Source organism: Dermacentor andersoni, chromosome 3, assembly GCF_023375885.2.
Source record: "Dermacentor andersoni chromosome 3, qqDerAnde1_hic_scaffold, whole genome shotgun sequence".
Classification (NCBI taxonomy): domain Eukaryota; kingdom Metazoa; phylum Arthropoda; class Arachnida; order Ixodida; family Ixodidae; genus Dermacentor; species Dermacentor andersoni.
In genome coordinates, this window is record NC_092816.1 from 14744267 (window position 1) to 14882094 (window position 137828).

Here is a 137828-nt window from a genome sequence, read left to right on the forward strand (position 1 = left end):
TGGTCCACTAGTGCCATAAGCGGAAAGTGGCTCTTAAAGAAAAGGGTTCCTCATGTTGCTTTTATGCTAGCCTGATGCCACACATGCTGCCTTATATGATCCTAAACTGCTACAAGCACAATATGTATGCTGTTGCTGAGCCAATTGCCAGCTTGTTTTCCAGGCATGAAGAAACAGAATCTCGCTTCCACATACCATGATCTGCGCTTTTAAAGCGAAGCTGTCTAACTCTAGCCCCCATATGCATTCCCCATATGCATTCCCAGCTGGAGTACCCGGGCAGCTTAGGTCCATATCGGGTATACAGCATGTGGACAGGAATGGAGACAGGTCCCTAGGGGAGAGGAGGAAAGAGAGTGACGACAGCGCTGTATCAATGGAGGTGGGTAGAGGGAGAGGGGGAGGAGTGTGATGATGGCGCCTGCACATGTGGCCTGCGCGCTTCTGTGGTTATGATGTCACGTGCATCAGAGGTGCCAGCAAGGCCGCAGCAGCGGTTGTGGTAGGTATGGGAGGTATGGTGACCGCGGCAGCGCTTGTGTCAGCATAGTGTGGTGGCGCTGCTGTAGTACGACGTCATACATGGTATATATAAAACTGGGATGCATGCCTTAGAGCACTGCGAGAAACTGGAGATGGCGACAAGGCGCAGCACATTCACGCCGGAGAAAAAAGCAGAGAGGCATTGACAGCAGAAACGCAAATACAACTAGTGAGAGCAGGACCGTGCAAAAGCAGAGAATGATTTCATAATGTATGTAGCCCATGTACGCAGCCTAACCAGCTTTGCTGGTAATCCGCCCCTATATGAATGTTGCGGCCCCATGAATTTTTTGTTCTGCAAGTTGCCATGTATTTCTGCCACTTTTCTAGAAATACTCCTTCAGTTTTACATTTAAATAAAAAGCTGCTTTCCAAGTCTGATGTCAAATGTTTTATTTCTACAGAAACACTTCTAATTTTTACATTTAAGTTTAACATAAAACATTCCTTTCTAAATAGAAATGCTACCTTGTTTTCTCTGTGGCTAGTTGACACAGGACTTTCAAATGTTAAGCAAGCAGTGATGAAACACTGGAAGTTCCGCGGAGACTTGGTGAGCCTATGTAGCTGTGGGACATTTTGCTGTTCAATTACAGTGCCAAAATGCAGTACATTTAGGTATGCACAAAGCAAACAGAACCACTCAGCTGCCTCAATAATTCTGAATATTAGCTGTTTCTATCCAAGGCATATCAGTTGCACTATTACTACTACAGAAGTAAAAAAATTCTAGCCCTCTGCATAAATGCCGAGACAAGTATGCCTGCCTTCTTCCAAGTCTTACAGCGATGATGTGGCACAACAGTGCATATTCAGTCTCTAAGTCAACAACAGCATGACCAAAATTTCACATATCTTTGGTGCACATCAATTAACAGTATAAATAATGCCACTGAAACAACAACATGATAAGTTTATAACCTGAGGAAAAACGAATGTCACAGCTGTGGACTTTTATGTTGCACACTCTTCATCCAAGAAAGAAAAAATAAAGATACACCACACTCAAGGCAGAGTCTGCAAGAGATCTGCAGTGCAGAAGTATAAGACACGCACGCACACATCAATAATTGTGATCCTTAGGCAGCACATACACAACACTCACACTGGCCGAGGAGAAGGTCCTTGGAGCAGCCTCATGACTAGCAATCACAGACACAGCAACACATGGTGTGATGACTTAATGGCTGGGTGCAGAAGCGCTGACTTGGCGTGGAGTAGTTCACGATGAATGGTAAGCACAGTTTCTCGGTGAAGTGAGGTATGAACGCGCTCAAATCAGCAGATACCGGCATGCAGTGCACTTTGGAAAAACATTCATGATGTCCGATTATCACAACTTGAAAATTAAGTAAAAGGTACTGCATTTCCGGCCACATACTTAAAACAATCACCAGCTAACTGACCAGCGACACAAATTTGTGCAGACGGCACTTGCAGCAACTTGAGTATTTTCTTGGCAGGCACTCCTATTTACGGCCCATGGGTGCTTCTCACACAAACACAAAGTGAATCAACACAATATTTAGCAAAAGCACAAATTCCTAGACGAGAAAACCAAAACTGCACAGTAAGCACAGTAAGCATTCACATTGTAAGTCCGATCAATTAATGTGAGATAACAAGCAAGGTAGCTGGAACTACTGCACATCACAAGACGCGTAATCTCCACATTGCCATGCAATGACCTCAACATGAAAACACCCTATTTTTGTACTTTAGTTTCTACGCTTGTTCCGAAACGTCAGTTCCAGTACAGTAAGCATTCTAAGACAGCCAGGAAATTGTCCACAGAAAACTATTCAATGAAAAGCAAAACAACGAAAATTCAAGTTCACAACGGTCGGACAAAAGACATGACATGCTATCAGTAACAAAGTGCTTACGTTGCTCCAAGTACTGCCTGCACAAACCTCAGGTTTAGTATGAATTATGTAACCTGATATACACACAGGTAGGTCTCACTGGCAAAACAATGATCAGTTTAGGCACAAAAACAGTGAAGAGATGCACTGTTCAAACAGAGGGCACAACAAGCTACAAACCATGTTCCAAAACTAGAGTAGTGCTTTTCCTGCCTCCCCACAAACAGCCAACCGCCTAAGTAATGAGAAGCACAAATAACACAACGATCACTGCCTTTGGGGCATCCATGTGTTAAAAATTCGGCAGAAACTCATAATTTATATGCAATATCTATCATCTGGCCACAAGTTTGAGGCTATGTACAGGCACACACGGGCAATTAACTAAGCACATATCCCTGCAGCCATTTTACAACATTCATTCAGAAACAACTAGGGAACTGTGCAGCTACTACACCTCTTTAGGGAGTTGTTAATTTAGCAAGGCAGTGCACACTCATACCTGCTGCAGAATGTGTAAGTTATACCAGGTGGGGGTAACTCCAGAACATTTCAAATCTCGCCTGGCTCTCGAGCTTATGCATTTCACTCCATGCAGCATGGCCAAGCAGCACTTACTGGCATGTTCAACACTTTGTCACACTACCTCTGCTATGAATGCACTATGATCGTTGATTTGTCACTTCTCATCATGTTTACGCATACAAACAAATCTGCACTGGCCGTTTCTTTTATCAGAGAGGGAGGGAGAAAAAGAACACGCCAAGGCCATTAAATTATGCTGCCCTTCATGCAGATGTTGCAATCACTTTTTGCGATGTGGGCAAAGTGTATTTAGCTGTCCAGCTAAAAAGATATCGGGCAAATTATCTTACAAGCCACATGTGGTAGCGTGGTTTGTAGCTTAAGATGCTTGGCAACTTGAATGCCAGGAAATTTTTTACATCACAATCTCCAGGGAGCCGTATTTCTGTATAGGAAGAAGAGAAAAGGGCTGCGCAAGCATGGCATAAATAGACAACCCAACAACAACAAAAATGCAAGTACTGCTGCTTGTGGGTTGAAGGGATGGGAGCAGAAGGGCTGGCTACTTCATGCACTCCGGCCAGTACTGGATGTAGTAACGTTTTGTGGTGCCTTCAAACAACCTGTCCAGCCAGTTAGGCAGTCCATCAAGCAGGTGCTCCTCAAAAAGAATGCTGCCGTACATGTCTGAGTCGGTTTCTTCAGACCGTGCGAGTAGCCGTCCCGATTCCATGTCGCTCGTTTCGGAGCCGCTGCTCGAGTCTTCCAATCCGACAAAGTCCCCAGCACTCTCTTTCTTCTGTCACATAGAGGAACAGAAATGAGAAAGCAGAATGAGTTTAGGGCTTTCCGTTCATAAACCTGCCACATGCGCTTCTGAGTTAAACTGACTTACACTAAAACCACTGGTTCAGGCAACAGATCAAAAGATATAGCATCAATGCGGCTTCTCAGCTACCCTACAAGAACCTGCACACCTAAGCTCTCTCAGCAGTCAGCACGATCATTTACATAACATGACGTCTAGCAAAGTTCATGTGAGAGTGTTACAATCAGCTTTTATTATTCGACCATGAAAGAACCAATGAAATTGGGTGTTTTATCCAGCAGGTGTAATTACAAGAGGAGGCAGAAAAAAACATTCAAACACACCGCTGCTTTACGCAGCAGTACTTTGCCTGATACTAATCACACCTATCTTTTAGCGAGTTGAAAGCGGAAGACAACGTACATCCTTATCCAACATGTATTCTTGTCTAACAAAAAAAATTCAACATGCCCCTGATCCTGGCAATCCAAAAAGGATTAAACAGAGTTTACCTTGAAAGAACGAAATTTATTCTCACTTAATGTCCGTCATTGTCACTCGGACAACTTCTTTTTGCTACGGGCCACAACATGTCATTCTCCATGAAGTTCACTGTTTAGCTATAGGCATTGTATAAAGGGACATTGCACTAGCGCGTACAGGACACGGACAGGAACATGAAAAAAGACACACTGAATGCTAGTTTTTCAGGTTCCTGTCCGTGTCCTTTTTTACGCGCTAGTGCAATGTCCCCCTATATGAATAACCACCAACTACCCTAGTTTTCTGCCTTAAATAGCTATAGACTACAGAGCCACATAACGTGTTTTCGGCATATTGGGAGTCATTCTCCATGCAATACAATCGCAGCTAAGCAATATGCTTCATCAGATCACCTGCACAACGTCGTGGAGCACATAAAAAAATTCCATTTTCACTCTCAAACGTGATGCTAGACATTAAGAAATGGTGCACTTTACTTTACCACACAACAAACACGAAATGGAATGAATTATTTTTATTAAACTTAAAAAAAAAAACTGTGTAAGAAACTGCGAAGTGAACTCTTCCCTCCACATTCTTCTCCCTCACATTGAAAAGTAAAATTATATTCGCTTGCAAAAAAATGGAATATTAATCAAGGCAGACCATAAATCAAGTCTACCTGAAATTTGCCTCTGTGGCTGTGGAGCATACTGCTGGGTTTAGTATTCAAGCTGCACATTGTTTATTATGCTTAATTTTCAATTTTCGCTCACTCGGGCCTACTCAGAGTCAAAGGATGTGTGCACTAAACAGGTAAAGGGGGTTCCCAGCTCATCTGCAAAAAATGCTTTTAAAAAATAATGAAAATAAAAATAATAATAATAAAAAATGCAATGGTGCAACGCAAACTCTGGATGGTTGGCATTGCGAAGAGGCGAGAGGCCGTCGCAACTAAATAATAAACAAGACATTCTCGTTTGAATTGGGCAGTAAAATGCGCCATATTGCCAGATTTTGCCAGTTATTAATGCTAATAGGTGCTCGTATGGCGCAGGAGGAAAGCAAAAGTGCGATGCCCATCTCTGTGTCGTACACACAGAGATGGGCATAAGCGCATACGTGGTGTTACGATCGGCCAGCGGAGGTAGTGATATTCTAGCCTCTCCTGCGCCCCTCGGAGGGATCACTTCGTGAAGCTAACCATGCGTCCCACAGTCCTGCGGTGCCACCAAGCAGAGACATGTTTGGCAGATTGAGTGTTGTTCGTTGGTTTGCTGTCACTGTCACGGACCAACAGGAGCAAAAGACACCTGGAAAAGGGTGTTCCACGGCATTTCCTCACAGACTCAGGCAACTGCCACGGTAATTTGACAGATGCTATAGCTAACTGCTGTGTCATCCCAGGAATCAAGACACGCCAGCTTGAGTCAAGTGAGCCAGTCCTCATCTACGAAGCTCCCCTCCTTTCTGTGTGTTCAGTGAGCACAGGTGCGGGAGTGATTGTGTGAACCCTCGCTCCCGACGCGGGTCCTTCGACGACCGAAGGTGGGGCGGCAGATTTTCCTGGCCTAGCGATCTAGGGAGGATAGAAGGGGTTTAAGCAAACTTTTTCAGCTCCTCAGTATGTGCTTTAATTCAGTCATGCTAGACTGCTGAGACATAACATTCTCTACTCCTCATGTAGATATTGTAAATAAACCCAGTATTTCTCTTTCTCAATGAGGACACGTTCCTCCCTTCAACAATGTCCTTAGCCTGGATGAGTCGGACGACGGCATGGGCCAGCTACCCCTTTTGACATGCCGAACCCCAACTCTTACAACTGGCTCAAAGCAGTGAGACGGGCTTTGCAATGTGGCGCTGTGTCTGCGGTGAGTGTTTGGTTTTTGCTTTGACTCTCTAAGCTTCATTTTGTGGTTGCTCAGTTTAGAACAGTAGGGAAGCTGCATTGCTGATTGTTAGCTAGGTTGTGTTTACCTAGCTATGTTTAACGAGCAGGACCAAGGCAGCAAGACAGCAATCATGGATTTGAGGATAATGCTGACAGACAAATTGTTGGTTGTTGGTTATGAATGGGGCCTAAAGGTATACAAGGAAATGAGGAGATCAGAAATATCAAAGGTCATTTCCGAACAGGCCAGTGAGGAGGACATTGGAATTGGGTCAGAACTTTTTAGGAAAACAGAGAAACAGGACAGAGAAGAACGGGACAGAGAGAGAAAGAATGAAGAACAGGACAGAGAGGACATGAGAAAGATTGTGAATTAAGAAAAATGTAACTTGACCTTGAAAGTAAACGTTTGGAGTTGTGTCGAGAGAGTGAAGACGCTCTGGAACAATCAAGTGAGGCAGAATCATACCACATGGACAAGCTGTTAAAGCCATTTAAGTTGGGAACGACATAGGTTTGCCCCTAGGAAATTCTGAAAGGACTTGCGAGAAGATGAACTTCGCTCCGACTACATGGCCCCAGCAGTTGCTGTCTCTGTTGCCGTGTGAAGCTGCTGAAGTAATCGCCAGACTCAGTGCACAAGATGCATATGATTCTGCACAGATTATGGCTAGCCTTTTGAAGTACAGCTGAAGCTTTCCAGCAAAGGTTTCAAAGCACAAGCAAGAAGGATAGCGAGGGACATCCGAAGTTTGCATATGGCTTAAAGGCAAACCTATACCCCTGACACACGGGCAAAACTAAAGTCCTTTCCAGTAAACCCCTTTTGCTACTCTGAAGGACCCTTTGAAGAAAGGAGTTGCGCCGATGACACACGGCACCGCACTGAACTTCTTTAGGTAGTTCCTCAGATGAACGCCGCAAGAAAAATAGCGCTGGCTGTTAAAGCCGCAAGAGAGAAAACATTCTTAAAAAGCTGCGTATTTAATTACACTTAGCTACTGTTGAACCTAAAAATATATTTTTTTCATTGTTGATGGCTAATAATGCTTATAGTCATTTATTTTATTCGCGTTTTTGCGTTGTTAGCAGCCATTTAACTTGGTCCAGCAACTATGTGCAGCTGGTGTTTTGCTGTGCGTGCTGTTTATTCTGGTGATGCCCACGTTTCTGTCGTCCTTTTTCACGTATTTGTCGTCCCTTGCTTTGTGCGCGCAGGCGTAACGCGTTTTATTCAATATGTTATTCCAACAACTGTGGTTTCTTCTCGGTATTTCCTGCGGGCGCTGATTGTGCAGTCTCCATCTCGCGACGTGAACACACCACATGCGCTCAGCAAACGACGACGACACTGCCGGAATTCAACATGGCGGCACTAGCGACGTTATGCGAGCGTTTGAGAGTATAGCTAGAGGAAATCTTCACTATTCGACAAATTGTATTACCGCTAACAATTAAAACATTTTCGCAAGGTAAAAAAAATACCTATGGGCACCGTAGTTGTGTGGCAGGTTTCCTTCTATTGACGAGTTGTACACGCTGTGTGCGAGAGTAACTCCTTTTCCGCTCGAAAAGTAGTTGCGTGACCTCCTTTCCCGAAAAAGAACTTTGCCGTAAAGGAGATACTCTTTTGTCGTGTGTCACTGCACTTGAACGCCTTTCCGGTAGATGTCCCCTTACCTAAAGGACTTTAGAGTGCCCGTGTGTGTCAGGGGTATAGTCAAGTGGTTGAAAAGTGCAGAAGCGTACAAGAGCAGAGACATGATTATTGAATGCATGTGTCTAGAGCAGTTTTAAAAAGTATCCCACAATCTGTGAAGTTGTGGGCGCAAGACAGAGGAAACGTAGACACTGTAGAAAGGTCGGCCAAATTAGCTGAAGAGTATGGAATGCCTAGAAAGCTGAGCGCCGAGAACAGAAGTTTGGACGGTTGAAACGAACTGCGAAAACAATTTTCATTCAAAAAAGGATTGCAGACGAAACAACCGGAGCATGTAGACGAGGAGAAAAGGACGTCAAAAAAGAGCGAGGAGAAGTCAAATGGTGAAACCGTCCAAAAAGAGCACAAAAGGGAATTCAAATCTTTTAGACCGATCCGTTGCTATAAGTGCCACAAACTTGGACATATCGCTGTGAACTGCAGGAAGCCTAGCATAGTTTTCTCCTATGTGAATGAAAGAGACGAGAACATGGAACTTTTATGCCCATATCTTCACGACCTGCATGTTAATGGAAAACCATGCCAAGTGCTATGAAACAGTGCCGCCACCATGGACATTGTCCATTCAACTTACTTGACAGTAGATGACTCCACTGGAGAAGTAGCATGGATTAAACAGGTTGCAGAAGAACACAGCATGTGTCTGCCGATGGTGAAAGTTGAAAAATCAGTGGGCCATTAAGGGAGCTCGTGACCGACGCTTTTCCAAATTCTTGTTGCTGCAGTACCCTTACATTTTTTCAAATCGGTCAGATCAGTTACTGCGTGAGAAGGGACTGAAACTTGGAGAGGGCGTAGTACAGGTGTTGACGCGATCCCTAGCTCGTCAAATCGCATTGGTTTCATATGAAAATGCGAAAGCCGCTCCAGCAGAAGTAGCAAAAAGAAGGTAGCCTCGGCAATAGAAACTGAGCTAGGCTCAAGGGATGAAAAAGCGATTGAGAAAATCTAGCCACCTGACCAGCTCAACGAAAACGTATCACAAGGCATGTGTCAAAGTTCACACGTGTAGGGAGAGCCAGCTGATGCTCTTGGAAGCGAGACAGGGTCGTTACCATCACCGACCTCAAAGAACTTTGATCGGCTCTTATGTGTGGGCGGAGAGTCACTGGCAGCCAAACAAAAGAATGACATCAGCCTAGCTAAATTACATGCAACAGCTAAAGAAGGCACTGCTAGGCGCAATGTGACGATGCAAAAGAAAGACGCCTTGTTATATCGGCACTGCAGAGACCGAATGGGCAGAATTCTAGATCAGTTAGTCACACCTACTAAGTACGGGGAGGCCCTTTTGGGTTTCTGTCATGGAAATGGGTGGTCTGGCCACCTAGGCATAAACAAATCGAACGAAAGATTGCTTATGAAATACTACTGGCCTGGCTGTTTTGAAGACGTAGAAAGCTTTATGAGATCATGCGAGACCTGCCAGCGGTTGGGTAAACCAGGAGAAACATGGAAAGCTCCCCTAAAGGTAGTGCACTTAATATCGGAACCTTTCAGATGACTTGTGATAGACATGGTAGGGCCTCTACCAAAGACAAAGTCAGGTTACAGGCACCTGTTTACCATGTTCTGTCCGACTACAAAGTTTCCGGACGCAATCCCTCTGAAAAAACTCAGCTCCATCGAAGTAGTAGACATGCTTTTGACAGTATTCGCCAGAGTCGGGTTTCCAGCCGAAATTCGGGCAGATCAAGTGCCAGTATTCACCAGCTCATTGGCTTCCACATTCTTACAAAAGCGTGGGTTAAAGTTAATACACAGTTCCGTCTGTCACCTTCAGTCAAATAGTGTAGAGAGGTGGCATTCAGTGCTTAAGTGACATTTAGGGGCACTCTATTACAAGCACAAGGAGGACTGGGAGAATTGTCTTCCAGCTACTTTGTTTGCTTTGCAAACGGTTCCTCATGGGCTACAGGGTTCTTGCCAGCAGAACTAGTGCGTGGGAGATCACTCCGTTCCCCACTGAGAATGTTAAGAGAGATGTGGGAGGAAGGGGGAAAGAGTCAAACAGTGGTAGAGTACATGCTAAATCTGCTGGAACGGCTAAGTGCAACACAAGAGCTAGTTGAAAACAACATAGGCATGGCACAAAAGAATGCCAAGCTCTATTAGGACAGGAATGCAAGGCTTCGAACGTTTAACACTGGGGACCAGGTAACGATCCTCAGACCTTCAAGAAAGAACAGGCTTGAAGTTCACTGGGACGAACCCGTTAGACTGTTGCACAAACTTTCGGATACTAACTATGCTCTGAAAATGCCCGGTTGCAGGAAGGAGGTGAGGATATATCACTGCAATTTGATGAAGCCGTATATAGAGCGGAGCGGAGTCGTTAACTATATGATCAAAGAGCAGGATGGCACTAGTACCAAGTTTAAGGAGTATAGGGCGACCTCCAACTCTGAAATCGGCCTAGAAGAAGTAGTAAAACATTCGGTAAGCTCGCACGCTCTAAGACCCGAGCAGCTAGATGAGCTAAAAGGGGTGTTAGGGGAATATCTCGACAGATTCAGCGATCGGCCAGGTAGAACCAAACTAATAACGCATGAAATGGAGCTGACATCAGCCAAACCCGTAAGACAGCCTTACAGGGTGTCTGCAAGACAGAGAGAGATTATGGAGGCAGAGATACAGCGCATGCTAGAGTTGGGAGTTACTGAGCCCACTGAGAGTGACTACACGTCACCGCTAATACTGGTAGAAACCCCTAACAAGGACCGTCGTCCGTGTGTTGACTACAGGAAGTTAAATGCCATCACTAGGGATCAGCTGTACCCAATACCCAACATTGAGGAACGAATTGAAAGAGTTAGCGCTGCTAAATACATTTCAACTATAGATCTCGTGCGGGGGTACTTGCAAGTTCCCCTTTCAGAAAGTGCCAGCCGCTATGCCGCATTCATCTCACCTGTAGGCACTTTTCGCCCTCTCGCACTCAGCTTCGGGCTGAAGAACGCGCCGTTAAGCTTCTCTAAATTAATGGATATTGTCCTAAAAGACTTGCAGGAGTTCGCCTTGCCCTATCTTGATGATGTCGCAATTTTTTCGGACAGCTGGGAACAACACGTATCGCACCTCAAACAGGTGTTCTCACGGTCGATGGAAGCCGGCTTAACGATGAAAGCGGAAAAGTGTAGGTTTGGTTGTTCCCAGGTTACTTATCTGGGCCATGTTGTCGGTCAGGGCATGAGACGGCCGGCCGAGCTGAAAATAGTTACGATTGGAGAATTTTCTCAGCCGCGCATGAAAACATACCTTCGTTCATTTTTGGGACTTGTTGGGTACTATCGATGGTACATTCCAAATTATTCGCAAATAGTAAGTCCTTTAACGGATCCACTCCAAAAGGGAGCCCCAAGTAACGTGCACTGGGATAAGGACAAAGAGAATGCTTTCCAAGGTTTGAAAATGTTATTAGCTTCTTGCCCTGTGCTTCGCGCACCGGACTGTACAAAGGAATTCATAGTTCAACGCGATGCAAGCCACAGGGGAATGGGCATGGTAATCAGTCAGGTTGACAATGATTATGGGGAACATCCTATTCTCTATGCCAGCCGTAAACTAACTGTAAGAGAGGAAGCCTACAGTGCTTCAGGGAAAAAATGTGCCTGTTTGGTTTGAGCAGCCCAGAAGTTGTTGTGTTACTTGTACGGAGTGAGATTCATCTTCGAGATCGACCAGTGCCCTCTGACGCAGCTTAATCAAATGTCACCAAAAATATGGCCGCTTGCTCCGATGGAGCCTCATCCTCCAAAGTACAACTTCTCTATTAGATATAAGAAGGGCAAGTTGCATAGCAATGCGGATGGCTTGAGCAGGCTAATTTGAAACTCGTGCTGCGTTTAGAGATCCCGCCTATTTCCTTTTCTTTCTTCTTCTTTTCTTTTTTTTAAAGCCAAGATGATTCCCTTTCATTTAGCAGGACTCCATCCATGATTGCTAACTTTGTCGGCATAAAATTCCTTCGAAATTTGCATAGCAAAATGCAGTATTTTTTGTTTCTGCACCCATGTTTTCTTTGAAGCCTGGCGGGTCTAAAGCGAGATCAAAGGTACTTCATCTCTGTGCGAAGCGTGTTGTGGGGTTTGCTTTGCTGCTGCCTGTCACTGTGAGATGTTTTGGGGTGTATGTCAGCATTTCGGAGCTGGTTGCAGCAAGCCAAGTCATCCCACTTGCCACCAGGCATTCTCTTCCTGCCCAGCAGTTATCAGCACTGGCCAGTCTTCCGGGCCACGGAGGAGCTGTTACGATCAGCCAGCGGGGGTATTGACCTTCTAGCCTCTTCCTGCACCCCAGCGATGAATCGCTTTATGAAGCTAACAATGTGTACCACTCGGACAGTCCTGCGGCGCCAGCAAGGCAAGACACGTTTGACGGATTGAGTGTTGTTCGTTGGTTCACTGTCGCCATCCCAGATCAATGGGAGCAAAAAACTCCTGGAAAAAGGAGTTCTTCGGCGTTTCCTCACAGACTCCGGTAACTGCCACGGTTGTTTCACAGATGCTGCAGCTAACTGCTGTGTCATCCCAGGAACCAAGACGTGCCAGCTTGAGCCAAGTGTGACAACCCCTGTCTACGAAGCTCCCCTCCTTTCTGTATGTTCAACGAACACAGGTGTGGGAGTGATTGTGTGAACTCTCGCCCCCCCCCCCCCCCCCCCCCCAACGAGAGTCCTTCAACGACTTTGGACACTCCGATTGGATGAAGGTAAAAAAAATAATTAAATTATGGGGTTTTACGTGCCAAAACCACTTTCTGATTATGAGGCACGCCGTAGTGGAGGACTCCGGAAATTTCGACCACCTGGGGTTCTTTAACATGCACCTAAATCTAAGCACACGGGTGTTTTCGCATTTCACCCCCATCGAAATGTGGTCGCCGTGGCCGGGATTCGATCCCGCGACCTCGTGCTCAGCAGCCGAGCACCATAGCCACTGAGCAACCACGGCGGGTTGGATGAAGGTAGGGCGGCAGATTTCCCTGGTCCAGGGATCTAGGGAGAAGAGAGGGGGTTTAAGTGAACCTTTTCAGCTCCTCAGTGTGTGCTTTAATTCAGTCATGGTAGACTGTTGAGACTTAACATTCTCTACTCCTCATGTAGACATTGTAAACAAAACTCAGTACTCCTCGTTCTCGATGAGAACATGTACCTCCCTTCAACAACATCCTTAGTGTGGATGAGTCGGATGATAGCATGGACAAGCTATCCCTTTTGACAGGCCCGATTCCAACTATTACAATGGCCACTGGTGGAGCTGACGTGCCAGAAAATGGTCTATTGGTGTGACTACTGGAGTTAGACGCATGCACTGACCAATCATGTTCTCAAGGAAGAGAGAACATCTGCTAGACAACTGCCACTAAATACGCACAATGCGTGCTTGCTCAACAGTGAGAAAGGGTACATTAAGTAAAGATACATAGGCAATGTGCATATTGTGGAGATGTGTTTGCGCAAGGCTTACCCTAAGAGCAACGGTCAGGAAAGGGCACGACACTCCTCCACTCCACAATGCACAAAGGTGCTACAGCAGGGTTCATCAACTCTCTGACATGTTGCAGAGAAGACTACGGAATCAGATTGCCAGCAAATAAGGGTTTGTTAACCCAAGCTACAACACCGTGTGGCAGTCACAGCGCTTACGAGCAAAGGCTCATTGCAAGACCGATCAAGTATGCGTGTCCACTGCACTAGGGCTAACTGATAGTGGTCCACCAGGCGCGAGAACGAGAAGTCACGGTAGTAAAGGTCCCAAGTAACCAACTCGTTGTGGGCCTGTGAGAATTCTGCCACAGCGATGAAGCACTCAGCGGAAGAGAGCTTAGTTGGAGATGGCATCCGGGTGCTGCCACTCGGGAGGCCAATCAGGGCAAGTCCCGGTGATGTATTCTCGCGCGTCACTGCGGTGACTCGACACCGGGAGGGAGAAGCACAGATTGCACAGGAAATCAGCTCTGGCACATGGCCATGTCTGTCATGTTGCCCCTGGGCGGCATTTCACAGAGATTGAGCTAAGCACCAGCCACACAAGCACGTGCTGGAGGACTAGGTGCCCGCACCTCGATCCCCACAAAATACAGTAGAGCCTCGTTGATGCGATCCTGTTTCGCATGATTTCCTGGCACCAACATTCATAATCGAGAACACACAAAAATTACCCAATATAGTTTAGCTTCTTTTTTACCAGTTAATACATTCCCAGAAAACAGGGTCTTTTGGCACCAACGTTCAGTACATCTCTAAACTGTGATCGTATGCTACATTTTCCGGCCGCTGGATCCCGTGGCAACAAGAAAAGGTATGAGGCATATGCGATCAAGAGCGGTAAGCACGTGCCATGGCAGCTTCCCCACAGTACTTGCCCATCCACATCACGCGAAAATGCTAATACGCACTTTGTTTCCTCTTTCAGTACGAACAAATGTCCTCACGTGTCTTCGCACGTCGCATTCACAGCTATGAGATAAGCATCTTTACTATCTGTTTTGTGACACAGTGCCATTGGAAGCGTACTGCATGCTCTTTAAACAGGTGATAACCCAAACACACTGCCATTCCCTGCAGCAATCAGTGCAAAGTTAGCATCATGTTTCACTCCGGCGGCATAGCATGCCGCAAAGCGTCGCTCACCAGCTCAATTTCGTTTCGGTTTCCCGTCGCCGTCTGAAAACAATATGCAATAGCAAACGACAATGCACATGTCGTGCCGCTGGTGCCTCAACGATTCTCGCTGAGTGGTCACATGAATATTTCCCCGCCAGAATACCCCGCCAGAAGTTGCTGACCCAGGCCGAATTTGAGGAGCGGAAACGTAAGCTCGCTGAAGCCGCAAAAATGACGGCACCACAACGTAATGTGCGACAATTCGCACAACGCTTCGCTTTACCAGCGCCTCCTCTACTTTTTCCAATGCCAGCCAGATGCGGTCGATCTGACTGTTCACCACCCTTTCCTATCGTCCTTTCCTACTCTCCCCCGTTGGCTAGTGTTCGCACCTGCTTTACGGTCGTGGGGAGAGTACCATCTGAATGGCGCCTCACAGCGTAAGTCGGAGGAAGACTGACAGAGGCGTGATAACCAGACAGACGCAGGGATGGAACGTCTACTGCTACTCCAGTCGAACGGCAGTGCCGCGAGCTCAGACGCACCTGTGACACAAGCAGTCGTACCATCTGGGTAGCGTCGCATCGCAGCAACTCACTGAACTAAGGTGCACTAACGGCTCCCATTGGGGAGCGAGCGATTGAGCACTTGAGCGAGCACTTGAGTCGGCCAAATTTTGTAGAGACTTCGGATCGTACGCTTTCCCAGTTAGTACGTTTTTCTTGCATTTTCTCCTGTATGTACGGACAACATTCTATGTATTCTAAACTTTCGAATAACTAGTCAAAAAGTGTCCTATTCTATTAAGTCGTCAATTCAAATATCATTATTTATGACCAAGATTATTTTCTGAACAGTTTATGAATATTTAGAAATGTCAACTGAGCCCAATTAAGCACAAAACTTGAGGAACAGTACGGTAAATTTTGTCTTGTGGGCATAGTATAGAGATAAAACATGAGAACTTATGTAGAGGAGCAGGCTGCATCGCTTAGGGTGCCATACTTTACCAACTGTACAGTGATCATTTGCACTCTTTGAAGAGTTCTGTGCAAGTGAAGAAACTGCTTGCTTGTTCCTAATGCTCCATATGGGATTTTAATAAATAATGTGTCATAATGTGTTATGTAATGACAGAAACTTGCAAACATGAAGAATACGAGGATGCGAACATCGTTCTATATTATTGTGAAAACGGCTAATCATTAGTTTTTGAAAAGTAATCCAAAATATTCCATTTTATTTGGTTCTGGTATTTATTCAATTCATATTTGATTCGGTCTCAACAATCACTATTCGCACAACCCTAAATAGAGATAGTGAGTGCGGATGATACAAAAGTAAAAAAGAAAGAAATAATAAATGTGGGAGGAGGAACATCCTGCATTGTCAACTTGCAAATACTGCATGCAGAGAAAAATGTTATGCAAACAGGGCTAAATGGAGCAAAAAAGAAAAAAAGCTGCGTGGCACTCAATATCTCACTTGCATAAGATACACCAATAGTCAAGGGACTGAAAATGCAGACCTGTTGCAAAGCTTGAGCGAAAACACTGCAGCAGTAAGTGCAAAATTTTGTTAGAAAAAAGAAAAAGAAAAATGCAGGTTAGTGTAGATTGTCTCAATTCCCCATCTACTGTTTGCTGTGCCATTATCGGAAATTCAAAATTCTGTTCCATGAACCAATGCTACAGACCCTTCAAGGGCAGTAAGACAATCATGCTAGACTGGCAGAATATGTTTTTGAGGCTCCCTGATGAAATTTTCGCTCTTAAGAAAGAAAAATTGCAATTGAAGGCAAAATTTCTGGGTTCATAGGGTATCCTCAAGAGTCAAAACTTCTCTTATGTAAAAAAGCTTTATTATTGGCTGGTGTTTGGGTGCCAAATACCCATGAGAGTGATCTGCGGGATAATGAAACAATTGAATATCCGTCCCTGACAGTTTCGGACAGCCCAAGGAGTGCTTTCAGCCAATGAGCGTTGTGTATGCAGCATCTCGGGCAGACCTGAATAGCCAGGGACAACAAATCAAGGAGGCCCAACCACGGCAGTGGTCCAAAATCATTTGTGGCACTTGCATAATAGCTTTTGTGAGCATGACCTGTTTATCAATTTCTCTTGTATGAAAATCATAGCAGCAACAATGCCACTGCTGTGATTAAAAAAATTAAATTATGGGGTTTTATGAGCCAGTACCATGATCTGATTAGGAGGCGCATCGAAGTGGGGGACTCCAGGAATTCAGACCACCTGGGGTATACCTAAATATAAGTACATGGGTATTTTCACATTTCACCCCTGTCAAAATGCGGCCGCCGTGGCAGGGATCTGATACCGCGAGCCATTGCTGTGATGACTAAGATTTCCAAGTCTTTTGCGAATTTGGTTTTGATGTGCAGATAATGCTTACAGAACTTGAGAGCTTATATTTTAGTTTACTTTCAGGCACAATAAAATGTTTCACCTATAATTACCAATTAATTACCTCTGACCATTTTTTGAAATTCCACACCTGTTTTTCCAGCAAAGCTGAAATGTAGTGACTGCTTCGAAGTGTAACACACCTTCTTGATCACTGCTGGCTCTAGGTGCTTGGCGTGGTAGACGCAGAAGTACTTGCGGTGCCCATTGAGGGATAACACAGTACCAATGCAATTCTTTGGGTTGATGTTGAGTGGCCGTCGAACAGCCAGTGTCTGAGCGAGGATCTTGCGATACCACTCCAAATTCTTCTCCAGCAGGAGCATGGCGAACATGAGAGTCTTGTTCCTGGCATGTAACAAAAAACAGCTCAATATTATCGAAGAATGAACACTACAAAAAATGATCAGCACAGTAAGGGATCCCACACTAGACCTGAAAACTAGTTATTAGAACAGGATGAAGAATTCGTTTAGTGAACGATGATGGCACTGGCCCAGAAAGACAGCTGATGCATTTTCTCATTGCAAAGTGAGCGTGACTCTGAAAGTTGAGAATTTGTGACAAAATTCCAGAAACACCTGTCAGTTACTCCAAGCGACCTATGAACAGCTGCTAACAAATATTTGCAGACCAACCATAATAGCCTTGAAATAAGCGAATGTTGTCATGACTTGCACAGTCCGGAATTTGGGGCTTTACAGTGCAAGTTTCACTCATAAGCACAGAATACACACTCAAATCCTGGCTGTGTAGTACTAATTTGTTAGAATAAATGAAGGACCAGGTGCACCGTAACTGTATCACTTCTCAGTGGACAGCTGAACTGTCTCGAGGCCGTGAGAAGCCGAGGCCGTGAGAGCTCAGGAAACGACAAATCACCGATTGTTTGTGGCTCCAATGTTCATAAGTGTTCTGCGAAATCTGTGCCTCTAAGTCTCAGTGCACTTAACTCAAGTACACTGAATTCCTTTAACAAACCACACTAGAGTGTGATTATAACTTTCGCCATGTTCAAGAAGATTCACTGCAGATGTGCAAGTTTTACCATTAAGCTATTATTGTCTGTTATTGTTACTAGATGTATTGGGGAATGTCTGCTATGGTTTGGTGTGCCTCGTGGTAATGGTGACAAGGGTGCAAAAGGGCTGTAGGAAGTTTCACAGAAACTGGAAACACTGCTTTGCCAAGGAAGTGCTCCGGGCCTCTAATAACAAGTGCACTTGGTGTGTACTGCATAGCTGCTACAGAAGTTCCTTTCTGCTTAGGAAGTTGACTTTCCCAGTCAGATTATATACAGTGGAACCCCGGTTACACGTACCCCGATTTTGCGACATTTAAGCTTTTACGATGGATTAGTGCAGTCTCAGCAACCTCCCCATAGAGACAATGCATTGGAAAGCTCAATTATAAGACGCGAGATAACGCACATCCCATCTCACATGACGACAACCAGTGCGAAACTGAGAACCCAACAGTAGACACGAGATAAGCACTGCCAGCTTCCAGCAGCCCCCTCATGGCGCCGTTCCCTCCGTCAGGAAAGGGAGAGGACCCCTTCGCATGCAGAAGGCTCTGACTGGTTTCTGGTCTTGCTCCTAGTCATAGAGCTTCTCACTACCGTAAAACCTCGTTAATTCGGATTTAACAGGATGGAAAAAAATGGTCAAATTCACCGAACGTTGAATTATCGAGGATATCAAGAAAACAATAAACAAATGCTTGCTATGCCAACATGCTTTTATTTACCGAATGAATGGGCCAATCCTCTTTCTATATTGCACAAAAGCAGTGCGGAAGCTGCTATTCTCATCATCTCGTGTCTGATTAGCGCTCGCAGCAGCGAAGGCCTCGCGACTTCATTCACAGTGCAGCCGCGGCACGCGTCTTTATCTGAGACAAGTTTTTTGCTACCGTGGGCACATCCAGATTATTTTTTTGCCAGTGAGCTGGTCACCGTTCATTGCGATGTAGCCGGTGCGCTTCACCCTAGAAAGCTTGTCAAAACAAAATTACTGTTTGGCGCAAACACTGCAGACGAAACCGCGGCCGCTATCAACGCGATCATGGATGGCGACCTTGCAGTTCTGAAGGCATGTGGACAACGCATGCACAGAGTCAAAACGAAACCGCCATTTGCTGCAACTGCAGACGAAACCGCGGCCGCTATCAACAGAATCATGGATGGCGACTACGCAGTTATGAAGGCACGCAGCCGACGCACGTACCGAGTCAAAATGAAAATACTGTTTGCTGCAACCGCCGCAACCGCTGTCGACGCCATCGTGGACGACGACCTTGCGGTTCTGAAGGCGCATGGCCGACGCACGCACTGAGCCAAAATGAAACTACTGTTTGCCGCAAGTGCCGCGGACGAAACCGCGGCCGCTGTTGACACGACCATGTATGGCAACTACGCAGTCATGAAGGCACGTGGCCAACACGGTGCTATGTGCAGTGGTAAATACAAGAATAAGAACATTAGAGGCACAAACAGGCACAATGCGTTCTGGCGCTACTGTCATTCACATACGATATTTCCTAGTGACTACGGCAATGCCAACTCTGCCATTTAATTTTGGTGGATGCTCACGCCATTTTTGCTGTTTCTGTGTCGCACAATTGCGCCTCTCTGGCGCCTGCCGAGCTCCGAGTGTTGTCCGAATTAACCGATTTGCGGCCAAATATGTCCAAATTAACGAGAGTTTCATTGCACTAAATAATGCATACGCCTGCCGAGACCAAAGGACGAGTCCAAATTATCTGATTTTCTGAATTACCGAGGGTCGAATTAATGAGGTTTTACTGTATATTACGTAGAGAAAATCTGGCACTACCATATATGGTAGTCTACTAATGGGCACGTGCTGTCGTGGGAATGATAGCATATGGGTGTGTGAAGCTTCTGTTGGCTGGTGTTGAGTGAGGCTTGACCTAAAATGTGGATATGGCTGCACAGATAATGCATCTGTAAAATAAAATCTTTATGAAAGCTTTTCATTCACCCGTATTGCATCTTTCAATGAAGTTTACTCACATGTAATGTATAATCAATAAAAAAAAAAAAGCAAGAACAGACTGTTACAATGCGAGTGCGAACCTTGTTGCCCGTCCTCCAACTTTAGAGGCCTGCTGATACTTTTTAAGTTTCATATAATTGTATGTCCAAGTACAAGCCCTCATAATTGATTAAAAGAAGCTTTGTGCAACCTTCTCCCAGGGTGTCTACCAAGTTGACATTTCCAAATTCCCAGAGTCTTCCAGGTTTTCCCTGAGTGCCTTTGCAAAATTCCCTGAGCGACACAGAACTTTGTTTTATGTCAAGAGATGGGTTGACACCACGTAGCCCGATAGTGTCATTCTCTAGTAAGCATGTTAAAAAATAGAAAAACTACTTGATCCAGCTTGAATAGCAAGGGGTAGTGTTTATTTTATTCAAAAAGAAAACAGAAGGGAGGAGTTAGTAAAATGCACAGCGAAAAAAAGATATATTGGAAAGAATGCGTAAAACTCATAGTGAGACATTCTCAAATACGAATAAAGACGAGATGCATAGAGAAGCTAATATTTTCCAAGATGAGCTATTTGTATCAATTTTATCCCAAGGTGCCGGAGATTCCATATGAAGGTAAGGCAGGAGAATGCCTCTGAATTTTATAGGGACCCATCGTAAATACATAGTAACTAATATTCATTAATTGTACAGTGAGTCGTGCTACGTTTCATCAATAAATGTATTGAATCACCCGCTCAAATTACTTGCAAAGGTTAATTATTGGGCCCAAGCATTACATCAAGGGAAGAAATAATCTTTTGCAATTACTACCGAAATCCCCCACTTCACTTTCACGAAGGCATTACCTTCTTTCAAGGTATGTCAAAGAGGGCAATGCCTTCGTGAAAGCGGTCATTTGAAGCGATACATTTCACTGAGAAGTGGAATGGGTGTACCTTAAGAAAGCCGAATGTGCAATTTACTCAAAGCCTTATGTTCACTGTCTATTCCTTGTGACCACTACACAGTAATGGCAAAAAATAAGTTGCGTTCGCAAATGTTATGCCGTGACTGAAGGAGATATTACGAGATTCGCAGTTTGTTTCTCCGGTGTTCTTGGTGAGCTAAACAAGGCATCTTTATTTCTAGGGGAAATTAGGGGCATGGTATGGATAAGGTGTAGGCAATGCTCCAAATGAGTGGGTTAAATGCGCATTTTTAACTAGAATAGGTATGCAAGTGGTCCACAGCCTTATTAGTCTGTTTTACGAGCGCTGTAAGACTTAGACTGCTGCACGTGCATAATTACAATAACTGAGATAAAATTGTGCAAACATAAGGGGAACAATACGCCAAGTTTACGTGCGATGGTAAATGCATGTTGATCAAATACAGCATCTAAAAATTGTGAACAAGTGTTCGAAATTGTCAGCTATTGTCCCAATAGTTTAAGATACTTTATACTTTGAAGGAACAGGCAGCATTTCAAGCGCAATGTGTCGCATAGTTTTAATATTTCCGGGTTATTGAGAAGCGTTACGAATAATCATTGAACCCTCATTTCTTTTGTTCTTACTTTGTCATGCGTGATATATTAGTTTCTGTTGGTGTCCTCACTGAACTAATGAAGCCAGCTTCGTTAGGTTTGGTGACTGTAAGGACAAATTAATGGGTGATGTGGAGGTGAAGTTCAAAGTAGATGGCTTTCGTAATAAATTATGTATGTGAGCACTCCAGCATGCTTGAGCGTGTCTAACGAGAGCGGAAGAATTGAGCCCGGTGCTCTGGCAGCACTATAAAAGCCGCCAAGACCAAATTTAGCAAAAATTGGTGGTGCCCAATGGAAACTTCCTGTGCGAAATGGTTGGATCAAATACAGCCTTTGTAAAAATTTTCTTATTCAAGCAATAGAGCATGTGATATAGCCGCTATCAACTGTGCTTCCCGGTGTCTCGACATAGCTGTAGCTTACAACAGGTTCATATTTTGTGGAAAGTGGAAGGGGGCCATTGTAACTGCAATGTGTGACAAAATTTTTACGTTCCTGGTCCGGTTAAAAGCGTAAATAATAATGAGCCGTCGTTTTTCTTTCCTTATTTTCATGCGTCATAACACCTTCCGTCCTTGTTTCAGCGATGTCCTCCATGAACTAAACAATACATTTTGTTTATATTTGGAGAAAATAAAGGGTGCGTTATCACCAATATGTAGGCAAACTTCAAAGATAAAGAACTAATTATGACATTTTTAGTATATTACGCATGTAAGCTATTCGGAGCTTTATGTATGTGTTTTGCGAACAAAATTTATCCCATTGCCCTAGAATAACTGTGAACTCTGCAGATATCAAATCTGGTGGAAATTGAGTGTGTGGGAAGGGGGGGGGGGGGCGTTATAAAGCACTAAAGCATTGCATACCCCCCTCAGCAGTTGTAGTGGTGGTTTTTAGCAGCTTCGCTGGACGTCCATTGTCGCAGGGCCGGGATGGCGAGTCCTTTTTTTTTGTGTGTGAATATTGCAAGTAACTTATGTTGATTGTAGGTCGTCGCCTATAACCTCGGCAGTACTATTACATAAACTAGCGATACATTTATGTTGTAGACTTAAACAGCAAGTACAATTCTTTGTTTAATTATTTAAATTCCTTGTAGCAAATGTGCCTTTTTATGTACGCTATACTGCTGCTACTGGGTGCGATCCGAGACCACTGTGGGTGCACTCCTTGCTTTGTATCATCGAGATGTTATATAGTTGCAAGAGATAAATGTAAATTCAGCTCATTTTTTCGGCCCCATGGTTCACCATGTGTAATTTATAAATAGGCCCCTGTCGGTTAAATATACTTAGAACAGAAGCATTTCCAGGCTATTTCACTTATTGTAATAGTAATTGGCAATACACACACACACACACACACACACACACACACACACACACACACATATATATATATGGAGAGAGAGAGCGAAGGTTAGACCACCTACGGTGTGCCCCCCCCCCCCACACACACACACACGCACTCTAGAAATAGTTAGTACACCACTGCATGTCTTTTACTGCCGCAGCACATCAGAAAGAGCCCTGAAGACCTGCCAGTACACTTATTTCGCCAAATCGATGCTCATCCTGTGACAGGAGGCAGCAAATGCAGGGGTGTTCAATTAAGGAATACATACTGTGTCCCGTGACATTTGCCCCTTCCCACGCTTGTTGAGCTTCACCGCAATAATTTGTGCACGCTTCACCGCGCAATATTTCTGTACTGAGGCGAAGCTGACTTTTGGCAACCGGCACTATGCAACGCGTCGTGCTTTCTGAGCTTCGAAGCCAATCGTGAGGACCACGAAGGCGGAGTCGCTGCCATTGCTGACAGCGGCGAATTCTTTCAATGAAAAAACGGCACAAAACGGCAAGAAGCTTAATAGCAAACGCAGAAGCAGCTAGGCCTAGCGTTGCTGCGGTGGTGGCTACGGCTGCCAGCGGATCTGCGTGCGAGAGCGCCGGTTCGAGGAGCGACGAGGTAATCAAAACGGCGGCGTTGGTGGTGGTTTTATTAATGCTGTTTTGGACCTGCCATGACGGCAAAAGGACCGAAAAATCGTATGGCGAAGGGTTCTTGCATCCGAAATTTCAGACATTATTATACATAGGCGCTATGGGGTACGTGGTGGTGCCGCGAAGCCGTCCGAATTATTGGGCGTCCAGAAAGTCGGTCGTTGACTAAACACTGGTAACTTCTCCTACGCGAGCCAGCTTTACCGCGACTTTCTTTCCCTTTCAATAAAATTACAGATAATTTTCCCTGATATAAGCGCAAATTCCCTGAGTTTTCCCTGACTTTTTCCAGACTATTGAAAATCCCTGAGAATTCCCGGTTTTCCTGGTTGGTAGACACAGTGTTCTCCCCTTTTCATCAATTTATTATTAAATAAACGCACCGTGTCAGAACAATATTGAAGTTAAAAGCGCTTCCTATGTCCTGTTAAAATGAACCATTGTGACAGATGGAATAGTGCTAGCCAGATGCACCTTCAATGTGTCCTGGCTTTCCAAAAGCAATGCCAATCCGACGCCACCATATCCCGGGATTCCAATGCACATAACGGTGTCACAGCGCCAGTTTTCCCTCTATGTAATATTATGAGAAACTCTATGCTCCTAGCCTCCTTTTCCCTTCTCTCGCATTCACTGTCCTTTCATCATTTGTCTTCCTCCTCCCTCTTTGTGTCACTCAACTGCCAACCGCCTTCGTCCCTTTGCTGCCGTCTCTATTGGCGTTTTCTCTCAGCAGCGCCTCCTCCCATCACTGGACGCATTGCGATGTGTACAACAGCTTCGAAGTGCCACATTTCCCTCTAGGTAATATTTCGAGAAACTGCTCCTAGCCTCCTATTTCCTTCCCTCGCATTAGTTGCCATCTCATCATTCGTTTCCCTTCCCCCTCTTCATGTCGCTCAACTGCCGACTGCCTTCGTCCCTTTGTTGTCCTCTCTATTGGCGTTTTCTCTCAGCAGCGCCTCCTCCAATCACTGGACGCATTGCAATGTGTACAACAGCTTCGGAGTGCAACTTTTCCCTCTAGGTATTTCGAGAAACTGCTCCTAGCCTCTCATTTCCTTCCCTTGCATTAGTTGCCATCTTATCATTAGTTTCCCTTCCCCCTCTTCATGTCGCTCAACTGCCGACTGCCTTCGTCCCTTTGTTGCCGTCTCTATTGGCGATTTCTCTCAGCAGCACCTGCTCCCGTGACTGGACGCGCTCCAATGCATACAACAGCATCGCAGCACCACTTTTACCTCAAAGTAATTATTGTGAGAAACTGCTCCTAGCCTTCTTTTTCCCTCCCTCACATTCGCTGACCTCTCATCATTCGTTTCCTTTCCCCCACTTCATGCCACTCAACCACCGACTGTCTTCGTCCCTTTGTTGCCGTCTCTATCGGCGCTTTCTCTCAGCAGCGCCTGCTCCTGTCACTGGACACATTTGCATATACGGCCGACAGCATTAATGGCACTGCACCAAGCAAAAGCGCTGTCAACCGCATACTTCAAAGTGCACATTGCCATGTCACACGAAAGTGAAACTATTATATGAAAGCGATCATCTGAGAATATCACTCAAACGTGTATGGAAAGCACAAAAGCATGTGCAAAAACTGAACCAGTTAGCCCGTGGAAGGCAGGCAGATCTGATTAGTCACGCGTGTTCGTGCATGCACTTCGGAGCTTTGTTTACGCATGAGAACACAAGACTTCTCACGCATCTGTCGTTAGGTTTTCGGTTTTGCGTGGGCAGCTTGTGGTATAATGCCGCACTTCTAGCTGCCGCCGGATGAGGACCCTGCCACAAGTGCTGCAGTGCTTGTGCCTACATTCGCAGATTTGTTGCATAATATTGACAACATTCGGAGATTCGTCTGTGCAGGTGCTGCCGCCATAGGTGACCTCATTGCGGACGTTGCTACACTTAGAAGACAGCTCTTGCTACGTGACATGGAGAAAAGAAATTGACCGATTTTTTTAAAGCATGTAAATGAGAAAATAATGTCTCAGCACGCTGATGGGCGCAGATCGCAGTACAGGGTATGCTAAATCTCTCCAATAATGCGTGACTGGCACCTGCAATGCAGTATTCTTTTCGTACTTACATTTCTGGTGATTTTGGTTGCCGAGTTCTGTGAGTATTAATGCATAGCTTAAACTGAAGCTCCTCACAACTCTTTCGCTTGAAGCCGTGTGTTATAGACATAATTTTTGTTGGTAGGATTATACGATGCCTGGATTATATGACGTTTTCACGGGGTCCAGAGAAAGTCATACAGTCAAATCTCGTCAATTAAAACATGCTTAATTCGAACTTCTGGTTTATTCGAACTGATGCCAAGGTCCCATAAAAGTTATGTGTATTCCAATGGGTGAAAATGCCTGGTAATTTGAATGCGCAAGTATTTGCAATGGTTAATTTGAACATGCCGCCCTCCAACAATACTCTCAGCAGTGCGCCAAATCCCGCAGCGGCGCCTCCGACCAGCATTGCTCTGACCTTGCCACAAAGGAAAGGCTTAGGAGAAACCCCTCAACGGCGCACACAGAAAAAAAAAAAAAAGAAAAACATGGCGAAAATATTACCCTCTCTTCAAATGGCAAGGTTTCCATTTCTGTGTCGCGTCGTAATGCCCCAGCCACACTAGCAGCAATATGCACACCACAGGAGGGATCGGTCCTGGGCTGATTTTTCATGGCTCGCCATGGCAGCAAGCGAGCCGTAAGCGGAGGAGACCAATAAGAGTGGCTCCTACAGTGACGTATGCGCAGGAATCTGGTATCATGCGGACCCACCCGACCATGTATTCATAATCGCGTCTAGTTCAGCCAGACCTCTTGTTTCACATTATCATCTGTTCACGTCAGCTCTCACTCGCGCTTGCTTTGGTTGGCTTCGTTAGTCTCGTTCGTGCTTGTTTCTTTACAATGATGCATCTAAACCGGGACGTCCCGATGGAAAGGTTTTTTGACACAATGCGCCATATTCGATTCTGTACGACAAGATAGACCCTGAATACAAGGACGTGACCACGACACCCAGTACCTCATGCCCCTTGTCTTTTGAATGCAGCGACGCTGCCACAGAAGGGAGCACACCAACATGATTACGATCAGTGGAAACAACTTCGTCATCTTGATAAGGCATCACTCGCGATAAGAAGGCAGGACGAAGAACGTAAACACAGCGCTGATCTGACAGCAGACGAAGGAAAAAGCACGCGAGCATGCAGAGGGAAGCAGCAGCGGGGGCCCAGTACAGCCTCGGCAACTAGCACAATCCATCAAGCTGGCAGGAAAGCGAATCTGCTTTCCTCCCGCCCTTCCTCTCAACTCCCTCGTAACTTCCCTCACCTTTGACGGTCTGTGCGTGCACACACCTCTGTAGCGGCGCCGCCCGCCCTGCCGTCCCGGCAACATCTTAGCCCGCTCCTTGAAGTTTCGTTTTCTGCCACTATTAGGAAGTGAGCATTCGCCGGCGTGCGCAGTTTCGTGGTCATTGCTCGGTATGTCCTTGCAGGCTGCCATATTTCATGACTCACACCGTTCGTGCGTCGTGCTATGGTGCACGAATACTTCGAAACCAAGTCCTTCCTTAAATTCGAACTTTCGTATTTCAAACAAGTTTTCAGGCCGCTTCGAGTTCAAATCACTAAAATTCAACTGTAATCAGGATTCTACTGTACTAATACTATGTTGCAACTGCCAAGAATTTTCATGCTTTGGATGAAGGATGCGATGAAGCCGTCATGTGTTGTATGAGGGTAATCCTCAGGATCTGCCGCTTCTACCAATGACACCATTAAGTCAAATTATTTTCGCAGCACTGACCAAAAATCACAACAGAGAGCTTTCCTTGACAACTGTGCAGATGTCAACACCATCAACCAATAAGCAAGCCAATTAGCGCAAACAGAACTTTGCTGAGCTTCTGTGAATGTTCTTAGTGCAGTAGTTGGTTCAGGCTTGCTGCAGCAAGGCAGTGTGACAAGCAGCAGGAGCCTACATTTAGTACTGAAGTACCCATGATCTTGGAATAGTGGAAAAGACACTTGACCATTGTTTCAACATTGGCATGAATGCTCATGACGATCGCCATGACCCCCACCTGCCCCTTGTACGAGAGACTACTTGTGCAAAGAAACCGAGAGTGAGCTGCCCACTAGGGAGTTTTGTGCAGACATAATGACACATGCCGTTGCTACAGAATGCACAGCACCTGCACATGCAGTCAGCCAATTCAGTGCACAAGCTGCACCAGCAAATAGTGGCTCTTTTACAGGGGTGTGCACCGTGTCATTCTATGTAAGCAGTGTTCCTATTCTTTTCTTTGTTTTTGAGACTCAAGGGATATGCAGGTAATACTCACTTGCGGTATGGAAACACAGCACGAAAGAACTGTGGCAGCAGCTTGGGCTTGGATTCTTGGTCAACCAGTAAGACAACAGTCCGGCAGCCCGGCTTCAGAAGTCTTACAAGCCCATTGTAGGTTTCTCCTCTGAGCTCGTGAATTGTCAGCTTGCACTCGGGCCTGGGAGCAAACAGCAAGAAGAAAATGCCTCCATTTTTTTGCCCCTTTAATAAAAGGGAATTGTGCATAACCATACTATACTACATATACTATACTATACATACTATACTATACAAGTCAGGAAATATTTGATTAGCTGCTGGATGGGTTTGCCAAAGTGCAATATAACCTTCTGAAAATGTTACACAATCACTATGCCTTGCATCTTGAATGCAACAAGAAGTGTTCTGAGGGTAATAGAAAACGTAACTAAAAATGGCACTTGAGCCTTGCTGCAGGGCTGGTTTGCTTTAAGGGCCCCTCACCAGCTCTGGCCATTTTGAGCTGACAAGTGCAGAGCATACAATGCGCACCAACGATCGTGTTTGCAAAGAGTTACATCGCTATGCGCCACGGAAAGGCCTGAAATTTAAACCCGAATGCCGCTTCCCTCTTCACTCGCGGCGAATCTGCACGGAGAGGGACGGTGACGTAGTCGGGCTCTTGCGCCTACATAATGTGTCTGCAGTGTGACATCGCTCTTGGTGACAGGTGACTTCGAGAATTATTCAAGACAACATCTGTTACCCGTTCGATCTGTTGCTTGAATTGACAAATTGAAGTTTAGAGAAATAATAAAACACACAAACGGAATGTCTGCATGTTTTTGTTTTACTTCGCACCTAAGCAAGAGAGATGTACTTCCGCTTCGTCTGCTTGTTCCCACGGTGGTGCGGTCACGTGCGCAGGTACCGAAACTATACCATTTTCTATCGTGCTCCAGCACATGATCACGCTCTGCCATTCGCTTGTTCTGCCTCAGTATTCGTGTAGCATTGAATTATACCGTTAGTCATGTTTCCTTGTGCACAGCGCGCAAAATCGTGCGCTGCGCAAACGAGACAACAGCTCGCGTGCAGCGCGGTCAGCAGAAATGCATAGTGCGTATTGAGTATGTATAGTGACGTATGTGTCACCCGATCCTCAAGGTCTGGTATCGGAGAATGGAGGGAAGGAATTTCGCTTGCGAAGGCTAGGCGGGGCAAGTGGAGAGAGTGTCTTGCTTGGCAGTGAAGCCTGCCTGCTGAAATTATGGGTTTGTGGCACTGAAATATTTATATCTCAGCTATTAATGAGCCGATTTGAAAATTTTTTTCGGCAGAATGCTCCCTACAGGACACGTAAGAACATCCAGCATATAATTAAAATTTGCTATGGGGCCTGGTGAGGGGCCCTTTAATACAATGGGAGATAAAGGCACTTACTGAAGCCACTTTTGGGGTCATCTTGTGCAAGCTTGCCATTGACAGTTATGTAGTGATGCATGCACACACTAATCCCAGTCTGTATCACACTTCCAACGAGCACAAACCTTGTTTTCTCGTCGCATCTCTCCCTCATTCATGCCATCTGCCAATACTCTGAAGTGGTACTCACATGAGGGAGAGATGCACTTCTCCATGGCACAAAAAGCGCATTACATAACCACTAAGTCATGCTTTCATCAGGCAGCACGGCCCCACTGAGCTCCCCACAGATATGGGGGAGTGTTTGCTCGAGACCTGCACACGCTCACCCATCCGCGGAGAGGGAGAAGCACCTAGCCTTCACGCGTGCATCTGCTCGGTAGCAGTGTGCGACCTTGGTGCTTGCCGGGGAAGAAAAAGAGGCTCACCAGAAACGTGAAAGATGGCTCTGCCCATTATCCCTGGGAGAAGTCTCCTGTGCAAATACCACTTTATCAACTAAGGAGGTTGCCATCACCTCACCATCCAGGTGTCCTGTGTGCATGGTTATCTTGTCTTCCCACTCGTCACAACCAGCAACTGCCCTCACTGCCACACAAACCAATCACATCTTGTCTCACACAATGCTGATCATTTGATATGAGTGAGTCCTCTGACAACAACTATGATAATGTCCCATCAGAAGGCTGCGCTAAACAGCCAAACGGGTAAAGCTGAACTGCTGCTCATACACAACAGTGCAGTGTACAGTCACAATTTCATTCATGCAACACCAGTAAGCAAAACCATAGTTGCCCCTTTTTACTTTTTTAATTTCAGAAACCGTAGCAAGAATAATTGAAAGAAATTGGTTAAGACTCCACCAGTTATTTCTAGCCTACAGCAACAGTGACTATGCTGCAATCGAAACTACTGACTATGTTGAATATGCTACTTCAATTGAAACTTTCCTCGCCAGTGTGCCCTAATACAGAGAAGAATAGGGTAGCAGTCATACCACACATGAATAGATTGTCGCATCGACTCAAAAAAATAGCACAACACAAGAACATTCGTGTGGCGTTTTCAACGCCTAACAAATTAAGCAGTCTATGTAGAAAGACCACATCAGTAGGTACAAAGAAGACCACCTGCGAAAAGAATCACAGGAATAAGCTTGTAGGGTGTATAACAAGTGTCATCTACCAGATACCCACAACCTGTGGAGCCTGCTACATCGGCCAGACCGGACGATGCCTTAATGATAGGCTAAGAGAGCATAATAGCAATCTAAACAAAGAGCAGGTTGATGGTTTTCTTGCACAGCACTGCAAAAGATGCCTCTTCCAGCCTCTCTGTAAAGATACAGTGATCCCAGGAAAAAGCCTTAACGAGGTGACCAGGCTCATCATTGAACTGTATCACATCGCCACCTTCAGTGGGTCTTGTATCAGCAAACCATCCATCTCGTTATTACGAAAAGAGGTGGAATTTATGTGCTTGGCATGATTCTTTAACACAGATTTCCCATTCATCCGTGAGAGACGCTATCAGGTTGCTCAGAGCATGTGTTCTAATGCATGTGGGAGAAGGATATATATGTATGCTGTGATATCGCAATAAATACTCGTTGTTGAAAGTTGGAGCCAAACTTGTGTTTGTCGTCTGTGTTCTTCTTTTGTCCTGTATCTGTATCTGCGCTGTGCCTTTTGCCTCCATCATGATATACCAACAAGCCCAACGTGCAACTTTAGTCAGCTGCAAGAAAGGCACAATCACGTATTAAGAGACCAAGTTAGCAGAAAATGTCTGTGTGCCATCTTGTTGACAGCTTGCATTGGTGTTCCATGAATTTACAATGCTCAAACCTATCACTCTAGAAAACCACAGGATTCAAGGACTGTACATTTCCTGGAAATGGAAGTGGAACATCTCCGCGACTGGACAAATTATTCTATTGTCAATACAAATTTAGGAAAACCATTGTTTTCATATTATAGTCGAACCCACTTATAACGATACCGGTTTTAACAATATATCGGATATAACAATGGGAAGCTGCTGCACCATCAACTTTTGTATGTTTTCCATGATGAAATAACCCGCTTACTACACTGCCCCGATGCCGCGTTATCGGTTATAACAATGAAGTCTGGCAGCTGGGTGTCCGAGCTGAACGGTTGTGAAATGCGAAATCCTTTAAAAGAAAAAAAAGAAAACGAGAAATTCGAGCCACTGCACGATGGGCCCCTGCTCCAACAGCCACCGCGCCTCATTTTCCAGCCATCTTCGTGCGGCTCTCTCCCGTCGCCCTTCCACCCCTCCGAACACGAATGGGCTGTGCCCATAGCTCCACGCTGCCCCACACCCCAAAACACAAATGGATTGTGCCTACTGCGCCACAAGCAGATTGCTCGCATGTTGCTCGCTGGCTCATCATTCAGTGCAGTCCTGCAAACAGCTTAATCGCTTGCGTTAGTTTTTGTTGGTTGTGTCGAAGTTGTTCCTGGCCACGCGGTTTCTAAACTTCGCTTGACTCGCCACCAACACGGAAGATGGCTGATCCACCCGCTCATCATCCGCAATGCACGCCATTGCCGGTGAAAATAAAGCGCACAGCTATAGATTTGGAAACTAAGTGCTTCTAACCAATGAGACGATCGTCGTGAACGTGCTTGCATCAGATACAGTCAAACCCGGCTATATCGAACTCGCAAAAAAAACGCCTATCAGTTCGATATAGAGCATAATTCGATATAAGCCTGCTAAATAATTGGATGTCATAAAAGCACATACCATTTATAAAATCATTTTATTGAAGAAACTAGCTTAGTTTCGCATAAATTAGTCCTGCATTTTCTTCTGCTTGGGCAATTTCGCTGCCTGCGATGCACGCACTTCCCCACGTTGTCTAAGGAGTCGGAGCAGCTGAGGCCGCAACCTTCCACATGCGCGCAGAAGCACCGGACTAATGCGAGTGCACCAATCACTTCGGAGGATGTGGGCAAAGGAACGTAGTTTCTTTCCTCAATGTGCCTACTTTTATTTGTGCTCGGTACGATGTCGGCGATGTAGTCTTCGTATCCGGGTTCTCCTGTGGTCGCGACACCATCATCTGCACTCACAAACTCGTCCACCGTTGATTCGAATGTCCCGGAAATTTTGACAGCTCGCTCCAAACTTCGGCAACACCGGCTACGGCTTCGTCGCATTCATCAGAATTTGCAGTCATCACCGAGCACGCGGAAACCGGCACGTATGAAGAACCTCTCGTACACGGCCGTGCGTACGCGTCGGGTGCCATGGGCACCGGGTTGCGAGTCTGGCCACTTTAGCCCTAATCGTACCGAGAGTGCTCCTCGGAATTTTGCACGCTGTGGGGACATCCAACTTCTCATCGCGTTCTACGCGATTTATGATTTCGAGCTTTACGACGAAAGGCGAATTCTGCCGCTTCATCACGGCAACACTGCGGGAGAAGGCCCACAAGGCGCAAACACGATAAACCAGATAAGCAGCCAGACAACTCGCACTTTCGCCATTTTGCACGAAGAGGGCACAAGAGCCTCTGATTGGCTGTCTGAGCAAGCGCTGTAAGCGGGCCAGGATCATTTTTTGCTGGGGAGTGTCGATAGATAGTGATCTAAAGAAAGGAAGGACGCTTGATTCTGCAACCCGTGAGGGAGCACGGCGAAGCGTCGTCAGGGGAGAGGGAGTGGGAAGTGAAAGATGATAGAGAAAGAGGGAGGATGTAGCCTAATAGACTCCACTATGCGCGACAGGCGGAGTGTCAACGGCTCGCCCGAACAGCCTGAGGCAGTGCGGTCACGGTAGGGAGAGCAGTTGGATGGAGCCGCGCCGCCGGGTTTCCGCGCTACCGCGAGGGAAAGCCAACTTCTGGGGGCACTTTTCCGCCGCTTGATGTTCGATATATCGGGAGTCACTGCAATATTTGTTCGATGTAAGCGTAATTTTTGCTATATATACTCATTGTAACTATACCGTGACCAGAAATTGTTCGATATATAGAATAATTCGATGTAAACGGGTTCGATATAGTCGGGTTCAACTGTAGTAACGGCGACAACGGCAACAATAACGCGATAGGGCAGGCTGCCTCAACGTTGTCCTCACAGGAGGCCCAGCATGATTCAGTCCCTCCGGGGCTTCGTTTTCATGAGGAACCTTCTGCTGCACTACATGGAGCACATGGATGCCTTGGAGAAGGATGTCGGCAAGCTTCGCATAAAACATGCATGGCTGACGGACATAGGCTTTTCTCATGCAAACCAGTGAGAAGTACGTGGTGAGATGCTTGTGGCAATCTCTCCTCAGCGTTTCTTCTGGATCTCTCAAGTTGACAGGCTGCTGCGGAAGCCTTCTTGCAATTTTTAAAAAGCCCCTATTGGGGCCACCAAAGTGATGCCTCGGCAGTGCTCGCATATCCCTTGCTACCTGTGACACCTCTTTGCAGTTGTTATAGCAGTACCATTCTTTAACGCTGACAGCTGCGGCTTGTTACACGCGATCGGAGTGCCCAGGAAGCAGTTAAACAAGTGAGCACTATAAGCAGCTGGGCGGAGGAAGGTGGTGAGGAGGGGCACTGGCCTCCCAGCCTGTATAGTTTTCTTACATCAGCTCTGCCATCCCCCATTTTGATTTTTTCATGCAACCCGGTTATGACAATTATCGGTTATAACAATGGAATTTTCATGGCACTTGAACACTGTTATAAGTGGGTTCGACTGCACGTAAAAACTTGATTTAATGCTGTTGTCTGGGGTGAAGGTAACACTGTGAATTCAAACCATTAAACTTTGGTTTCTCTAATACTGAAAAATTGAATTTTCAAGCAATGATGGTAGTGGGAAAATGGTAGTGCTAAATATAAAGAATAATGTTTTTCTTTTTTTGAAGGAAAGAGTAAATTGCAGACCAGTAGCTATTGAGCATAGATTAGGTTTGCTCGAGGCCAAGCTAAGGGATAGAGAGAGCAAGCTGTTTCCAAATAACTGTTTCTGTAAGCAAATACGGCCGCTTACGTAGCCACTGTAGAAGGAATATAAATTGGCACACAGCAAAAGATAGAAATCTTGAGCAGAGGTCACATAATCCTGTTACGTATTAATCCTCCCAACTTTAATAAAATCTTGCAAGTGCTTAGACAGCCAACTTCCTTGTAACATTGCACCTGGCCTTAAGGTATATACAGGTTGTCCCACAAAACTTGAGCCAAAGTTATAAAAGTGAAAGGCACTCTGGACGCGAGCTGAACCTATTTTTTTATTCTACTGAACCTAATTTTACTCTTATTTTTATTGTATGGTAAACTTGCATTGCTTCTTTATTACAGAAGTTTTCTTTGCAACTTTTTGTCTCACTAAACAGCTTTATATTTTCTTGTTTTTTGCACTGTTCCTCTTTTTTTTTTTTTTCAAATTGTCTGTAATGTCACCGTAACCAATGCTTGATCTATATATCTCTTTCTTTTTTTTTTATTTTGTTCATGAATGGGGAGTCCCCCTGACAGTTTCTAACTTTGGGGCTCTCTGTGTAATACCAATTTTTGTATACAACTGTTTGTAAAACTGACATCATTGATGAATAAACTTCAACTTGAACTTCAATTTTTTTATTTTCCCCTTAACTAATGGATTAATTATGTTTAATTAATAAACTTTTTAAGTATTGGCTGCAGACCCCAAGTATGATAGGCAAAGTTGTAGATAATAAAGGGAGGGGGGAAAATCAGACATCCATCCATTCGTAGCAATTGCTACAAAGGAAACCCATATGGGTTCCTCGAAAGAAAAGTCTCAGAGTTGAAGAAAAATTCGTCCTGGTCCGGGACTCGAACCCGGGACCACCGCCTTACCGGGGCAGCCGCTCTACCATCTGAGCTAAGCAGGCGGCTAGCAGATGGCAGGGCGAAGTCGAATTTGTCGACAACACAAAGCAAAGGCAAGTGTTTCACGTAGTAGTTCTGCGGAAACTCACAAGGTGGAGAGAAGTCCCAGACCAGGACGAATTTTTCTTCAACTCTGGTTTCCTTTGTAGCAATTGCGATGAGCGGGCGGATGTCTGATTTTCCCTTTATTAATTACTTCTCTCTACCTTGCGGGTTTCCGCAGAACTACTATGTCAAACACTTGCCTTTGCTTCGTGTTGTCGACAAATTCGACTTCGCCCTGCCATCTGCTAGGCGCCTGGTTAGCTCAGATGGTAGAGCGGCTGTCCCAAAAAGGCGGTGGTCCCGGGTTTGAGTCCCGGACCAGAACGAATTTTTCTTCAACTCTGAGGCTTTTCTTTCGAGGAACCCATATGGGTTTCCTTTGTAGCAATTGCTACGAACGGATGGATGTCTGATTTTCCCTTTATTAATTATTTCTCTCCACCCTGCGGGTTTCCACAGAACTACTACGTCAAAGTTGTAGAGCACCTTGAGAAACCTCTCAATAAATTGTTTTAACACTATATATCTCATGTGGTCCTTTTTCCGCGTTCCAGAGAAAGCCTGCGAAATATGAAAAAATGCCATGTGATGGGACGCTTGCGCACTGTAATTGTGCTGCTCTCAAGCGTGTGATGGATGAACAAGGTCGGCTGCAGCGAGACTGGCCCGCGACAGGGCATTATGCCTGGTGCAGGTTATCTGGGCATGCGGCTCTTATCACATGACGGTGCAAATGCATGCTGCTGGGCGAGCGTTGTTGAAGCAGTAAAGCGTCTAAGGCTATGAAAAAAAAAAAAAAAAAAAACGAAAGCAGCATTTTGATTCTGCTTGAAAGAAAGAAAGGGCAAAGCGTATGGGAACGACGGAAGGCGATGACAGCTGCTACAACTTTGCCTTTGTACACAAATGACCTTGTAGTAGTTTTTGAACTGAACGATGATGCTACAACTTTAAACCTTAGGGCTCGAAAAACAGCGGATAAATCACACTGGAACAAAACTAACTAATGGTAAAATAAACCTTAGCTATATTCAAGGAACATTATGCATGTCTTCTTCAGACGATGACTCTTTTCGCACTGGCCCCATCTGCTCTCCTTCTCACGTTTACTGTCTACCAGACGTTCTTTTTTGATCTTGCACCCAGCACATGCGCATCGCTTCTTGGTAGCAGTATCGGGTGGCCACGTCTGGCTTCACACTTGTGCACTGTGACCAGCGTGTCAGTCCCCTGTGAGGGTGCGCCCGCAGGCTGTTCCAGTTTACCGAATGTAGATCCTACCTTATGTACCTCGTTTGAACCAATCCCAGCGAACTGCAATATACCCAGTGCTCCTCAGGCACCCGTATCCCTGCGTGTCATCCACAGCAACACTATTTGGCTGTGACCAATGTTGAACAGCAGATATGGCTTACTTCAATGGGGAAAAAGCGGATATGGTTTTGGCTCTACGTGCATCAAGTGGATATATAAGGCATGCAGTTGAGCTATTTCAACGCTGGTATCCAGGTACGTGTTCGAGCTCATGATGATTATGCATGCATATGAAACGATGAGACAGACTGGGACTTTTACGAATAAACAACATAAATCTTCAATCCTGGGCGACAATGTGGAGACAGATATTCTGTCAAAGTTTTCTTCAGACCCACATGCAAGTGTTTGTAGTGTGGGTGCTGAAGTTGGAGTGTCAAAGTTTTCAGTGTGGAGAGCACTTAAGAAGAGACAACTTCATCCGTACCACATGCAGCTGTACAAGATGATCGAGCCCCGCGATTTCCAAAATCGAAAGGACTTTGCATACTGGATTATAACCAAGATGGAAGAGGACACAGGCTTTGTCAACAAAATACTGTGGACCGATGAAGCTACCTTCTCACATAAAGTCCAAGTGAACATCCACAACACTCACTATTGGAGCAACGATAATCCTCACTGAGTTTTGAAGACACATCACCAATATCAGCGGTCAGTTAATGCGTGGTGTGGAATTTACGGTGGCACTATCATTGGCCCCATGTTTTTTTGATAACACGCCTACAGGCAAATGATACGTCAACGACATCCCTGACAGGGCGCTTGAGGATTTTCTTTGCGAAGTTCTATTGGCTAGGATCAAGGATATTTGGTATCAGCATGATGGTGCTCCCATGCAAGGCAGCAGCAAAGCTTGCAAATGGCTGCACAAAGTATTCCCGCAGCAGTGGATTGGACGGCATGGGCCTATTGCTTGGCCAGCACGGTCGCCAGATTTAACTCCCCTCTATTTCTTTCTCTGGGGCTACGTCAAGGATCAAGTATACTGGACACCAACCACAACATCAGAGAACCTAAAAGAAACAATATGACAAGTCTGCAACTCCATCCCTGATACCATGATCAAGAACTCTTCGGAAAATGTGCCTATGAGATGCGAAATGTGCATTGCAGCAAATGGTGACCTCTTTGAACACGCATTATAATCAAAGCGCGCTTATTGGATTGAAGGTGACTGGAAAATCATTCCAGCCCTAACGTCGCCTCCCCACCTAACCCCATTAGACTCAATCGGCAGGCTGCCAGCTCTTGCCCATTTCAAGCATAAAAAAATAAAGCTATGATCTTGTTCTCTTTTGTCTCCTTCGACGCTTTATCGCTTTGGCACCGCTCGGCCAGCAGTACGCATTTGCGCCCTCATGCGATAAAAGCCACATGCCCATATACCTACACCAGACATAACGCCCTGTCAAGAGTCACGACCTTGTTAATCCTTCACACGCTTGAGAGCAGCACAATAACAGTGCACAATCGCCCCATCACGTGGAATTTTTAATGTTTCGCGAACTATCTTTGGAATGCGGAAGAAAGGACCACGTGAGATATATCGTGTTGGAAACAATTCATTGAGAATTCTCAAGGTGCTCTACAACTTTGCGTATCACACTTGGGGTATGCAGCCAATACTTAAACAGTTGATTAATTAAACAACATAACTAATCCGTTAGTTAAGGGGAAAATAAAAAGTAGCCCGAGTAACTCTAGGCCAGTGCCAACATTAAGCATTCGGTTCCACTCGCTTCTGGAGTGCCTTTCATTTTCGAAACTTTGGCTCAAGTTATGTGGGACACCCTGTATAGTATAAAAGTGCCTAGAACATAACAGTGCAAGGACAGGCTGACATGACAATACATAGTGTTAAATATCAGAGGAAGAGGTTGATGACAGGGACTAGAATGTTCAGCGCAAGCGGCGCACTTGTGGCCACGAACATGCTGACCGATTCCAACGGCCAGTATGCATGCATTACTACTGTTCTGCGCGCAATAAACTCCCCCTTTTCCACCCTTCTACTGTGAAGACCCCTTTGTTTCACACATAGCACATAATTGTAAGCAACGCATTGTGTTAGCACTGACGTCCACCATAAACTTTTATTCGTTTTAATGTGCTGCTCCACACTGCTCAGGAGCGTAGGGACAGGTGTTGCTTTACAGCAGCAGCTGGTCACAGCATATGCCTTGAAATTGAAGTTCAACTTGTAGACATTGTGGGGATGCGCGACCCTCGCGCCTCCCCTGATGTTTTCCCGCATAGCGCATCCCCTGATATGCTGTTTTTCCCGCACGGCTCGCGTGGCTTGGCGCCCGCGGCGCTCGGAGTGGTACAAGCGCGGTGTGAGAGATGGCGCCACCGTCGCGGCGGGGTTACTCGGGCGCCGAGGGACAGGCGCTGGCTCTTTCCCCGGCGGGTCGGCGAACAGCGCCGGACGTACCGCGCGCGCGCGCCAATCCATGGTTCTGCGAGACCGTCTCGCGTGGCCGCCTTGGACACCGTTGGCGTGACTGTACACGCGAACGACCAGGCGTTGGGATCCAGCATGGGGCGAACATATTCGCTCGCTTTGCGGTCGTGGTGAGTCGGACTTCTAGATTTGTCGCGCGCCCATCGGCATGTTTTGGGGATAGCAACTCGGCTAGCAGGCATTGATCTATGAAAGGTGCAATAAATGCCCTTGTGATTGTTTGCACTACTGTGTTGTCGTTCCTTTGTCCCAAGAGTACGGAGGAGAACCCCGTATCTCCCACATCTGGCTGCCCAACGTGGGGCTCTTGGGGCATAGGACGATAATTTTAAGTGTTGCTTCGTTCAAGACCTTTGTTTGAACCGAAGCGTAGGCCTAGCGTGGATTTTGATCGCTAGCGTCGGCGGCGTGCTTTCTTGAGCGAGGCGACGGTGGCTGTAGTGTGTTTGAACTTATCAACATGCTAAGCCTTTTCGCAAGTGTTTTTTTTTTAATGACATTCGTCGGTACGAGAGCCACGTGGTCTGCATCCTGGGAGAGCGAGGCTGAGTGCCCGCGGAGCAGTGGCAAGCCTGAAGCGAGTGAGTACGGAAGCCTCGTGGGTGGTCCGAATTTCTTATGTAAATAGCTTCTTCTATCTCTTTGACTCGGATGAAGTCGCGGCTCTGGGAGCCGGGTGGCCGCGGGCCACGGGTGCCACGACGGGCTGACTGGTATTGCGGCCTGGCACCGGGCGCTCCGACACCGTCTGGGACGGTGGGCGCCGTCAACTCGGATGCTGTGTGCACCGAGCGGAGTAGGACCACCTCACAGAGCTAACGTCTCCTCGCGGCTGCCTGTTTTGCGCTCATTTTGAGTGTTGTTTTTGGATGCCGGTTGTTGTCAGGGTAGCGACGCTTTAGGCCTAAGGCTTTACGAAGCTGCCTGTCGCACGTGGAGGGACACAACCTGGTGGACCGTGGCGTTGAGGTGTTGCAAGTTGCTTCCCTCATTCTAGTTAGCCTCACACGAATTGAAATTACTCGTTCGACTCAAGAAAGCGAGCTTCGTTCACGTGAACTTAGCATCTGAGTAGCTGCCCGATCTTTTGCTAGCCGAGTTGATCATCGTACCACGTGGGCGATGCGCATGCAGAATTCCTCTCCCTTGCACTACTTTAGTGTTTGCCGAGTGTTTTGAGTGTACGCAGCGTGATTGGAGTCGCCCCTGGCTTGCTGTCACCTGCACATCGTCTGCGCTGCTGCCCCGGACTACGATCGAGTCACCCCGGGCGATGGAGATGCTGTGGCCAGTTCGGCGCAGCGACTTCGGCGGCCTCCTGCATCCAGCTCACAACCCTCGGCGGCGGACAAAGGAGCCAGCGGTCACCGACAGCTACGGCGGCTCTTGCCAGCAGGGCGCGTCGGCGCGAGCGACGCTTGCTCGTACCGACTACTGCGTCGTTGTCTCCGGAGTCCTGGCCTGGGTTCGTGCCGTCGAGTCGCAAAGCTGCTGCGGTGACTGGCGGACGCCAGCGGTGTACCCCAAGGACAGTCGGCTCGCATGTTACGGATAGCGTGTGGACATTTCCCCGGCGCGGCCACTGTTGCATGTACCACCTTGTTCGCGAAGCACGGGTTAATGTTAGACCGTGTCACGTGTTTCGCCGGAATAAGAAGTGATTTAAGGTTGGGGGGATGTGGGGATGCGCGACCCTCGCGCCTCCCCTGATGTTTTCCCGCATAGCGCATCCCCTGATATGCTGTTTTTCCCGCACGGCTCGCGTGGCTTGGCGCCCGCGGCGCTCGGAGTGGTACAAGCGCGGTGTGAGAGATGGCGCCACCGTCGCGGCGGGGTTACTCGGGCGCCGAGGGACAGGCGCTGGCTCTTTCCCCGGCGGGTCGGCGAACAGCGCCGGACGTACCGCGCGCGCGCGCCAATCCATGGTTCTGCGAGACCGTCTCGCGTGGCCGCCTTGGACACCGTTGGCGTGACTGTACACGCGAACGACCAGGCGTTGGGATCCAGCATGGGGCGAACATATTCGCTCGCTTTGCGGTCGTGGTGAGTCGGACTTCTAGATTTGTCGCGCGCCCATCGGCATGTTTTGGGGATAGCAACTCGGCTAGCAGGCATTGATCTATGAAAGGTGCAATAAATGCCCTTGTGATTGTTTGCACTACTGTGTTGTCGTTCCTTTGTCCCAAGAGTACGGAGGAGAACCCCGTATCTCCCACAACATACATCTTACATCCCTTTTGCTTAGCACTATTGAGTCATGTAACAGCATCTTGTTTTAATTGGGCTTGAAAATTTTGATGCAGACTGACACTGACGACGATAAAAACTGCCAATGTAACAGGTGCACAAATATCCCTCTACACCACTCACACCTAGATCAAATAGTTTCAATTTAGCTCTGCTCACTCACTTGGGTTTTGCTGCTGAGGGAGGCACCCTTCCTTCTCGTCTGTAGCGCTCCTGGATACTTTTTTCTTCCATTTGCCTGAAAAGAAAGATCATAAACAACAACCTGCACACATGGTTCACAAAAATGCTTCTGCTTACGCCATTGTGAACTTCTGCATCAACCTCGTTGAAGTTAATTTACCCCCATGAATTCATTATTCAACATCAATGGTTTAATAAACCCCTTATTGCTACCATGTGACTGTTTCCAAACACTACCACTAACTATACCCTTAAGTACAGGGGCTCCCAAGCTGGGTTATAAGAAACTTGGGAAAAGTCCTTTGCTGCTATTTTAATGCTGTTCAAATAAGGTTTGATAACACAAATATTCAGCAATATTCTACAATGTTATGCAAATCTTGTTCAGACTGAGACAAAGATTTTCCCAATTTCTCTAATGCTTATATGTTTGTGCCAGTTTCCGCCAATCTCTTGTAAACCTTAGCTCAATCTACACAGTCTAGCCAATGCTTGTACATTCTCTGCTTCCCAAATGTTTTCCAGCATTGATTTGTACAGAACTTCTCTAAATACTAACCAGCACCCTCCACCAGATGCCTCTTTTAATTGCCTGGCATTTTCGAACGGAACCTTTTCATTCTGCTTTTACCGCTTCCCTAACCACTTCTACTTTTCACTGCCTTTCTAGACATTTTCACTTCCACTGTGCTTCTTTGAGCGGCTATGCAATGGCCCTGTCTTCAACGAAGCAGCAACAGGATATCACACCAGTGAAAAAGATTAACTATGACAATGTTGCTAACTTTTCTAAGGTGTCAAAGGACAAGGCATTCGATGACGTTGGCTAAACTATGACAAATATATCCCCTCTTACACTTACGCAGAGGACTGGTTCCACTTTTTTTCTTCTTAATGGTGGTGCAGGAAATTTTAAGCAATGTCACTCTTGATGAAAGTGAGTGACATATATGGGGACACTATAAGGTGAGGCATTAGTTTGCCACATGAGGAAGCATAGTTGGCACTGTGTGCTGCCAGTGAGCTAGAGAGAGAAGACCGTAACTGCGCTTCTCACACTAGGTAGGACATGAAGTAGCCGACGAGCACGATGAAGCCAAAGGAGAGGGCCACAGAGAGGGCGGGCAGGACTTCGTAGCGTGTCAGGTGGTCCCGCAGTGCGTCCCCCATGAGCACGAGGCGGCGCAGGATACGACCCAGCAGGCCCCGGGCATGCTCGTCCACAAGCACACCCAGACGGGCATCGTGCGGGAGGGCCTCGGACGAGTGCAGCAGCCGCGATAGCGCGTTCTCCAGCTCCTGTTTGCTCTCATTCAGCTGTGCACAAACAACAAACAGTTTGTTGCATTGTGATGATTCTTGGCATCAGCCATATCTCAATCACACATCCCTGCCTCTGCTCTGTCTGCAGTCTTATCACTCCACATTAATTACAAGTCAAATGCACCCAGTATACAGCTATGTGTACACCGACTTGCAATAACCTGACCCTTAACCTCTTATAGCCTGAATTTTTTGGCCTAAAGAAAATTATTCAAATTTCAGTTAGAAGTACCTGAAGCCGAGATAAAGAATTATGGGGTTTTACATGCCAAAACCACTTTCTGATTATGAGGCACGCCGTAGTGGAGGACTCCGGAAATTTCGACCACCTGGGGTTCTTTAATGTGCACCTAAATCAAAGTACACGGGTGTTTTCGCATTTCGCCCCCATCGAAATGCGGCCGCCGTGGCCGAGATTCAATCCCGCGACCTCGTGCTCAGCAGCCCAACACCATAGCCACAGAGCTGAATCCGAGATAGACTATCCAAAATTACTCTCGCACCATTTGCTACCCTAGTATAAGATTCGTAAACTCGTTAAAAAAACTGAAATGGGAATCTAGCAGAAAACAATGCCTTCGTAGTATTCTCATGTTTTTGTACTGAACAAACTCTGACTTGGCAGGTGAGCTATCTCGCATCTTGCGGCTATCTGTAAAACAGTCAGTATTGCAGAAATGGCAACTTCAATAAAGGTACCTGAATGGATGTAGCCCTATGAGTTTCTTGAATGTTCACCCTCATTGTAAGCACTGTGCACAAAGCTTTGTTTTCTGAGTCACAAATGGCAACAAGCTGAAGCTTTTTTGTTAGATGACAACACATGATGTCGAAATCAGGGCTTCTCTCACTTAAGGGGGGACACGGGTTGTGGCGATCAAAAATCGCGAAAAAAACTCGATTTTTTTTCTTGCATTTTTGGAATGTACAGCTATTATTGCATCTATATTGTTAATTTCATACCGATAACATCAGTATTTTAGCCGCAGTGACGCCTTATAAGACATGTACTCGCTGAATTTCAGGCAGAACTTGCGCTAAAACGGCATATTTTCCGAAACGCGCGCCTGCTCTTCCATTTGTGCTAGCGCGGACATCTTGGTCTCATTTGAAAGAGGCGACTTTTCCCTTCAAATTCCCGCCAGAACGGGCCCCATTCAGCCATTGGCCACTTATAAAATGCGCGGCAAAGAAAGGTACTAGAACGCCCTCCTATTCGTCACTCGGTGCACGTGACTTGAGCTTGCCTCCCGATTGGCGGAACTGCATGGCCATCGTCTGCTCCGCGCTTGGAGCCGCGCACTCAGGTGCGCCATCTTGCCCCAGTGTCAACGCGATATCTGAAACGGAACGCAAATTTCGAACGCGGCACAAGTTTGGTGCGCAAAAAGTGGGACCGACACTCATCGAAAACTGCAAAAAACGCTTCTCAACACTGCAAAACGCTCAGGACGCCACAACCTCAGCGACCGATGCCGAAATCGTCGATGCAGCAACGGCAGGCCTAACGACCGCATCGGCTGCTGCGGATACTGTGACAAGTCCGCCTGTCGTTGACCCTTCGACCCAGCGCTCGCGTACGGCAAGATACAATCTACCGGCAACCCTCCAAGCGGGAGGAGGAGGAAGCCAAAGCAAAGCTATCGGAGTTGTCTTCCGCTCCAGCGACGGAGAGGAAACGCGAGTGTGGGTGACAGTACCGACGATGCACTTCGCCCGCCTGATGGGACTACGTTTACGATTGTGGATTTGAGTGCCGTGAAAACTTTATTAACATTTGCGAGCTGCAACATCTGCAGTGGTGCCTTATAAATCGTCCGAGACGAGCGGGAATACGGACTCGCTGTGAAGCTGCGTTTTATGTGCGCAAATTGCGGAGAGATTGCGTCGGTGTGGAGCTCGCCGCGCGTTCACAGTGCTGAACGAATGAAACCCTTTGCTGTGAACGTTTTGGCTACGCGTGCCATGCAGGCAACGGAGAACCGACAGACCGCGCTCAATGATGTTTGTCTTGTTGATGGGCATCAGCCGTCGGGCTCTTCACACGAAAACGTGCCAGAGCTACGTGAAGATGAAGTTGACGCCAGCGGCCGATCGCGCGGCGCGTAATCTGACGAGCGACTGCGCGCGGTCGGTTCGCGAACTTTACGCCGAACTGAACGTGGGTCATACTGGGAACATCGTTGTGTGCAAGGGCCTCAAAGGACATGATGAAAGAACTATGTCTAAATCCGAGCGAGCAAAGTCGCACCCTCATGGCCGAGAAAGATAGGCGTCAAATGACAGCATCAGCCAAGAAATGCAAAGCATCAGAAAATTTGCGCCAGTCCCTCAAAAAGCGGCACACCGGGGCTGGGAGTCAGCAGGACTGCATGCCTGGTGCCTACTGAGCTGTTACAGCTGTAAATTTGTAAATAAACTAGCGTTTTGCACGTTTTCTCACTTTTCTCAAAAAATGTTTTTGGGTCACTTCACTCGACTGTCGAAGTGATATCTCATGATCTAGAACAGCTAGAGCACTAATTCTTTCTTTAGCAGAAAGCCTAATTTACATATTACAAAGTCCTGAGAGCAGAATTTCAAATTTGTGCATATGTGTATTTCCATTATATGAATTTTCTTTGGGTGTGGTAGCCTTAGGTTAAGGAAAGAATTTTGATCACCTGCAGAATGGCTAATTAAAATTTCATTTGAAAACTTTTTGCAGCATTGCAGTTATTGCACATTATAGTATCTAGCTATGCAATAATATTCACTTTCTGCTGAGCAGTTTTTTTTCCATTGTCTCCGGAAACAATAGAGTGGCAGCACCGCCAATCTCCTGAACTAATGAACCTACAAGAAAGATTATTGCATTTTTGAAATCAGCACGAAAAACTAAGTAAGCTTGTATATTTTCATCAGATTTGGCCATAAGATGCAGGTAATAATCTCCACAACCCATGTCCCCCCTTAAATCGTTCTTTACCGCTAAAGATATGCTCGTTTTCGGTGCTTTTATGTTTTGTCTTATCTTACGACGTAGTAGTTGCAACGTATACTGCAATACATAAAATTATAGCCTGATCACTGGTGTCCTAAATGGATGTAAAGCAGTAATGACTGCTCCGATAGTTTTTTAATTCTTAAGTGAAACTTCAAAGAAGCGCCTTAAGGAATTTGAATGAAAGTAATAATTTGCTACTTTTAGTATAAGTGCCGAGAGTAAAAAAAAAAAAAAAGCTGAAGTATACAAAATATACACCTGGCTCCTAGTTTCCAACATTTGCAAGTAAGGTCAAGCAAAAATTTATTATGAAGATTTGTTGGCGTCAATACTAGTAATAGTGACGTCCATGCTATGTGGGAAAGCAGTAGCTTTGCAAATGTGAAAATGGGCAAGTTCCTTTTGTACAGGGAGCGTTTGTTTTTACTCATTGTAGCAGGCATCTAGTTCGCTTTTTACTGCATTCTTTGACTTGCGAAGCAATGGTTGTCAGATCAGGGAGCATGCAGAAGCTTCCTCGCACTTGATTATTGCGTCCGATCAGATTTTTCATGGAAGCAAGGTGGTTTAGCGTGTGCTCAAATGGTGCTGGAGTCTCCACATGCTTTGTTAAGTTCCTGTACAGTGCTGTGCAGTAATGTGGAAGGTTGCACAATATTGTGCAGTAATTAATAAAGGTACTTGCATAGGCAGAGTTCAAAGTGCAAGAGATTAGACTGCTAAGTCAAGCTTTGGTTAAAGGTTGGTCTAAAGTCAATTGCATGCTGTTGTGCGAGTGAAAAATCCACACGAAAGGAAGGACTGCTTATAATAATTTGTGCATGCTCTGTTGAAACACTGACGGAGAAAAGCAACCACAGTGGGAAAATGAAGTTGCACTTGATATTAGTCCAACACAATTATCAAAATAACACACGCTCATGAGTCTCAACCATTCTTTAAGACATCATTAAGACAATCTAGGAGTTGGATCCGAAAATTAGACAACCGAACAGAAGCTTCTGTGTCTTCACTGTTAATGTCATTTAGGAATGTATGTTGCTGAGTCAACCAAAGTGCAAATTTTGCACCTTTTCATTGAAGAAGTGCAAGGAACACTGGAGGCTAGTTTCGAAGATGCCTCCAGTCAATGTTTTATATTTCCAGACTACCAGTCTGCCAGAAATGGCCAAATCTGACAAATAGTTAAAGCTCAGTCATGATTTCAGACGGTGCATGGCATTGTTGGTTGAAGAATTCCAAGAGAAATGTTCACTGCTGCACAGAAAAATTGGAGATCAATTTGATCGATTTCTATAGGCGTGATAATGGAAGAGTTAAATGTTGGATTTGGGTTTACGAGCTCAGATTCGGTATGCCGCGGTACAAGCTAGAAGGGGTTAAGTGCTCTGCCTCAGCTGTTGGAAAACACACATTAGAAAGTTTCACGAGCTATTAACTATCTTGTACTTCAAGTTTCTATTAGCCTGACACTTACTAGGAGGCTTACTACAACATTGTGATAAGCTTCTTACAAACAACTAAAGGAAAGTGGTGTTATGGTGGTGACAGTAAACACATAGGAAGGTCGAGAAATGAAGGATGACGTTTTTGCTGGGTTGTCAAATGAGCATCTGTTATTAAAACACAACCAATCATGCTAGTGTGTACTGTTCTATCAAATGTGAACAATACTACTGGCATGTTAACTAAATTTGGAGGAAAGACTGGATAGTCTGTGCTCACTACACCACACCCCAATCTCAATCATACATTTGTGTTTGAATTTATTTCACCACAATCATTCCCACTGATTAGACGTACACACAAAGAGAAAAAGAAACAAATGCGGTGAGTAAGGCTGAAGAAAGATGCGATTCAAAAGCAACTTGACTGGCAGATTTCCTTTTCACTCCCCCCCCTTTCTTTTTTACTCATTATGAGCGAGAAAGCATAAATGGAAGATGTATATAGGAGGACCAACACTTATGACTACACAAAAACTCCAAGGAAGCTTTATTTCCAGAGCCACAACCATGTCTCACGCCAAGGTACATTGAAGGTAAGCCAAGCCTTCCATATCCCAGCATTCTCATGGAGTACCAGATCTTTTAAAATATTTGCATAAATGTTAACACATATTGTGGTCAAATGTTTTGTCTGATCTTCTCCTTTTCTTGACAATGACCACATTTTCTAGTTAATGCCCAAGTGAAAAAAATCAGAGCACATGCGTAAGGATGGCGTGAGGAGGCTTGCTACATTAGTCCCAAACAACTTGACATGTTTTCAACGCAGTTCTACTACTTTTAATATTTCCAAGATTTATTAAAAAATTTGCAGTTTTGCTTAATGTTTATAGCAGTGAGAGTGATAGCTTACTTCAGAACCTCACTTACTGCCTGCTGAACATTTGGCTGAGTGAAACACTGCCAAAGGACAACTGGTGACCTCCAGAGTGCACAGTTGGACATGTGGCATGCTGTCTTCTCTAGCCAACAGTGAAAAATGCCTCCACATCTTTATGCAATTCACTTGTAGCAGCTGGCATGGCTCAGCCCTAAAGTTCCAGATTGTGAAATAAGTGTTATGCAGTAAAATGTCCCTTGCCGTCTATTACTTTATTGTTAGAAAAAAGAAAAAAATGTATTTTCTTGCTAGAAGCTTTGCTTCATACAGCAGGAACAAGACTGAAAGAAATACCGAGGTACCCCAACTGTGTGCCTGCTCCAACTTCCAAGTTACAGCTCGCAGTACTATATGTTTTCCGCTGTGACCATCAACTTACAGGTTGATGGTCACAGCAGAAAACATATAGCACAGCAAAACCTCATTAAACCGTATCTGCTTAAACAGTAGTTTCATTTTAAATGTAGTAATGTCAAATCCGCAACTCGGCAGCCATTGTACATCATGCATTTTCTATCCGCATAAACCATACCAGCTTATTGTATACGTATTAGTTAACACGTAGCGCTTCCATTTTTTGTCGCGAAATCACGGCGGTACGACGGCCTGGCAGAACAACGAGCCTCAGAGATCGGAACAGCCCCCAAGTGCAAATGCAAAGGGCGCTTGGAAGGATGAAGCCACATAAACATCAACATCATTTCAGCACTGTGCCAGAGTCGGAGAGCGTTGTGGCCTGCGTTGTGACCTCATGCAAGCTAGGACAAAAACCGGGTGCTCAGCATAGAAGAGAAATTGGACATCGTTCGTGCTATCAAATGTGGCACGAAGAAGTCGGTGCTTGCACACGAGAGGGATCTACCATTGACTACGGTGTGTGGCATTTAGAATGCGAAAGAAAAGTTGCTCGGCAGTGCTGCTGCGACCACGAAAATACGTCAGCTACCAGGTTTGATTTTTCGAGGTTTGACTTTTCGCCATCGTTGCCTCTGATATTGCTGAAGTGTGGCCTAACAATAGTGATGAGGACGACACAGCAAGCGAAAGTATGGGGGATTCAGGCCCGACAGTGGCAGATGCTGTGCATTACGTTAGCCTCATGTGGGCATTTGCCGAGAAGAGGGGGCTGGTGGAAAAACTGGCTCGTAGCAAGTTTGAGGCTGCCGTCGTCACTGCTAGCCCACCGCGGCATCAAACGAAAATAACAGATTTTTGTCGCGCAAAGTGAATAAATACTGCATGTTTCCTGCCCTTTCATCGCACTCTCTCGTAGTTCCATTTCTGACAGGTAAGTGGGCAATCTTAAGCTATTTTGTTTAAGCAGTACTACCGTTTAGTACATACTTTTTTCGAGCTCCAGTCAACTACAGTTCATCAAGGTTTCACTGTACTCTGAGCTGTGAGCTTCACAGCAAAGTTCTGCAATGTTACCAGAAAGAGGTAAATGCAATAAAGTCATAAAACTACGTGTTCAGTCTCTAGTGGGAGCACTGGAAGATGCCTTTGTCAATGCCTTGATGTGCGACAAGCTTTAATTAGTATTGATATGATTGGTGGTAAACAAACAAGGCACACATGCTGCAACTTGAATGCATTTTTGCACATTTCTAATTTTGGATTGTACAAAACAATGGTGATATTTAACCTAAACGGGACATTTTACAACCACTATGTGCACTATTGAGATGCTCTGGGAGGACACTATCTACCATGCAATTGTGTAATCATACAGTAAATTTAGAGCTGGATATGTCACTCTCTCATGAGTGAGCAAACAAGGTGTCTAATTTCTTATTTATATCTACTATGCAAGTTCCTTTTTAGCTCCTTAACATCAACAGGAATTTCTTTAATCTCCTTTGCAATATGTATCAATTTGTAACAAGAATTTGTTTCAACATCCACTTTGAAGAATAAAAATTCATGAGAAAAAGAAAAGAGGTCGCATGCAAAAAGCAAGATGGTTTTTGACTGCAGTCATGCCTTTTGCGATGTCGATTCATATAGTTAATATTAAAGAAGTTTTGGTTCCAAAAACATGTTTTTAAAATTTTCAGAAAGCTAAGAAATTTGCTGTCTAAAGAAATTGTAATGCATGCTAATGGACTGTAATAACCTCCTTGTTCAATACTGAACAACAGTCAGCAAACACTGTTGCGTCTTTTTACCCTGTTAGCCAAATGGTGACTATATGATGCTTAAAGTGGGCCCCTCAAGAGGTTTGGACTTGGCAAGCAAATAAGCCTGTGTACATCTAGCAGCCATGATAATCTGTGCAAACTATTACAGCTGTGGATCCCATAAAAACTGTGAGAATTTCAGACACAAGGCCATTCATGCTTCATCTGGGCACACTCAATGTCATCTTTGCTTGTGCTTTTGAAGGCTGATGTCATCGAGGGGAAGACACCACACTGGACCCTTTGAAACAGCCCCATGTCTATTTTCGTACGCTACAGAAATTTCCTCCTCAGTTGTCATGGCATAGATTCCCAAGCACGTGAAACGGGTAGATGGCTGCTTCCTCCACACACTTGCAGGGCAGTGGCTTGCCATCACAGCAATAATAGCTTAATTTGAACTTGAAAGAATGTTAATGAGAGAATGTACCTTTCTGCCATGGTAGAGCTATCTGCATGCAGTGCATAAGGAAACAGCACACTGCATTTATTTTCTCAATTGATGACTGGCTGTGCCACTGTGATAACAGAGCTTTAGAACACTGGCAATGGCAGAGGAGAGAGAAGGAAGAAAAAATGCTCATGGACACTGGTTAAGAGGGGACATGGCGGTTTCTTAATTTATTTATTAAGAAAATTCAACCTAAATGCAATTACGTTTTTTGTGGCTCAAGTAATTAATGAGATAATTTATGTTCATTAGCATTATTTGGTGAACCAATAGATAATGATATACTGGCCAGAAAGTTATATTTATTGTACGAGTGGAAAGCAGAATGTATAAGAATTGCATTGCTGTAATCAGTTTTCCAATCAGACAACCAATAGCAATTTAGCAGCTCACTGAAGTTCAGTGTTTACAGCACAGCTACTAATGAAAAAAAAGACAAATAAGAATATGCTTGCAGCACTTCAAGCTTTATTCATTCAGCTGCGTGTAGCAAGAAAAATTACATCTGTAGCTGTTCTACAGATTGAGATATTGTTGCTCTGAACGTGCAGGGTGAGTAAAAAGCTTGTTTTGAGAAAATCAAGAAAAACAAAAACAGCTCAATTTATTAAAAAATATTGTCAAATCTTTACACGTTACCAGCTGTAACTGGTTAGTATCCCCCTGGCACATAGTCAGTGTGAGAATTGTTGCCTATGTGGCGTTTTTTGAGGGCTTGATGCATGTTTTCAGCTGATGCACGCTTTCGAGCTGAAGCTTTCAATCGCCGCTGATCTTTTTCAGCCATGCGATCACTGCATAATGAGCTGGAATTGAGGCTCAGCTCTTGCAATATAGACGTAGACGCTTTGACGTTCCCTGCATTAAACTTTAGCACTGCCTCTGCCACAGCTGCCTGTATGGTGAACAGAGAGGCATGGCGATCCTTCGGTGCAAGAGACCAGATAAACGAGTGGAGGCTTTCGTTGCTGTTTTGGGTCTTTCCCCTCTGGCACCTCTCAAGCAACTTCTTGTCACTCAAACGCTCATAAATGGGCAGCAAGGCCTGGCAAACATGAGGCGGCAGGTTGTGAGGATGTTTTGGTGCTGGCTCGCCCCTAGCCTCTGCGGCATTTTGACGGCACCACGAGTTGGGGCCTGTTGGACAAAAAGTGTGGTTTGATTCAGTCAGTGGAGGTGATATGATAGTAAGTCGGCATCACTGCCTTGTGCATGGCGTCCACGTCTCCCTTGTGCGTTTTTAGCGCCCATCCGTAATATGAGCTTATTGTCTTGTAATAAGGTCTGCTGTGAGCCGACCCTTTCCACAGAAGCTCTGATGGCCAGAAGCTTTGTTTTTCGAAACAATGTTGTGCAATGTCGTACCTATGCGTTTCTGGATGTGGTTTACGCAGTCCTCCTTGTCTATTTTCAAACAACCGTAAACATTTTCCTCTTCCAGTGCAAGATAGGTACGGCTATCCTCATCACTCAATATAGTGGTATAACAGAGGTTGTGCCGTTCTAGGGACCTCTTGAACAGAATGAGGGTAGCCTCCACTTCCATTTCTCCCGATTTTTTCTCAGTGTCCCTCTGACACTGGTGATTCTTCTCCCAATTTCCAAAACCAGGGTCATCTTCATTTGGGCCCGTCTCGTATCCCACACAGAAATTACTCAATACAACGTAATCTAAACAAAGACCCGTAAACGGTTCAATCAAGGCGCCGACGCCGATGTGAGAGGTGTGTCCGCGGGTCATCCACGACCCATCATACGACACCGTGATGCTCCCGGGGTTGTCGAGACACAATTAATTGTAAAGTTCGCGAACAGAACGCACACACTCACTTCCTACGTTTCGGGCAGCATGATCGGCGGCGGGAGTCAGCTTTTCCTTCACGTAGTGTTGCCACGTCTTCGTGTGAAGTGTGCGACGGCTAATGTTCATAGTGGAAAACACATACTTGAGGGCTGTTTGCCGGTTTCCCGTTGCTTGCATTGAGCGAGCAGCGAGAACGTTCACAGCGAACGGGTTTGATTTCTGTTCACCGCGGATGCGCGGCGAGCTCCACGTCGACGTCACATCACCACAGTTCCTGCACATAAGAATCAACTTGACAGAGAGTCCGTATTCGTGCTCACCTCTGACGATTTTCATATCTCCGCCATTGCATACCCTGCACATCATTCGCGCAAGCAGAATGTTCACCGCATCTAAACTTACTATAGTAAACACAGTCCCACCAAGTGGTTCAACGGGTTCAGTGGCCGCATTGGTGTTATCAATCAGAAGATCTCGCTTCCTTTCCGTCGCAGGAGTGGACAACAGCCGCTGGAGCTTTTTTGGGGTTCCTTTTTTGCCCGCTTCCAATTCTGCGGGCTTCAGGAACTTCGTATCACGTATCACAACAAACGTGACCTTCGGCACCTTCGCACGGCGATGGGCTTGTTAGGCCTAGGCCTACATCGGCGGCGTCAGCAGACGTGGGTGCAGAGGGGGCCGCGATGGCTTCGACGTCCGGATCTGTCGCGCTACGCTTCTTGAAGTTGTCAATAAGCGCACGTTGCACCTTTTTTGCACCAAACTTATTTCTCTTATGAAATTTTTTATCGGCCATCGCATAGTACGGTGTCACTTCACTCGCAATGACTCGATGCTCGGACAATAGGGCGCACAGCTGACCGCGCATATGAGCGTGATGCAGACGACGAGAAAGGAATCCTGCCAATCATATGCCAAGCACAGGTTACATGCACTAAACAACCAATAAGGGGCCGTGCTGGGACTCTCTTTTGGCGCGGAAATTTCCCGAAGCCAATGGCAGCATGGAGCCGGAGTCAGCGCGAATTTTAAGAAGAAAGATCGCTCCTTCAAATGACACCAAGATATCCACGCTATGATGCGTGAAACAGCAGCTGCGCTTCGCGAAAAAGGTACCATTTTTGCAATAACATTGGTTGAAATTCTGCAGGTATTGACAAAATAAAGTGATTTTGTGGCTAAAATATTGATTCAAGAGTCGAGAAACTTTGTGTAGTTACGGAACAATAGCTGCAGATTTCATAAATTCAATTTTCCAGAAGTCGACTTTTTGGCAATTTTTGTTGTCCTAAAGAGCCATGTCCCCCCTTAAAGCAATGGGTCAGAATTCCTGCTTCATGCAAGACTTACATGACCATCTCACAACACTGCCTCAATGCAATCAATCAGTGAATCAATACTCTATTTCCCTTTCAACAGGACGAGGCGGGACTAAACACATGCTGTCTGTGGCTTTAGTGTTATTCAATTGCTTAAAAAAAATGCCAGAATATTTTTTTTAAGCAATTGAATAACACTGAAGCCACAGACAGCATCTGTCAACTGCCAGTGCATAAAAATTTCAGACAAGGTGGGATGAGGGCTTTTTAATACGTAATTGTGCCAGGAATCCAGAATGATAGTGTTTACAAAAATTTTAAAAAGCGAGCTTTTCTAAGCTGCACCCACGACCACAGCCAAAAGCTCACCTTCTGGGGCTCGTCAAGCCACGGTGCCTCAATCCATTGATACTGAACTAAGTTGTGGTCTTTCCTCCACAAGATAACCATATGAAGGACAGGGTCTTCAGGTGAATCCTCACCCGAGCTCAGGGTGTTCACAAACTCCTTCTGTTTTTCCTTGTACACAAACATAAACCTGCGCACCAGAAGTGAAGTAAAAAGAAACAGCAGCATTGTCACCTTGATCAGTCATAGGATGACTATTTACTTTTACTTAATATATACTGCATTTTTGTACTCTTAACACACAACAAAAATTCTGGAAACAAGTGCAACGTGGATTACACATTAATTTTGCTTTCACGTGTGGCTTCTCTGCAATGGTTACACTTATAGTTGTGAAGCAGCACTACACTATAAGTGTAACTAGTGACAGCTAACGTACAAAATGCAATATACAGCTCAGATAACTTATAACGTAACCACATACAGTAAAACCTCGTTAAACCGTACCCGCTTAAACAGTAGTTTCGTTTTAAAAGTAGTAAAGTCAAATCCCCGACTCAGCGGCCATTGAACATAATGTGTTTTGTATCCGCATAAACCGTACCAGCTTATTGCGTATGGATCGGTTAAAACGTAGCGTTTCAACTTTTCGTAGCGCAAACACGGCGGTGCGCCGTCTCCATCGGGCGGCCCGGCAGAACAACAAGCCTCAGAGATCGGAACGGCCTCCAAGCGCCCTGTGCGTTTGCGCGTGAAGCCACATCAACATCAACATCATTTCGACGCCGTGCCAGAGAGCGTTATGGCGTCATGCAAGCGAGGACTCGCGTCGTTCTGAAGCTCGGATAAAAAAGACACCGGGTGCTTAGCATAGAAGAAAAATTAGACATCGTCCGTGCTATCGAACGTGACACGAAGAAGTCGGCGCCAGCAAGCAACAGGGATCTGCGTTTGACTGCAGTGTGTGGCATTTGGAATGCGAAGAAGTTGCTCGGCAGCGCTGCTGCGACCGCGAAGACATGTCGGCTACGAGGTTCGACTTTTCGCCATTGTTGCCTGTGTTGTTGCCGAAGTGTCGACAAGCGACACTGATGAGGACGACACGGAAAGCGACAGCACGGGCGATTCAGGCCCGACAGTGGCATAAGCTACGCGTTACATCAGCCTCATGAATGCAATCGTCGCGACAGAACAGGGGCGCAATAACGTAACTCTATTCCAAATGAAAAGTATTCCGAACTCCGGCACCCGGCAATGAAAAAGGCACCCCCGGGACTTCTGCAGCACTACTGCGCGTGTGCACGGACAATACGTAACGTCAACGAGGACTCTGCCATGCGAGTGTTTGCCGAGAAGAGGGGGCTGGCTGAAAAGCTGGCACGTAGCTTCAGTAAGTTTGAGGCCGCTGTCGTCGTCGTGCTAGGCCGCCGCGGCATCAAACGAAAATAACACTTTTGTCGTGCGAAGTGAATAAATCCTGCATGTTTCTTTCCCCTTTCATCGCACTCTCTCTGAGTTCCGTTTTCGACAGGTAAGTGGGCGATCTCATGCTATTCGGTTAAACAGTACTACCATTTAGTACGTACTTTTTCCGAGCTCCGGCCAACTACGGTTTAACGAGGTTTCACTGTATAGTGCAAGACCGGATATAATGCAGTCATTCCTGACTCCCATTTATTTTTCCATCGAACTCTATGTATACGCATACAACTTATAGTTTAGCAGTGCGAGATGAAATACCGGTTATAATGTGGGTGCCGGAAAATCCCACAGACAAGCGAGGCAGTGAGCATGCTCCTTAATGAGGTGCATCAGCTGAGGGGAGAGCAATGACAGCAATACGGAGTAAGATGAGGAGATGCAAAGCAAGTGAACAAACAAGGAACAGAGGAAAAAAAATGCGGTGGCAGCGTTCTGGCTCACAGGCGTGCAGGGCTTGCCTAAGCAATGGAGAAGCCTTTCGCTCTGGCCACTTGTCAGCAGCATGGTGTTCGCATCAAACAAGTGCACATTTCCGCTCTTTGGCTCTTCAGTTTGTGTGCAGAAAGTTGCCGACTGATATTTCTGGCCACAGATAAGCTCTTGAAAATTTCTGAATTATTAAGCAGGCGGGAAAAAAGTATTTCAACGGCAAAACCAATTTGTTGTTTTTTACAACTCCAGCCCCGCTGGAAAATCGAATAAGGCAGCCAATGTGCTTTACACCCACCTATCGCGATGCGTGTTGTCACGAAGTACAGATATTGCATGTGCAACCTTGACTCCATGACACTGTCAGTTAACACTGTGTTGTGCAAATTTATCAGCTCAGAATGTTGCCCACACGTGTGTTTTTGCCATTCCTACCAGTACACGCACATACAAAATGTTCCTATACATGTTTGTGGTAGTTGCCACCTGACCACCTGCAAACCCTGCTTCACACATGCTGGTGTCAGTTCAGCCGGTGCACGGGATCTTGCGCCAGATCTCCCTGTATTCGTGTACAGGTACGAACACATCCTATATCAAGGGCGAATATTTAGCGACGGCATGCCACCCGACATCCCCACCAGCTAGGCCTAACCAGCATTCTGTCATCAGGAGTTGGCAGCCAAGGTTGCGGTTTGGCACAGTCAACGAAATGCTCTGCAGTGGCTAAAGCACTTGGAAAACGGAGGAACCACCTCGCCAATGAAAGTGAGGACACATCCCGGTCGTATGCTTTAATTCCCAGATACATGCAGCTGCTTGGTCTACATATTTTGCACGTGCACAGCTTTTAAAAAATGTTTTGATTATACAGTCAAATGTCATTAATTCAAACACGCTAAATTTGAACATTCGGTTTATTCAAACTGACGCTGTTATTTCGTCAAAGCTATGTGTACCCTAATGGGCGAAAACGCCCGGTAATTGGAGCGCACAAGCATTTGCGAAGGTTAAGTCGAACATAACGTGCTCCGACAATGCTCTCTGTAGTGTACCAAGCCACACGGTGGCGCCTCTGACTAGCATTCCTCTGACCCCACCCTAGAGGAAAAGCTTGGGAGAAATATCTGAAATGCCGCGCGTGATGAAAAAAAAAAAAAGCCATGGCAGAAATTTGTGTGCAAGCGTGTGCAGGCACGCATCATCGATTACTTCTGTTCGTGACGGGTCAGTGACTTCTGTTAGTGTCGTGGCACAGCCGTGTAACACATAGATCAATGTATAAGAAAGCCTGAAATTTCGGATGCAAAAAACCTTTGCCGTCCGACTTTCCAGCCTTTTTGCCATGACTGCAGGTCCTAAACAGCATCAATCGAAGCCGACACCGCCATTTTAATTATTGCGCCACCTTGAGCCAGCGCTCTTGCACCCAGATCCACTAGCAGCTGTAGCTACACCACGGTAATACTAGGCCTAGCTACTTCGACGTTTGCTACCAAGCTTCTTGCTGTAAGGTGCCATGTTTTTCATTGAAACAATTCGCCCCTGTTAGCAATGGCGCTGACTCCACCTTTGTAATCCTCCCCAATGTCTTCTGAGAGCGGAAAGCTTGGCACATTGAATAATGCCGGTTCCCGAAAGTCAACTTCGTCCCAATACAGCACTTATACGCGGTGAAGCATACCACAAGTTCGAAGGGGCAATTGTCACGGGACACGTTTTCTTTTTATAATACACATGTGCACCCACCGCCTCCTGTCACAGTACGAGCACCTATACACCTAATAGCTGACTGCAATATGTAAATATGTGTGAATAAATCTTCTGGAATTTCCTACTCATCTGTTAGCTCAGTGCACATGCACCACTGCAGGTAAGTCCTCCATTCAATTAGCTTCCTTTACTTCAAACTTCTTTTAATTTGAACAAAGTTTCGGGCCACTTCGAGTTTGAATTATTGTGATTTGACTGTAGTGCAGTACCACTTACAGTGCGGAAATTCACAACTCCAGCGACTTACGTTATAAGTGGTCTATGCTGTAGTTTCTGCAGCTTTGGCTTAAGCTGACTATTGTGCTGGGTTTTAACAAATATTTGATCCCTATTATATAAAATTATTTGCTCCGATTGTAGATGCAAACTTTCCAGAATTCTCTTTTCTGAAGATTACAAGTGAGTGTTTGGTTGGGTTAAACATGTACTGTATACAGGTCTGGATTACACAGTCGAACTCACTTGTAACAATAATCAAGTGGCAAGGTAATCCAATTGTTATAAGGGATAATTGTTGCAACTGGGTTACACGAGAAAAGCTGAGGGGACAAACATTTAAATTAAGCAGAAAGAAGTACAGTTGAACTTACTTATATAGCATTATAAGTTTTAACAATACTCGCATGTAGCAATGAGCATCCAATGCACAGTCAACTTTTGCATGTGTTCTATAGTAAAATAATCTGCTTACTACAATATTCCCATTCCACGTTATGGGCTATAACAATTAAATCTGGCCAATGAGTGTCTGCACCGGAAAAAAAAGTAACGGGGTGCAATATCTAGGAAAAGAAAAAAAAGAACTAAACCTGCTTCACCACACCCACTTTCGTGCGGTGCACCCCACACAGCATGCATTCATCGCCTCTTTCGTCTCTCTTCCATGCCATGTCTGCGTGAGAGTGGGAAGGGAGCCAGGAGAGGGGCATGAGGCCGGTGATGCGATGCGACGACGACATGCCGTGCAGAGTGTGCGGCACAAAGGCTGCTGTGGCAAAATGACATGTGAGCCTGCGGCGAGCGTCACGACATGTTCCTGTGGTGAGCGTCGACTTGACATCGGCATAACAGAGCAAACAAGAACAGCGAAAGATGAAAGCGAAGCTGAGCGCAGTAGAGAATGAAAGATGTGAGGAGGAAAGCAAAGAGCAAGGTGCAGCGCAACCAGGCGGCAGAAGGCGGAGGAGAGTATGGCAAAAAGGGGTGAGGAGAAAAGCGGACTGCCGGCATGACCAGGCATGTGGCCAGCATGAAAACAAAGCACTGGCATAGGCTTTGGAACTACTGCGCATGCGCTACTTCGCTTCCGGCTCCACCGCCACAAGAGAATGTGCTCCGCGCGAGCCACGCATTCCCGCGTTCACGCTTTCTTTCTGAACAATGAGCAACGCAACCGGTGAAAGTGCTTCATCTGCCACTGCTGCTAAACGAGCTGCCCAAGCAGAGGCTCAGTGTCGCCGCCAAGAGCACCTTGTCCTTCAGAATCAAATTCTTTGCCATAATATATCACGAGTACAAAACACATGACAGCTGTGCTCGAAATTCGCATTAGGGAGTATTGTAATCATTGGCAAATTTTTTTCTCAAGGATTTCACTTATTGTCTTTTCCGCGCCCGCACCCAGCAGCCAGATTTAATTGTTATAACTGATAACATGGCATGGAAGCATTGTAGTAAGTGGTTTATTTTACCATGGAACACATACAGAAAGTTGACTGGGCATTGGTTGCTCATTGTTATGTCTAATAAATCATTAAAGGAACTATCATTATAAGTGGGTTCAACTGTACATGGGGAAATACAGCATCATATTTACAGGATTATGTGGGCCAGTTAGTCTTGCCAGACACATTAACGAAAAATTGTATTTTGAGCCTTGCATATTCATGCTCCATAAAACATCATACTACACACCCTTGCTACAGCACACTGTACATTTGCTGAAAGCAGCTTGCATGGCAAAAAAGTCCTTGTCTTTAAGAGCTGTGTGTCTCTTTTGCAGCTTTGTAAACAACAGCTAGAAGAAAAAAAAAGTAACCTTACCTGACACGCTCAACTGGAAAGCCCTTTTGTTGAATGTAGTCTCTTAGCTGTGCTCGGTTTGGATCATGCAAAGCTGTGTTGCCTGTAATGAGTACAACACAGAGGCGACGACGTGTACGAATTGCTTCAGGTGGGCAAAGCTCATCGAAAAGAACCTGTGATGAGACTCGTGGCAAAATCAGAAACCTGTAGAATGAGAGAAATCAGAACAAAGAGCAAATCAGTCAGGCTATGAACAGGACATTTTAAGGTAGAATCCTACAAACAAGAAAAAAACAAGCTACAAACAGAACATTTTAAGGTAGAATCCTACAAACAAGAATAAAATGAGCCCAGCTCTAATTATCCGATTCTTCTACTGTAACAGAGCAGCAGAATGCCTTGTAATTATCCCATTGTTTTTCTGTGCAAATACAGACAGTTTTTTATGTGGTGAGAGCTTTATGAAGGCAAAAATGTAGGACAATGCCAAGCGCCATGAAGTTGCATGTTCAGTGCACGAACTCCGCTGTAGGCTTGCAATGCAATGGGTCAACAATAACTCCCTCTGAATATGAATGGCAATGTCTATGGTAACTAATACATATAGTGGTCACTGCTGAGAACCCAATGTCTCATTTTCCATTGGAAACTCCGTCAAGCATTCTAACTCTGATACTGTGCCAACCACAGTTTACAGAGTGTGAATACTGCCTCCTAATATATGTCAACTTTTTGCAAGCAACTGTAACAAAAGCATTAACCCTTTCTGGCCTGAATTTGTTTTTGAAGTAGCAAATTTATATTCTGTGCAATTGAACATTAGAAAAATGAGAACAGCATTTCCTAATCATTTTCTTTTTGATGATACCGTATTTACTCGCATAATGATCGCACTCGCGTAATGATCGCACCCCTAAATATTGTCGTCAAAATTCGATTTTTTTTATGTCCCGTGTAATGATCGCACCTCGAACTTGCCGCAGCGATATGTCGTGTGCTAAGTCTAGCTAATAATGATCGCACTTACCATCTGTCGAATGCTACGCGAACGACTCTTCAAGACAAGCCAAGCGGCCTGCACGCACCAAACATTCTTAAGTAGATGCCTGATTTCATTACTTTCATCACTTTCCGCACTTCCATGACAAAAAGAGGTACAACCAAGCTTGCCTTTATTATGGGTTGGCTTTATAATGGTTGATGTCAACAAAAACAATAAAGGCGCATTTCGATTCTTTTCATCTGCACTCGTGAGCACGCAACAAATCGCGCGCGGCAATGATAGCAGCCACGTTTACACTGATACGTTGAAAGTGTACCCTATTCATACGCCGACGCTTGCAACACAGCTAAGATATTCGCCCACCCTTAGCGGAAACGTGTCGTATTAGGATAGTAGTGAAGACAGATGCCGCAGTTTCCGCAGCACGTCGGCCATGCATTTCTATGTCACTGGCAGCTAAGTGCGCCCACCTGTTTCTGTCCCCTCAAAGTGGACATGGCTACGTTATTGCCGCAAACTTGCCGATATTAACAATATTATTTCATCACTGATACGGAAGAAACTGTTTCAATGCACGTAATGTACTCGCGAGAAGAAAAAAAAATCGCATTCGGCGCGTTCCGCCGGCCGCCATTTTTGTTTTGGTGTCCCGCACCCGCATCCCGCAGCAAATGCTGGACGAAAAAAATTTTTTTTTTCGCGGGAAATTTAACCCGCGTAATGATCGCACCCCTGAATTTGCGTCAATTTTTCTGACAAAAAAGTGCGATCATTATGCGAGTGAATACGGTATATGAGAGCCACCTGTCACAAATTCCGTATACTGCGTAGGGCTTGTGGAGCCTTAAACATTAATTCACAACTGTGTGAAGATTGTGCACGAATTATTCAGCAATTGTCCATGCCATGGCTAAGACATTCTACACAGCTTAGGTTGCATCCAAGGATGCAGCTCAGACACTTAATTGTAGCAAGTGGCAATATGTGGACTTTTCACTATTTCAGAGAGAATTTATGATCTTAGACTCTGCTCTTGTCCATTTCCGAGTCAGATATTCCTTGTAAAGCATTATGATTCTTACAGGAATCACTGAACCAGAGAGGGTACGTATTGCCACAGCAGCTGCATAAGCCACATTTGTGCAGCAGATTTTAGTGAACTTGAGTGAATAAATTTCACAAAGATATAACTGTTCAATTAAGCTTTGTTTTGCATTTTCATTTTAAAGGTTACAATGCTGAAGCTGACCATTATGCAAGGCAAACAACGTGCTTTGAATGATCAGACATCAAATTGGGCCTTCAGTCCACCTCATTGAGCAGCCACAAGCAGAAACTACACCCAATGCCCTTGGTTCAGCATAATCAATGTCGAAGCAACAGCTGCTCTCTCGTAAAATAGATGTGTAACAATTCACTACCTGCTCCCACAGGTTGTTACACTCCAATACCTGCCATGGCACTTACAAGCCAGGAAGTTCTGCTGCTGAGAAGAAGAAACATGCTGTAGCAGGATTTCTTCCCCCTGTGTATCACCTAGGACAACAAAACTCTGCCAAGGCTGTGTTCCAGCAGCTGCATTCTGTATTTGCAAGCGAAGTTTTCACTGAGTCATGATTTGTGTAAAGGCAAGGCCTACAGCATCCAGCTGCATCTTCAGGTGATTCCATCTTAGTTCCGTCTTCATTAAAACAGGGTCAAAATATAGCAACCAATCGATTTTTAAACTCCAATTCTTCAGACTCATTAGCTTGTTTGGACTACTGCAACACTGATGTAGGCTCTACAGGGCCAATACATAATTGCGACCAAAAATTCATACAGAATGTGGTGGCCCGTTTCATTTCTCTGACAAAATTAAAAAAACACACATGATGAATATCACTAATGGAAATTACATACCTAACTGTATTACTTGTGGTGGAACTATCTGTTGGTTTTCATGGATGGATGCTAAGCCCAACAGCAAAGTGATTCTGATTGAATTTATACAAGATGCGGTAGTTCTCCATCGTCTGCATTTTCAATATGTCAGCAATTTTGTTATGGAAGCAGCATATGAGCTCTGTGAGCAAGAATTTTCACAACAGTAAGCACAACAGCTGCAATCATATCATACTGTTGTCCCTATCAGGAGATCAAGTCCGAGATAATGCACACGCACACCTGGGTGGCAGCAGCAGTGGCTGATAAAATAAAACGTGCTTGTCTGCAGCCCACCACTAGCTGCAAATTCACTGGCAGAACCTTGCACATTGTGATCTTTTCTCGATGTCACAAACTCCTGAATGCACCTGTTGTCTTGCAGTGATGTGCAGTAAGGTGACTGTGAACTCTACCTTTGCGTCATCGTAACAATGTGCAACAGGCTGCACATAGGAGGGCGCAAGGAGAACATGAAACATGTGGGTAATGAGAAATTTAGGGAAATATTGTCATACTTTAATGCAAGATGAAGTACAAAGTGCATTAATAAGCTTTCCGGCTGCTGGCAGAATAGAATGCTATAGCATTACTTCTTGTTTGCTAAATTAGCTTTCTCAGACTGCTTAAATTTTGGAAAGCTGAAACAATCTTTTAAGCCCTTTACCCCACCTGCATACAACCTGCTTCTACAGAGACGTCTCAACATTACATGACTTGCTGGGAAACCTCCCATTTGTGTGCACTTCACCACGGTCAAGGCGGCTATGAATACTATGCATTTACATTATCGTATTTCATTTATGGGCAATTGAATGCACATGTATGTACAGCGAGACATGCAAAACTTATTTACCGATTTGCCTTGAGCACATCTCTGAGAGATTGTGGATCTAGCTCTGCCATGCTAAGGAGGGCCACAGGGGCACTGGTGTGTTCATTGAAGATCAACAGAGATTCTTGGCGAAGTCCTACTCCAGCGTGACGTTGACGCAGAGGCTCCGTCTCGGGTTGTCCCAGTCGGACATAGCCAAAGCGAACACGCTCTCGGAACTGGAATGCTGCCAGTAGGTAGCGCAGCCGCACAGACGCCGATGGGCTGAATACCACTGCACGCACTCGGTTATCGGACCTGAGCAGAGGGAATGTGGGCAGTTTAAGGTTTTGACAAACTTATAATACTAGAGCACAACTCGGGATTCCCAAACACATATTACAATAGCATGTTGCAGCATTCTGAGTGTTACATGTGTTGCCAATATTTTTAGCTCTCACAGAAAGAAACTCAGTGTAATGTCATGGTGCATTGAACAACATCAATGCAAAGGGACGTAATAGCATTAACCGCACGGCCTTAAAATGACACCGAAACTAATTTAACTAGCTTGGTTGATATAATTATAAAGTATAATTAGGGTCCCTCGTTTTTGGGTAGAACCCAATAATTCCCAATTTTCGCACCCCGAACAAAATTTACAAAAATGAGACTAAAACCAATTTCTACCCAAAGTTTGCCCTTTCGTAGAGGATAATAATAGATGCGGATGTTACAATACTAATACACGCTGCTCACCCTTTGTGAGCAAGATGTGAAGGAGAACTATTCTTTTGTTTTCTAAGCAGTTCACTTTTTTCCCCAAGGCAGTGATTTTCGAACGCGCTCCAAAGTTCTTGCGCTTGTCAAAGTAGAAATAAAAAATGGTCGCCCACTATCGATGGTTTAAAACGCCGCTTTCGAGACCTACCGGGCCCCTCATGGATACTCTGCCCTATAGGATGTGAAGGAGGAGAACTATATTTTCGTTTTCTAAGCAGTTCACTTTTTCCCCACCAGGCATTAATTTTTGAAAGCATTCCAAAGTTTGGCAATCGTCGAAGCAGAAAGCAAAAGCAGCTGCCTCTGAGAGTGGCATGCGCACTTCGAAAGATTGCAGATCTCGCAATTCCACTGTATTTGCGGCTCATTATATCGATGGATCAACCAGCAGCCAGTCTGAGGATACTGCCTTTCGACTTTGAGAGCGATGACGACGCAAGCCAGCCCGGAACATCGGTGGCCACAGCCTGGCACACCAAAGTGTAGTGCTTGCATTTAAATTTTTGTAGTGAAATATTTGTTCAATGAAAGGATTAAATTTTTTCGGAGATAGTACCTATTAGACAGCAATACATTTTGTATATCTCATAATTTTTGTTACATTCTTTTCTTAGTACAGTTAAACCTCGATCTAACAAACTTCAGTATAATGAAATTCTTGATAAAACAAAGTATTTAACTTTTCATACCCACTCATCCATAGAATACCATGTAATTAGAACCTCAATATAACAAAGTGTGTTTGTATGCAATTTCAACATAACGAAATTTCACTTCCGCAGCAAAGAAATGCCGAGAAAATAAATAGGAAACTTCCACAGATGCAGATGGTTAAATGAATGAATTACAAGCAGCTGCTTCTACCTCTCAAATTGCGCGCAGCACCACAAGAGTGACTGCCAAGTCAAGCCGCATCATGTTCGGTCTAAAGTCCAAGTGCGACAAGTTCTTATCGCACCCCGCACACTTCATGCTTTAGGTACGAGTGAAAGTGTTCAAGGTGAGAAAGATGGTGGCTTCACGCACGAGTGCCGCCTCCCCACATGAGCAAAGGGAAAGAGGGGGAGGGGAGCGAGCTCACGATAACACGATCAAGCGTGTGCGAGGTGTGGGGCGGAGGGGGGGGGGGGGAGGACAGTTGGCACACATCGCAACTTTCGGCGCGCATCTCGGCCGTCGCTGCGCATGGCTGTAAGCACAGCTGAGCGCATACACAGCCACACACCCTGCTTTAGAGGTAATCTGCCACATGTGCAATGAGTGGGCACGCTGAGATGGCGTGGCATTATATAAGCTGCCTTCCCGCACATTTAGTATTGAAGGTTGCATAATCTCGAGCTTCAGTGACCTGTTTGAGCAAAAGCCAGACGAAGCATTTGCTCCCTGCTGCCGGTGCTTCTCCTGATGGCATCGTTCTAGTTCGGGCGACTCCATCAGCCACGGGGCTGGAGTGCAGGTGAAACTGTGGCTGGCTTAGCCCAATTTGTACCGCCTACGTAACAACATTGTCGATGCGGAATGAAGCCGTATCACTTGTCGTCGACTCTGAGATTCATCAAAAAGAATTGTTTTCTCAATCATTTTTGCTTTTTTTCGATTGTCCGATAATTCAGAAAATTCTGCGGCGGCTTTCTGTGCAAGAAAAACTGATCAGCGACTGTACTTATTTGCATAAAAGTTCGAATCTCAATACAACAAAATTTCGATATACCGAAGCAAACTACCGATTTTACCTACTTCGTTATATCAAGATTAAACTGCACACACAAGCATATCTTAACAAACTTTGTTACATTTTAACCTACAATCTTGATCATGGCACTTTATATCTTTTTTATGACATAGATCTCATTAATAAAACTTTTATGCATGAAAAGTGCATTCATTCTGCTTCTTGTTTACGGATTACATAAAATATTGTGTGCAGTAGTTCCTTCACAAAAAAAAATCTGGTGTAACCTATAAAAAACAGCTATTTTTCCATGGTAGGAAAAGAGTTAATGTAATACACGTAGTATATAAATATGATATATGTCTCGTTTTAGCTTAAAGGGCCCCTCACCAAGACTGGCCCTTTTTAGCTGGCAAGCACAGTGCATGTAATGCGCACTCACTGTCGTGTCTACTAAGTATTACATCCCTGCGTGGCGCGGAGAGCTTAAATTTCAAACTAAACGCCGTTTGCCCTTCTCACAGGCACCGCGTTCCCAGCCGGAGAGTCGCTGTATATCGTACAAGGCAGTACTTTGACATCCCTCATCGTGGCACGTGACTAAGAATTATTGAAAGCAACAGCAGTTATTTCTTTGATCTGTTGCTTCAATAGACGAATTAAAGTTTAGAAAAATAATAAAACCTACAAACCAAGTGCCTGTGTATATTTTACTTCATACAGTAGCAAGAAAGATGCACTTCTGTTTTGTCTGCTTGTTCCTATGTCGTGCCATCGCACGTGCAGAGAGCGAAACTATGCCATTTTCTATCATGTCCCAGAGCATGCTCATGCTCTATGATCTGCTTGCGTCTGCCTCAGTGTTCATGTAGCACTGACTTATACTGCTAGTGAGGTGCTCTCGCCATTGGCGTAGCCAGAGGGAAGGTTTGGGAAGCTGAAACCCTTCACCTCCTTCCCCCCTTTCCCATGGAACAGGAAGTTTCAGGAGGCGGGCTCTGAAAGAGCACCATGGATGATAGGGAAAGCTTGAATGTGAAACCAAAGCGAGCGCTAGTGGCCGTATGAATGGAGGGGGGGGGGTTGCCATGGGGGCGATCCCCTCTCCCATGCACAGAACATTGCAGCCCCACTCATGGCACGTCTCTACCTCATTCTGAATCGTGTTAACCATAACTGCTGAAGGGGGATCAGTGCTAAAAATTGTACACACAGATAAAGAAAGGAAGAGCGCGTGCATCGCCCCATTGCCAAGCGACAAATGGTTGAATGCTTTGAACAAGCCAGCCTGTGTTTTATTGATGCTATGCTGTTCTCTCTCTACGATGGCTGTCTGATGCTCTACCAATTCTTACTGCTCATCTCGGGAGACATAGAACTAAATACAGGGCCTACGTATGCAGTGGAGTGCGACCAAATGACAAACATTGAAAGGACTCTCTTAGAAATGAAAACAGGCTGGGAAACTGTGGTCCCGAAGTTAACAGAAATTTCAACAAGACAAAGTGAATTAAAATCCAAAATTACAGGCTTAACAGAGAAGACAAGCATTGGAGAAAGTCGTATTGCTCAGGTGGAAAAAACTGAAGATAAGCTGATGGCTAAACTGGACAATTTAGAGAATAGAAGTCGTGGACAGAATTTGCTCTTTCTTGGGGTGCCTGACAGGGAGCACAATTTGACATGGGAAGCGTCTGAAAAAACTAATTAGTGGAACACGCAAAGATGTGATGATGAAACTGGATAATATTTCAGTTGAACAGGCTCATCGCATAGGCGTTTTCAAAGAAGGTAAAAACCGGCCCATAGTAGCATGCTTTTCACGGTGGAAGGCTAGAGAAAACATATTTAAAAACGCTTCCAGACTAAAGGGCACTTTGTGCAGCATCTCTCAAGACTGCAGCCGAGCCATGCAATAAAAAAAGACGTCAGCTTTGGAATTATATGAAAGGGAAAAGAGAAAAAAAAAATTTGTTCGTTTGAGTTATGATAAATTGAACATCAATGGGCAAACGTTTGTCTGGGATAGCGATATGTGGATGCCAGTTTCACTTCAGGCGCATACGCAACTGGATAGAGTCAAATGATGCATTTTGAATGCTGTTCCCGAAGATAAACCAGTGTGTTGCTCGAAGCCTGAATGGCTCTCTGTCATGCTTGTAAATTGTCGCAGCATAAAGAACAAAGTCAATAGCTTCATGTTTTTAGTAGCCACTGTTAAAACTCAGATTACGATGGGCACGAAATCATGGTTAGACAACACTACATCTAATGTAGAAATCTTTCCGCCATGTTTTAGTGTCTATCGGAAAGATAGGCATGGACCTGGCAGGGAGTATTTATTTTAATATCAAATGCATTGTCAAGCACACAAATTTTATTCGAAAACAACTCTGAGACTGTCGGGTGCCTTGTGAAATTACCCAAAGGAAACAATGTGGTGTACGAGACATTCTACTGCCCACCCGGCAGCAGCGACTCACTCACACTGCTGTCAGATAATGCTATCTCTTATGTGTAATAGCATATTTCTAGGGGGTGATATTAATTTGCCAGACTTCAACTGGAATGCTGGATCTGTGGCTGGTAACAGGTCCTGTATTTATGCATAGTTTGAAGAACTACTTGTATTAAATGGATTGCAGCAGTAAGTACTTAAACCTATACAGGAAAATTCAATTTTAGACTTAGTACTTTGCAACGAGCCAAAGTTAGTATCAAAAATGACTGTTTGTCCAGGTATTAGTGATCACAGTGCAGTTGTCATAGAACTTTATGGCGAGTATGGACGGCACAAATTCCACAAGGAAAAGTGCACAGCTACGACAGATGAGACTATGCTGCTATTAGAACGAACATGAAAATTTTTTACCTACTTTCCAGTGTCTATCAAATGCATGCTGTTCGTTAAATTTGTGGTCAGCATTTCACGACAAAATACTTCAAATAGTCGAAATTCATGTTCTATATAGGTATAAGTAATTCATGTACTATATAGGTTATATATAGGTATATATATATTTTTTAGCTACTTTCCAGTGTCTATCAAATGCATGCTGTTTGTTAACTTTGTGGTCAGCATTTCACGACAAAATACTTCGAATAGTCGAAATTCATGTTCTATATAGGTATATATATTCATGTTCTATATAGGTATGTAGGTATATAGGTATAGGTACCTGCGGCAACGAAAAAAAAAGAAACCTTGGTTTAACATAGAAATACGCAAATTTATAAGAAAAGCGAGACGAGCGTATAAATATTTTTCTGCCAACACCAGTCTGGCAAATCAGAAATGCTTACAAGAGATAAATAATCCATTGAAAGCAACAATTAAATCTGCAAAAGATACATTCTTTGTTAAGTTAAACAAAGACTTAAGAGAAAACTGAAAATCGTTTTGGAAATATGTCAAACAGAATCGAAAAGAAGACATATCTATACCTTCTTTAACTATTGACGGCGAAACCGTGACGTCGGACTACCCAAAGGCGGAACGCTTTAACCAGTATTTTCAATCAGTGTTCTTGTAAGGTGGTGAGACGTCGCTTTCGAATAACGCCAATCAGAGCTATATGATGCCACACATTGAATTTGATGTTTGCGGTGTCCATTTTTTATTAAGCCATTTAGATGAAACAAAAGCAATTGGACGTGATGGTATATCTCTGGTGATTCTTAAAGAGGGTCATGGCATTATTGCTCCATACTTAACGATCATCTATAAGCTCTCCCTTGAAACAGGCCACATCCCCAAAAATTGGACCTCTCTATCTCCCACTAAAATGTGACCCTTTTTTGAAGTTTTTCAAATCGGGACAATGCCACTATTCTCAGAAGCTTGCTGTTCCTGTCAAAACAGAATTTTGAGTGTAGTGGCTTCTTTTCCTTCTTTTGTGGGCAGTCGAAAGGGGATATCATAAGCTGCATGAAGTGCAAGGGATACAGAACGCTACATGACTCTCAACAAGACTGACCGACGAGCACATCTAACTCACCGTGCCGGAGGCTGGCTGAAGAAAAGTGGCAATAGGCGTTGGGGCCCTCACTGGTAAAAAAACCCGTGCACGAAACATCTTTGTCCCTCAATCCCTCCCACACCGACCCCTCGCTCGTTCCTTTCGCATGAAAGCCATGGAAGCATGTGCACATACCCGAGACTAATCTGCAGTAGGCGAAGCACCGGTTTCTTTGCTTTTCTTTTTTTTTCGTCCTAAATTTGTTACTTCCTGATTGGCAGCCATGTGCTCGCAGCGTGGTCAGCCTCAAACGTGTTTGCCCCTTTCCTTTGCAAGCCTTTTTTTTTTTGGCTGTGTGCACTTATGAACTCACGGCAACCTGTCGAGAAAGTGGGGATAAAAATGTGCAGTGCTAAAAAGCAATACCTACTCTCCAAGCAGCAGGGTGAGAATGCGCCTGTTTGTTTATATTGCGCAAGGCACCCGGAGAGGATGTCGGACAGTCAGCGCACGAATGTGCACATTGTTACTGAGACGGTCCATTCGGGGAGAAATCGGGTTTAACCCCACTCTCCTGAAACATGTACAGGGTGTAAAAATTGGGTAAAATCGGGTTTTAAATGAAAACGAACAACCCTAATTATATAGGATGCCCCGAGCTAAGGTTGCCTTTTAATACTCACGCGAAAATTGGCATACATATAAACTGAATACATTTAGTACCTCCCAGCGTTGAGTGAACTGAACCTTGTTGCTATTTTTAAGTAGCCATATTTACATAATTATCACAATGGCACATTGCATTGCATTTCCTGCACGTCACATACATGTAAACGGTGGTAGTGCACTAGCAAGCAAATTAACACGGCACTGACATTTCTCTGCATTGCAAATGGCAGCCGTTAATTCAAAGAAGTGTGGCTGATTCGTTTAGTCAGTACTCTATTATTTTTGTTGCAAGAGCATATACTGGGAAGTAGCAAAACAAGACAACTGACAAGGATGAAAAACCCAACAGGTCTCTCCTCGCACTAGGATGGACACAGGAATGCTCCCAATGCACACGATCTACTATATATGAAGATACAAAAACCATCGACTCCCTCCTTCGAAGCATGCCTGTGTGTAAAACACAGTGTAAATTATTTTTCCTTTGTTAAAAATGCAGAGATCAAAGTAAAAAAGAGATTGCGAGATCAGTCTCTATTTATTATCTTATTTAATCTGGCTGCTTTTCAATATAGTACTGCTTGAGAGCGAGGATTTGGAGAGGTGGGTTCGTCACATGATTTGGGAGCAGTTGTCTTTGCCATTACATGTTCTTCTGAGTGATTCTGCTTGGTTAAATAGTGTTTGTGTCCAAAAGGAGACCATCGCTCGTGTTTGTAAAAGTTACCAGAGAAATCTCGGACTTTTGGCTGCCAGACAACAAATCCCACAATTTTCTCCAGTTTCCCTACCATGCAACATTACTCCCAATTTCTCCTCAGTATTCCTCTTTAATAAGTAACGCCCGATTTTTGCCCCTGAATTTCAAAAAAACTATAGAACCTGAAAATGAAGGACCCTGAGTAAAATGAACGGAGATCAACAACTCAAAGGAAAGGGGAAAGAGGGAAGGTGCTTCCATCGTGGCGTTGCAGCGAGACGAGAAAGGTAGTGGGAGCAGTGTGGCTGCCTTCTCCAAGCAAACCTTCCTTGCAGCAAGAGTACTCAAGTGTACATGCAGAAGTACTACTTAAACTATGTAACAAAAATTAAATTATGGGATTTTACGTGCCAAAACCACTTTCTGATTATGAGGCACGCCATAGTGGAGGACTCCGGAAATTTCGACCACCTGGGGTTCTTTAACGTGCACCTAAATCTAAGTACACGGGTGTTTTCGCATTTCGCCCCCATCGAAATGCGGCCGCCGTGGCCGGGATTCGATCCCGCGACCTCGTGCTCAGCAGCCTAACACCATAGCCACTGAGCAACCACGGCGGGTAAACCATGTAACAAAGCAACTTAAAAGCAACAGTACTAAAAACACACCAGCCTGAAAGGAAGTCATCAAATGAAGACATGTCCTCCAGAACAGTCACGGTATCCCGAGGAAAGAGGCGACGGCAGAAGTCAATGGCATTCACGAGGCTAAGTTGATCTTGACGGTAGTGGATAGCGCGCCCTTCCACCAAGCCCATCAGGTACGGCAGGCTGCCAACTCCCAGTTTATGTGCTAGACCAGATTCATGTTGAGCATGAATAGTAGCAAAACCTACACCTGCAACCGTGCAACAAAAGAGAAAGATGAATATTCACTCAGGTGTTGTATGTTAAAAGGCCATGGATAGAACCAAATAAACGAAGTTACAAAGACGGTGATTCTCAAGTAAAAAATAGGCCACCTTTACCACGACCAATGCTCTGAAATATTGGAGAACTACATAAACATTCCGTTTACAAAGCAACACTCTGTGACATAAAAGAATGTGGCATTGACAGGCCAAGATTGCCAAGTCAATCATTTAAAGAATCATTATAATACACTTAAAAAATAAATGATAGTTCAGCCTCACAATTATAATAAAATTTTTCTTCTGGAATAACATTCAGATCTGGGAAAAAAATACTGCAGCACATTTAGGACAAATGACATCTTACGGAATTAAATTTATGGTCTGAATTCTGTGATTGCTATGCTTACTGTACATGACAAAGATAAACTAAATTGTGCCCAGGTATACTGTCTGCATGTTTTGGTGGGAACTCTGCATTGGCTATGCTAAAGTGTGGAGCAATATTTTCTGGTGTGAAGATAATCTTATGAAAACATGACAAAACCTCTCTTTCTCTGGTAACCTCACCCTGGTAGCTCCACACCTTTGTCAAATACTCATATTTGTAAAATAAGTTATACTTCATAAAAAAAATTAATTTAAATGTGTTTTATGTTCTGTTGCTAAGATAAGAATAAACTTGGGTATAGGAGGCACAAGAAGTCTGCTGCTGTTTCACGTAGCTTGATATGTTCCCCTTTTTACATAAGGTATTCCAGAACATTGTGCCAGAAAGGTCTCTTATGCACTGATATAATTACATGAAGGTAAAAAAGCAGATTAAATAGGAAATACTTTTGTTACAACAAAAATAATTAAGCTTATGTGCTAAAAGACATGAGACTGCACACACTGCAATACAGGGCCAGGTTAAAGCCACAGGTTAATGCAGCCTCGAAATCAACACATTACAACCTGTTTGATGCATCTACATCATGTAGTTCACACTAATAATCAATATAAATTGCACCTCCATACCACAAACATCAACAAAGGACCTTCCAAAGCTAGAGACATCCTATAGAGAAAAGACCAGACCCCATCATGAATCGGGCCATCTTGTTAGAGGAGTGAACTTATTGCACATACAGCTCTCAGATGGGCCAAGTGAATTTTCATTACCAAAAAATTTCCTGCGCTGCAGCAGTAGAATGACGAGCTCACCATGTTGCTACAAAAGGCACTCACACATGGAAAAAATGTCCGGGAACATACCTAAAGGTACATACCTAAAGGTTCCATTTCTTGGACTATTCGTTGCCATATTGGCTCTACATGAAGACAAGGAAAACAGAGGTCTCCGTAAAAGAGGATTAGGTATGGCTTGTAGTTACTGTCAGGGACTACCCGATTTTCATATGCCCTGGAACGGAAGGGACAACAAAACATTAAGTCATTCTATGTGCAGATGCTTGCTACTTTTTATGACCTACAACTTTCCGATAAATGACCTTAAAAAGTTAATAGAGGGGCCCCATTACCTTCATGCAAAATATATCTACAACAAAAGAAAGTTACAAGCCAGTAAGCCATTGCAAGCAATGAATGGCTTGGACTTTAGTTTTTTTGAAGTAGGTTAATTATATTACATTAAAATTATTTCAGATGTTCACAGTTCAAACTCTAAAGTTAAGAACACATTTGATTCACAGATGCGCAAACAAAAAGAAAAGCACACAAATGCAGCTTCTTGAGGTTCTATGGGGCAAAGTTTGCATAGGATGCATTAGCAACAAACAAGTTATTTGGATCAAGATATATTTTTAGAGACCATGTTTACTTTGCTGAAAAACATTACTTAAAGGCAAAATAAAATTCTCAACTTACTTGAGTGTGATGGTAGCCTTGTGAAATACAGAACCTTGGTTAAAACTAAATTTAAACTTCATGTTTCCTTTAGAAAACACCGTAGACTCAAAAGGATCAAAGTCAAATCTGTTGAATTGACTGTAGTCAGGTTGTCTCCTGAAGTTTGGGGTGTCTTCTGTTTGGCCATACTTGTCAAAGTTTTCTTTCCTTTCAGGGTCAGTCAGCAGCTGCAATTAGAATGGCATAGCCCTTGGAGCCCTACGTGAAACTAAGAAATTAATTCGAACTCCAAAAAGAACTACAGTAGGGAAAAGACTGCCATGAGAGGCAGCTTTTCAACGCAACATCTCTGTAACGGGGATTATCTGATGTCCAATTGTTGGACTGCGTCTGCAGTTGCGATCACTAAGCTGATTGTAGGTGTTTCTTGAGGCTTGTGTCACTGCGACTAAGCTAAGGTCACTCATAGAAAGGTTATGTGCACTTTGCACCTATTGCTGCACAACACACTGAGGTCAGAACTCCCCAAACTTTGCACATGTTAAATGAAACTAAACAAACTTGCAACATGAACAAATATAAGCAGAACAAGCCTTGTCTAGTAGTTGATACAGAAGGACGGCAAAAACTGAATTTTTGTTTGCATTGTTCATCTTTTGAAAAGAAAATCTTATTATTCACCTACGACAACATTAGGTAGAGGTAACCTAACCTGAGATCGCGGTGCACTACTAGTAATAATACACCGCCTCACCTCATAAGCTTTGGTAATCTCTATGAACTTCTCAGATGCCACGGGGTCTTTGTTTTTGTCAGGATGCCTGCAAAATATAGGGGAAATCAGCTGCGACGCCGAGAGCAGCTACAGCATAATTCACACTTACAACCGCTTCTCCTTATCGGAAGACAGAGATGGCACTGTTGCTCATCTGTTTTTCCCACTAGAGTGTACCGAGCTTTATAAACGGTAGAGTGTACGTACACTTCAGCAAACATCGATGAAACAGCTTTTGTAGCATTAATTGCTACACTGCGAACAATGCAATCTCAACGTATACTTATTTCATCGCGCTGATAATTCCATGTTGAATGTTTCGACAGTCGGGAACCATTTCCTTCAAGAATATTCAATACAGGTACTCTGGGTATCATTGATTTCAAAATCTATGTGCGATCATGATGTACAAAATCTGAGGATTCTGTAGCACTGCAGGCAGCTCAATGGCCACTTAAAGGGCCGTGAAGAACACCAGGTATCTCTAGGCGGAAAACAAGCGTAATTATACGCCAGTTACCTCCTGTAATTTGCGAGAAATCAGCTCACCATTCCCTCGCCAGTCGCTTGTATGCACGTTTGATATCTGCAGCGCTGGCTGTACGAGACACACCAAGCGTTTCGTATGGATTCACAAGTGCACAGGAAACACAACTATACGTAATTAAGCAGAGTAACGCGTAAAAAAGCAGCATTACTGTGAGATAGCGGAGAGCCACTCAAGGGGTGCTGCTGCCCTCGAGAATTCCCGACGCGCCATCTACATGCCATCTAGCCACAACACATGAGCCGATGTGCGGCTGTGCGGGACGGATAGATGATGGGAAGTTCACGTGGGTGGCATGCTGCGCTAACGCGCGTAGCGGCAATAGCGCTCGTTTACAGCACGTCTGCTTGACAATACGCCCGTGCGTGAATCGCCGCGGCTTGCACCGTATTAAACGAGATGCCTCGCAGACTCGACACATCTGATGCCCTGCGCGAAGTGAAACCCCTGTGTATACGATTCTTGAAGGACCAGTCCAAAGAAAACGCGGTGATTCTACGTCGCACACTTGAGAAGCTGACTGATGATGCTTGCCAAGAGCTTCATGAATACCTTCTCCTGCCTCTCGTATTGGTACTAAAGAATGAAAAGTAAGCTCTGTGTTGTTAACGTAATGTTTACAACGCACTCTTCATTCTTAAAGGCGTGAACGTGTCACCAAAGAACGACTCGGAACCAGCAATTGTTTACGAAAGCCGCTCATTCCGTATGTTCCCGAAAGGACCGATAAAATGAACTGAGTTATATAGTTTCTCCTTATACGCATCGCACAAAACTGGCGGGTACGAAATGGATACACATAAAAACGACACTAGTGCTGACTGCTCTGTTTTGCGCTGTACGCAATCATGTATGAGCTCGATCGTCTCGTTTGAAAATTATGCAAGCGTTTTGTATATCCTTCGGACAAATGATATCAGGAGTTCCGAATCTTTTGTATATTGCAGGAGTGAAGCGTTAGTCGCTGAAACAGTTGGGTCCATCCGTGTTGTGCTGGAGAAAACCCGAGTGAACGATGAAAAACTGTTTTCGGATATTTTCCTGCAACTGTTGTTTGTTGTCAGCACCATTAAAGAGAACCTTCAAGGTAATTTTGCTAGAATGTTTGTCTGCTTGTATTGCTTCTCTGCAAGCGGACTGCTGCACCATAAATACACTTTTCTACTATGCTAGTTTCGTCCACTAGTGAAGAGGTGAAGCTTGAATTTTGCAGTGCGCTAAAGAGCCTTGTCAACAGTGCACTACCACGGTGAGTGCTAATCTTTTTGCTGTACATAAGACCATCTATTATAAGTTTCTACCTAACCTTTCCGTGTTTACTCAGTGTGCTTTTGCAGATGTACAGTTTGGACTTCCGCTTGTGCCTGAGCCATGCTGTCACCATTCTTCTTTCACTTGCTGAAAGGGAAAGAAACAGGAAGCTGCAGATTGCCGCCATAGAATGCTTAGATGTTCTTGCTTGCAACACTGCCAATGGTACGTAGTGTTTGTACCACGTACAAAAAGAAGTTGATACTTTTATAAACGTGATCAGTGCTCAGGTTAACTTTGCCAATCCAGCTTATGTAGCAGGCTGGTGTCATTGTACCGTTTCTATGATGTTTTGTTCAGTGCAATTAAGAGCTAGCTTTGGCCATTTCCATTCCTTGCATACTAAGCAAATGTGTGGCCCAAAACGTTGCAAATGTTGAATGCCTAATCACGCAAGGGAAAGGGTTGTGATGCATGTTTTCATATTTTAGGTTCCTCTCCAGGTGTTGAGTTTAGAAAGCCTTTTGCACCAGTTCTTTTATTCTTTAGCACCAGAGAATGACTTCATTTCACCTGCATATCGCATATTAGCACGCAGCAACCATAAAAACATCATTTATCCTCCACATGCCAGAACGAGATATGAAAAGTAATTCTTCTTACATGGTGCCCAAGACTTGAATAACATTCCCTGTCACATTGCTTTAATAATGGATCACCTCTAATTTGAGTCTGCCATCGAATAACATCTGATCATGTAATCGGCAATCACCGTGCTTATGTCCCTTATGCAATGCCCTTGTGCTGTGGCACTTAAGATACAGTAAATAAAATTAATAATGTGATGCACTGAATTGTGCATCTTTGCATCATTTAAGAGAAAGGCACCATGCTCCACCTGTCTTTATTATGCCTTGTGAATAACTCATATTCCAAGTGTACGCAATAAATGCTAACAAAATGTACAAAGAATGCTAACAGCTGGTGGATATCATAGTTTGTTCAGGTTTTGCTGTAAGCCTCACTGTGCCATACCTAATTTCGGACAAAACAATTAGTATAGTAACTAAAGTCAGTAAACCCAATAGTGTGATGAAACGTACCACCACTTGGGGAAATCGGCCATTTTGGCCAGAGTTGTCAGTCTTTACACCTGTCCTCAGTAGGCTACTGCAAGCCCTGTTACATATCAAGCATACACTGAAGCATGCTTTTGTTAAGTTGTCTTTATGTATGAAGGTGATGTTCTCACTGTGCTCTTATGAGCCCGTGAAATTTCATTCAACTCGCAGTGATGCATTGGCTTCTCTTTCAGACATGTTCAAGAGTGCTATCCTGTTTGAAAAAGTTGGAAATGCATTTGCGGGTTTCTTCCCAGGAATATCCATTGCATTTACACGTGTCATTCTCGATGCTGAAAACAGGAGTCAGGTGCTCTTTTGTTTAGACCATAACAACGTAATCAGCATGACCTAATTTATTTTTATTACTTTCAGAAAGTAACTGCTGTTGCCCTGAAAACATGGGGCCATGTTATCCACATTTGCCTTGGTGACACATACCTGGAGGCTTTGTGCCCAGATGATGAAGTAGAAAAACAGAGTGAGTGATCCCTTTAATCTTAGAGCACTTCATTCAACAGTTTGCCTTTCACAGTTTCTGATCAATAGTAAGTGAACTTGTGGCTTTACAGCATTACTGATACATATTTTCGGAGCTGTAGAAACTCTACCATGCTTCTCACATGTAAAAGGATGACACCAAGTATGAAGGTTGGAAAACATAATATATTTTAATTTGGTATTAATGTTACGAAATGGTAGACCTGGTGCCATTAGCATTATTGCACTGTCATGACAGAGCAAAATTTGCTGATGCGCAGCAGTAAATCTATGTATAGTGACTTTGCTTGTAAAAAATTTAATTAGTTTGCTGTGCATATTTATTCTGGTTGCTGTTGTGTGTAACAGCTGCAGTGATTGCATAAACAGAGCAAACCAATTTATTGTGACATGATGATGCAACCACCTCCTGGCTGCCGAAACTAAAGCTGGCTCATAGAAACAAATATTATAGTAAATCACTTAGGGTATTCTATCACTAGCTGGTATTGTCTCTAGAATTTTGAGGGTTATGGCCTTCATTTAAAACGAAAAAATTAAGTAAAAAATATTGTGTCGATGCTACATCAACAAAGGGTGCACAGTAGGTCACTTCAAATCAGGATTGTTCAAAATCCTGACATTTCACTGTTCAGTCGCTTAAACTGCCCAGTCCTATTAGAGTTGGCTAGAGCATCGTGTTGTTAATGCTTCAGCGTGCTTTAGTTGGCCTTGGAAAGAAATACTCAATGACTGCACACGTCACAGAAAATGTAGTGCTGCTGCAACAGTTTATTGTGTTATATTTTGCACCATTTACACAAGATGAATGCTTTCTTCTACTCTGTGATAACTCTGTTCTTGTTCTCTTATTGTGTGGTTCTCCTGTAAACATCTAATGCAGCCACTGACATGGTATTATTAAGTTGACTTATTTGAAAAAAAAAAAAAAAAATCCATAGTGTGTGGTGATGGAATGGCAAATTAGGTTGTCTGCTACTGTGAAGAGGAACGTGTTACCTGTTAATTACCTAATATTGATTAACTATACTCTGTTCCCTACAAAATAGGCAGCACTACGAAGGCTGGCCCCACCTGTAGGCGTCTGTGGGTCAGGCTCATTTGCCAGCTCATTTCAAGGCTTTCAGCTGTCATCTTGAATTCAAAGGCATGGTCTTTCTTCAGTGCACTAAGGAAAGGAGGCAACAGGAGGTTCTTGAAAGGGTGGAGAAGCTTAGGTTGGGGCTGGACATCTTGCTTCACTGACAGAAAAGGAAATAGTTTTCCCTATTTGCACATAGGGCTTTTCGGGAATGCGCAATTCACGCTGTTTTTTGCAATTGGTCATTCTTCCATGTTTGAGGTTGCATTCCATTTTTCGTCTTGTTTTACATCATTTTAGGCTTTGTGTGTGGTGTTTCATCACCGTGTACTTTAACAGCATTAGGATTCATTGTGGCTAGCCCTGCACATTCGCCGTGGGTCCGTTGGGGTGGAGGGTTTTCATCGAGTTGTCATGTATCGAGTAATGTCCACCTCTTCGAGTAGACCAGCTCATAAACTAGAATTGTGCTATCTGCCGCAGACAACCTTCAAAAATTTTTGAAAGTGTTTGCTGGAACCTGGTATTGCGTAGTCAACTCCTCAAGGGACACTGAAAGAAACAATAAAACAGTTTATACTGATAAAGTGTTCCTTAAAAACAATTTTTTTGTTAATTCTGCAGCGAGAAGTTGATTGCAATAAGGAAGAATGAAAGCCAAATTTCTCTTTCCTTGCTCCTCGTTACTGCGCTCAACGTATCACTCAATACTTCAAATTCGTAGTTTTACCAGTCATTGTGGTTGTCATAGTCTTTATTTTGCTTCATTTCATTTTGGACATCAACATGATGCGTTCATTGCTTCATTTTTGGGCTCCACTATTTCAGCACTAAATTTGTTGCTTTGTGTTCTCCAGCTGGCCTTGACCATAAATAGAATGCGAACTGTACATTGACCCTGTGGGCATTCCACACCCTTGCCTCCCTCCCCTCCCCTTTCCCTTTTCTTTTTTTGCTACAGAAACAAAAATGCCGATTGTGTTCAGAAATGAAGAGTGGGCCAAAGCAACTGCTGAGAAATTAGTCATTCTTGTAGAACGGGTGCTGCCTAGCCTTGCAAAGTGCGATGATAACGCGAAGCTGGCAGCTCTGGAATGGGCACACGTGCTCCTCTTGCGGTGCAGCAGGTGAGTGGTGAAAGGTGTGGAAGTGAGAGCATTACGATTGTGTTATAGAGGGGAGCTTGCGTGTGGTCTTCCATTCTGCATGTCTAGCATGTGTTGATTAATGACTTCGTCACATTGCATTGACTAGACATTCCACTTTTAGCTGCTGTATACAGAGCATAGTTGGACAAAGACCTGGCATCTTGCATGCCAAAGCAACCAGTGTTGTAAGGTAAAGCCACATCTTGTGTTTCCAGGGGCCAAGCTCGACACGGAACCCATGATGAGTGCTTGTTTGCATAACTTTATCTGTGACACTTCAACATATTTTGACAATAAAATGAATAAATCTCAGTGAAGGTAGTTGCTTGAGTTGTTCACAAGTAGAAATGTCCAGTTGCGTATGCCGAGGGGTAGCCTAATGCAGAATCCTTCACTACCCAAATTGCAGTGGTGGAATCTGTCAAAAAACATGCCAGTCACTGAAGCACTAAATAAAAGAACATTGTAGGGTAAATATATTTATGAAATTAGCCATGACACTATCATAAATATACATGCTACAAAGTTTGCATGCTATACATGCTACACCATCACTATTTAACGGTACCTTAGGGGCAACATTTCCACAATACATTGATGCTTTTCTTCAATAGCTTGACTGCAATAAATGGAGGCACAAGGTGAACTTGGAAGACAGATGCAGAACCCTGCCCTGTTCGGAAGAATGCGTATTAACTGCAGTCCCACTGGCCTGTTAGCGCCATCTGCAGGGAGCCAAACACTTGCTAAATTTGGCTACCAGTGCTGCAGAACGTTAACAGGGATTTGTCATTAGCTCTACTTCTCTTACTTACGTACATGGCCGTCATTGTAATTTAGAATGTGCAATTAATAAATAGGTAAGTAATGTGTTAATAGCCCAAAATGAATCTACATTCCTCACTGATATTGGTTTATAGGGGTGTGCGAATAGCGATTTTTGAGACCGAGTGAGTGAGTAAAAACTTTATTGAAAATAAATAAAATGAGGCACGGTGGTTGGGACCCATATTCCAGGGCCCCACTGGCACGAGCGGCTCGCTGGGCTTGGTCCAGAAGAGCCAATTGGCTCTTCCGGCCCCTGTCTGCAAGACATGCCTCCACTGCCTATTCCTCATTAGTGGATGTTGGTGCATTAAGGGGCTGTCTATGTGCGGAGGCCTCTTCAGGCACTCCCATGTCATGTGTTTTAGTGTGGGTGTGTCTGTGCACTACGGGCACTCGTCAGTGAACCTTGTGGGGTGTATTCTGTGTAGGGGTGCAGGTTGGGGTATGTATTCGTCTGAATACGACACCAATCCCTCTCCTGTTGGCTGTTTAAATCGGAATGAGGATGTTTAAAATGTCTCCGCTCCTGTCTTTGCTTTAGAGGATGTCAGGAGAATTCGGTGGCAGGTCATCACTGGGCCATGCCATTGCTCGGACGTTTAATCTTCGAGCAATACGGTCTGCCTTCGCACTTCCTGCCAGTCCCACGTGTGCTGGACACCATATGATAGTGTGGTGCCCTTCTAGTTGATTGCCTAAAGTTTTGATTATTGATTGGGGTGTTGTTTCATTTAGAAACAGGCGCCAAGCCTCTTGTGAGTCGGATAATATTACAACCAAATTGGTTTGGCGCTCGGCATCCTGAATGGCCAAGGCGATGGCTGCAGCCTCTGCAATGCATGCCGAGGTGGTTTTGAAGGATGCCGTTATTATGTTGTTCCAACACATAGAGACTATGGGGAAGGTGTCTGAGCTGGTTCGACTAGCATCCGTATAATACACTCCCAGTCCCATGCCAAAAATTTTGTGAAGAGTATTTTGCTCCGCGTTGTACGATGATACTTGGGGTGCATGTTTCTTGGAATTGGGGCCACCGCGATGTGCAGTTGAATGTTGCGGTCTGTCAGCTGCCGTTTCCTCGCCGCAATACTGGGGTCTCAGGGGAAAGCCTAACCTCGCCAATACTTCCCTGACCTGAGTTGAAGAACAAAGTCGTTCTTTCTGAGCATATAACGTCGGGACTCTGTACTTGTCAAAAGTATTGTGCAGACCCAGTCCCTCGAATATCTATGTGCTGGCAGATTTGGGAAGGCCAAGGGCGGCTTTGAAGGCTTTTCTTATTATTGTGTTTGCCTGTATGATCTCTTGGTTTTTCAAAGCTTGACGCAGAAGGGTGTATGTGATGCGGCTAATTACGAATGCGTGGACAAGGCTGACAGTCTCTTTCTCAGTTAGGCCATCTGTGCTTCTTGCCACTCTCCGTATCATCATGGCCACGCTTCCTGTGACCCCCTTTAGTTTTTGAAGCATGTGAGATGTTCCAGCGTTCTGTTGTGTCCACATCCCTAATATTCTGAATGTCTTCACTTCTCGAATCGGTGCCCCATCGAAAGTCAGAGTGATTGGCACCCAATCCTTCTTTTTTGCATATTGCGCATGCGCCCAAATGAATTCCAATTTTTCAGGTGCGCATGCCATGTCTGCCACCCTCGCGTATTCCACGACTGCGTCTATAGCCCTTTGAAGAGTTTCTTGCATATCCCCTGGTGAGCCCAGAGCATGATGTCATCGGCATATACTGCACAGCCGAGATTCAGGTGTTTACTAGCTCCAGGGCTAGCTTTCTCATCCCCACATTAAATAGCAGTGGAGAGAGTGCCTGAGTGGTGCCTCTGCCGGGACAGTTGAAGGTGTCTGTCAGATCTCGTAGAGCCTAATCAAATTGTGGCTGTGCGATCACTGAGGAACGAGCGCACGTAGTTATAAATTCGTGTTTCGCGGTTTACCACTAGCAGTTCCTCTAGGGTAGTGTATTGGGAGATGCTGTCAAAGGCCTTTTTCATATCCAATGCCTATACAAATTTATCGTTCGACCCTCTGTTGAGATGCACGACCTTGTACTTAGTAGTAAAAAAACATCCTGCACCGACATGTGGGGTTGGAAACCGAACATGTTGGAGCGGAACATGTTTAGTTCTATGTGGTTCGAGAGCCGGACCTGCACAGCCCTTTCAAAGAGTTTGAGTTCCCGGCGCACAACATTAGGGAGGTTGGTCGAAGGTTGTTGATGTTACGGGGCTTGCCCGGTTTCGGAATGAGGATGACTTTGGCTTCCTTCCGTTGTTTTGGAAGGACGCTGTCCTCTCTCCAGACCATGTCGTTAAAGAATTTGCTCAAGCTCTTTAGCGTGTCATCACTCAGATTGCGAATCATTGTATTTGTGACCTGATCTACTCCTGGGGCCGTGTTTTTCCTGAAGGAATGTGCCCTTGCATAAACCTCATCAAAAGTTATGGGTGCTTCCAGTTCCGGTTGGTCCTGATCTTCGTAAATGGGTTTGGTGGATTGCCCGGTCGGAACAGTTCCTACGTATATCTGTTTAATTTTGTCTGTCATGTCAACTTTCTGGCCTTCAAACTCGTTTTCCAGCAGCTTGAGGATGCAGTTAATGACTGTTTTTGTTCCTCCCGGGTCAATCATACTTCAAAGAGTGTGCCATTTCCTTTGTAGTCAACGTGCCCTGAAGCGAGTTGCTGAACTGACACCAGTTGCTGTCACTTAACTTTTGTGCCTATTCGTTAGCTTCCTAAGCTAGCGAGCTATCGGTATCCTGAGTTTGCGATTAAGCTTCTGCCTTTTCCATCTTTCTGTGAGTCCCCTCCGGGCTTCCCAGAGATGCAAGGGGTGACGGTCCATGGCTGGAGCCTCCATTGTAGTTTCAATCGTTTTTGTGACCCCAGTGTGAATAACTCGACCCGCTCGGCCCATTCTCCCATGCCTTTATGTATGCTGCTAATCATCTTCTGCCTTTCAGTTTTCACGAAATTTGCTCCAGTCGGATAGCCTTGCCTTGCCAATAGCTCTTCGAATCCTGGCTACACTAACTGATAGGCTTAAAATATAGTGATTGCTTCCTAGGTTTTCACTTAAGTTTGTTCACTGCATCTCACTGTCGTTGTTGGTGAATGTGAAGTCGGGAAACGTGTCCCAGGACACACTGTACCCGATTCACGTTGGGCGATCTGGTTGGTTTAGCTGGAAAAGTCCGTAGTGCTTTTTAGGACATCTGCTAACAAGATGCCCTTGGGACTGTCTCTACTAATGCCCCAGTATGAATGTTGTGCGTTAAAGTCTCCTAACAATATTAATTTGTCCCTACTATGAGCGAGTTGCATTGCGGTGGCCGCCATGTTTTCAAAATCTGCTTGTTTTTCTCTGGGAGAACTATAAATGTTGACAATAATTGTTTTAGGTTTCCCCCTTTTTGCAGCCAAATTGTATTTATCTGGTGCTAAGTAGGTTCTCCGCCCAAAATAATGTACGCCAATCACGACATCCTTCTTGGCAAAGGTGGCTACTTGAGGGTAATTTGAGTAACTATAAAATTTGTATCCTTTGAGTTTTTGATTGTGTTATCCTATTTCTTGAATACAGATAACATCGGGAGGCATTGGCGCCGATTCTGTGTAGTGTGTGAAATTAGTCAATTTCTCGCGGGGCGTGCAGCCATTCCATTGCCAGATTTCAATGTGTCTGGTCTTTCATTGTTTGCCATACGATGCTGTCGAGGATACTGTCACTATCAGTCATATCATAAGAAGCATATGACTAATAAAAAATCGGGCCCCTCGGTTAAGCCCCTTTCTTCTCGTTTGTCGCTATCATTGTGCTCTATGGCTTTCGGTGTCCTGGTAGGAGGAGCTCCCGGGCTTTGGCTGACCCTCTTTTGGGGGACGACTGCAGCTTTTGTTTGCACATCTGCTACCATTTGCTTGAGCTTGTGTATCTGTGCGAGCATTAGTTGCATGTTTTGTACTTGCTGTTCCAGCATTACCGATTGAGTGCTGGAGGCGGTCTTTTGTTGCAGTGATGTCTGCAGTGATGCTTTGGAAGTGTGGTCCACAGTTTGTATGGGTTGCTGTGATGTGCTGTTATTTACCATGCACTTAAAAGCTTCAAACTCACCTCGTAGTTCGGCTAAATTGTTGCGAAGTAGTCTGTTTTCTTCTACTCTAGGTTTTGTGTGATTGTTGTATGTGTATTATATTTGGCAGTGGGAGATGCGACTTGCGCCCAGCTCACCTGATTATCTTGAGGGGTGCTGCATGCCAGTATCATGCCAGTACCGAATCAAATACGAATCGAATAATGTCAGAATTGAATATTTTCCAAATGACGCACTGCTGTTATGGCAGTTAATGTAAAACAATGTTCACATCCTAATATTATTAAAGTTAGCAAGTTTCTGTCATTACGTAGTATGTTATGAAGCATTGTTTATTAAAAGCACAAATATGTCAGAATGTACAGGACTCTTCAGTAAGTGCGAACGATCATTGTATGGCCTGAAAGGTATATCTACCTAAGCAATGTAGCCTGCTCTGCTACGCAAGTTGTCATTTTTTATGCCTGTACTATGCATAGGGGGGTGAAAATTTACAGTACTCTTGCTACAATTTTATGTTTCATTGGGTGCAGTTGATGTTTTGAAATATTCAAGAACTATTAGAAAAATATTTGCATTTACAAATACTGACTATTCGATTCTAAGACCGAATCGAACAGGACACTATTCGATTCATTATTCGAAAGTTTCGAATATTCGCGCATCCCTATCGGTTTACAATTAATGACATCATTCATTCCCCGTTCTTAAAGTCAAAACAGTGCTTATGTGTGTTTGCACATGTACACACATTGCTCACTCACAGCACTCACTCTCCATCTCGGTATTCAGTACAAGGCACTGCAAAACAGTACAGCCTCTGTGGCTTTGTTGGAAGAGAGTAAAAAGTCGCAGTTTCCGAAAGGCAAAGCATCTATTGTGATAGCAAATTAGAAAATTGCTATGTGAAGTAAGCTTAGTAGTTTTATTGGTCGTATAATCTTGTAAACATTCGCTTGATAACTAAATTAACAAGCATGGTGTCACGTGCGCACAGGTAAAAATGAACACAACCCACTGTCAAAACGCTGGAATGAGAAACCAGCAGTGTCGGATTGACCTTTGTACATTTCTCGCTTCAACATGAACGAAATGTCAAAAGCACAGCGCATGCGAAGCTACCGGCACTACGCACACTCTTTAAACATCGCAAATCTCTTTCTAGATACGGCATCCACATGGCCACGCCGTAAACAGCACCTCCATCCCTCTTTTGCCTCACCCCTGTGCCACACGTGTGACAGGAGAGGGTGCGCTTCCGTCCCGCCTTCCTCACTCGCGCACACAGCATACGGCATGCAGCAATGATTTCATCGCCCTTGGACTTTATATGGAACCTCACGGTGATGCCGACGGCAAAAATGCACCTGGAGTATCCATATAGTTGAAAACAATGCCGTAGGCACAGCAGGGACATACTGCTCGAGGAGATTTACGGCTGCCATCTAGGATAAGAATGGAACTCGCGGGAAGCCACACCACCTGGTGCCACTCTTATAATCAGTGAGCGCAAAGTGGTGACTTGCCCATGACTTTCAATATGTAGATCACTATGGTCAATCAAAGCTGGCACACTACCAGCAGCAACAGCACCCATGTTAGAAACATATTGTGTCATTGTTCTGAGCCAAGGACAGTGGCAAGTTGCAGTCTGCATCATCATAACGACCAAACTCTCCAGTTTGTAAGTGTAATGTAAGTGAAGCAGAAACTTACATTGTGACATATCCTGTTCTGCTGACATATCCATATCCTGCTGCCCTTGTAAAAAAATTGGAATTATGTGGTTTTGCATGCCAATACCACGATCTGATTATGAGGCACGCCATAGTGGGGGAATCCGGAATAATTTGGGCCACCTGGGGTTCTCTAACGTGCACCTAAGTCTAAGTATACGAGTGTTTTCGCATTTCACCCTCATCAAAATGCAGCCGCCGTGACCGGGATTTGATCCCACGACCTCATGTTTAGCAGCCCAACACCGTAGCCGCCAAGCAACCACAGCGGGTTCGCTGCCATTGTAGTGAGGCAACCGTAGGTGGATGGCTCTACCTTTCAACAGCTTGCCATGGGGGTTCAGTGAGGCATGTTTGGAGGATGCACAGGCCTAAAGCTGGTCAGGCTTGAAGGGATCAAGCACCATGAATACTGTGGGTGGCTCAGACATAGTCTGCACTGTTGATGCATGTTTACTGTTCCAGCAAATGTTGTTGTATCTGGTGATGTGCCTTATTGATGCATGTTTACTGTTTCAGCAGATGTTGTATCTGGTGATGTGCCTTACTGCCATTGGATATCATTGCAGGCCAATGGCATTGTCTTTGTTAAGAACGGATGTATTGTGAAGGGGGAGAGGGTCAATACGGTGTTTTGCAAGCAAGCCTGAATGGCATCATATCAATAAAGAAAGGAAAGAATGCACTATGGCATGGCTGGCCCACAAGTATGGCTGGAAGGACACAATATTGTGTTCACAAATGAGAAGTTTGAGAAGCTTTGACACGCCTTGGTGTTGCATTAAATATCCTGTTAACACAACTATGTGGCTACACTGCATACTAGTTCTTCCTAATCCCCACTACTACAGCATTAGAAAAGCCAAACAAGGTGCTGGTACTATTGAAATAAAACTGACGACGTAACAGTTTGTGCTTTTTCACCTCATTTGTGTTGGCCAAGTTGCTTACCGCTTATGGGCCCTTTTATCCTGTGTTGTTAAGTTATTGCCTGCTCCGTTTTCTTCTTTTTTTTTTTTAAGATCACTGGAAATCTTAACCCCGACAGTCCTCCACATGGTGCTGGCAATGAGTGCTGATGACAGTGAAAAGGTGTCCATTCAAAGTCTCTCAGTTCTCGATGAGGTTGCAAATCAGATGCTGGCTCTTGACTCATTATCCCTGACTGAGATTCTTGAAGAAGACTTTCACAGGACGCTGGGAAAGTTCCCACGGATATTTCACACTGGGAGTAAGTCCAGCAGACTTTCCTATATCTTCTACTCACTTGCTAGTGCCGCTTAGTGCACTAACTCATCCAGATTGTTTTAAGATTGTACCTTAAAGATATTGTAGATCTGTGAAAACTGTTAGTACATGTATGCCAAGAACAGTGCCAGCTAAGAGTGAATTAGTACTGAAGAGGCCTACAAGGATATCCAAAAACAGTCTTTAGTTGATGCTGAAGTCTTCGCAGAGAGCATTGCAGTTTTCAATTACACTCAGGTCTTTTAATGGCGTTCAAAACAAATGGCTACAGACTTTCAAAAGTTATATGTTATACATCTTGTTACCCGCCGTGGTTGCTCAGTGGCTATGGTGTTGGGCTGCTGAGCACGAGGTCGCGGGATCGAATCCCGGCCACGGCGGCCGCATTTCGATGGGGGCGAAATGCGAAAACACCCGTGTACTTAGATTTAGCTGCACGTTAAAGAACCCCAGGTAGTCGAAATTTCCGGAGTCCTCCACTACGGCGTGCCTCATAATCAGAAAGTGGTTTTGGCACGTAAAACCCCATAATTCAATTCATTCAATTCAATACATCTTGTTGACAACTAGTAGACATCTTTCAGACTTCGAACGTGCACGCCCACCCTTTTTCTCTTAAATCTAAAAGGTCAACTGCAACAAAATTTTGCTTTCTGAGTCGGCCATAAATCGGCTGCAAACCTGATACGAGCTCCAGTAACCAGCTAGCCTGCCTCACCGCATTGATGATTATAAGTGATTAATTAGTCAGACCCATTTTTAATGATGCTGGTTTTAACAATATATCTAATATAACAATGAGAAGCCAGCGCACCGTCAACTTTTGTATGCGTTTTATGCAAATAAACTGCGTGCTACAATGCTCCCATGTCGCGTTATCAGTTATAGCAATTAACTCTGGCTGTTGGGTGGGTTTAGCAAAAGGAAAAGAATGCAAAATTTCTGAAAAAGAAAAAAGAAATGTGAGCCACTGCACGCCTTTGCCACACCCTCCTTAAAGCCGCTCATCCCGCATGCCACACTTTTTTCACATAGCCCAATGCATCGCCAGTTTCGTGTGCCTGTCTCCCGCCTCTCTTTCACTCCTGAAACGTTAGCGCATTCGACTCATGTATCGGATGGATGGAAGGGAGACAGTAGATGGATGCGCAAAGCTGGTGATGCGTAGGACAATGTGATGAATGTGTGCTGTGCAGCAGCTCGCTTTCTTTTGTTTTTCAGCGTGCACACCGAATAGCAAGATTTAATTGTCATAACTGATACCATGGCATGGGAGCATTGTAGTAAGCTGTTTATCTCACCATAGACCACACACGAACGTTAGGGGTGCCACAGCTGCTCCTTGTTACATCCGAGTATTGTTAAAACCAGTAGTGCTATAAATGGGTTCAATTGTACTTCTTTCTGTCTAATTAAAATGTTTAGATGCCTGTCCCCTGTGCTTCTACTGTGCAACTCCATTGTAACAATGATCAGTTATAACAATGGGATTTTCTTGGCACTTGAACGTTGTTATAAGTGGGCTTGACTGTATTATCAAAACAATCTTGGTGAAGCTGCAGGGCTGGTAATTGTGTAATGTATTTATTAGCAGCCCTAAAAAAGCACCTTAACAGACAACACCTCCACCTGGTGGTTAGCAGATGCAATGCAGATCCTAGACCATGGCTTCCAAGATATTCAGTGCACCATGCATCAACATGGGCAATGCAGAATTTCGCAGGTCAAACTTCGAGTTGTGTGCCATCACCAATGAACAATAGTGATGGCGTTTGAGCTTTAGTATCAAAAACATAAATTTTTCCTACCTTATCATGGTGTGTCAACTTGTATTTCAAGCAAAATATTGCACAAAAGCTGTTCTGTATCTGCACTTTCTGAAGGTAGGCTCTTTAAGCAGTCCAAAGTTTTGTTGAACTTGGGCCTTAACAACAGAGGGTACCCAAAATAAATCTGGGTGGCCTCTGACTTTGGGGGCCCTCTGAATTACTTTTATGGTCGAGCTATTAGTTGCTAATGCACCTTTGCAGACTAACTCACTTTTAAGAAAATGAACTTCTGCAACTTACATTATACTAGCACGGTGGACTCCATTTTGTCTGTTTCAACATGGTTGCTCGTGTCTCCCTTTCTACCTAATTATGTTGAGGCATAGTACAGCTAATTTCAGAACTGTTGTTATCTGACCCACGGTCATTGGGAGGGAGCGCATTTTGGTGTTCACTAGTACCCTTGTGATCACGTCTATTTATTTACTCTTCAGGGTTTCACATTTGGTTATTTTGATGTAGGTTTCTTTTTCAAGCAAAGCTTGTGTAGCCTCACTTATGTCGGCATCATTGTTGCCATACGAAAAACCCAGGATGCACAAATATAAAAATTGCGTGTCAGGCTGAGGATTCGAATCACCGACCTCTGGGTTGCGACACCACCGTGCTAACCAAATCAACCACTTTCAGTTGATCATACGCGCCCTTTAAAGCAGGATTTTATATGCATGAAGAAGTAGACGCAGTGCAAGGCACCAGCCATGCACAGGCATCCCCGTCCTCCGAAGGAGAGAAAGGGTGTGATTGCATTTTTGCTTGCCTCGTGCCCACCGTTTCTTGCCCAGCAGTCAGATGGGGAGGCCACGTTTGGTTAATTCTGCCGAAGGGCAGGCTGTGTTGAAGGAATGGCAGCGGGATCTGGCCACACGTTGTGTGTTCAGCCAAAGAACAGACAGCATTTCATGAATGCCGCCAGAAACTCACTCGAGAAAGGCTTGTTGTCGACGTGCCAACCTTGCCGTGAGGGAGTGTGAAGCCAAGGCGTTACGACAGCGAAGAGCTGTGGAACCCGGGCTTCGCTTGCACCCCTGTTCACAGTAGTGGAAAGGCGGTCATTTTTTTAAAAATATATTATAGGAATCAGTTGATACTGACACATCTGCTGCAAGTGGAGCTGTGTTGTATGCTGAGGTCCTATAGTGGGGTTTTACTGCATATGGTACTGCTTCTGGTGTAAACTGGAAAGAAATGTGATGTAATAATATTGTTTTTTTATTTCAGGTGAAAATGAAAAGCTGAATTTGGTAAAGCTGCTGTGTGGCTACCTGAGAGTATTCCGTGAGCATGGTTTTCTTTATCCATTTGCATTGAGTGCAAATACAAGTGGTGTCATGTGCAGGCAGTATGTATAGCAGCATTCTCTCTTCTTTAGTGTGCATTAAAGTAACATGTCTCTGTGCCAATGCAGGAACAAGAATAGCCAATATACTTGTGTCACCAGCTGTCTCCCAGAGGTTGCTCGGCGTTCTTTTTCTACTGTCCGAGTTTGACACTGGGAAATTGAACCTCCTTGCTGAGCAGGCGACCTGCCTAGGTATGCATTCCAAAGTGTAGCGAGCTTGCAGGAAATGTATTGTGAGACTGGGCTATGTAAAAGTAAGCCGACATTCATTTGCTGCCATATGAACGCCACCTTAAATGTCATACATGTTTCATAGCACTGCCTGCGAGCATGCTTGTGACTTGTTCCTTTTGTATGCAGGTTGTTGAATAAGGTGAAAGGGGCTACAGAGGATCTTGTTGACTTAGAAATGGCAACTTAAGCATTCCGCAAAGACATAGCACAAGATATTTCTTGCACTGGGGACATCACACGTTCTGTTCTTGCACTCTTTTCCACTCACCACATTTCAAGCGTGTTGCTGTAAATAATGCACCGTGAAGGTTGGCGAAGCATGTATGAAAAAAACATGTTGCAGTTCACCAATTTCCGGCTACATGTTAGCTCATCTCTTTTGTGTTGCACAATATACTTTATGCTAGTTGCTTGTTAGGCTTAGCTAACCTTAGATGCAGAAATGCACATTTTGCAAATAGTCTAGAGAAGGCTTATAAATTTTGTGGCAATAGCAGGGAACACATTATCGGCATGCTGACACCCAGTGTTGGCACATGTTTCAAAGCACACTCTTTAAAGAGGCCATGACACCAAGCTTTCAAACATGAATGACACATTTCTTGCTACGCTGTGTGCAACCTGCATTCCGAAGGTTCTTTATATTGCATTTGAACTGTGCAGCAATCTGGCAACACATAACAGATGGTAAACTGAAATGAGTTCTGTGTGGCTTTAATTTTCACATGAGGGTGTCAGCAGTCAGCCTGGAATAGTTTCTGCAGGTATTCTCTGGTTTGTGTTGTTTTTCTTGTGCAAGTGAAAAGATTGTGGGCACTATGCAACGTTGGCACCCTTGCTGCATCTTGGGTACCAGAGTGTGCATAGAAAAGGGTGTTCAACGTGTTTTCAGAGCATACAACACAGCGGTGGTCCCACACTTCTTGACATCACGTAAGCCATACCAAAATGGCGATTGGTTGGTGAGAGGGGCTTAGAGGCAGCAATATTAAATTGAAATTTCAGGTTAACATGTTTGCTGAGAGCCCAGTTCTTTTGTGTGTATACTCATACTGGGCCCTTTGCTGGCAATTTAAATGATAAACCAGCAACAGTTGGATGACTATGTCATAACCCCTTTAGCTGTAACCCTAAGGAACGGTTTTTGGCTAGCTAGGTTTACAACATGGTCATTGAACAGTGCGACATAGACACACTGATGGTGGATGACACCACGTGGAAAATATGTCAGAAATATGTGCAGTGTGGCTGCCACTGTAGATGCAAGAATTTCCTATTAGGCATATCTACATATAATGGGCAGTTGACACTCAGTTCGACCACCACTTCAAGATGGCTGCAAAGCAGCATGGCTTCTCCAGCAGGCATTTAACTCTGCTCTATCACTTGCAAGACCTGTGGACACGGCAGGAAGTTATCACTTCCCAATTGCAGAATGAATCCACTGAAGTTAGTGAAGTCAGCGTCTTCGTTTAGCTACACAGGTGCAAAAATGGCAAGGAAACTGCCTTGGGAGACCCACTGAGTGCACTTTTTGACATATTTATACAGTATAAACCCATGTAAGGACGGCACCCCCAACTTAGCAGCCCAAAATTTGGAAAAAAGAAATTCCAACAGAAATGTAGTTGGGGCATTCGGTGCGCTGATGCCGCATGCGCGCATCGGTGAATTTTTGCATGCTACCCTAGATGGTGAGAGCTGTGCTGTGACCAAGGTGCAGCTGTGACCAGCTCCTCCCTGTTCCTCTGTGGTAGCGTGCAGGTGGCCAGCACAAGTGACAGTGATAGCAAAGACAAGTAGCAAAGTGCACAGCATGCATGACTGAACTAATAAATTCATCTTGAAAAGGATAGCATTTGCTTTTGTGGTAGTGCAAAATTACAGCAGTTTTCATAATCAAAGTTGGAAAACTTAGACCGGACAGCTTGTTGCCGTGTAAGAGCCGCACCTCATCAAAATCGTGAAAAATAAATGAAGCCCTTGCATGAATCTATATGGTCATTTGCAGCCTTTAACTGTAGTCATAGCGTGCTCCAGAGCTTCAAAAGTGCAGCTGATAAACTGACTGATACAACCTCTTTTCCAGTCACTTGATAAGCAAAACTTAGGTGCCAGAGCCCTAACAATCATTATGCTCAACCTACTCTGACATCATACTAACACCAAACTTTCAAAACCCACAAATGAAGCCATTCATTATCAAAAACTTCTTAATAATAAATCCACAGCATTTTCAAGAATGCTTCATTACAATCAGTTATAAGGGAGAGTGTTACAGCAATTTTAAAGAAAAAAAAATCAGTAGAGCTATAATTTTGATGCTTACACTGTTTTGTTTCCTGTATACACAAGGTTTCTAAAACACACATTAACAAATGCAGTAAATACACTGCTACCAGAGCCATGGCTTAGTTACTTGGCACGATACTTCGCTTCTCAAAAGCATCATCCTAACGTCCTCAGACTAAAAGGGCAGCTGACACTGCGTTTCAAAGAAGAGAGCGTGCGACTTTATAAGTTAGTACAGGAAATGCTCTGCAGTACTTCTAATAAATTTATTGTTTGTAATAATGCAGAAGTGAATGAAACTCAGTAAGCACCAATGAAACATTTAGGATTGTTTTCTAGCTATGTGTGCTACACTGTTTTGTTAATTTCATCTAGTTCATACTTTTCTGGTTTTATTGTGCATATTTAGCTTTGCGACTTCACCTTGTCATTTTATAGCAATCATCGTAAGAGATAACATGATGTTTTCTCCTTTCAGATTTTCAGAATGCCGTTGATCTAGCAATCAATTGTTGTCGTAATCAGTTCATGCATTTCACAAATATGAATATATATAAAGAATTCACCATTGTTTGCAAACTGCTGGGAACCTATGGTAGGTACTTTGCCTATGACCTACCTTGTTCGCATTGCTAATCCACCCTGTTAAAATTAGGCCTGTTCATGTAAAAGCTGGTGTGTTATAAAAATTTGGCTCATATTGGTGTTAATGATCATAAAGCATAGGTTTTTCTTGTGGGTTTCATAATGAAAACTTATCAGTGAGTCTTTTCTTTTGCCTTCTGTTTATTGTAGGTTGCAAATACTCCTGATTGAGTGAAGGCACTTACAGTCTTATTGCATGCACTGCAAAGCAACACCATACCTTTACTTGTGCCATCATCTCTTGCTCATATTGTATAGTTGCTTCTGCAATAAGACCAGCGTGCTGAAGCCTTGCTACTTTTATGGAGGAGTACTCTGTCTTTGTTGTACCCATGCATTTAGAATTTTTATTCTGAGGTTAGAAAAGGGGCAACTTGTGTTTTTACAACTTATGCTTGATTTGTTTCCAACAGGTGATATAATGATGTTGACAGATGCTCTACGCCACAAGATAGAAGAGTCAGCCAGGCACAGGAAGCAAGCTATCTTAGTACTCACCAATGTACTGCGGTCGCTTACAGAAGGCAGTAAAGGCAGGCAAGCTTGCACTAAGCTTGAAGATTCTGGCTTTATTCGGTAGGCATAATCCTAAGTCGCTGAGCTGTACTTGGTTTCTTTAGTAATTAGACATTGTTTTTCTAGTACTAGTAGTGTATTTTAGGAGACATTGCTTTTGCACTGAATTACTGTACTTTTGCAAGTAAAAATTGTGGCTAGTATCACCTTAAGTTCAAGGCAATTACTGATTGCTAGCACAACTCTGGTAAAGTGCTGCTTGTAATTCTTCCCCTTTTCCTCAGTTCCTCACTTCATGCCATGAGAAGTTACATTGAAAGGCTACATTGCATTGCTGTGTTGTCTTTTTACTCTTCAGTCTTTCACTGCTGCAGTCTTTTCATCTCCCTTTTTTTTTAATAATCTTTTTACATCACTGCATGAAAATGCTGTTGGTTACTTTACTTTTTAAAGAGCCCCTTGTATTTATAACAATCCCTAGCTTTGATGAAGCAGTGCTGCTAGTTTTGTTGCATGGCATGCAAGACCCTTGTATTTATAGTAACAGCTACCTTGGTAGCATGACCAGTGTGCCCTTCGGGTATGCAGCAGGCATAGAACAAAATACTGAGGTAATGTAAGATGCTTTTAACGCCGTTAAAGACCCTGTGTCGCAGAAAATCTGGTGTCGGCGTCAGCAGAGTTGTCAGTGAGCGTAAATTTCCATATATATTTAGGTATATATGTATACCACGTCTTGCTATATGACATGCTGTATATGCAGGTTATATTGCCACACCATTCTATCACTCATGCCTTGTCTTACATTCTGAACAAAGTTATTCCTCAGAATTTTGAGAATGACAGCCCACAAACAAGTGTCTTGAAACAAAACACTGACAGCACGTGCCTTCTATGTCAAATCTTCTCAGACTTAAGTATTAAAAGTGTGAAACAATAACAGAAACCTGAAAATCATGTGATCTTTTTGGCACGGCTGTGCACTACCTCCGAGATCGGCCCACACAAGAGGCCACGTTTCTACCAGAAAGCTCACCTTCGTGCATAGTGTTCGCCAGCAGCGTTTCCCGGTAAACATTATGGTTACATAAGCTGCAGTTGCTGGGAAGCATGAGAAGCACTCAGGGATCTTTGAATGCTATCACATTCCACTCTTAAAGCCAAATCTTGAGCGTCCTCCAAATTTTTCCTTTAAGCCTCCAGCTGGTATTGGTTGTGGTATTTAATGTTGCTCATCAGCTTGAGCCAGGCAAGAGCCTGTGATGTAAAATAAAAAGGCTAGGCTGTAGTGTACACGAAGCATTGGCTAAGCCTTAGTAATAATCTGATGCAGTACCACACGCCAACAATTTGAATTATGGACAAAGAGAGATTTATTTACAGAAAGGCAGAGAGGTCGGCCTGAGCTATAACTTGCTCTGGCCTGCTACTCTACACTGGGGAAAAGGGACGGGGAGGAAAAGGGCTGATGAATGATGATGATGGTATGAGGAAGAGATACATATATATATAAGTTCACAGAGTTGTGGCATCTCTAAAGCCGTGCGTCCAGCCCAGTGGCTTGGAGAAAGGCTATAGCGGCACTTGTTATCAGAGCTGCGCAGTTTGCATTAGGTCAAGGACCTACAGAAACTCGTCTGATAGCAGCCTCTTATCGATGTTTGCAATGGAAGAGACCAGTTGCTGTCGTTCTTGCGTGTACGCGGGACACAGGCAAAATATAAATTTGAAGCGAGAGGCAGCACGAAAGTCAATTTACTCGCTGCTGCTGCCGCACTTCCTCACTCCAGCATTTTGACGGAGTCTCCACGGTCATTGAGTGATATGTGTTCATGTTTGCTTGTGCATGCATAGCACCATGCTGCACAATCAAACCTATAATGAATCTATAATTTGAATTACAGGTTCATTCAATTCTACATCAGCTGGCTGCTAACCTTGTTTTATTATAGGCGAGCCCACTTATAATGGCTGCACTCTGATGAACACTCAGAATAAACAAATGCGGTGTGATTACCTTAATGAACAGTAAGGCTGCAGCACTCAATTTTAAATCAAATGCAGGCCTAAATTACAGTCGAAGTATAGAACCCAGAAAACTCATGCATTGTCATGGCCATGGAGCATCAAGACCTTAGTGGCTGCATTACAAAAAGAATGCATTAAGAAGTGTATGTGTGCACACACACAGACATTATCAATATGAGTTTTGCACCAACTGCATCTACAACATGTGCATCATGGCAGCTCCCTGTGATTGCTTTGATAGAAGGTAAAGACAGGAGATGATTAATAGGATGTAGAATTGGGAAGGTTGGTAATTCATGCTTTGACTTGCAACAATGCATTTAAAATGTGAGAATAGTTACGTCTTGTCTGACATACTTGTCCCTTTCCTTGACATCTCATCCTAAGCAAACTCTTAAGTTTAAGTGGAAGATGATGTGTGGTTTTTCTGCCTTTTAAATGTTTGCCCTTCTGTTTTGCCTGCCATGTATCCACAACCACACAGCCACTTCAGCAATCTACCACTTTGGCAATGAAATTGAAACTCACTGACACAAGTTATTTTGTTACACCTGTGGAATCTAAGCATTCTCATTTTGCTTGGCCTGCAAGCTCAGGTGCTACCTGCAGCACATGGAAATTATCCGAACGTGAGAACCACTAGTTGCCATTCAACTAACTTAGTGAGAAAGAAAAAGAAAGTCACAGTTTGAACCAAAGGACGAAGCATCAGTTGTGATAGCGAATTAATAGACACCTATGCGAAGTAAGGGTAGCACTTTTATCAGCTGCATAAACTTGTAAATAGTTGCTTACTAACTAAATTAACAAGCATGGTGCCTTGCATGCACAAGCAAACATGAACACATATCACTCAGTGACTGCGGAAACTCACTGTCAAAATGCTGGAGTGAGGAAGCACGGCAGCAGCAGCGAGTGAATTGACCTTCGTGCTACCTCTTGCTTCAATGTGAACTAAGCAACAAAAACATAGCACACACGAATCTCTCGGCGCACTCTGTCCCCATCGCAGATCACTTTCAAAGGGCCTATGCGGCCACTACCATAAACAGCAGCCGCCGGAGTAGGACGCCCCCCTTCTTCCCTCTGGTGCCCTGCGCGCGATGGAAGACGGCGCACTTCCTCCCTGCTTTCTTCCCTTGCGCACGCAAGATTGAGCCGCCATCATTGGCTCACTCACAAATACAGCATATGGTGCGCGGCGACGATGTTATCGCCCTTGAAATTTATGCGAAACATCACAGCGGCGGCGATGTCAGAAATGCGCCTGCAGTGTCCATATCCAGTCAACGTCCATTTTTTTGGACTACCTAGGGGCTGCGACGACGTCCGAGAAATCAGGCAGTCCGAAAAAATGAATGCATGCCTTTTACTACCCCCAAGGGCTCAACAGGAACAACAGGAACGTCTGAAATAGCTCTGACGGCCTGCCAATACTCTTATTAGGCGTGTCGGTACTCCCACTGTAACAGAAGACAGTCGGTGCACACGTGTGTAGTTAAGGAATACATACTGTGACCCATGACTATTGCCCCCTTCCCTCTCCGGGTATGCTTCACCGCAACACTTTCGATATGCATTACCGCGTAACATTGCTGTACCGAGGCGAAGCTGACTTTCGGGAACCGGCATTATGCAACGCGTCATGCTTTCCAAGCTTTGAAGCCATTGGCGACGATTACAAAGACGGAGTTGGTGCCCTTGCTGATGGCGTCGAATTCTTTCAATAAGAAACGGCACCGAACAGTGAGACGCTTGGTAGCAAGCGTCGAAGCAGTGGATCCGCATGTGATATGGCGTGCGAGAGCGCCTGTTCAAGGCGGCGAGATAATCAAAATAGCTTCGGTGGTGGTTTCGATAACGCTGTTTCGGAACGGCGGTCATGGCAATAAGTCCAGAAAATCGGATGGCGAAGGGTTTTTGCGTCCAAAAAATCGGGCGTCTGGGAAATCAGTCGGACTGCAATTGCTACCTCAATAAAAAATGTGCATAAGTGTGGTGCATCTTGTGTGCCTAATAACATCGGGACTTGTAAGTAGCACTGGAGCACTCTTGGTTTCCTTGCGCAGGGCTATAGGGTGGTCAAGTTGCAAAGCACCCCGACTTTGAATAGGAAATTGTAAAGAAGGAATACTTTAGATATTTTGACTTCTTTCTTTATAATTGATTCAGACACTGTGCTGACCTTCCATGATTGTATGCCAAGCTAATGCCTGCTTGCATAAAACACATTAGGATGCAGCATATGGGTCAACCTAACAGTACTCATACATTATACACACAGTACAAACAAGTCAGTTGTGCATGCTGTCGTGGCTGCTTTCTATGGAATTTGGACATAAGCAGAATTCTGCGACAGACAGGTTATTTATAAGTTAACCCCACTGTATAGGATTAGCACTAAATATTTATTTTCAGAAATAAATATATGCAGCCATAGTATCTGATGTTCCTTAGCAAAAATTCACAACTAAATTTGAAGCTACTGTTCGTATCTGAATGCGACATTCTAACGCACTAGGATCTGTTCATCATCTGCCTTCTTAACTTACTCACTGTTATTTGTTTTAGCAAAGACAAGTTTAAAAGAGAAACTAGTGCAAAGTGTAGATGTGTTGTCACATTCTGGCTAAATGGAGGCCTCCTTTCAGATCACTGCTGGAGTACTTTGTTTCTGAGAGCCTCTGGGACTTGCCTTTGACTGAACCAGGAGGAGATGAAAGTACAGTGGATACCATGCAGCAGCATTCACTTCGTATTCTGTCACTGGACAAAATGAATTCAAATATTCTGCAGAGCTGCCTGTTGCTAGATGCTGTAGGAATGCTTTCTCAGGTGGGAAGCCTCAACAGTCATGCATCTTATGCGTGCCACATTTTTCTCACTTTCTCAGCAAAAAAAGGAAGTGAAAGAAAACAAGAAAACCCACAGCCTTTCCACACTCATCTGAGAAATGTGCAGGGACACTTCATGCCACCTTTGACATCAAGTAAAGCTGGTTGCTGCATGCATACATAAGGAGGGGAAAAAAACATTATGTGCACACGCACACACACATGCACACACACACGTGTGTGGTACAAGCACTGGACTATAAGCTGACTCTTACACCTTTGCAAAATCTGAGGGGTAGGAACAGGGTGTGTGCATTTTTCTATAAGATATCAAATAGTGATTGCCATGCCTGTCACTCGTACATGACAATCATTGTGTGCCAGCTTGAAGCATATTTGAAGCCTTTCTGAGTGAAAGAAGTGCAGCGACACATGACGTGTGACAGTGACTGATTCGAACGCAAGTATATGCATAGTCGAGTGGTAATGTACGAGCGTTGTGTACAGAAAGTGATAAGTGGAGCAACAAGCTGATGCCAACCATTGTGAACATTTGGAAATGTTCTTGTAATTTATACTTTGCATTTCTTTTCTCTATAAATCTGTCATCCTTGGGCTGGTTCCCACGTGGGCTCTACACATCTTGGTGGCCTTTCTTGCAGCTTTCCAGCGACTTCCGACCCCTGCTGAGGATTTGCCTTTGCCCACTGTTGGAAAAGGCCGACAGCCAGAACTACTTTGTTTCTCATGTGGCATGCACGACTTTGTGGCAAGTGGCAAAAGCTTGTGGTTATAGGTATGTGGCTGGCGTTGGTCACATCTGCATTCTGCCGCCAGACTTTTGTTCATGCTTACTTCACAATTTAACATTTATGCATCATGATATGTTATAGACTATCTGTCAAGTATGTACTCACTGATTAGAACTGACTGGTAGCAAATTGTAAATACAGTATTGTTATTACATACTTTCTTTTATTTAATGTAGGTCTGCCTACATTTAAATAACCTTTAGCCTTATGTGGCTTCATACTTGATGGCTAAAGAGGCTCAGCTGCATCGGTGGCTGACCTACACATATAAATAATAGTAATCAATATTTATGCAACAGTTGAAATTTGCAAGTTTAACAAGTGTATGCCTTAAGAGGGACAAGCACTTGTCCTGTGTCTGCCTTCTTTTGTGCTGTCTTAAGGTGTGCACTTGTTAAACCTGCAAGTATGAACCAACTAGCCCAGCAGCATGTTTTTTTTTTTCTTAAGCTACATTCAAGTTGAAAGTCGCCTTTGATTACTTGTCGCAACAACAAACCTAACGGCCCATTATAGCCCAGCTGTTTGTGCCTCCTGTGTGTCTAACACTGCTTATTAGTAGCTGGTTGATCCAAGGCAACACTCATTGCAAACTTTTATTCTATCTAAGCTAGAAACAGATCAAGTATGAAAACATGCCAGCTTGCTTAAAAGCTGTGAGCACAAACACGTTGAAAAAAAATGTGCCGCTTGTCTTTATTATATATAATGGCTTGTTCTGGCATCACAGGCGCAATGCGGAAACACCGCTGGTACAGTGAAACGCTGCAGCCTGGTTCGATTCACTGGCTGCACCCGAGTATCTTGTTGAGTTACAGCTATAATCCATTTTGCGACACGATTTTAATGAAGTTTTGTTTTTAAACCAATAAGTTGCTGAAGGACATATAATGTTTAATCTAAGCCTGTCAGTGATATTTTCTTAGTTAATCTTGCCCTTGGTAGAAGACACGAAGCATCCTGATTGATTGATTATGTTTAACTTCCCAAAGCAACACACAGTCTATGAGAGATGTTGTAGGGGGAGACTCTGGATTAACCTTGGCCACTTGGGGTTGCTTACCAAACACCCCAGTAGACAGCCATTTTTGCATACTGCATCATTGGAATGTGGCCACCATGGCCATAACCTTAGCTAGAGAATGTTATACAGCCACAAAGCCATTGCAGCAAGTGTGCATGGAGCTCTCTATATGCAATGAGCCATGACATATGAGTGTTTCATTACCGTTTAGAACAGTTCTCTACTTATGAGCAAATTGAGAATAACTCAAGTCTGATGACTTGAGTTATTCTAAATCAGAATGATTGCATACTAAAACAAGTAAAGCTGGCATTTTCATAAAGAGGCTTTTATAAATATCGTACTTGTGGGTTACTCTCATCCTAATTGCAGTTTTTACAACTTTTCTGTGTACAAGTGCAACTTTAGCATACCTTGTTGTGAAAAAATATGTACTGAATTGCTTATTCTTTTGTTTATGTTGCATTATAGCTATATAAAATGTTTGTATTCTGCTCAAAACGTAAAATTGTGTTATTATTATTGTTGCATTTATTGGTAGAATAAACTTGATGAAGTTTATGTATGTGTATATCTATACAGTATAAGCTATATAGTTTTATTTGTTTAGTGTAGTTCATGAAATAGAAATAAAGCATTCTGTATTATAGCAATGCATGTTAGTGAGCCACATCATGCTTAGAGTGCATATACAGGGTGCAGCACAAGTTCCCGTGCTTTCCAGATGTAAGTTGTAAAAAAGCCAAATGGCTCAAACTGAAAGAATTTCTGAAACTTTCCGTCCGAAGAATTGTGAGAGAGAAGCTGAAGCTGCAAAAGTACAAGATTCAGAAAGCTTATACACTAACAGAGAATATGAAAGAGACCAGGGTCACAAGATGCAAGGACCTGCTGAAACGATTCAGCAGCATGGTACGCCAGTGCAGCATTCTTTTTACAGACAAGGCAGTGTTCAATATCAAGCAGTTTTTAAAGCACCAAACGACTGGGTATCGACAGGAAGCCTCAAAAGAAGCCAACGGTAGTGTAAGAATTGCCTCAAGAGTTCCTTACCTTCAATTAATGGTTCTTGGGGCAGTCACTTCTGATGGAAAGATGCCGCTGGTTTTCTTGGAACAGGGAGCCGAAGGAAACAGTGCTAATTAACTGAAAGATGTCCTGAAGAAGAAGGTCCTGTCATAGGCTGAATCTACTTTAGAAACCATCAGTGGACCTGTGAGCAAAATTCTGGTCTGGGTCACGAGGCGAAGGCAGTGCAACGATGGTGCATGAAAAATTTCCTGATTTTATTTCCACTTTAGAATGGCCCCCGAACTGCCTGGATCTAAACTCGCTTGATTATTAAGTCTGGTCTGTGTTAAAGAGCACATTCTGGTCTACTTCTCGCTGCAGTTTGGCTGCTCTTTGTCAGGCATTACAAAATGAATGGAGTGAATTAGACAAAGGTTACATCCGTGCCACCTTCGCATTTTTGAAGCAACTCAAGGCTTGTATTTATACAGAATGTGGGCTTTTGTAAATGTAGATTTGTATTTGTGTATGTATAGCATAACAAATTGAGTGAACTAACTTGATAAAAATCACATAAAATCACATAAATATCACAAAAGTCACATAAAAGTGATTTTGTTGCAGTGCATCACAACCATATTTATGGGTTTTTATTTGAGTGCGATAACTTTTGCCACACACTGTAGTTCTGGGTTAAGGCTTTCTGTCAAATGCAGGTGCATGTTCTTAAACCTTAACCCTTAGTTTTCTTTTTTTGTAAAGGAAACTAGCAATGTGAATAAATTAGAAGTTAAGGTGTTTTACTAAGACCAAGAGCAGGGGCATTCAATAGAGCACTATACTGCCAACAAGTTGAGCAAGTCCCATGTGTGAAGTCCAGGCTTGCTGCAGTATTTTATTTCATTGATTCACGTCTTTTAGCCCTAGCAAAGAGTGCATTCTGTGTTGAAAAAAATGGCCCATATAAGGGTTTGACTTTGTGTCAAACTACAGTCCTGGATTGTTTCCAACCAGTGTCACTTCGTTTTCATGCTTTATGCTTCCAGTATGTTTTCTTTTTCTTGGATTGCAGCAGAGCCACATTAATCCATGTGTTTAATCTTCACTTTCAGTTCTATTTCAGAACTTATCCAGCAAAACACTGACTACATTGCCAACACAGTGCTGTTCAAGCTTAGGCATCCAAGGTCTCACGGTGACGTCGCACGGATTGTGCAGGCCCTGGCAAAGCATAGTGACAAAGGAAGCATTGGCCTTTTGGAGGATGTTGGTTACGAGGCAGGTTTTTTTTAGTTTTGATGTTTTTTGAAGGTATATAATGACTAGCATGTAGGCTCAAGCACATCAATTTGATTGTGAAGAAAGACTAATTGAATATTTGTTTCGATTTCACAATCTCACGTCAGGCTGGATATTCGGCTCCCACCCCAAATTTGTAATTGAAGCAACATCTGACATGTCATGCCTCGGGGCCAGCAGGGATATGTGCCCCAATTGGCAAGGTTCAGCAGAGACATACATCATAGCAGACATCATAACAGAAATTCATGGGCAGGTGCATTTTTCATCAAAATTATCTTCACATTGTACCATTGCCAAGTGCACCGACTAAAACAGTGAGCTGCAGAAACCTTGTGATATTAACAAGCGGCTACTGTTACAGTGTGGGCATTGCACAGTGTGACACATTGTGCGAGTGTGTTGCAGAAAGTCGTGTGTAAAGAATGCAGCCTGCAGAAATTCTTGGGTCTCTGCACAGCCACTCTGTGAGTGAGATTGACCATAACGCTTGCAGAGCATGTTATGACCTAAATCAGAATGTGTTAGTATATCTTGCCTCACTTTTCCATTTAGGCTCGGCTGACACAGAGTTCGTTGAATTAACACAAAGATCATTGAATTAAGTAACATGTGTACTATTGAATCATAACCTGAATATTATCAAGAGTGAGATTAAATATTTCTTTCAAGACCAAGTTAGGGCATATAAATATCTTCTATATAAATGGTCTTCACTACACTGTAAATATCTACCTTCATTTATTTAATAACCTCTATTTTTCAATGCTTGTTGTCGCACATTTTGGTATGTTCAATTGATTGCGTGATTTCTTTGATGATAGACTTTACGATCACTCCACCTCAACCTAACTCTCTGTGCACCATTAATGCAACAGTAGTTCTTTCTCAATGAAAAGAGAACCAGTGACTATAGCTGTCCATCTGCACAGCAATTACTCAAGGAAAAAAAATGAAAGCAGTGGTTGTAACTTAATATAAAAAAAATATTACTGATGAAACAGGCAGACTTTTATGTAGCTATTCACCGGAAAATGCTATTAAGCTTTCTTGAGAGTAAAATATATATAAAAATAAATGTATATCGACTTTTCAGAAAATGAAAACTGGAAGCCCTTAAGCATTGATAACTGAGAGCGTGTCACTTTTGTACCAATTGCTTGGATGTGCTCATGGTTTTATACAAAAACGTTTTCGCATTACAGGTACTCAATGCACTTGACTTCTGCCAAAAAGATAATGCGCTACCATTCTTGAAGGTCCTAGCAAGCATAGTGGTGTACCTGAACGCTTGGTTTCCTGCGGCACCTAAGACGGTGCGTACATGTTTTGAAGAAGCATCTACTGTCACTAGCTTTCTTAGTGCTTTTCCAAACATGCACAAAAAAATATCTTTGAAATTTTTGAAAAGATTTTGTTCTTCAGTGTTACTTTTTAGTTATATCGTCATATATGTCATGAAAAGGGCCCTTGGACATGTCAAGCTGTTTGTAACAGCACTTAGCTACTGGTTTCCACCAGAACTTGTGTCATTTGTGTAAAAAAAAATGAAATGGCATACAAGTAAAGAGAACGCTTTTCCATAGTCTGTGTTAAAGACACAAAATAAAATATTGTCTCTAATTCTGACAATTCAAAAATGTATAACATGTTAAACCTTTGGGTCCGAACATTTCCGCCTGCTGTGTACTTGAGTTATATGAAAGTGTAACAAATGGAATTTATGTCCAAGTAACATGTGAGCAAGCTTTAAATGCAAATGCTATTGCCTATGTGTTGCTGAACATTTTACAGTTTTTATTCTGAAATGCTAATTAATGATCTTGATCAAAAAAGAATTAGTGTTTCGCAGGCAACATGGTGCACTTGTTGCTGTGATTATCACTTGAAGACATCTCATAACCAATGTCGAGGTCCTCTGACTTGAGTTCAGAAGTTATTGAATTCATGCATTGTCGAAAACACATGAGAGCTTTTTGTGCTGATCAGCTATGGTGAAAAACAAGAGATCACGTAAGAGAAATTACAAATAATGTAAGCCTTGTTGCGCCATCTGTCGTATAAAAATAAAACCTGCCATACAGTTTAAGTTTAACCAACCTCTGTATAGATGGTGCAACCAGCCTAGGTATGGTCCACATTTGTGAATTATCTTTGGAAAAGCAGGGAGAGCGCAGAAAACTAGACTTTGCTTGGGCAGAGCACTTTAATAGTTAAGGTCAAATTTGTGTAAGGAAAAAAAGCACAACAATGTAGCCTTATAAGCATAGAGCACTTCTGAACATTCGTAAATTATCAGTTCTGCAAAAACAAGAGAACTTGTGTACACGTGAGTGCTTAGACAAGCTAGAGATTACAAAACATGAAAAATATAAACATTTGTGATTGCATGTTTATAAGACACATCTGTACCTTCTTTAATGAAAAGAGACGCAGTTTTGCCCGAAAGGCGAAGCATCGATTGCGATAGCAGATTAGTAGACAGCTATACGAAGTAAGGATAGTAGTTTTATCGGCCATATAAAGTTGTAAACGTAGGCACACTAACTACCGTGGACTCTCTTTAAACAGGACCTCAAGGGACCAGGGAAATTGGTTCTGTATATCAGGTGTTCCATTTACTGAGAGACAAAGCTGCATACAATTGCATGAATATAAAACTGACTAACTATGAGGATGGTGTTCCATGTAAGAGGTAGTTTCGTTGAAGCAATTTCCGTTTATCAAGATTCCACTGTAAATTTAGAAGCATGGTGTCACACGCACACAAGCAAACATGAACACATCTGTCTCGATGACTGCGGCGACCCACTGTCAAAAAGCTGGAATGAGGAAACGCGGCAGCAGCAGTGAGCAAAGTGACATTCATGCTGCCTATCGCTTCAACGAAAAGTGAGTGCCAAGAACACAGAGCATGCACAAAGCCACAAGCCGCTGATGTACCTAGACTCTGCCCCCGACAGAGATCGCTCTCAAGGTACGGCCGGTCAACCATGCAGTTGCAGGTGGAGTAGAATGCTGCCACCTCCTCTCTCTCACCTCCACCCGGGGCCACGCAACATTGAGTGCCTTGCGCACGACTGGAGACCGCAAGCTTCCTGCCCGCTTTTGTCTCTTTTATGCTGGCAAGATTGCACCGCAATTGTCAGCTCCGCTCGCACGCCTTCACTCGCACGTACAGCGTAGTGCACGCCGCGATGGCGTTATCACCCTTGGACTTTATACAGAACCTCATGGTGACGGCGAAAATGCACTTGGAGCGTCCATATACTTGCTATTGCAATAAAAGTATATATATATTCCAGCATTGCCATTTGTTGAGCGTGTTGGTAAACTGACTTGGAAAGTATATTTAGCAATAGCGAACAAAATCAGAAAGGAGATGACACCACAATGCACTAGCGCATTGTGGTGTCATCTCTCTTCTGCCCTTGTTTGCTGGCGCTAAATGTGCTTTCAATATATATATATATATATATATAAAGAAATCTATTAAGAATCGTTTAACTTGAGTGATGACACCTGTTTTATACATTTAAGCTAAAGTTTAGTGCAACATTGCACAATAACTAGTTTGCAATATATATATATATATATATATATATATATATATATATATATATATATATATATATATATATATATATGTATGGAATCTTCTTAATGTAATTCTGCATAATACATTTTTCCAGATAATATGTTCTTTCCTTTTTCCCGGCCAATGTCCCATAGGAGCAATGTATTTTCATACGATAATTGCGATTGTGTTTTCACTTGAAATTGGATAATACGGCTGCAGAAGCGGATTTTTATTGGTATTGCTAAAGCTCATAGTGCAACATTCCATTGTACTAGCTTAATTAACATTTCAACGACCCACGAACAACATACCCCAGCCACACTGGAAGAAAAACGCACATGGCGCGGTGCTGGCAGTAAAGTGCTGCTGCAGCAAGTGTGGCCACACCAACTGGCAATGCACCACTGCTCAGTTGAGTGAGGAAACAGTGGCCTCTTTGTTTAACTTCCGGAAGAACATTTTTACAGAGATTGAAAAGAAGGAAGTTCAGTGCAAGCTAACGAGCTATTTCAACATTGCTGAATAAAAGTGCATTGGCTGCGGTTTGTGTGGCATCAAGTGAGGCTGCTCCGCATAATGTGTTATGCACATTAATGTCACTCAACACCACACAAACCTTTGCTTTCGGGTTTGGCACTGAGTACGCCTATTTTTACACTTTTTGGAGCTTGCTTTGGATAACACAATTTTTGGATGATACATTTTATTTTCCGGTTCGCATGAAGATCGTATTGACGAGATTCTACTGTGTGTGCGTATATATGTGTGTGTGTGTGCGTGCGTGTTTGTGTGTGTGTGTGTGTGTTGATTCAGAATGTACAGGAGATTATTTATTTATTTATTTATTTATTTATTTATTGGTACTGCAACCAGGCCATTACAGTGGTTTTAGCAATGTGGCTTACAAAGTAACAGAAAATACCGCGTAATGGTGCAAAGGAACATATTAATATGTTGCACTTACTGTAATTTATAATTTTTACAATACTTTGAGACATACCAACCATTACTATTTCATGTATTAGCAGCATAAGTTCTGTATGCCAAAGTTGCAGTAGCTACTACAAAATCATTGGAAGCATCAACTGAAAAGTAAAACCAATTCATAGTGCAAGAAACATGTGTTTTATTTTAATAATATTTTTTGAAAAAGCAAGCCACATTTGTTCAAGGAAGTTTACATTGTCATTGTGTATCAGTGTGACAAGTAGTTTTATTTAGCAAGGTAAACATTTTTCTAATATTCACATCACTTACAGTCACTTTCATTAAACTGCAATAATTTGTATGTAAAGTGGGTAAGGCATAGTAACTTCCTTTTCTCCTTTCTTTCCTTCTTTTTTGGGGGGCTGAGCAATATGTATGGCTAAGCAGCACTTTGCTGTACATACTTATATTTTACGCCCTGTTGCTATTTATTCAGGGCGTACTGAAGGACGGTGTTACAACACGGGTGCTCCCAGAGAAGACATTTGTGCAGTTCGTGAAAGAGTTTCATCAATGCAAGACAATTTCTGCTGATGTTGAGTTGACTGACCAGGAACTTGAAAGCATTGAGGTGCCTAGGGAAGATCTGTGTGATGTGGAAATGGATGAGAAGCCACCTGTGCCTGGACACATCAAGCTCCTTGTGCAGGTATGAGTAGGCCTGCTTAAGGTCCCTCTAATTTTCAAGGTAGCTACATCTGCCGCGCACGCAACCTAGGAAGTTCCCGTAGCAGACGGCGCCCACGCAAAACCGCGGCTCCGCAGCATTCATGAGGTTAAAAAATATCTGCACACGCGCGGAAATAAAACCTACTGGTGCCCGACTGTGGTGAAAAATGAAAGAAAGGCCCAAACTGCTAAATCTAGTCCTTTAATTTCAAATGAGCACTGAAGGAAAGACGCTCAAGAGAGCGGAATGAGCGCCTCGATTCCGCACGTTTACATTTCGTTTGTTTGCGCTCAATCACCACGCGAACCTTGGTGATTGCTTGCGCTTAATCCTGTTTGCTCTGTGAATTATTTTGCTTGTAAGTGTGCTGCGTACAGATAGCGGTTACTTTGAACGAAGAATTCGTGTAAAAAGAAGGCAGATAGTCGCTTGGACCGAAAAAATTTCGACATAACGTCGCTGAAACGTGCGACCCTCAAGGCAACTGAGCAACATCCTGTGTGTGTGTGTGGAAACGAGTGCGCCAACAATCTTCTTGCCGCTGAGTGTCTGTCGTGTAGCGATTACACGACAACTGTTGTGTTTTGTGGTTCAGTGCTAAGAGCCAGTTCAGCTGTCGTGACATTCTGAAGCGGCGGTATGGATCGTGTCAGCGAGTCTCCTTGATCGTGTTCGGGCTGCCAGCGCAATCTAATCTCGCGGCACACCAACATCGGGCGTAGTATGTGCGCATGTGTGAATGCGGTTGACGGTTCTCGTGAACCGTGTGACGTCGCCACGTAACCTTGAATCATGATGCTCATTGTTGTGTTTATGCCTTTTCGCCTCCGTGCACCGCTAAAGCCCCGTAAGAATTAGAGGGCCCTTATACGAAACGCCTGCGGATTGGCCTAGCTATTAGTACTGCACTGCGTTTTGCTGGCAATCCGTGTATCGCTTCTGGCGTTTTTCTTATGTTAATTTACAGTTGTGTGTTCCTTCATCGGTAAAATGGCATCGCCAATTACTGAAACATCTTCGAGTGTAAGGGAAACTTGGAAGGAACGAGCTCGCAGCTGTATGTAATGTACTTTGATATATTGTATTATACTTTATTATTTGATGGCCAGTAGCAGTGGCTATGCAGTATTTGTTTTTAAAAGCAGAGTAATGCGGGCACTTAGGAATATATTTATTCACATATGCAATGCACAAAATACGATTAGGGTATGCAGAGTTGGAAATGACTTTTTGGACATATTGTAAATTGCAGTTAACAATCCGTGCACAAACACAGGAAAGTGTAAAAGTAGAATTCGCTGATGAAATTTGTGATTTTTTATCGCATGTAACGCAATGCGGATATTTGTCAGAGAGGTAATGCTCTTCTGCCCCACTATTTACTTGCATGCTAGGTCATACTGCACTTGCTAAGTCAATGGGCTCATAATGCACTAAAATCAATAATCTCCACAAATTTCAGTCGTCAACATTCATGCACGCAAATGAAATACTATCGCAGCTCTGCACATACACGTGTATACTTTCTATTGCACCTTTGTATTGTTGTATTTTACTTGCCTCGCATAGTCGTGCAGTTACCGACGGTTCAAAGTCCGTCCATCCTGTTCTGTGCAACCATACTTTTCTTCTGGTTAGGTTCTGGTTGCCTCGCGGGATGCAAAATAACTTCTTGCCATCCTTCGTCCGGTTTCGGCACCCAACCACACAGCAACAGGGCATTTCAGCCCTCCCGGAACGAAATTATCGCAGCAATGTGCATAGCACAACAGACAGAATGCGCGCACTTCGCCCGGCGCACAGGAACTTTCATGGCGGCAAAGGGGCGGAGCAAGGTTATATGTCACCGATCAGCCTATCGCTGGCGTTGTCGGCTGGATCAAAGCCTTTTGGTACTTTAAAATTATTGATGGACTTTAGGCTTGCTTGGTTCAAACAGTTGTTACTAAATTATGTAAAACTGAATGCATATTAATGCAACTTCATTGTGTACTTGTACACACCACAAATCACTACATATGGTCCTCTGTGGTCGACTTTACATGTCAGTTAAAGGAGGCCCTGCAGCACTTTTTTATCAAAGTCGAGAAATACATTTGACATTAAAGCACACTATTGTACAAATATTTTGCAGCAACATGTATCTCAATACATTCTATAGGAGCAGAGTTATCGGCACTCAAAGATCGCTCTTCACCCCCTTCTCAGTGCTTCCGCTCTGTCAACAGCTTCCACTGCGGATGCTATGGCAGAGTAGCAGTTGCCCACAATGCTCCACCCACTGGACATCACCGTGGGGTGAAGTTTAAATTTGGCTTTGGATGTTCAAGTAAATACCACTACCTCTGGTTTTGGCAGCTATGATATGCTACATTCAGAAGCTGTCCCTGTGCGCGTGCTCGGCTGTGACGGAGAGCAACGACATCACTACTGGTGCAGCCAATTGCGTGCCTCTCTTCCTTTTTTTTTTTTTCACGTGTGCGCATGGAGTTGCGCCAGAGGAGTTTTCGGCGGACAGGCGACAGACGGACGGAGGAATTGACTAGCCATATACAGCTGCTCTGTAACAGTTGAAAAAATATGCTTAAGGCTTTCTCCGTGGCTGACATGTTGTGTGCCATGCTAGTGCCCATGCAAGCTCAGTCGTGTTTACACAATTCAGGAAATGGGGCTGTGTCTGTAAGAGAAAGCCATGAATATATGTTGTATGTGCTACTTTTAATATAAATTTAGACACCATTATTGCTTTGATTATACCTGATTAAATCTCCTATAATGAAAAAGATAATGCCAAGAAAATTTGTGGTTCTGAAAGGCTGAACTTTCGCACAGCAGCTATACCTTTAAACGCAAACATGATAAATAGTGGCATCTTGCACATCAAAGTCTGCACCACTTGACCCTGAACATAGCAAAAGTAATTTGAGGCTTGCAGCTGTGCAATTCGCACTTCTATTTTATATGTTTCAACTCATTTTCAACGTGTTCATAGAGCTTTCTAGCTTGAACACACATGCATTCAGTATTCCTTTTGCGATGTCTCTCATTTCTCTTGTCCCTGCCTCTTACTCCCACCCCCTGTGGTATAGGGGTAGGGAGTAAGAATGCAGAAGGCAAAAATAAACATTATTATTATTTTTTTTTTTTTTATTTATTTCATGTTGAAGCATAACCAAAATATGACTCAGCTTGCAAAGTGGTAGGAATAGCATGGCACTGTTATGATTATTGTTGGCATAGTTACTGTAGTCGAGAATGCATTTCGGGCTCTAAGTAGTCAGAGGCTTTACCTTTTCGTTTGTTTTGCTTCTTTTCTCAGGTCTTAAAGAGATGCACCCACTTTCAGTCAAGTTCAAACATCTTCATTCAAACAGCTGTACTGAGTATCATCAAGCATGCAGTCATTCCACTGTCATGCTGTGAAGGTAAGGTGACTGGAACAAGCCCCATGGTAAATAGTTCAGGCCGGATGACATGCAGGCATGAAAGAAAAGATAACTCAGTCAGGTCATGGAAAGAGGCAGGGTCCACATTGCATACAGTATCTTCCAGCTCCTTCACGTGATTCAATCCTACAGCTCGTAGTATTGAAAGGATGGCAAATAGATGTAGGGATTATTCTGAGCTACATCATAGTGAGCTCCTACTAGTATAGCAGGGCAGGAAATCGCGTAATAGCATTCTATTTTACCGAGCGTAGTCCAACTTTATAGAGTGCAGCAAAACAGTAGGTGCAACGATTCTACATGTCCTCCGAGATGGGTATGCACCATTGTTGCTCCAGGATAGAATCTTGGAGGCCATGGTTTTGGTTTCCAGCAATTAACGCTGCTTGGCACATGGTGTGCATAAGCAATAATTTATTCCAAAAGGTGAAGCTTGTTCCACTGCACACAATTTTTGCAATCAAATTTTTCGTTATCTGTAGTGTATAACTAGAGACTGTAGCTAAATTCTGTGCCATTTCTCAGAGTAGCGATAGCTTTTCTGTGAATCTCACATGCTATAAACCTATCGCACAGATAGTCACACTTCACATTTGAACCACTTCTGCTAATGTTCTTAAACAGTCTGCATCGGTTTCAAGATTCTGCCATCAGGCAAAACAAGGAAGAACTCAAGAACTTTCATTACCCAGTGCATGCTTGTGTAATAATCTTAGAGTTAATCTTTTTGCTCTTGCAGATGAGCTCTTGCCAGTCGTGCATTTGTTGTGGAGGCCCCTCGTTGCTCGTTTCCAAAAGGACGATTGGAATCTATGCGCAAAGGTGGGTGGTCGATCTCATATATGCATGATGTCATTATCACTCTGGTTAGAAAATATGCTGAATGGTGCTTTCTTTTTTAACATGCAGGCATTTGAAGTCGTTAGTTCCTTGGCAGAGACATCACATGATTTCATTCGCGAACGTACCCTGCGAGAGGTGTGGCCAAGGCTTGCAACATTCCTACACAGTCAGCATGCAGTCAGGTAAGCACACAGCCCTTGTATACATGGCAACAAAAACAACAGTGAAACCTCATTACTACGAACACCACATTAACGAACTTTTCAGAAATCCCCTGCTCACTGCTTATGGTTACAGCAGAAAAATATTTCAGTACTACGAGCTTCAGAATACCGAACTATTCAGAATAATAGTACGAGTCATGACTGACTGCTAAACAAATATTTAATGTTTAACATCCAGCTTTACTGGCAGGCAGCGATAATGAGCTTCACCGAACAAGTTTTCACTTGTTTGCTGTGCCCTGGTGGTCGCATTTCGGTGGGGGCAAAATGCGAAAACACCGGTGTACTTAGATTTAGGTGCATGTTAAAAAACCCCAGCTGGTCCAAATTTCCGAAGTCCCCCACTACGGCGTGCCTCACTATGAGAAAGTGGTTTTGGCACGTAAAACCCCATAACTTTTTTTTACTTGTTTGTTGGCTTCATATTCAACTTCAAATTAGGTTTTGTGTGAGAGTAGCTGTTTGTGTCATCAGTAGTGCTACCACTAGCATTATCGGATGTTACATTTTCTCAGATTGTACGTTTTCCAGATTTCCCAGATCCTTTTTTCGTGGTCATCTAAAAAAGCCCATCTACAGGGTTCTACTGTATTCGTTACATGCTGATGTTGCAGAGAAATATTTTAGATTTACTTTGTTATATGTGTTAATTTGTTTTATCCGTGTTTGGTTGTATCAAGGTTCGACTGTATGTGAAGACCCTATGTTTTCATTTAGCTTGTTCCCATGAGCATGGCTGGCCATGTTTTTTTGCACCACATGTGCCATCAAGACCAAGGCAAAGCTGATGGTTTGCGAGGCAAATTCGACTGGTCATCTCGGAGCACTTCAGTGGTGCCTTTAAAGGTTGCTTAAGACGAGAACTAAACTTTACTGTGAGCATTTGCTTGCTCCAGCAATGATAATAAGGCTAGCTTATTGCTATTAGGATTGATTGTTCATGTAATACAGTTTTGAAAAGACCCTCACACGATTTCGACTGTTGTGAATTAACAGTAGTTTGGCAGAAGAAAAGCCAAATTTAAGTGCCCGGCGTAAACCTTATAAAGAAAACAAAGAATGAAGGTAAAGAAAGCATAAGGGAAATTAATTATGTTTAATTGAAATGTAGAAATAATGAAAAGGGAATTGAAAGAGGACGCAAAGACAACTTGCCTCGGGTGGGAGCTACTGCCTGAGCCAGCTACTGCAGCAGCCATCCATGCTGCTGTACACTTTCTCGAGTATTTGTGTGTGAGCAAGAGGTCCTCTTGCTAGGCGCATGGTCACAGAGTTGGCAGACGACAGAGACAATGTGTTTCCTAGGTGACACGGGCCTGGACTCACGCCTGTGATACCAGTTGTGTAATGTGTCCCTCACCTCGTTCCTCCCATTATCATCCCCCATTGTGACCCTTTTTCTTCCCCTCTTCCCCTTCCCTTACGTTGAGTAGCAGGCCAGATGCTCCATTATCCGGCCGACTTCTCTACATTTTCCAGTCATTAAAATACTTCTTCTCTTCTGTGTGTGTGCACAAGGTTAGCCCTGGAAGTGTTAGCCAGCGCTGCTCACAGCCATGACAGCATATGTGAAACCTCCTTTTAACCGCAGTTGTCATATACGTAGTATGCGAGCTTAGGAGCAGGCCAAAAAAGCTTCATATGCTGCCTGATGGCTTCAAGGCTGCCAAAGTAGAGGCCCCACGCTACGCAATGAGCGAGATTAAGGGTATCAGAGGGGCTAGATTATTTTGTTAGATGAAGAAAACAGACAGTAAAGCCAGAGGAGCAAAGACGAAGAAAAATCATGAGCTTACTTTTTGCATTGGTGACCGGAAATATAGTAGTTATACTGTGTGTTTACAAAACATATAGTCAATGGCTGCTGTGCTATCTATGCAGTAAAAACAAAGGAAAGGCCTATGAAATTACTTCTGCCTTCAAATACCAGCTTGTTCTTCTTAAAGGACTTGGGCCAATATCCTGCCAGGTAAGAGACAAACTTTTATACTGAATGTGAACTCTCCTTTCAAAAGGACTATGAATGCAACTTTCGTAACCTATTCCTGTTGTTCATCTTCGATTTGCTGCTCAAGTAAATAATCGTCAATCCCCTGTTTGGATAGGTGCAGAATGACTGAAGTATAAACACTTAGTACTTGGCTCATTTGCTAGTTGTAAAAATGTAGAACTACCTTGCAGGTAGTGTTCAGTCTACACACTTGGTCCTTCACTGCCTCAACCTTTCTTTTCAATATTTGGTGCACTACCCAAGATTGTGCTAAATGATCTCTTATGGACTTGACAAACAGCATGCTCATCAAGTTGCTGTTTTTAGTTTTGGGGAGCTGCAACTTTTCACTGTCATTGTTTTCTGCCAGCTGTGGCATCTGTAAATGACGTCTTGAAGCCTGCATAAAAAGTCATTGCCAGACCTGGCCTGCAGTGCTGATTATGACTGGACCTTCCAACTGTAACTGTCTCTGTACTAAACTCTAAACAATCTCACACGAAATGAACTTTCATGTGAGAATATGTTTTTCCCAGTTTACAAGACCTTGCACAGGCCATATACACTTTATAATGTTTCTTCGAATACTTTTTTAGCAGGTAACAAATTACCCCACTGCATCATTGACTGTGAAAGCCACACCGTTCAATGTCATGTTGCATGAAATTGTAGATTAGCTGTCATGTTTCTTCTTGCTATCTGCATTCACTTGTAGTATTTCTTGTATTCAAGACAATGTTGTATAAAATTATGGAATACCTGCCATTCCTCTTTCTTCTTTACTAATTTTGTTGGTCATGCATTTTTATTTGTTATTGTGGCAATAAACTGTTTATGCATGCAGTTTCTCTTTCTGCTGTAATGCCCTATGGTGCTGCAGAATGTGTTGAATATATAGAAAATAAACATCACTGTACTTCTCTGCCAAAGGAATTCTGTAAAAGCTTATGTGAGAGTATAAATTTTCAAACTACTGCAGTTACAGTATCTTCCAGAAACTCGTGAAATTATACACAGCTGCAGTAAACATAGCTTCTGCAGTGTGCAGATTTTAAGACTTTCCATTTTCAACAGGGGGATGAGATAGGCATGAATTTCTGAACAATCATTGCATGTTGTCCTTTCTGCTGCCTTGAAACTTCTGGCAGTACACTGGAAGAAGTGCTAACTGCAATGGCTTCTAAAACGCTTGTGCAGAGAAAACAGTGCTACTACTTTGGAGTTCTCGTGTTGCATCAAATAAGTAGAGTGTGTGCAGGATGTGTTCTGTGTACTGTTGTGTTAATCCTTGCGATTATTTAGCCTTGCTAAATTATTGTGCTACTGTAATGCTCAAGCAGCTGCATGTTTTCACAATTACAGTCTCCAGCCAAAATTTTTGACGAAAACAAATTAAGTACAGAGGTGTGTATATTCTGATCAAAATCTTTGCAAAAAGACTTTGCATTTACTGCTGCACTGTTCTTGCTCAAGTTTTGCAGAAAAATCACATTTTGGAACCTGCATCATTCAATATAACACCTGGCACAGTTACTTGCCTGGTTTCCAAGAAAAAAATTCCATGTTGCCTTCATTTATGGGGTACAGGTTATGCTAGCGCCTAGACGGTGCTAGCATAAACTTGTGTCGGCAGCTGCACAAAGCAGCCATTCAGGGAGGGTTGCCACGTGTTGTCGGCTCTTCTGGGACATGCGGCAACCCAACCTGAACGGCTGCTTTCTGCAGCTGCTGAAAGGCAGCAACACAAGCTTATGCTAGTGCCACCATTCCCATAAACAAAGGCAGCTTTCCATTTTTTTTTTCTTGAAAACCAAGCAAGTAACTGTACCAACTGTGACACTGAACGACCTAGATCCAAAAATTCAATTTTTCTGCAAAATTAGAGCAATAACAGTGCAGCAGTAAGTGCAAATTCTTTTTTCTAAGATGTTAAGTGAAATATGCATGTCCCTGTATTTTTGTAAACTGCAATAAAGGACTGTGAAGTAAATTGCTAAATTCACAGCATGAGACTTTCTTAACCTGCCTTATGCAAGCATGCAGTATTCAATATGGTAACTCAAACATTTGCCAAGAATCTTTTTTTTTTGGCAGTTTCTGTTTCTGAGTATGTGTATTTAGACCTCAAAAACATGACTAGTTAACATATTTCAGCTTGAAGTTCATGAACAAGGCATTGCCCTCTTGGCATCAGCTGTAGTGCCTTACCTGGAGCTCTCACAACCACCCAAGTTGCAAGAGGTTAGTCTTGCCACTAGTTTAACTTTCTATTTCTTGTTTATTTGATGTGACAAATGTCATATAAATTTTCTGCTTTTCTTCTGTCCTACCCCTAGTAATCATTCAGAGTAATTTAATGCTAAACCTAAAGTGTCCGGCTGACATATTTCTCCTTACTATAGAGGTATTACTGCTTCATCCTGTATTAACACTGTCATACAGTAAAAGCCAGATAAACTAGCTGCATGCAGCTTTGGCTCTTTTTTAAGTGCAGTAATGAAGTTCAGATAATCAGAACACCTGCTGCAGTGGCTTAGCGGCTATGGTGTTGCGCTGCGAAGCACGAGGTCGAGAGGTCAAATCCCGGCCACAGCAGCCGCATTATGACGGGGGTCGAATGCAAAAATGCCCCATGTCCCGTGCATTGGGGCCACATTAAAGATCCCCTGGTGGCCAAAATTAATTTGGAGTCCCCCACTATGGCACGCCTCATAATCAAATCGTGGTTTAAACATAGTACCCCAGAATAAAAAAAATTATAATCAGAACAGTTCTATTTTTGCACTTTTATTGAACAAAACTTGTTCTACTCTAATAAGTACCTTGTTGTGCTCTCAAAAGGTGTGAATGGACAAAACAAAAAGCAAAATCAGGGTGTCTACCAACCGGGAAAACCGGGAAAACCGGGAATTCTCAGGGAATTTGAACAGTCTGGAAAAACTCAGGGAAAACTCAGGGAATTTGTGCTTCTATCAGGGAAAATTAGCTGTAACTTTATTGAAAGGGAACGAAAGTCGTGTCAATGCTGGCTCCAGTAACAGAGGAATCGCAACGAATCGTCATTGACTCCGTGTCATCGGCACGATGTATTGCCAGAGTAGTTAACGACCGATTTTTCGGACATGCCCGATAATTTGCACGGTTTTGCGGCACCACCACGTACTCCATATAGTCAATGTATATTGCCCTGACTGCAGGTCTGAAATGGCATTAATCAAAGCCGCCACCGCCGCTATATTGATTATCTCGCCGCCTCGAACCGGCACTCTCGCAGGCAGATCCGCTGGCAGCCGTAACCACCACCGCGGCAACGTTAGGCCTAGCTGCTTCTATGTTCGCTATTAAGCTTCTTGCCGTGCGGTGCCGTGTTTTTCATTGAAAGAATTCGCCGCTATCACCAATGGCACCGACTCCGCCTTTGTAATCCTCGCGATTGGCTTTGAAGTTCGCAGAGCACAGCGCGTTGCGTAATGCCAGTTTCCGAAAGTTAGCTTCGCCTCAGTACACTTGTGTTAGGCGGTGAAGCATAACAAGCGTGGGAAGGGGGCAATTGTCACGGGACACAGTATGTATTCCTTAATTACACATGCCTGCACCCCGTATCCTGTCACAGTACAAGCCCTGATATGCCTAATAAGCGTACTGGCAGGCCTTCAGAGCTTTTTCAGACGTGCCTGTGGTAATTTTATCCCTTAAAGGCAGTTAAAGACATGCATTAATGTTTTTCAGACTGCCCGTTTTTTTTTTCAATTTTTTTTGCGGCCCCTCGGAAGTCCGAAAAATCAAATGTTGACTGTACAACTGACCAAGAGGATGCTTCAGATGATCCATGTGGTGAAAGCGTGTTAGAAGGAGGATGAGAACAGAAAGGACCGACGCACTGAGGAATTAACGGGAAAGGAAGGGTGCCGCCGCCTTTTTGAAGGAGCTTGAGCTAAAAAAACTAAGTGTTGGCTGACGCTGAGACACAGGTGTCCCTCATCCAAACCAAAATAAATTGTTTAAGCAGTGAAACCCAACACTGAGATGTTGTGTACGGGCTGAGAGTATGTCAGGACAGTTGAGTTTGACTTCCCAGCTGCTGAGAGAGAACCTTAGTTGTGACAAAGTTCAGGACCTCATACAGATGAGCTTGCTATCAGTTGATAGAAATAGCTGATATTAAAAAAAATATTTACTTATGCATGCATTTCCTTTTCATTCGTATTTGAAAATGTTCGACTTAATTTGGAATGGGCTTTACCATTTCTTTCGCTGTGCATTTTACTAACACCTTCCTTCTGTTTTCTTTTTAAATAAAATAGATATTACTCCTTACTATTCAAACTGGATTAAGTCATTTTTTTGTTTCAGCATGCTTACTAGAGAGTGACAGCATCGGGCAATGTGGTGTCAGCCTGTCTTGACATAAAACAAAGTTCTGGCTCATTCAGGGAATTTCGCAAAGGTGCTCAGGGAAAACCTGGAAAACTCAGGGAATTTGGAAATGTCAACTTGGTAGACACCCTGAAAATTTATTGTGCGCATCATGAGGACAATCACAGCAAATATTTATAATGCTTACATGGTATGAAGACTCAAAGTTGATACTAACAGACTCTTCTGCAAGGAATATTGAGGCAGACTCACTAACAATGGTGATTTGGTTCTGAGGTAACAGAGTTTCAGTCTTTGAGTTGTAGGTGCAGTAAGTAGGTAATCAGTAAGTAGGTAACCAGTAAGTAGGTGCAAAGGGCATTGTGGTTAAAGATGACATTACCCAGTCTGTAATGTCAGTAGGGTTGCTATTTGGCAAAGATTAAGTGATTGCATATTGCACTGTATATACTATCCCCACTGTGGCCCTCCTATTGCTTGAGCTGGAAGAAAGTGGCAGTGCACATCTAAGCTGACAGGAAAGGATGGTTCGCAGTAGACATAGCCCCCTGAGTGCAAAAGCAGAGACATAACAAAACAGTTAGTGGTAGCTGGCCAGCAGAATCACGAGTCAGTATTACAAGTTGGCACATTGTGCATCTGCTCAAATGTGACTCTGAAGAGATGCTTCACTTCATTCCTCCAGCCAAAGGTAATCATTAAATTTTTTCTCATGCTGAGTCTCCCGTTGCTATAGTCATAAGCTCCTGAGAGTTCCGGTTAACTGATGAATTTAATCTACAATGGTTACATCCAGGCTGCCATTGAATGCACCCAGAACTTGGCAAAGTGCAGTGCAGACACTGTGTGGTACTATGTGGTCAAGGCACACTGCTCCAGCGAGCCCCTTTGGTCACCGGCTCCATCACTGCAAGCACTTCCCTTCAGCCCAGAGCCCTGCTCCGAGAACACTAATGTGTTGCGTGTAATGGCCTTTCTAACCAGCATGGATGTGCCAAGACAATGAACCGCATATTTGTGTATACTTTGGTCACATTCATATGCTGGTCATCTCTTTGTGCCAAGAGGATATGGACTGTATTTTATTGAATTAAAAAGCTTTCTCAGAAGAAAAAGTAAGATAATATTGTCCCCCTTGTCATTTGAAAAAACATTGTTTGAAGTAGGCATTTTTGTCTAAGGTGCTGGACCCTTTTTGCTGTCCCTGAAGCTGCGAAGTTACAGCAGCAGCCTAAACTACCTTTTGTTAGATCACTACAGCTTCCAAAGGAATTTGCTGTCTCCGAGTGCTTGCTCAGCAGCAACTTGCCCTGTGCATGAAGTGTACATCTAACAGTACAAAGTGCACTATCTATTTGAACAAGAGCTGCAGGAATGGCTGTCCCTGGCTGAGATGGCTCAACAGCAAACATCATGCATTTAAAGCTGTCACTAAGGAATCATCGCTAGCCTGAGAATTTACTTTTACAAAATCTTGCAACTATGCTGCATCCAATGCTCAGCTAAATGAAATTAAATATATCAAATCACAAGGACTATTTTATTCATATTCCAAAACTCAAAGCAATGCAGATACCTTAAGTGAAAACTTCCGGAACCATGCATTTGACAGGAAGTTGGTAAAGCACAAGCTGCTAAGAAGGCTGATGGTATTAGGGAATACCTAACCGAAATAAAAGTTGTGAACCCACTGGGTAGCATTTAACTTCTAATGTTGGAGGTCACATGATCAAGCATGTGCCACGGCAGTAGAGCACATGTTTCCTTCTCTAATCTGGCCATGGCTGCGCATGGCTGCCCACTCAGCGGAGTGCATATATGCAGCTGACACACAATGTATTGGAGGTAAACTGCGGCAAGTAAAAAACTCGAGGCGAGCCAAGATGGTGAGTAGCTTCATATGCTGCATTCCCGTGCACATAGTGTTGCAGGTCGCAAAATCAAAGTTTCAAAAGTGCGGTCAAGCAAGCGGCAGAACAGAGCTCTCTGCTGCTAGCACTCTTCAGCACCACAGCGTTGTGACAGTGAGTGCTCACAGTCATCGAGTGAAATCTGATCATGTTTGCCTGTGTGCGCTTAACACCATGGATGCTTAGTTAGTAAGCGAATCTTTACTGCAATTTATACGGCTGCTAAAACATAGATCAATGTGATGCTCCATTTATCTCCTGCTCCAGCTACTAGAAAGCATAGGTGCTGTGCGACTGGCATAGAACACTGCTCATGCCCTGTCTGTTCCCTTCACCTACTTTTATAACAAACTGTCACTGCCTGTTAACCACTCCATGCAAAAGAAACTTGCAAAGTGCTGTTCATGTAGCCTTCTTTCATTTTCCCACCATAAAACTATCACAAGTACTTACAGACTTTATAAGCGGCACTGTTTCTCTTTAAGTCACAGTTTACACCTATCATTATGCAGCAAGTAAAATACCAAATGTACTTCTCTGAAGCTAAATCAAGTGCCAGATTCAACGGCCAACCGACATTTTTGGAGAAAAAGTGAAAACTCACTTGCAGCGAATTTAGAGCCCAGCTTTGACATGTTGACTGAAGTGATGGCAGATTAAGCTTTGAAACCTACCAACTGTACAGACTCTGCCAGATTATTGCATGGTACTGATGGCCTCTCCATGCCTACATCAGCATGAACAGGTTGTAGGACAGCATTTCAAGTTTAACCAAGTTGTCGTTGTGCCTGTCAATTTTGCAGTCCTTGGGCGCGATACAGGAACAGCATATCTTACGAGGAAACAGCTTGCAATAGAGATGAGAAGTTTGCCCTAACTTTGCCAGGGCTGGCAGCTCTTGCATGATGGGCCCTTCCCGTAAATAATGCAAACCACAGTAGTCTGGGGCATGACCTACTGGAACTCCAGACCCGCACAGATATACAGATTCTATGGGAGCCAGTTGCGCCCACTTTCATTCAACCGTTGGCCGTTGGTGTCGCTTTTATAACCAGTTCGTCTGTTACTCTACCGTTGACTGGTGTGGCGTTGTAATTGCAACGGCAGCTGTTGTGTTGTGATGAACTGGTCACATAGTTAAAGATTTTTGCAAACACACTGACAGTGATGTCACAAGGCTTTGATCGGTCACTTGGCTCCAAAGGTTGACTGCTCGAATCTGAAAAAAATTTGGAGTGGAACAAGATAGCATTAAAGCGTCCCTGGGTGCTTCTCACACATCCCAGCAACTGGAGCATATCTAACCGTAATGTTTACCCAGAAACGCTGGCTGCAAACACTATGCATGAAGGCGGGCTTTCTGGTAGAAACGCGGCCTCTTCCGTAAGCTGCGATATAATGGAGGCGAGCGCCATCTGGAGGTATTGCAAGGAACAGGGTGTGCTGCTCCTGGGCCTCAAAGATACATGCGCGCCGGCGCGCGCAAATGGCAAACTCCGTGGTCGCCATTTGAATTCGGTCTTTGAATGGTAGAAACGCTGGAAAAGGGGTTTCTTTCAATTATCACGTAACAGAATTATGTTTTCTCGTATAGTCAAATTACAATTAGACACTGTCATGCCTGTAGGTTGTGTGTAAGTCATATTTTGCTATTTTTCAACATATTTTAGCTTGAGAAATTAAATTATTTCAGTAACTTCCTTGCGCCACATGGAGGGCGTAGCTATGGGTGGTTCGAAAATCTTTTTGCCGCAACTATGTCCGACGTTGTACGCAGACGCCGGATTTTCTGCGACATGGGGCCCTTAGCACTGTCGCGTTAAAATGTTGGTGCATGTATTCCACTGCTCTCTACAACAGCGTTAAATAGCCACTCCTATTGCCTTTTTCACGCAGTATCGGACCGCAAAGATCTTGCACATTAAGCCACATTGTTTGTAAAGTTGACAACAGTTTCAATGTATATTGTAAAGTTCGCTTTTGCGCTTTTTATAAACTGGAAACCAGCGTAACGGTCGACGATTACCACTCATTATAACTCTTAAATGTTGTCCATGAATGCATCACAAGTTCAAAAAGAGAATTGCGCATACAGCTTCACTGCATACGTATCTTTTGCACCACCATTATGCTGCTGCCGTACCATGCAGAAAAGCTAGCTTTACAGTTTGAAAATAGTTCCGCGATACAAAGCCTGCAGTGCAGCACATTTTAAAGCCACTGGGATCACTTTTGCAAGCTTTCTACTCATCTACACATCCGACAATATTAAAAAGCTATGCTCATTTTTCCTTGAAATAGACTGGATCAATTTCTTTCACACATCAGGCGCAGGAATTACTTGTGAATACTTTTACTAGAATCTCTGCCTTTCACTACGGCATACAGCACTAAATCCTGATGTCATGTCTGACATCAATCTGTAATCAACTCAAAAAGCTAAATTATCCTACGAATCTTTTCAAACAATTTTTTTCAGTCTCTTACGGAGGCTAGGAAAGGCAAATTTATGCTGTCTAGCGTTGCAGCTGCCACCTGTGCTCGTTGTTTAGCTTTCTTGCAGCGCTCCTCCTCCTCTAATTTCACAATATTCAAATGCAAAACATTTGCAACTTTTGCTTTCTTTTTAGATTTGCCAATTTATTGATTTGCCACCAATACAATTTAACATGGAGATGCAGGCTAGTTGGTGGTCGATATTGGATATTGGAATCCGCGCCTGTCCTGTGTGTTTCCTTCCTCGTCCATTGCCATTCGCACGGTTACATGATGCATTCCAACACCAATACAAGTGCTTTGTGCCTGCCGAAATGGCAGCACGAGCGTTGGAACAGATCGTGGAAGCAGACAACAGTGAACAGCTTATAACTAGTACCACTCTACCCGCGTGTTCTGTCCCTAGTGGCAAAACAGTTGAACTAGACCAGGCATGCTGGGCAAGGGACATCTGTGCAGGCCTGGAGTTCACTAGGTCATGGTTCAGGTATTGGTTCAGGATAAAGCGACCAGACCAGACCAGGGGCATAACACGCATGCACTCTCCCAGCTCCAGATAGTACCCTAAGGTTTCTGCGTAACCTGCGCGCTGGAATCAATGTCTTACCCCAAAGTCTGGCAAGAGACTTCTACCACACCCTTCAGAACTCTGCTGTATGCAGCAATGAGGTGTATCGTGAAACAATTATGTACTAGATTAGTGGAACTAGATCATATTGTTCATGGGTGCGAACACTTTCAGAAATACTTTGTGCGTGACGAATTTGCATAGATGCTGGTTATTCTGTGGGGTGTGTCTGCAGTGTTGAAGTGCCACAAGTTTACGTTAAACGATCTGTTTTCCAGTGAAAACGCATGCAACATCGTCGTGTGCACGATGGTAGTGCTGAGAGCTCGTGACTACTTTGATTCGGCAGCGGTTCCACGACTCCACCATTTTTCTATATGGCATAGGGTGCCTCGATGTAGCGCGCTGCCGCGCTACATCGTGGCACCCTACTATGGCTTAAAACCCCTAAATTACCTAAAAGTAACTACATCTCCTCTCTCCTCCTCCTATGCCGGCGCTCCTTCTCTTGGCTCCTCCCGGGCGCCGGCTCCTCGGCCAGGTACAGCTAGCAGACGCTCCCAACGTTCACCCCACTGCTGGCGCGCAGTGCACTGCATGCCTGAAGAATTTGGTTGTTGCGTTTATGACAGGAGAGGTTCATAAATTAGTTACTCCAATAACTACCGGTATCCATGTTGCACTGCTTTATCGAAGCTCCTTCCACTGCGATCACTTCGATTGCAGTGTCAACGGTGGAGGTGGTGCTCAAGCGAGCTAACAGAGTGTTTTTTCTTGAACGGCGCCTTTTGATCAGCTTCATTTGAACTTCAACGCCACCAAGAGAAATTGGAACAACATATGCTTTGTGTGTGGATGTTGACCTTTTACTTTTTAAAACACAGGCGTGGGGTCTAAGCTTTATAAGAACCGATGGTGGTGTACTACTTTTATAATCTGTCAAAGGCGCATTTGCTTGCGTACTACAAGAAGGCTTGGTAATGCATCTGGCCATAATTTCTTGATGCCGTAATTCCAAAGGATTTGGCTTTCAAATTGGTCTTCGGTGAAGTGATCATCAGATGAATAAGCTAAGATTTGGTATGGCACAACTTTTTGAGAAATGATACAAGGCACGGAAAGGGGGTGGGGGGGAAGGAACATACGCTGTGACATTTCACAAATAATTTCGAAGAACTGTTGATATGTCAGCCCGCCGTGTGCGTGACCATAACAATTTTATCAACATCGAACGTTGAAAATGGTCTGGGTCATTGCGCGCCCCTTCCTTAGAGGTTTCTTTTACCCGACCTAGTGTTAAAAATGTTTCAAGCAGCTTAGATTTGCACGACATTTTTGAACCCAATATAATTTCGGCTGCGTTTAGCGGATGTCTGCGTTCTAATTTATTATGCACACAGATATGGCGTACGCAAGATATAGCTGCCGTTACTGTGACGAGACGTTCATTTGAGGGGTCGCCAGTCGTTTGCGCGCAGGCGCGAGAAAGAGCGGGCGCGAGAGAGAAAATCTGGGGGCTTTTGCTCCTTAAATTTATGACCCTGCCTAGGTACTACAGAGGAGGTTTCTTAGCGCGTGTTGTAGACATGTGTCCCTAGGCGTGCCGGCATTGCGGAGTGGAGTCTATTTTGTTTACGGTCGGACCGTTCTTTATTCTATGGTCGGACGCTGGCTGCAGGCGCGGTAAAGAAGGTGAAGCAGCGGGATAAGTCGTGGCGGATCGTAGCTTTCTCGCGCGTTACGGTGAAGCAGTGCCTTGTATAACATCACAGATGTTTCTGTGGGAGCAGTAAACTGTAACGACCGTAGTGGAGCCCGGGCCGCATATATTGAAAATCTAGAAGGCAGAGCGCCTTAGCAACCGCGGTTGAATGCAAGTGGCTGAAAGGCCGCCGGTGACGATGACTGACCCAGTACCAGCGCCGCAGGCTCGAGAAAGTCTGTCCGACGTACCTTCAGAGGCAAAGTTCTGACTGGTGTTGCAGTAGTCGCGGGGCACGGTAGTGCTGAACTTAGCGTTACAATTTGGCAGTTGGATGTAATTATATTTATTCGATCGTGTTTTTTTTTTTTTACTACTTGTGAGAACGTGTCATTATTTCGCATTATTGGCGGCGCCTCAAGGGCACCAAAGCTAGAACCCGGACTGGTCCGTGGGTTGGGGCTCGCCGAGGCCTGCGCGTGCCAGGGGTGTATAAGAAGCCAAATTTTGTGCGTACACTCCCTGGCACGCTTCGGCCTCCGCGGCCCCAACCCACGGGCGGCCCTGTTTCCAGCTTTGATCCCCCCGCTAGCCCTTGGGTGCCCTGGAGATCCTTTAGTGCGAAGAAAGGCTGCAGACGCTCGCGCTTCTCACCAAATCGTCAGAAAAAATACAAGTGACTTTTGATGAACGGCCACTTTCCTCACAAAGGCGCGGGTCCCATACATTTTCAAAGTTTGCCCGGCCGATCCTCTGCGGACATATCCTTCGGCGAGCCGCGTTGCTTCTTGCGGATGGAATAACGAAAAGTATTTTCCCCAAGCCTCCTCGATTGTTGCACCCATAAGCACAACATAGACTAGGCAACGCCGCAATACGTAAACGGCACCAGCGCTAGCGAAACGCTGCCCGCCGAAACTCCGGCGCCAGAAACAAACCGAAGCGCGATTTCGATACCCGGCAATGGCGCCTGTGTCTGCTACGGACCATAAAAGCGCTCGCTAGCACGTGACCACACGCCGCGACCAATAGGAGGGTCGACACTCCGGAAGCGTGGCAGGCGAGAGAGAAAGCGGCCAAGTTCAGAGGAAGTCGTTACTTTTTCATTCAGGGTTTTACATAGGGTTTCTCACGGAGGAAGGAAACTAAGGAGAGGCCACGGAGGAAGGAAACTAAGGAGAGGCCCTACCCCCTCCGCGCGCTAGGAGAAAAGTGTGGCGGAAATGACGTGGTAGGTTCTCATTTTTTTGCTGCTTTTTTTTTTTGTTGTTGTATGGCCACGCCTTTTGGGCCACAATGGCGGCGTTGTTATGGTTTTGAGCGCTCACACGTGTTGCTCTGGTAGGTTTCGGGCCGTGGCAAAGGCGCTGAGTGGGCGGGTTTGCGTTAGTCACCGTGTCTTGTTGCGCTGTGTTACCTGCACCGTGCTCTGCCAGATGTTGCGCGAGCGCGCGCGACACCACGCGCAGCGCGGTATGGTTTCGCAAAAGATGTAAACAAGAGAGGAGAGTGGCCCAAAAGGCGGAGCATCGCCATGAGCAACGCCAAATTCCGGCTTCACTTTTGCTTCACAAAGAGTGACGTCAGGGCCTCTCCTAGTTTCCTTCCTCCGTGGGAGAGGCCCTACCCCCTCCGCGCGCTAGGAGAAAAGTGTGGCGGAAATGACGTAGGGGGTCTCATTTTTTTGCTGCTTTTTTTTTTGTTGTTGTTGTATGGCCACGCCTTTTGGGCCACAATGGCGGCGTTGTTATGGTTTTGAGCGCTCACACGTGTTGCTCTGGTAGGTTTCGGGCCGTGGCAAAGGCGCTGAGTGGGCGGGTTTGCGTTAGTCACCGTGTCTTGTTGCGCTGTGTTACCTGCACCCTGCTCTGCCAGATGTTGCGCGAGCGCGCGACACCACGCGCAGCGCGGCGTGGTTTCGCGAAAGATGTAAACAAGAGAGGAGGGTGGCCCAAAAGGCGGAGCATCGCCATGAGCAACGCCAAATTCCGGCTTCACTTTTGCTTCACAAAGAGTGACGTCAGGGCCTCTCCTTAGTTTCCTTCCTCCGTGGGGTTTCTCAATATAGTGAGAAACTCTATGGGGGTTTACTATGGATGGATGGATGGATGGATGTTATGAGCGTCCCCTTTGGAACGGGGCGGTGGGTTGCGCCACCAAGCTCTTGCTATTGTACTGCTTAATGTCCTACCTAGGTTAAAAAAGAGAAAAAGAACACTATGAACTCCCACAACCAAATTTTCTGATCACCTATTGCGAACTTTGCGTTTGTATGTCTCCGTTTTTTGTCGTTTCCCTACTTCCACCAATCTTCCAAGTGTTAAAAATGTTTCAAGCAGTCTCCGAGATTTGTTGGCGCGTGCTGCGCCCGCCGCCTAATCTCGGAAGCCATGAATGTTTTGTTGTGAATGCACTTCGTGTCCAATAAGCGGTGTCCTTATCTGCTCCCGCATAAAATTCCTTGATAATCAAAAAGTACCGCCACTCTGAACTCGGCCGCCGCTCAACACCCTCCTCCCCTCCTCCTCGCCCCTTGCGCGTCCCCCCACGGGAACCATGCCCCCGTTTTTCTGCACGGCAACTGAGCCTGACCGTTGCCCTTGGAAACGCGCGGATCTTGCGTTTTGCTTGTGTTTTTCTTTTTCGTTGGCGCCATTTTTCTCCTTAGCTCGCGGCTGGCTCGGCGCAGCGAACGTTGCTCGCTGTGTTTCCTGTGGTGTTGTGCTAGTGCTATGCCGTGCTGTAGCGCATTTCACTGCAGCAAGAAGCCTGGCTATGGTTATGCAGTTTTTATGATACCACAAGGAATGCGTGACGGCTTGCGCAATTAAGAAGCAGTGGCTGCACAACATTGGCCGGTAGAACTTTGTTCCGACAAAGAACATTGTTTGCGACGTAAGGCGCCTTTCTTACTGCTCGTGTCAAAGCATCCCCTAATGCTTCATTTTTTTTTCCTCCGGCCGGCTCATCTGCATTTTTGCTGCGACTGCTTATAGCTGAAGATAAAACTTATTTCTTAATAGAGTGACCACGCAACTAATGCTTTCCTTTACTACGCATCCCCTGCTTGGACAGCGAGGATTGTCTTTAGTGTGGGATGCGCTGTAGCGGACGACGTGCGGAATTTGGCATACAGGTTCGCGTTGTGGAGAACGCCTGGCGCTGGGCAGTTCCCGCTCTTACGAACTGTCAGCTTGCGCAACTTGCATCATGGCCAGTTTTTTCGGACCGCTATATCCGTATAGGAAAACACAGTCAGCTTGCTACATTTAACCTTCGGGCGAAGGGGAAGACCGGATAGAGTATTATAATCAGCTCAGCCCAACGACTGGTGTGCCTCAATTGCGATAAATAGTTCGTTTATCAAATGCTGAAACTATTTAATCTCTGTCCAGAGATAGCCTACATAACGTTGTAGTCTCAGTATGTTATCACCATCAAAAATCTAATCAAACCTCTTACAGGTATAACTGTCAGATTTCATTGTGTAATCACGACTTATTGTAGATATGCTCGTAAAAATGACTTTGGTTGAGCGTGCAGAGCCATTTAAATGCCAATAGAACACTGACTTGAATTTTTTCTAAACGAAGGTGTCACTTACGACTGCGACGATTGAATTTTCAGGCTGTTTCTAAATAAGAGCTACGCTATTACTTGTTTCCCGGCAAAAGCAAGAACAGCAGATATTTCGTATTTTGAGAAAATGAGGGCTACTTTTGGGTGACGTGTACCAAAAATTTGCACTGTGTAAGTTGCTTATGTACTACGCAAACTGTTACTTATTAGTCGGTCTCTCTCCATTTTCATGCGTTATACACGGCATTCAGTTGTTTTCCCCCGGTATCCTAGGTAAAATATGCGGGGCATGGTGTTTATATTTATTCGAAATACGAAATATTCCGAGTGACGGGCAATATACGTATATGTTTATTATGTGTACGTTCATTACAGCCTTCGTAGAAAGTTTCTCATTGAAGCGTAATATAGGGTGTCGTACTGCCGCTAACCTAAATATTTCCCAGACTCCTAAAGCAACAGCACGAGATACAGGCGTGAAATTTCTTGAATATAGAAAAAATTTTAAGCGCTATGCGTTGCGAAACTATCACTCTCCTATTTTAAATGCTAGTGTCTCAGATAATTACTAAACCCTTGTTTTTCCATGTATTTTCGTGCATACTACGTGATTCGTAGTTGTTTTCTCCGGTGTCATCGGTGAGCTAAACAAGGCACCTTGTTTCTGTATACGGAAAATTAGGGGCATGGTATGGCCAATGTGTAGGCAATGTTCCAAATTGGTGGGTTAAATGCACATTTTCCTGTAGAATACGTATGCAAGTGGTCCATAGCGTTATTGATCTGTTTTACGAGCGGTGTGAGACTTAGACAGGCTGCGCTGGCATGATTACAACTTCAACTGAGTTCAAATTTTGCGAACACAAGGGGGAAAATACGCCATGTTTGTGTGCGGTGGTAAATCCGTGCTGATCAAATACAGCGTTAAAACATTGTAAGCAAGTGTTGGAATGTATCACGCTGCTGCTATTAGTTAGGCTTCCAATGTCCCAAGAAAACTAAGCGTTTCAGACATGTTACACTTTGAAGGTATAGGCATCATTTTTCCTGCAATGTGTCCCGTAGTTTTAACGTTTCTGGCTTATTGAAAAGCGTTAACGAATAATTATTGAACGCTCATCTATTTTCTTCCTACTTTTTCAGGCGTGATATATTAGTTTTGCCTGGTGTACTCACTGAACTAATTAAAGGAGGCAACTTCGTTATGTTTGGTGACTGTAAGGACAAGTTAATGAGTGATGTGTAGGTGAGGTTCAATATAGATGGGTGATTAGGGCTTTCGCAATAAATTATGTATGCAAGCATTCTAGAGTGTTTGAGCATGTCTAACTAGCGGGGAAGAATTTATCCCGCTGCCCAGGCTATAAAAGCCGCCAAGACCAAATTTATCGACAATTGGTGGTACACTATGGAAACTCTCTGTGCTAAGTTCAATGTCATTGGATAAAACACAGCTTTCGTAAGCTTTCGTAAAAGAAAAAAAAAATCCTGCTCAAGTGCTAGAGTGTGTGGTGTGGCCACTATCAGCTATGCTTCTCAGTGTCCCGACATAGCCATGTACAGTTATATAACAGGCCTATATTTTGTGGAAAGAATAGCGAGTCAATTGTTTTCTTGTGAACATCAATTGTAACTAATTTATGTTGATTGTACTTCGTTGCGTATAACCTCGACACATACTATTACCTAAATTAGCGATAGATTTACGCTGTAGACTTAACCAACAAGTACAATTGTTTAATTATTAAAACTGTTTGTAGCAAATGTTAATTATTTATTTGCGCTGTACTGCTGCTACTGGGCGGGATCAGGGACCTGTCAGGCACTCACCTCCTTTTGTTCCTGCATGATCTTGTCATTTTATGTAGTTGCAAGAAATAAAAAATGCAAATTCAAATAATGTTTCGGGCGCCGTGGTTCACCGCGTGTGATCGATAAATAGGTCTCTGTTAAATACAAGTATGACTGACTGAAGCATTTCCAGGCTATTTCACTTATTTTAATAGTCATTCGGAATATATATATATATATATATATATATATATATATATATGTGTGTGTGTGTGTGTGTGTGTGTGTGTGTGTGTGTGTGTGTGTGTGTGTGAGAGAGAGAGAGAGAGAAGATCGTTGCGGTTTGCCACCCCCCCCCCCCACTCTAGAAGTATTTGGTACGCCGCTGTAAATGCGACAATTGTTCGCAAGCGCTGAGCAAGATGACACTTTTTAATGCAGGCAACGCTCGAACCATTGGCGTAACCGAAGGAAAGCAGGATTCCAGCCCGCCGAAATTTTTAGTTTGTATGAAGATATATACGCACATATAAACACATGCACGAACGGACTCTCCTCGATCCCCTGAAATAAGATCTTGACTACGTTCGTGGCTCGAACAGCTCAAAAGTTCGTGTGCAAACGCGCAGTACCTTACAACAAAAAGTGGTTCAATGTTTTCCGGCATGCATATGAAGTTTTCTCACCGCGGCGGGAGCTTCACACAAGTGTGGTGGACAATTATGTGAGCGCATTTTGGCTGCCGAAACCAGCCGATAAATGATCGTCGCCAAGATAACTATCGTGCCTGCAGTTACATGTCCGTGACCGTTAACAGAGTGTCACTGATCGCTAACCGTCGTTCACCTGCAGCAGCTGCACGTTTTCGACATGTGCTATGCAGACACCTAGATTTAAACGCATTTCAAATGTTCATATGCGCACATCTCTTCCAAAGCTTATTTTCACGATTCATTCATACCACAGACTAAACAGCTGCTTTGCAGCAGCAAAGATGCAAGTGGGAAAAGATTCAAGGTGCACGAGCTTCTAGATCAAATTTGTTTCTTACTAGCGAATGGATGACCAATTGCTGCTGGCAGCAGGGCAAGAGTGCTGGTTCTTGGAGCCTTGGTAAAGCAACTGGAAAGGTTATGTTACTTTTACTGCACTAATCACATCAAGATGGTAAGCTTGAAAAGTAATTATTAACACATTGCAGACTGTAATATGACAACACATTTTTTCTTAATCTCTTCATACTACTCAGGTCAACCTACTATAACACAGCGCTTACTAAACATATACATGCAGAATTTTTATATTAGTCACGTCGACTAAGGTCGATCAAATAAGCAAGGTATTGTGGGTGGTAAATTCTGAAGCTATTACAGCTGCCTCATAAGCGGGATCGCGCGAGATTTTTTGCTTACTACGAACCAATGAGCACTAGACATCAATCAACGTTACATGAAAAATCAGAACTGAGGTGAAACAGCGCGAAAAAGACGAGGACGCAAGGAAACAAATACCACAGACAAGCGCTGTCTGTGGTATTTGTTTCCTTGTGTCCTCGTCTTTTTCGCGCTGTTTCACCTCAGTTCTAAGTATGAACCAACTAGCCCTCATCAAGATCTTACTAATGAAAAATCAGAACGCCGACAAAAGATAATATAAACAGAGGGAGGAAAACCAGGGTGCAACGAGCAAATTGTATCTGCTAGTATTTACTTTTTTCGAATACACTGTTCTAGACCCGCATAGTCAGAAAATCGTACAAGAAACACAGCAAATTGGGAGAGTTCGTAAACTAACATTCTTGGCGTATATGTGCAGCGCGACACAGACGTGTCGTTCATTCAAACCGTATCTGCTAGTATTTACTTTTTTTGAATACACTGTTCTAGACCCGCATAGTCAGAAAATCGTACAAGAAACACAGCAAATTGGGAGAGTTCGTAAACTAACATTCTTGGCGTATATGTGCAGCGCGACACAGACGTGTCGTTCATTCAAACTGTACAAGTGAACAACCTTTCGCGCTAGACGTACGCATCCCAGCGTTAACAGGGGTGCTCCTCGAGATAAATGTTGTTTTCGTGTAAACAAGGCGAACGCACCTCGCATATCCTTCTCTTTCGGAGGCGGCAGGTCTCGCCCATACGCAATACCAGTCGCCGGCGCGTCTGTCCGTCCGCACGGCACCGCGTGAAAAGCTTTGCCAGTGCATTTCCGTGCGGTTTGTGCAGTTTGGTGCGCTGCACTCTGTCATACTGGTATACAAGTGTCATAGGATGTGTTTCGTATCACTTCACCAAGGTCCTTGACTTACTATCGTCGAATATCGTGCCTGCGACCCAGAGCCGATGAATGCAACGCACGCTCCGCTGGCTGCAAACGACGAGTCGGCGTCGCGCCCGTAAAGGTGGCTTCGCAGCGGTTAAGTTGAACATTTTGACGTCATTTTGCACCACGTGATAGCCCTCGGCGAGTAGCGCTGCGAGAGGCGCCGGAAAAGTTATGCGCAACTCTGCTTTCTGCGGGAGCATATACAGGAACATTAAACCTTCTTAGAAGTCCAAAATCATGAAATGGGCTGACAGATGGAATAGCACACTGTGGTGTAAAGTTTGTAAATAGGGTTAAGGTGACTCAGAAAGGCTGGCCACTGTTTCGATAGGAAGATAGTAAATCACTCTTTCAACTTCGTTCCAAGTCTCTATGCCTCACAACCTCACCAGCTACAATTCGTTAATTGCAATATATGTCGTAAGTTAATCAGTAAACTTTCCTTAATTTGTTTATTACGCATTTTGATTTCTCGTGAAAGTAATGTCTGCCTCTTCGAGTAATCTGGTTCGTCGATTAGAATTGTGCCATCTACCACAGGCCAATAAAAAAAATTCTGTATAGTTAAAAGTAAAACGCCATATATGTGCTCCTGCTTAGTGATCTAGCTTTGTTTTCAAGTTCCACAATAGAGTTTATTTATTTATATTGTTCTCTTTGTCTGCAGCGCACAAAGGCTTTTAGTAGGAAGCCATCAGAGAGCGTTCTTTAAGCAAAGCTCGCCTATCGACCTCGAATTGCGCGCGACATCCCCCCCTCCCGAATTAACAAGGGAAGCAATGAAGCCTCGAATCTTAATTGAAGACGCAGGCAAAAAATGTGGTATTGTTGCAAAATTTGAGCGAAGACAAAGCAGTGGTAACCGCGAAAGCTTACTGAAGGTTGCTGCAATAAAAGCACAACAAGCGTTGCGTCATTCGTGGATAATTATAGTGTACACTACTGACCACGTGCTGGTGCAGCACCATGAACAGGGAGGAAGGAAAACATTCGGAGGGAGCGTCACGCAACGCGATCGAAGCCAAACCATCCAAGTGCGCGGTTGGTTTTAGTGTTCCCGCTCTGCAGGCAGAGCCACGGCAGGGCAGCCGAACAAGCGCGCACTGAATAAAAACTACTGGCATAGAGTTACAGCTAGGGAACCAAACGTTTCAGCATATCTCGATTCTTGCTCCGTGATCTCGACGCAAGAGGTCATGTGTTGGGCCACCACTTAGCAAATGTATGCGCTGCCATCGGCGTGACGTGGTATGAGGGATCACGTGGACAAAGCGGCCGTGTCGGCTGCTTCGGAAGCGCCGAAGCAAGCTGAAAACGAAAGCTTGAAGTCCCACCTGCGCTGCGGTTCTGATTAAGTGGGGAGGTTTTCCCGTTTCGGGTGTCTTCTTGACAACACTTGAAAGCACTATAGTAGGTAGTGGCTGCTTTTGAAGACGTCTAACATGGTAGGCTACTGCTCGGTGCCGCAATGCCGGACGTATACGCAACAGAGCCCGGTGTCAACCTTCACACGTACCCGCGGGACAATAAGCTACGTGAAGCTTGGGTAGCGAAACTTAGAACCGGCAAGCAGCTATCGGCTACAACTCATGTGTACAACAAGCATTTCCGCGAGGAAGATTACTGCTACGGCGTCGGGGCTGCGATGCTCAGTGAAGCACGCACTGAGACGCTCGCCCGCGCGCTGCCCTGCTAATGAACATTTGATCTATGAACTTGTTGATGCTAAACACTGGCAAGTTCATTGGAATGGAAAGAGAACGGTAAGAAGGGAGTTAAAAAAGGCATGGCATATGCTCATATATGTGTTGTCACCAAACAATGAATTTATGCGTGCTTTATTAAGAGAAAGAAGCAGCGGGAAATTGCTGGCTGAGAAGACCGATAAACATACAGTGCGATGCAAACTTGAGAAATAATGATGTTGAAACGTCCAATAATTTAGAAGAAACGAAAAAAAAAAGTCGCCGTAGGCGTCGAAGTACCTAGTTATAACGAAATTATTTTTGAACTGCACACAACAATGGTTGCTTGTGTTCTGTGAATGCTCATATGCTGCGGCCTGAAGTTCACGGAATGGCGCTAAAACGCGCTCGCAGGGAAAGCGAAACATTGTGCGCGGAGATGCATGCACACGCGCAGTCGGTCGCTGTGAACGCGTGCGATCGCTGCATTGAAGCTTCATTCTGCTATGCTCCATTTCATTATACAGACAGCCCACTATAGGAACACATTCTACATAGTTTGCTCTCAGTGAGGGCCTCCCTTTCACGCAAGAAACCGGTTCGGGGGACTCCATCGCGGAGACCTCGCGCAGTGGCCGTTCACTGTAGGTATTCGGTAAAGAGACCTGTAAACCATTTTGTGTTTTCTGTTTGCCCAAGCTTACTATTTTGACAGTAAAGAACTTCTGTCGTTTCGAGAGGACTTACAGAAATGTCTAGGAGGGCTCCCGCGTGGTGATTTTATTGAGCGCCGACAGCCAAACCTATGAGCAGCGCCTCGCGTTATCCCTCATACTACGCAAGCGAGGCGTTTCCGACAGATGGCGACTCCGTAAGTTCTCGCCGCAACACGCGCCGCAAGCTGAAAATTCGTAGTGTACTAGAATACGGTTGAGTAGGACCAGCCATAGAGTTACCAGCGGCTGGAGCTTGCTTTGCAGTGAGGCGCGCGACAACGAAAAGTACTGTGGCGGCGCTGCGATCGAAGTGGAGTTAAATTGAGGGGCTTTAAGTGGAGTGGGCCGCATCATGGTCGCGCCGTTGGAAACTGCTGGCGATATTTCTCGCAAGGGTCATTCGTACTACTTCGCGCGCTTGTATATGCGTTCAGACCGCTCAAACGGTGTTTATAATTCCACATGACATGTATTTATGCCTTAAGAATATATGCCTTTCCTTTTGTTTTTATTTCATCTTATTTATATTTAGTGTCGCTCGGTGATTGCGCATGCATTGCGTCCGCAGTGTCGACTTTCATCCTACTATGTTATTGTACGGTTTCCTTTGGAGAACAAATATTTTTCTTGTT

At 44.2% G+C, this 137828-nt stretch overlaps 2 protein-coding genes across 4 annotated transcripts; one reads left to right on the forward strand and one right to left on the reverse strand.

Moving 5' to 3' along the window:
* Positions 1-921: 921 nt before the first annotated feature.
* l(3)80Fg (dnaJ homolog subfamily C member 16 l(3)80Fg) lies at positions 922-75650 on the reverse strand. 2 transcript variants are annotated; one of them, XM_050169688.2, is made up of 13 exons: positions 75422-75650; positions 74852-74918; positions 74116-74324; positions 73518-73651; positions 72005-72233; positions 63596-63871; positions 59832-60017; positions 54126-54294; positions 42363-42622; positions 41286-41360; positions 27775-27936; positions 17012-17216; positions 922-3732 (listed from the first exon to the last, which is right to left on the reverse strand). In XM_050169688.2, exons 1-13 carry the CDS (start codon positions 75565-75567, stop codon positions 3496-3498), a joined length of 2355 nt encoding a protein of 784 aa, XP_050025645.1. In that variant the 5' UTR covers positions 75568-75650; the 3' UTR covers positions 922-3495. The 2 variants fall into 2 exon arrangements, with proteins under 2 accessions (XP_050025645.1, XP_054921574.1); XM_055065599.1 differs by lacking the exon at positions 63596-63871.
* Positions 75651-75721: 71 nt separating this feature from the next.
* Tti1 (Telo2 interacting protein 1) lies at positions 75722-121545 on the forward strand. 2 transcript variants are annotated; one of them, XM_050169681.3, is made up of 23 exons: positions 75729-76009; positions 76367-76506; positions 76593-76668; positions 76744-76895; positions 77986-78101; positions 78167-78272; positions 80335-80500; positions 88213-88421; positions 91489-91545; positions 91676-91801; positions 94614-94730; positions 95194-95356; positions 99976-100159; positions 100821-100954; positions 104118-104283; positions 105510-105620; positions 109308-109520; positions 112861-112966; positions 113727-113809; positions 113897-114012; positions 115936-116023; positions 118199-118285; positions 121218-121545. In XM_050169681.3, exons 1-23 carry the CDS (start codon positions 75819-75821, stop codon positions 121425-121427), a joined length of 3117 nt encoding a protein of 1038 aa, XP_050025638.1. In that variant the 5' UTR covers positions 75729-75818; the 3' UTR covers positions 121428-121545. The 2 variants fall into 2 exon arrangements, with proteins under 2 accessions (XP_054921573.1, XP_050025638.1); XM_055065598.2 differs by lacking the exon at positions 112861-112966 and having other exon boundaries at positions 75722-76009; positions 121218-121306.
* Positions 121546-137828: the final 16283 nt, after the last annotated feature.

Excerpts from the sequence above, each read along its gene's own strand:
- Tti1 (XM_050169681.3), top strand. The coding sequence starts at position 75,819 with ATGCCTCGCAGACTCGACACATCTGATGCCCTGCGCGAAGTGAAACCC. Across the intron at positions 78,273-80,334 it reads TGATGAAGTAGAAAAACAGA|AAACAAAAATGCCGATTGTG; the intron begins GTGAGTGATCCC and ends TTTTTGCTACAG. Across the intron at positions 95,357-99,975 it reads GAAGATTCTGGCTTTATTCG|ATCACTGCTGGAGTACTTTG; the intron begins GTAGGCATAATC and ends GCCTCCTTTCAG.